General features: G+C 56.2%; 2 protein-coding genes across 2 annotated transcripts; both read left to right on the forward strand.

The window, feature by feature from the left end:
* Nucleotides 1–33,667: 33,667 nt before the first annotated feature.
* LOC104568808 (plexin-A2-like) lies at nucleotides 33,668–121,577 on the forward strand. The gene is made up of 31 exons (XM_088534696.1): nucleotides 33,668–34,918; nucleotides 36,171–36,353; nucleotides 62,023–62,157; nucleotides 75,883–75,983; nucleotides 78,422–78,545; nucleotides 79,212–79,365; nucleotides 80,344–80,440; nucleotides 83,391–83,505; nucleotides 88,925–89,125; nucleotides 89,773–89,869; nucleotides 90,002–90,195; nucleotides 93,380–93,531; nucleotides 94,977–95,094; nucleotides 96,640–96,776; nucleotides 99,456–99,623; nucleotides 100,456–100,549; nucleotides 102,851–103,090; nucleotides 103,495–103,638; nucleotides 104,659–104,893; nucleotides 105,720–105,862; nucleotides 107,103–107,371; nucleotides 108,641–108,707; nucleotides 109,464–109,610; nucleotides 110,055–110,214; nucleotides 110,716–110,819; nucleotides 115,809–115,908; nucleotides 117,383–117,573; nucleotides 118,055–118,224; nucleotides 119,200–119,412; nucleotides 119,608–119,758; nucleotides 120,824–121,577. Exons 1-31 carry the CDS (start codon nucleotides 33,731–33,733, stop codon nucleotides 120,917–120,919), a joined length of 5,688 nt encoding a protein of 1,895 aa, XP_088390822.1. The 5' UTR covers nucleotides 33,668–33,730; the 3' UTR covers nucleotides 120,920–121,577.
* Nucleotides 121,578–128,155: 6,578 nt separating this feature from the next.
* LOC148592456 (hematopoietic progenitor cell antigen CD34-like) lies at nucleotides 128,156–135,956 on the forward strand. The gene is made up of 8 exons (XM_088534697.1): nucleotides 128,156–128,207; nucleotides 130,877–131,008; nucleotides 131,118–131,257; nucleotides 131,544–131,621; nucleotides 133,746–133,893; nucleotides 134,120–134,160; nucleotides 134,438–134,602; nucleotides 135,765–135,956. The coding sequence occupies exons 1-8, from the start codon at nucleotides 128,156–128,158 to the stop codon at nucleotides 135,954–135,956; spliced, it is 948 nt and encodes a 315-aa protein (XP_088390823.1).
* The last annotated feature ends 2,611 nt before the right edge of the window (nucleotides 135,957–138,567 follow it).

Below are 138,567 nucleotides of genomic sequence, written 5' to 3' on the forward strand. Positions count from 1 at the left end.
AATATTTGCATAAAAGCCTCGTGGATTCCTTGATCAGCCTACGCTGGGCAGGAGCAGGCGACAGGAGGACGGGGGAAGCTGAGCAAGGCGACTCTTATTTAATTTAGTTCAATCTGTACCTAATGGTAGGCATTAAAACCACCAGAGAAACAGCATTATTTGCACGTACCCTGTTCCTGAAGACAGTCCTGGCCTGTAAAAATACAAGCAGCCATTGATGGGCTGAGCACCCCAAACGGGGCAGCCCTGGCTTGCCAGGACGGCGGTAACGAGGCGCAGGTGGCTGGAGCGCCCCACGTGGGTGTCCCCACGCAGGGAGCTCGACCCCGTTCACCTGGGGAGGTCGGAGGGGCTGCCGGCCCCTGGTGCAGCCCCACGGGCAGCCTGCGGCTCCCTGGAGCTTGGGCGCCGGGAAGAACCTTCCGGAAGGGAGCGATGGCCGTTCCCCATGGGCTCGCTTGGGAGCAGGCGGCCGCAGCGCGTCTTGGTCACCCCAAAAAGGTATGGAAAAGGCTGCTGTGAAGGAATCTTGTAGCGCGGATCTCTGGGTGGGTTCTGGTTCGCTTGCAGGTGCGAGTGGCAAGGAATAACTGTGCTGTGTGGCCTGCAAGGGTCTAAAGCAGATATTTGGCGTTTTATTTGAGCAAGCTGGAGAGTTGTAAGGTCCGCGTGCCCTGGCAGAGTGATTTCAGTAACAGCAATGAAAAGCACTTACGTGTCCTTATTCCTGGGATTTTCACTGTGCTGCTGGGCTCACGGAAGGCCCTTTCCTGCCTTCTCCAAGGCCCTGGCAGGCAGCAGCGAAGGGCGGTCGTGGCAAACGTGGCCGTGGGCGCCGGACCCGCGGGCTGTGCGGAGCCGCAGGCCACCGAGTTATTTAATTTTCTGGGAATAGAAATAATTCTCTGGCCTGCCAGTCTGCGTGTCAGAGTTTCAGCTGTATTTGAAATGCCAGAAAGATAAATTCCAGGGGAAAAATAACGTGCGTAGTGTAACAGACGGGCTGCCAGGCTCCGAGGGAGCGCGGCTCTCCGCCCTCGTGTGCGCTGGCAAAAATTACAGGCTGGTAAAAAGCTGCGTTTCGTGTGACCGGGGACTGTTTGCATTAATGTCCATCAGGAGGCTAAAAGGAGAAAAGGCCTGGTGGGTTTTGTCAGCCCTTCTAAGCTTGTGCTGAAAGGGTTTCAGTCTGGAATTACTGAGCAGTGTGAAAAAATAATAGTTCTGATGCCTGTGTGACAACTGAAATAAGTAAACGTCTGTGGTAAAAGAGCTTGGGACTCTAGCGTTGCAGCGGGGCCACTTTGAAAATTACAGGCATGACTTAATGTTTTCCCTGAGTCCACAACATTAAAAAATATATATGTATTTTTGGGTCCAATTTTCCTTGTTAGAGGACCTTTGAAAACCAGCTGTCTTGGTTCACTTGTTCTTCACTCTCCTCTGTGTCTTGTCATAATTTATGACCTAGGAATAAAACGTCCTATATAAGTCATGGCTGAATATCTAAAGAAGCTGGCCAAAAATTATGGAGCTCATCAAACACTTCTTTATGACAGGACGTCTGTTCCTGATAGGATGCTGGGCATTTTTTATTAAAGCTCTAATTTCGGCAGCTTTGGGTGAGTGCGTTTTGAAGGTCTCTGGGGTTGGCGATCGCCGACACCAGGATCCGCGATGGCTCCTTCGGCCACGGCCGCGCTCGGAGGCCGCCGTTGGCTCCGTGCAGGGTAACCCAGGCCGCAGGCGTCGTGAGGGCTGGATGCAGCCTCTGTGGTTTGGTTTGGGAGCTGCTGTGGGCTGTGGACGGGTTTGTTTTTTAGACAAGATATGCAGAGTCCATAGTCCAGTCTCTATTGATGCAAGCGTAAATCAGGAAGCCAACCTGCCCTGCGCCATAAAAACTCAATATTCTTCTCTGCAACTGCCCATTAAGCTTCACAAATGGCTAAATAAGGAATTGAAATATGTCATTTATTCATGGCACTTGGAAGACGGGGAGGAGCACGATAAATCCATGGGCTCCGTGGGCTTTTGGGGTGTCACCAGGGCCACGCGGAGCCCGCGGATCCTCTGCCGCTTCCTCACGGCGCCCGCCTCGATCCCGCTGCTCCTGCTCCCTAATCTCGCTCTCCCAGAGCCTGTGCCCCTTAGCTTCTCCCTATCTTCCTGCTTTGAACTCCCTAGGCATATTCCTTTGCTATGCCAGTGGGGACTGTGGGAACGAACAGCACAGTAAATAGGTCATATAATAGTAATTCTGCAAGTAACAGGAAATAAATGAGAAGGAGCAGTTATTTAATCTTTTCCGCATGTATGTGCGGTGTGTGTGGAAGGGAGGGGGCTGCTGCAAATGCGCTAGGAATAATAATAATTAAACTCCTAGCTCCTCATTATTGTAATGGAGCTAGGGGAGCGATCTCTTGGCCTTCGGGATTATCTGCCCATCCTCATCACGAGGAGGGGTTGGCAAGAACAAAATCTGCAATAGCACCAATGCCCATCTCGGTCTCTGGGCAAGGACACCTGGGTGACGGTGGCACAGAAGCACCTTGCTGGCTCTGCGGCAGTGCCCAGCAGCGAGGGGACAAATGCAAAGGTGGTTTTCACAAAGAAAATGATGCCAATGGGAAAAGAATCCCTCTGGTTAGTGAAGCTGTTGCAGCAAGTGGCTATATAAATGTCTTTATATTGTTATTTCTGATATTAGTTTGTTGTTCCTCCATGAAAGCTGATTTATTTGAAATGTTATTACTCGAAACACCCTAATCTTTTTGTAATAATTCATATACTGGAGATTACGGTTTTGGAAGGCAGCCCAGCTCTGGCTGGAATCCTATTTATGGATTAAAGGATTTGAACAGCATTGCAAGCTAGATCGCCGAATAGCAGGATAATGTAAACCTGGTTCCATATAAAATGCTTTACCTCTGCAATAGTAACCCCATTAAAGGCAGATTGTTGGAGGACGTTGGACAAGAGGACTTTCGTTACAGAAGAGCGGGATATCTCGCACCCCCGAAGAGCGCGGATTTTCGGAGCAGAGTCGTCCCCTCGTGCGGATGCCCCGAGCTGCCTTTAGTGTCTCTGCCTTCTTCTGGAAGCCACCGCAGCAGCTAATTCCAGGGTCTTGGTGGCAGACTGGAGCAGGCTTCTTGTGCCACTCTCTCATGAAAACAAGAATGTTTCTGGTGGGAACTTAGCCACCACAAAGGACAAATGTCCCCAGCAAAGTGCTGCTCTCCTGCCTCGTCTGGAAGGAGGCATTTGGAGCTGTGGTAATTTCTGTGTAAAAAGTGCCCCTAGGGCATTCCTTGGAATTCATAAGGTTGGAGGGATGGCCCAACCCCGGGGAACTGTCAGCTCTTGGGAATGCTGTTAATTTACTGCCTGCTGTGGCAGCACGTGGAAGCCCATTGCCAACTCGAGTGCAGTTGTTTAATAAGAGCTGCGCGAAGTCAACCTAGAGGTTGGCCAAGGACATAATTTAAAGGGTACTTGTAATGTCTGAGAGGATAAGAACTAGTCTAGAAAATAACAGTATCGTTCCACATGCAAAATTAATGGTTTCAGGACATAGGCAGTCTATTTCCTGGCCTTTTCCCACATTGCAAGAAGCGAGTCCTGATGCAAGGACTAGAGATGCACAGAGAGGGTGATGCACGCAAAGGCAGCCCTTCCTCCCCCATGATGAGGATGATGAGCGTGCTGCCATAGTTGGGGCATGGGATGCTGCGAGCTGGAGCTTAGCTTGCTGATAGCCCATATTGCCTGCAGGAATCGAGAGGAGCGCTCGGGAGGAATGCCCAGGAGAGGGGAGGAGTTTTGTTGCCTGTGTGACGTGGGTTGGTTTGTTTTTAAATTTGTAGGTGCTGTGCTAATGCTGAGAGGAGGAAGGAGCGAGCCTTTGGGTTAGGATTGTAGGGGGGATTACAGAGGAAAAAATGATAGGTATCCCTTTCTCCTAGGATGCAAATGCTAATCTGTAAGCACAGTGAATGTCAGGTTGTAATGAACAGTTAAAAATGGGGCACAAACTCTGTATATTCATAGGTATCTCTCTATTTCCATCCATCCGAGTGATTTAAAGGCAGCAGCATGGTCTGTGGAAGTGGAAATAATTACAGACTCCCTCCAACTACAGCATTGCCCTGGGCAAAAATCATTTTGTTGCTCTGGATCTTGGCTTCCTCCTCCATGGAATGGGATAATATCATGTGCATCCCAGAGGATTTGAGCATTACTTATTATTTCTATAGGGATTTGAAGGTTAATAGCTTTACACAAGCCTAATTAATTGCTATTATTTAGTTTAATATTCTAGCCGAGTGGTTTGTCCATACAAAGCTAACTCTGCCATCCTCCCTGAAAAGGGCTTGGAGGCAGCCCGGTTCCTGTGTGCATGCACCAGGGCAGGCTCAGCAGCAGCGTGCACGTGCGTGCCGGCGCTCAGAGCGCGTCCCGTTGCTCGCTTCGGATGCAGGCGGCGGCGGGGTGGGATAACACAGCAAACAAGAACAATTAACTAACACCCCCTCCTGCCATGTCGATCATCTTGACTCCGCGACCTCGCTGCCTTGCGGTGGATTTCTACAAGCTGAAGATAGCATTGAGAAATTGATATCTCTAGAGTTGACTTTTATTTTTGCAAGGGTAAAATTTCGTGTCTCCTGCTTTGTTTTCAGCGAGCCCAAACATTTTTGCCAGAAAACCATTCCGTTAATGCTTTGAAATAATTCATGAGGGCTTTTGATGTGGTCGTGCTCTGGCTGACAGCCCTAGCGCTTAATGGAGTCTGGGCTGAGCTCTGCTGGACACTCGTGCCGCGGTGGACGTTGCTGCGTGTAAACAGAACCAGCGTGACGCGCCGCAAGCTCCTCGAGGCCGGGAGGAGCTTTGGAGGCTGCTGTGCGGGGTGCTGCTTGCGGCCCCGCGGGAATCGGGGCTGTGCTCGGGGGTGTTTGTACCAGCAGAGCACAGGGACGGCGGAGCTCGGCCGCAGTGGGATGGTTTGTGCGATCCCTCCCTTCGGAACGGCGGGAACGGGGCGGCATGAGGGGCTTCTGCAGCCCTCGGCGTGTCCTACAGCCACCCCGCATGGGGACACCTGAGAGGAGGGCTGGCGCTCGGGGGGGAAAGCAGCCCCTGCCCGGGATTTCAGCGGATTTGGCTCTTCCCTGCGTCGCTCCTGCTGAACCGGGGGGAACGTGCTGTTCCTGCAGAGCCCAGCGTTGTGGCGGGAGCCGCATGCTGCAAAGGGGCTCGCTTGCCAAGGAGGAAATCCATTCTTTGCAGTATCTGAACAGGAACCCTGGGCTGGTCTTGATAAATAAAACGTGACATTCCTAACAAACACAAAAAATGAGAGCTCTAATGTTACTGCTTAAAACCCTGTGATAACAGATAACGAATGCTATAACGTAATGTCATTTGAGCGGGGACACATAGCATGTCTGAGAGGAGATGGATCACATGCATTGTATGTCTGACAGTAAAACTAATAGCTATTGGATGGGGTGTTAAGTATATCATAAAATCAGTGTTAGGCACATTCAAGAAGACTCATTCAAGCTGAGTTTCGACATCCTGTATTGAGTGTCCTGACAGCAGTAAATGGAGCCTGGTCGGCTGCATCCATCAGGAGCCCCTAGCAAGGGCACTGCTGGCCTGGTCCCAGCCTGCTGACCTGGAGTGGCTTGGGCTGCTTCCGGAGGTCCGCAGCGCTGCGGGAAGGAAGGGCTGATTCCTGCGGTGCTCCGGGGACGGGTGCCAGGGGAGCGCGGCCAGCGGATGCCGTAGGCTCCTAGCAGAGTGTGTTTTCCCCAAAGGCACCTGTATTTTTAGTGACAGGGAAGATGTGAAAGCCCTTCAGATTGTTCCAAAATTCATGACCGCTACTGTTTTCTAGTTGACAGTTTTAATTTAATCATTTTCAACTGCTTTCATTTCTCCTATGGGTCTGTGTTCAGCAGACCTGCAGATGAACTGGGAATTACTGAGGTTTACGTGGGCTGATGTGCAAAAAGCAACCTTGCATATGGCCAGATGTGCCCTACTAATCCCAAGGGATATTCCCACCGCTAGCAGCGCTGGATCCTCTTGGAGACTCTCTCCCTGTACAAAGAGTTTGCTATGAAATAGCACTTTAGAAGAGAGGTTTTGTGACAGCAAGTGTTCGATGTCTCCAGTGCCTTCAGCTGGAGGGACATCACGTTCCTAAAATGTCTCTTGAAATCCAGAGAACACGAGGCAGGAGCCCGACCCTCCCGCAGCCTCCGATGGCTGCCGAGGAGCGACCTTGCTCTCGCTCCGGGAGGAGGTGATTGCAGGAATGGATAACGGAGGGTTTCCTGCCGCTGGGGAGAGGGAGCAGCTCCGCGCGGTGGCTGCAGCGGCCGCCAGCCCTTCTCGCAGGCCGGGCTTTCCTTGTGCCGCCCGCGCTTGCGGAGGTCCCTGCGCGGCTCCCCGCAGCCCTGGTGTGTAGGAGAGGGCCAGGTCTCCGTATCTGCACCCCAGGATGCAGCGTGGGGGCGGCCCCACGGGCAGCTCTGCCCATGGCCGCCCCCGCTGTCCCCCGCCAGGGCCGTCTGCGCCCGCGGAGCGCGATCCCTGCGGAGACGCGATCCCGCGACGGGTAGGGAATGGATCCCCCACACAGCGTGCGGGAACGGGGAGCTGCTCCTGGCCTGCACCGCCACCTCCTTCGCGTTACCCGGGCACGGAGCTGCAGCGCGAGGGCAGGACCTACTGCAGAGTCACTGAAACAGAGCCCTGCTTAGCACAGGCAGCAGCGCGAGCGCCTCGCTCCTTAAACATTAATTTGGGAATGCATCCCAGATCTGCATCTGTCCCTCGAGCTCACATTTCATGCGAGGCTGGGAGAAGGTTTTGCAAGGGGGAGGGATGTACTAATGCCTCGAACGTGCTCTTGGGGAGAGACGAAGATGCAGGGGAGGGGGATGCGTCTGTGCCTTCAGCTGCCGCTCGGAGCGGTGCTAACCCGGCCCCCGTGCGCAGCCGCCCGCGCGGCCACGCGCTGCAGCGCCAGCTGGCCCCGCGTTCCCGCATTCCCGCAGCGATGACGGACACGGGCCGTCCCGCGGGCACCTCCTGCCGTGCCCGGGCGCTCCTGGACCGCCCAGTTCGATGGTCCCGGCTTTGCTGCAGCTCATTGCTGCGGGGATGAGGGGTTGGTGTCCCGGGCTGCGCGCAGGGCACGGCCAGGGGTGGCCCTGTGCCTGGGTCACAGCAACACGGGGCCTCCCGCTTCCAGCTGGAGTGTCCAGCAGGGTGGGGAAATGCGAATCCCGCTTAGTCCAGTGCATCCCTCAACTCGGAGCTGCTCCCGGAAGGCTGGGAACGGATCTGCAGCCCCTTCTGGCCTGTAGCAGAATCTGTTTGCATTGATGCAACCTCCGTAGCGCCTGTGTAGTTCCCTGCCATGTTGGCACAGGGAAAGAATGAGTACCTGAAACCTAAAGATATAATTTAATAAGTGTACCTGTCTGTGTAAATTTTTTATGGCAAATTAATTAAAAGCCCAGTTATGGAAGCTTTGGAAAGAAGACAGATAAATATTTAATAATTTTTGAAATATTTATATGCTACATGTTTTTTAATCTTGAATAAATATTTTGGATAATCAGTTGCATTTTCGTTATGCTGCAAGTTTGCATTGTATAATCGCCCATAAGGGATTAAAAAGAAAATGTTGGAGTTCCATTAATTATGTAATAGTGTGTGTGTGGCTCAGGGCATGGCGGAAATACCTGTGTGCTCCATAACCAGAGGAGTCATCCAGGTGCCTTCCTGCGCTTGGTGCTCTCCAGGGTCCCGCAGCAGCCCCGAGCCCAGCTCCGAGCCCAGCTCCGAGCCCAGCTCCGAGCCCGTTCTCCCGCTGAGCTGAGGTACCACGCGGCCGCGCTTGCTGGCCCTGCCTTGGTGGCCTCATCGGGGCGGCTTCATCCACCCTCGCCCTGAAGCTTAAGGATCCCTCGAGTCTCTTTTCTTTTTTATTGCAAGACAAAAGGCTTATTGGTTATTGGAAATTAGAGTGAAAGCTGGCGCTGCTAAAGACAGCCAGAAACAAAGCAAAAATTGAAAGGATTGTTTGGGATTTTTCATTATTATTCTCAGTAGAAGGATTATTGTTGTTGTTTTATGAAAAGTTCATCCTGCAGGCATAGGCAGTTGCATTAGTTTAGCAAGATTGAGCTGTTTAAAATTTCATCGTTGTCCGCCAAAAAAATAATACTAGGAAGTTGTAGAGGAATGTGCTGACAGCAGCGCTGTTTGGGTAATAACTCACGTGGCGGAGGGGACGCTCCGGGAGGCGGCCCCGCTGCCCGGCGCCGCGCGGGGCCTGCGCGAGCGGTCGCCGTTCCTGCTCCGTCCCGAAACCGCTTTGCGGATGCGGCCCGGGAGCGCTGCCTGCTCCAGGCACAGGTTGTTGTATCCCTGCGGTCTCGGGATAACGCAGCATCACAGAGAGAGGCAGAAAATCCCCATTTCTGCCATTGCAGCCGCCTGCTCCGGGCTTCTGCACAGCCCCAAACCCGAGATTGGCTGCTCTGGGGCGATTCCGTGTGTAATAAACTCCATCCAGGGGACTGAACAGCAGAGCCACCATCGGCAAGCTGTCACTCTTGCTGCCGCTACCGTGGTGTTTGTAATTACTGTTTCGCATGGAATCTTAGCTTGGGAAAAGGTGGAATTGCCAAGCAGATAACCGCGCCGTTACTCTGGTCGGTGAAGGCGGCTCCAGGCCCAGGCAGCCCCGCTGCAGCGCCGGCGACTCGAGCGCGCGGCCGTTGCGGGCAGCGCGTTAGGGCCTCGCCGTGCCCTGGCCGTCGTGTCGCGGCGCCCGGAAGCGGCTCCGGGTTCACCCGCCCGAGCCTGCGCTTTGGGATGGATGAGGGTGATTAGCAAAGCGCCCCGACGAGCGCCGTGATTGCTCCAGCCCCGCCAGCCGCGCGGTGACCTGCGGAGAAACGAATGCAAAGCAATTTCTCCTTGCTCTGCGTCCTACCCAGTCCCAATATAAGCAAAGGACATTAGTGTCTTTAATTGCTTCTCTGGGTGGATTGAGGGCCCGCGCAGAGCAAAGAGGGAGCTGCTTCCTCGTCATTAATATCTACATTTTTATGAGCTTGGATGCAATATCATTCCCACCTAGTGGGACAGCCCCGGAGCTGTTTTAGTCAGTATTTATCTGGGTTTGAGTCAGACCAAGCTCCCGGGTTTGCAGGTGATACAAGTGGCTGCAGACCCGGTGGCTTTCCCGGAGCCCTTGGTGCCGGTTATCGGCCGAGGCCGCGGTACCCGCTGGGTCTCACCTTGGCGTGCGGTTAAGAGCTGGAAGGATGATCCAGCAGGCGCTTCCCGCATGTGATGACTTAAAGCTCATGAGACTTACAAAGCGCTCTCTCGCTTATCCACAAAACTCCTGCAGATCAAGACCCATGAATTATTTGTGCCACGAGATGAGGCGTTCGCTTAGGCTGCACGGTCTGAGGTTGCTTTGGATTCGGACCGTGAGGGAGGGTCAAGCGCGAGGGCAGCGCGGCAGGAGCGCCGGCTCCGCGCGGGAGCTCGTCCCGGCAGCGTCACCGCGTCCCTCCCGGCCGCAGGCATCGCCGAGGCCTTCCCGGGAGTCCTCTGGAGACGGGAGCGCGGGGCCGCCTTGCAGGTGGGTTCCAGCGAGCGCGGCTGCTTTCGCCCGCTCGGCGGGCCCAGGAAGATCCATGTGCGAATCCGCTTTTCCTGCCCTCTTTCAAGCTAATCACCTTGAAGGTGAGCGCAGCCCCCAGGCCACAATTAAATATACATGCGGCTGCGCGGGGAGGGGGACAAGGGGAGGAAGCGCTTTCAGATGAATTATAGATCAGGACGCCGACAACAAGCCTGGCGCGCCGCGGCGGCCCTGCGCCTTGGAGGTGACGAGGCCGCTCGCGCTCCGTCCGCTGCCAGCGCCCCCGGGACGCGGAAAAGAGGATCCCCACGGGCCCAGGTGCGGGCAGATGGAGTCCCTAGGAAGCCTGTAGCTTAATTTTGCACGGACGGAGAAAGTTGAGCGATGTACAGCTGCTGCGACACGAGGAGATTTGCTTACACGCTCAAACTATGCTCAGAAAAGATCGATAACGTTTCAGTGTTGGATCCAGCCAACCTGCCGTCCGCTGTCGACAGCAGAGGGGATTTTCCAGGCTGCTCTCTGCTGTCCATATCAGCATACGGGAGGAGAGTGAGATCATTCTTAAATGAGTTTGTTTAGCTTTCAGTAACCTTTTTGAACAGCCTTAAACATCTCAGCATTGCTCTTGGCCCAAAGTGATGCAGCTCAGGCCGTGCCGTCCTGCTGCGGACACTTGCGACTAAGAAATATGGATAATCAATGGCTTGGTTTTAGTGCTGTAGGACTCCCCTGCCCAGGCAATTAATAGGGCCAAATTTCACCTTACTCGATATCCAGGGTCCTAGAAGGCCGGAGAGTCCAGCACCTCCACCTGCTTTTGCCAGCATTATTGCTTAAAGGTGGCTTAGTTACTAAGCCACTGCTGTAGGAACTCCTTAACTTCTGCATAAGCCAGTTAGAATGATTTTGGTACCACAAATAGAAACCTGACACCTTTTCCTCAAGCAAGGAGATTTTGTAAAATAAACTATGCATATTTCATTAAGGAAATGGATCCCTCTGCCCTGGGAATACCGTTTATGAATATTTCCTTGTAATGGAAAAGTGAGCATGTTGACAGGATGAATTATTAGACATATTTACAAACAGCTGTTAAAAAAGCTCATGTATAAGTCCCGGCTGTATTTTTTTTCTGCTTTTATGCGGGGTTTATAGTGGTTAGAGTTTGAAAAGCTGTCTTGATTGGCTTTCTAGCAAAGGGAGGCAAGCTTGATTAATTTATTCATGCTCCATGCGCCTGCAATCACGACTGGTGGAGCAGTCTGTCTGTCTGCAGCGCCTGCACACTGGAATGAACCCGCGGGACGAGGCCCGTGTGCTGCTTAATTGCCTCTATTGTGTAACCCTGATCCTCAAATCAGTGACTTGGAGTCTTCCCCCAATCACACGGACTTCTTGGGAACTGCTCCCGCTTGCCGCAGCCTGCAGGGGAAGCAGGATGAGCCCATTGGGGGATTTTGACGGTGTAGGCACTGGCAGAGAAGGTCGTGCCGGGATTGCAATCACGCACTAATTGAGCTAGCAAGGTTTGCTCCAGGCTCCGTGTGATTCCCTCCACGGTGCTGCAGGTTGGCACGGGTGGGTAGGGAAGGAGGCTGAAGACCAAGACGTTGTCACCTGGGGTAGTTAGTGTTAATGATGCCTCTAAAATTGTCAACTAGGATTTGTAGAAAATGTGAACACTGGCATTGGGCAGATTATGAAATACATAATGAGATTGTTGGCAAGACTTTCACATTTTCCTCTGCTTTACATCCTGCTGCCCCTTCACCCACCTGAACCTTTTGCTTCTTGGTCAGTGAAACAGATGCGTCTGCTCCAGCCCCATGAGGTGCAGCCAAGATCTAGTGCTGCCCCGAAGTGCCCCATGCCCACGGCTTGCGTGGCGCTGCAGGAGCAAAACGCCACGTGAAAATCGCTGCTGTTCCCCCGCTCGGCCTCCCCGCGGCTCTCTGGCCACCCCGGACAGACCCTCCTTTTGCTCTTCGACTAGACGCCATGTGGAGAGGTCCCCGTGTTGTTTCCGTCTGACTGCAGCAGCATCTGCTGCCGCCGAGGAACCCGCTCGGAGGAGCGGGGAAGGAGCCGCTCCGGCGCGTGCTGCGCGCGGCCCCGCGGCCCGGCCTCCTGGGCGCTCCCTCCTCGCAGGGCTCAGCGCGTGCTCGACTCCTTCCCGTGCAGCGAAGCCGTGTGGGTCTGCTCGAGGTGTGGGTCTGCTCGAGGTGTGGGTCTGCTCGAGGTGTGGGTCTGCTCGAGACGCGTCCTGTGCTGAGCTGGCAGCGCGCGCTTGCTGTGTTTTCTCCTTCGGGACCCACCGCAGCATCGCGTTCTCCCCTTACGGGCGTATGAGGGACTTTAACCTCTCCATCCGTGTTCTCTGCTGCAGGACCATCCCAGGCACGAAGGGAGCTGACGGGGGAGCAGCACCTGGAGAGCCCTGCGAAGGCCTCAGAGCTGCTGAGAGCTTTTAGTAAACTTCTTTAAAGACGAAAGCCCAGGCTAAAGCAGCTCTGTTTGCACCTGTCATGAGTCTGTGACTATTTCAAGTCCTTCTAGGCTAAATCCATAAAGCCAATAGGGTATTTTCAAAAAGGTTTTAGAGCTAATTAAAGAAATGGTAGCACATACTTCCCAAGAAGCTAGATGTTGTATGGTGTCCATATATAATACACCTACTCTCAAAGCCTAATGGAAGGGCACAGTCTCTCTAGGCTGCTCGGGTTGATCAGAAACCTATTTGCAAGGAAAATTGACTTTGGAGATGGTTGAGAGCAAGCTGCTACTTTTCTTTTTTTAGTCTCTGCCTAGTGATGTATTTAGTCTATAGGTTCATCAGATCATTGCTTCCAATAATATAATTTTGCTTATCTGTTTTATATACGACCAATATGATAAATATTATGGAAACAGGGAAGTGCCAACCAGATTATTTGTGACTGTGGCAGGATGGCGAGGGGCAAGCTCCAGCTTGTGCTGCGCGCCTTGTGAAGCAGAACAGCAATTCGGCGAGACTAAAGGCTACAGATGAGGCTGTATGTTCTCTGCAATAAATGCAAATGATTTGAATTCATTTCACTGGTAAGAGAAAGAAAAAAATTAAAGCTAAAGATGCTGCAGATCAAGGAATTCAACTTTAAACAGACACAAAATCAACATAAAAGCAAACATGGCAATGAAGAGTCAGGGGAAATAGATTTCAGGAAAATAATCTGTGTTAATGAACAGACCCCGATCCATTTCTGAAGTACCTCTCTGTGGTAGTGCTGGTTTCTTTTTTTTTGCCTTTTTTTTTTTTTTTAGCATGTACAATAGCATTATGGCCTAGCTGCAATCAGTCTGCTGCGAACAGCTTGTATGTATTTGGTTGTTCACTGGCCCATGAGAGCAAATCGTCCTCCCTCACTGTCAAAGACTTTCTTTTCTAGTTCTTTCATTAGATAACAAATGGCTCTTGTTTTGTTCTTCAGTTTTAAGCACATTTGGTTTTTCCCAATCTGTTTTACCAGCTTTGTTTATATTTGATAATTAGTTATGTTCCTTTAACGTTTGTGAGGGGACCTGTTGTGGTCACCCGTTTTTCACTCAGAAGCACTATAAAAACTGTAAAACTATAAAAATCTTGCAATGAAATAGAGCCCGAAGCCCTCGGTGCAGAAGACAGAGCGAGCAGCAATTCTTCCACAGAGCAGGCGCTGCCGCGTGCCGTGGTCGTGTTGCTCAAACTTCCTCAGCAGAAGGTAAATTCTTGCTCCGTACCTTGCTCGTGGCGGGTGCTGTAAACGTCAGCCCGGTGCTCCGGATCTCCTGCGCTTGCTGCACCCTTTTTGTCCGAGGCCGCACAGCAGTAAATGACAAAATTGCCTTAATGTCAGATATTCGGATTTCTTGCTAGTCTGTTTCAGTGTTATTTAATTTGGAGTAAAATTTGGGAATCCTGGGCAAAGGAGCTGCGTGAAGGGGTTGTCCTCTGCATCCCACAAGGGACATGGGATTCTGGCAGTGGCAGCAGGTGCCACTGCAGGGACCACGAGGGCTCCCGTGCGGATGGTGGGAACAGCCCAGGCTCTGCTGCCGTTGTGAGGAAACTGCATCTGGGTCTTGTTTTTGGAGTCGTTGCAAATAACCCAAAATGCTTCAAGGGCTGAAAGCCCTGGGGGAAGTGGAAGCCCGAGGACGTTGCTGGGTGCTGGTCAGTGAGGACCTCAGGAAGCTGATGAGACCCTGGCAAACCTGTGTGTATTGGCTTCCCCTAGCCCCTCTTTGCATCTCTCCAAGTCAAATCTTGAGAAATCCTGCAATAGAAAATTTCAGCATTTCTAGGAGCGCTCCTTGCTCCTCATCTGGGCTGGGTAGGTTGAACCGGTCAGCATCCACTGCCGATAAATATTTGCCAAAGAAAACTCTCATTTAAACCTTCTGTTTATCCAAATAAAGAGAGAGGAGCCAGAAATAGGTCTTGGCACAGCCGGAGCAGCAGTTCAGTTGGGAAAAATAATACTCTTTGTCTCCTTTTTTTGATCTAGTCCATTCCGATCACTTTGAAATAGTGACTTGCATTGCTTAAATCTACGGCCAGCAGGTGCACAGCTTGCAAAACACATGGGATTGTTTCTGGTGTCAATCACAGACCAAGAGCAACACCGTTTACACAAGGATGTTTTATTATTTCTTTTGTTTTCCCGGCGCCTCATCCCAAATGCCCCCGGGCACGGAGCTGCTCCGCCAGGGCAGCCTGGTGGCCGTGCCCGGAGAGCAACCACGTCGCCTTCCCGCTGGAAGAGGGGCCGGCTGCCCGAGGTGACAGCAGCACTGTCCCCATCCGAGACCCGCGGGGCCGGAGGAGCTGCTCCTCGTCGTGCCGTGGTCTCCCGTTCTCCCGGGGAACGCCAGGCTGCATCCATGGGATAACCCAGAGCGCAGCCCACGTGCCGGGTGCGCAGGCCGTGGCGCTGCGCGGGTTTCCGCAGCGGCTCCGGGGCGGCAGCGCGGGGCTCCGCAGCACACGTTGGCTCCTCGCGGGAGTGGGAGCGCTCCGAGCGCGCGAGAGCGGAGAGCGGAGCGCGATCCCATCGGGAGGAGGCCCTCGGAAGGCCTCGTCCATGGGCGGCCGTCGCCGGAGCTGCCAGCCCGCTTTAATGAACGCGGCGCAGCCGGCTGCAAGGGAGAAGGTGCCGGGGAATGTAAAAGAAGCTCATGAAAGGGAGCAGGGAAGGGAGAATTATTCACATAGCCCCAAAGTTTACTTTCAAGAGGGTTTTTTTTTCTTTTTTTTTTTTTTTCAATTTCATATATTTCCCTTGATCATTTGAGAGAAGAAGATCTGTCTATGGGCAGATCTCCAAAGAGATGATTATTTTTTTCAGCATTGCTATTGCTTTAATCTGGGGTCTCCTCAGACAGGGAATGTTTAATTGGTGCAATGGTGAAATAAAATGTTTAAATAGATTGAATGGCAGCCTTTTTCCCTCTGTTGTGACATTAATCCCGCAAAATTCCCAAGCCCCTTGCTGGGTATTGAGGCAAAGAAAGGAACCAGAGGGGTCCCTCTCTATACGTGCGCCTGTGATGTGAAACTCCCTGGATACACTTATCATACATAATCCAATACATCAATTAAACCCGAGACCTTTCTGCAATAATCACTAACGCGCACAAAATAAACGGCGCGCTCTGATGTGGGGTTTTTGACTCGGGGCAGACTTTGCTGCGGTTGTGACGTGATGTGACGGGGAAGGAGGAAGAGGAGCCGCTTGGGCCGGCTGCTCCGCAGCAGGACGCGCGCGGGGCCGTTCAACCCGGCTCCCCGCCGGACCCCAGGGAAACGCACAGCACCGGGAGGGACCCCCAAACTGCAATGGCAGCTACAAGGCTGCTGCTCCTGTGCTCTTTGCTACTCCCTTCTTTTTTCCCCTGCTTCAGGTGTCTGGATTCTTCAATGGTCATAGCAAGATCAATATTAAAGACGTTTAAAACTGAGGTGGGCACATCCCGCCTCTCTGGCTCGGGTTGAGCTATCTGAAGGGGTAGGAGGTTCTTTAAACTTCTGAGGTTGCCTTTGGCTGTGCTGAAAACGCGGTGACGGCGGGTGGAGCGAGGCAGACCTGGGGCTCTGCCTTCGTCCAGCGCGCGCAGACAGTGCAGGAGCGGCGGCAGGAGCCACCGGGCAGCCACAAAGCACCGGCTCGGCCCCGCCACCCCTCGCACAGGGACAAATCTCGGTCTCCTCAGACAAGAGGGAAAAAAGACGAAATTCAGGTTTCAAATAATGTAGGTTTTCCACTGTTAGCAATGCAGGCTGCCTCCAGAAAAGCTGAAGTGGTAATACTGCAGAGCAAGCGGCAGAGCTTCAGCGTGTTTTGACAAGATGCTTCATATTTTATGTTCATTAGGACAGCGAGCCCAAAACCCTCATTCCTTTACGATGAAGGAGCTGAAGGTTTCTGAGCACGCGGCGCTGCACGTGCTGCAGGGTGTTCTGCTAGAGCAGCTGGGTGGCCACAGCGACCGCTCCACGCCTGGAGGAGCTTCTCCCCACGGACACGCGGGATGCACTGCGGACACAAGAACGCTGCAAACTTCAGCAGGCTCCGAGGAAATTCAGATGCGGATGTTTAAACCAGAGGGTTTGGAAATACATCCCATTGCCCCTGGGCAAGACCCTGCATTGGGAGGAGAGCGTCGCCGTTCAGGTGATGTCCCTGCAAGGGCAGAGCTCGGTGCCACGCAGCCGCTCTCTGTCACTGGAGCAAACGCAGGCCAGGGTCTGTCTCTGAGGCAGCCTCGAGCATGATGTGATGGTTTGTAATTGATTGCGAGTAGATTATTGAAGATGTAGATGAGCTACCATGGGAAAACCGTCTGTTTTGGTGTGTCGGCCTCGGCCCATGAGCACAAGTTGGAGCCTGGGCGGCCTGTTCCTGGTTTCAGGTGACTGGCCAAGGCAGAAGGGCCGTTGGTGCCGCTGCCGCACCAGCGTGCGCTAGCGCGGAGCCCGTGGGAGCGGATCCGCGCGCAGGAGAGCGTTCCCGCCGGGCTCCAGAACCTGCCTTTGATTGATAGCAAAGCGCGCGCGCTCGTGTCAGAACAGGATTTGGCCCTTAGGAAATCATTAAGCTGTAAATCCTTGACATGACAGGCCCGAGGAACGCCGGGCTCCTGTTTCATGTCAGGGGCTGCGCGGAGGCTCCTTAGCGCGAGCGTCGATAATTGGCTCAATGGTCTGGAAGCGCTCGCAGCCGCCGGCCGGGCTTGTCCAAGGGCCCCCGAGCACCCACCGCCCCCGGAGGAGCTTCCCCTGCCCTCAGGGCCATCTCAGCAGCTCGGGGGGCTGCTCCGGGGCCGGGAGACACCGGGGCACCTGCAGGGGAGGTTGGCTCCTGGGGACAGCGTGGTCACCCGTGCGCGGTGGCTCCTCGCTAGGGCTGGCTCTGGGGGGCCTGGACAGGACCGGGACAGCAGCCAGTTTCTGGGAAATAGGTCCAGGTGCCACGATCCCTGAAATCCCTGGGCTTGTTTGAAAAGCCTGATGAAATTTTGAGCCGTAACGTGAAGCTGTCCCATAAAGAGCGTTCGTGGAGAACGCGAGGGGTCCTGCGTACCGGACAGCAGCAAGGCGGGCTGCAACGCGGCATTTGGAGACTTTGTTCTCCTCTCCCTGGGCTTAAGGAACACATAGTTTGTGTTTAAAAGCAAAAACCTTCCTGAGTTATGCCAGCTGCGATCTGCACATACCAAAGCAAGGGCCAAAGCTCATGTTTGGGGGACAGCGCCAGGAGGGGAGAGCAAAAAAACGCTTTCCATTTCCCACAAAGATATTATGAGCAGAAAAACAAATTACTTGACAAGGTGCTTCCAAAGAGGAAGAATAGCATAAAATGCTGGTTAAATTCCTATTGATCTTTCACTCAGCTTCCCATATACATGTGGGCTCGACTATTTGATATTTCCTTTCACTGTCACAGGTAATAACTGAGTGGAAACAATCACTTCTAAATAACTGCCTATGATTCCTCTATTGTAGTGATTAGTGCTGAATAATTATTAGCTCTGCTGCACGGCGGCGGCGATGCCGGCAGGGAGGAGCGGCGAGGCGGGGGACACGGCCAGGGCCTCGCGGCAGCGGGCGCCGCTCTCCGCTCCCTTCAGCGGCTCTTCTGAATCAGCCCCAGCTGCGGAGCAGAGCCCTGCGTGGTGTTTCCTCAGCTCGGTGGCTCGTCCCCAAAGGAGACAGGGCTAAAATAAGAGTTTTTCTGGTGTTAGAAACTAGCGAAGAGCCCAATTCCTGTTGTTGTCTATGGAGTGGGAATTACAGAGACCACGCTGATGCTGCACCCTGTCCGCGGTGTTGGGCAGGGCGCGGGTGGCACCGGTGGCATCGTCGCACGTCGCTGCGGAGAGCGTGTGCGGCCTCCACCGCGGCCCCTCTCACTGCGTGGGACGGGACAGGACGCGCGAGGCGGCCCCGCTGTCCCGCCGCGGCCCGGGACAGACCGGGGCAGCGCAGGGGGTGCCGAGACGCGGCCGGGACAGGCGGCTCCGCGCGGCGCGGGGCTCCCGGGGCGGCGGCGGCCCCGCTTCACAGCCCGCCCCGAGGCCGCGCTCGTGCGGGCGCCGCGGCCGCCAGGCGGCGCTGCGGGAGCCGCCGCGCGGGGAGCGGGGCCGCGCGGAGCGCCCGGCCCGGGGCGCCCGGGAGCCGAACCGAACCGAGCCGAACCGAACCGAGCCAGGCCGGGCCGGGGCGAGCAGCGCGCGACAGGCGCGTAGCCTCCCGCGCGGCCCCAGGTGATGCCCGCGGCTCCCTCCGCAATTACCGCTCTAAGTCGCGTGGTAAAAAAAGGAGTCTCGAGGGTGAGGAGCGCCCGGCGCCGCGCGCAGCCCTCGGACAGCGGCGGCCGCGGCTCGGGGCCGGGCCCGCGGTGCGGGTGCTGCATTGCGGCGCGCGGCCGTGCGCGCTCCCCGCGCCACCGCTGCGTGCAGGGCACCGCGGGGCCCCGGGGGCTCCGGGCCGCGCGGAAACAGCGCCCCGGCTCCGCGCGGGGGGAAACTGAGGCCCGCGGGGCCGGCGGCGGCTCCGTGCGCGGCTCCGTGCGCGGCCCCGGCGGGCGGGCGGGGCGGGCGGCGGGGGCGGCGCGCGGGGCGGGGCGGGGCAGCCCGCGGTGCCGGCGCGCGCGCGAGCGGCGGCCGCGCTGAGGCGCTGAGGCGGCCGCGTTCCCGTGCGGCGCCGCCGCGGAGCCGGCGGCCCCGGAGCGGCGCGGAGCGGAGCGGTGAGTGCGCGCGGCGGCCCCGCCGCGGGGAGGGGGGGCCCGCGGCCCGGCCGCGCTGCCCGCGGCGGTGCCGGTGCCGGTGTCGGCGCGGGGGAAGCGGCGGTGCCGGCGCGCGGCGGCCCCGGGCGCTGCCCGGCGCCCCGGGGGACCCCCCCAGCCCCGTTCGCGTCCCCTAGAGCCCCCCGGTGCGCCCCCAGCCCCGCGGTTCGCTCCGCCGCGCGTCTCTGTGCGTCTGTCCGTGCGGGCTCCTGCCTCCTCCAGCGCGCGGCTTCATTTGTCACCGTTCGGGCACGGTCTGGGGCAGGCAGCGCACGGAATAAAACAGTTCCCTTCCATAAAAAGTTGCCGTTGACCAGGAGAGAGGCTTTGGGAAGCGCCGCTGAATCGTCACAGAAATCCCCCCCGCAGCTCCGCAGAGCCTTCCCGGTGGATGAGGCGGGGAGGGAAGGGGGACAACCGCTCCGTGCTGCCCGCGGGGATCTGCCCGTGTGTCCGTGCGGTCTCGGCTGCGTGGCCGGGGTGTGCGGGGCGCTCGTGGCCAAGGCTGCTCCGTGTGCCCCACTGCGCTGTCCTTCGTGACCGCGGTGTAGCCTGGCGTGCTCCAGCGTTGTCCACGTCCAATCTGGAGCCAGCTGAACGATGTTCAATTAATCTGTGTTCTAGGGGGTATCGGCGAGTCGATAGGTTAGTGCTAAGTGAGGTGAATAGTAAGTGGTGGAAGAACAACGTGCGCTTGGGTGACCCACGGCTCGGGTACCCGCTCGGGTGCGAGGGGACGTGACGTTGGAGAGCCGGGGCTCGCAAACCTGCTGCTCGTGGGCTTCCCCTTGCTTTGCTGAGCACTTGGTGCTTCCCTGGTGGTTTGGATCGCTCGGATAGATCTCGGCTGGCTTTGGGAGATGGTGTCGGCTGCCCCTCGCTGCGTGGCTTCATTGATGCGGTGTCTCTGCAAGTTAAATAGAATGACCTACTTGCTCCGGCTGAAACTGGTGCCTCAGAAGCTGGTGCTGTCTCCAGAACAGATGTTTATCTCCTTTTCCCTTAGACATGGAGGTGCTAGATCCTTTAGGGAGTGATTTGTTCCTCTTTATTGCTCTCCTTTTGCCATTTGTTGCCAGCTTGGGGAGCCTCAGTGTGAACTGCAGCATCCTGGCTTGGTGTGGGGGCCCGGGGAGCCTGGGCTTTGGAAACTTGGTGCAAGTGGCCAGTGAGCGAACGCACCAGCGCTGTCATGAAATGGCTTGTCGAGCAGAACAGCCACCTCGCTCAGTTTGTCGAACCATCCCTGCGCTTGTTGCAAGAAGATAAAGTAACTCAATTTCGCCCTCATTGTCTTTATAGTGTTATTTGATGTAATTAATTGTGGAGTTTTCCCCCCGGCTTATAACAAGTTTGTGCAGTGGAAACAGGTAGCAGATGCTGCTGAAGATCTGTGCACGATGCAGCAATGTGATAGAAACAGCTCTCCTGCGCTCCTACCACGCACCGTCTTGCTCCCCGCGTTAACCCTGAGCTTTCCCTGCCTGTTAGCAGACGGTAGCTTCCCACATTTCAATTAGATGCAAAAAGGAAACAAAGATCCAGGCTGGATACGGGAGCCTGGGAGAGAGGTGGCTGCAACTGCCCTGTGCTCTTTAACTCTCTTCAGCAAATTGCATTAGTATGTGACAAATTGGCTTGCAAAGCAGCTAAATGGAGATGACATTTGGTGCCGTTTGCCGTGCAGACCCCATGGTGTCTCAGGGAAACCTGTGTCCTTATCTCCCTGAAATCTCCAGCTGCTGCTGCCAGCCTTCCCGGAATGTGCTTTGGGAAGGGTGCCGGATGAGCCCGGGGCGGCTCGCAGGAGCTGCCCGGCACAGCCCTGCCGCAGGAGGAGCCATGGGGAGAGCCAGGAGCCCGGCCTGGAGGGGACGGCCACGGGGCACCGCAGCGATAACCATAACGTGGTAGCGGGGCTGCGGGCCCCTCCGCGCGGCGCTCCCGCTCCGGCCCCGCGGGATGCGGGATGCGCCGCCCCTCCGGACGGGGCATCCTCAGGAAGGAGAGGAGGGCACCCCGCGCGCCGCCCGCGCCAGCCCCTCGCCTTCCTCAACGCTCCTCATTATTCAGCTGATGTTTTTTTCATGGGCACCTTACAAGAAACACAAACAGGGGAGAAAGCGGAAGGCGGCGACACGTTTAAAATACACGAGAAAAGCGCTGGCAGGAGTATAATCGCTCTTATTCCAGATATGAAATATTTATGGGCCTAAGTTGTGGCAAGAGCCTCTTCCCCCCTCCCTCCACCGAGGCTCCCCGCGGTGGCAGCCGCAGCCGGGCGGCCGGTCGCGCTCTGTTCACCAGGAATAACTGGAATAACCCGGAGGTGCCGCAGCTCCCGGCCGGCCGCCCCCAGGGCTGCTGCTCCTTCCTCCCCCCCTTTCTCTTTTTTTTCCTTTCCCAGGCAATTCAAACAGCGGTGAATGGACAAAAATCCCTCAAGGGAAACATTTTTTCACTTAGTTACAAAGATTTCATGGCTAATTAGGGTAAATGTGGTTTTTAGAGTGTTAATCTCTTAACCAGCTTGGCGAGGAGGGCCGCCCCGCCGCCACAACAGGGAGGCGGGAGGGAAGGGTGCTCCCAAGTTTGCCGTGGGGCTTAGCCACGGAGCAGCGGGGTCCTGACGAGCCCCGCGAGCATCCGGGACGTGACCTATTTACACCCGCTAATCCCGGCAGCTCCTCCTGTCCTGGCGTCCGGGGCCGCTTCCCGCGGAGCCGGCAGGACCTGGAGGCAGCGGCGGCCGAGGAGCCCGCGAGCGCTTTGTGGGGAGAAGTGGTTCAGCCAGAGCCTCCGCGTGAAAAGAAGTGGGAACAAAAGGAGAATCCAGGGCAGGGTTTTGTCCTTGGGAGGTAGAGGCTGCTGCCTGCCTGGGGGCTTTATGTGCACATTCCTTCTGCGCAGCTAATATTTACGTCTGTGTAACATAGCAGCTAATATATATATTTATGTTGCGGATACGTTATGTGCATGTGTTTGTCATTGCCCCCAGCTGGCCCTGGCCAGGCAGCAGGGTCGGATCCCGGGCCGGCCGAGCACGGTGCCGCGGGGCGGTGCAGGAGGGCCTGGGGAGCAGGTGGCGGGAGCGAGCGTGAAATTCCCGCGCGTCCCGCTAGAGGGGCCGCGCCGGAGCCCGCGGCAGCCTCCGCGCCGGAGCCCGCGGCAGCCTCCACACCGGAGCCTACGGCAGCCTCCACACCAGAGCGCCCGGCAGCCTCCGCGCCGGAGCCCGCGGCAGCCTCCACGCCGGAGCCTACGGCAGCCTCCACACCAGAGCGCCCGGCAGCCTCCGCGCCGGAGCCCGCGGCAGCCTCCACGCCGGAGCCTACGGCAGCCTCCGCGCCGGAGCCCGCGGCAGCCTCCATGTTGCTGCCTGCGGCAGCCTCCACACCAGAGCGCCCGGCAGCCTCCGCGCCGGAGCCCGCGGCAGCCTCCGCGTTGCTGCCTGCGGCAGCCTCCACACCGGAGCGCGCGGCAGTTGTGCACAGGCCACACGTCCGCCTCGCGCTGTGCGACGCCGCCGGCCCGCCGAGGCCTGGGTGGTTTCTTGGCGCTTTTGGGACGCTGCTGCCGAGGGCCGATGCGCGGTCGGCTCCTGCAGCCCGGGTTGCCGCGGTGGAGGTCTCTGCTCTGCTCCTTGGGACCGCCGGCTGCCGCCGTCGCTGCCGTTGCTGCTTCTCCAGGCTGAGCCGTGAAGCGGGAGGCAGAGCGAGGAGCGAGATGGACGTGTCGCAGAGTCAACGTTCAGTCCTGCTTCGCCAAGGCTAAAACCGCGTCCAGAGCAGCAGATAAAAGGCACCAGAGCTGCGTTTTTTTAACAACAGCCACAACAAAGTCAAGGTCATCTCCGAAGGCCGCTGGGAGGTCCTGCTGGAAGCAGCTGAGCCCGATGCTCCGGCAGCCCCTTCCCGGCAGGACAGGGAGTCGCTCCGTGCCGCGCGGGCCTTCGTCACGGTGAGGTCGCGCTCTGCCTCTCCCGGGGCAGTCTAAGGGAAGCCGTTTGCTTTGCTGTCGTTACCAGCGCTTGGAAAAGAGCAGCTCGAGTTGGCTCGGCAGCAGCGACAGGTCGGAGTCGTGGGGAGCCCTGCCTGCCCTTTACCTTGTCTCAGGAAGCGCGGGAACGGGAGGGAAAACAGGAAGGCCAGGGCAGAGCCCGGCCGCGCAGCGGGGCTAGGAGGAAGCTCATCCACCTCGCGGGGCTCTGGCTCAGCTTGGAATGACTTACCCAAGTTCTTTCCAGGCTCCGTGAGTTTGAGAACAAACCCCTCCTGGAGACACCTGCGTGAGGCTTGTGCTTCACCGTGGATTTCCATCCTGGGGGATCCCTCGCGCGCCGGGCAGCGAACAGCAGAACCTGGAATGTGTCTGGAAGTATCTGGAGGTCCCCACCACGCCAGCTCCTTGGTTGGCCTTGAAACCATGGGTGCAAATGTGTGAGGAACCAGAAGCAAACTTGAGGCTACAGGGACCTGCTGCTGAACGTAGGTCACCCATTTTGATGTCCAAGCAGAACTGTCAATTTTAAGCGTTCAAAAATGAGCTTGAGCTCCAGGATCTTGAGATGGCCTTTTAACGCTTACAGCAGAGAGGCTGTGTGCTCTCCATTCGCTTCCTGGGCCTCCAGTTTGTCTTGTCAAGATTTCCTTCATGACCCAGGGTGGCTGTTTCAGGCAGGAGAGGAAAGCTGCGATCCTGCTGGTTATAGGAACCAGCCTTGGGAAGAGCCGGCGCTGCGCTGAGCCCGTGCTCGCTGCACTGCTGGAACTTCCCAAGCCACGTGCCTGGAGCGGGCGATTTGCCTCCTTGTTGGGGATATTACGGAAGCAGCAGCAGGTACCATGGACCGCAGCGGCTTGGTGGCTGGTCCAGGGAGCCGGCGAGGAGGACTCGTGCGCAGCCAGCTCGTGTTTTGACCCTTGTTCCCTGGGGCTGGGCAGATTTATTGATGCCAGAGCGGAGAAATGGTGAGTTGGCTGCGGGGGGATGTTGCAGCTCAGCTCCGTAAAGCACACGGGCTGCCTCCTCTGCACGCGCTTTCGCCAAGGAGCCCAACGTCGCGGTGACGGGAGCGGAGGATGGAGCCCTGCCCTCCCCGTCACGTTTCCTCCAGTGCTGGGTTATGCCACAGCCGGTTGTGTTATTAAAAAACCACTTGTGGGTTCCCTCCGCGTCTCAGCGAAGTGCGAACAGGTGGGGCAGGGAGTCAACAGCTTCTGTAACCAGCAGGTGAGGGCTGTCCTGGAGCCTCGCGCTCCTGCGGGCGGTGACCTGGGGATTCCGCCGGGAAGGGGCTCGTGCCGCTCGCCTGGGCGCTGCGAGGAGCCTCCGCGCTCGTGGCCTGCGGCTCCGCCACGGTGCGACCCCGGGGCCCGGAGAAGGCCAGCACCAAGGCCCCGAGCCAGGCCTCGCTCCCGTTACCGAACGGTTTGTGCTGGGAGCCCCCGATGCCCTCGGGGGGACGTCGCGGCACGGCCGCGGGGGCTGCGGGTGCCCTTGCTCTGCCCAGAAGTGGCTGCGGGTGCCGGTTCACCCGGTGCAGGGGAAGTCCCATGGACACAGGGAAGCGTTGGGTGGTTGGTGTCCCCGGATGCAAACTCGCCCTGTGCTATTGCAGGCAACCGGCACTTCTTGTGCTTTTATTTTGTTAAACGTTGATGCTGAGGGTAGGGTATCTGCTTGCAAACCTGTATGGGAAATACCCGCTTCAAATCTGGACTGCGCAGATTGGAAGGCAGGTCTTCTCAAAACCACAAAAGCACAAAAAAGAAGAATGCTTTCATGTTTACCCTTGAACCTGTTAAAAACCCAGGCCTTTGTTGTGGCCCCATCTGTTGCTGTCCACTTTATCAGTTTAACGTGACGGAGGTATCGGCTGTTGCTTTACAGAAGTTGGAAGGGCCGGATGAAACACCCTTGCAGTAAATGAGCTGTTTGGCTGCGAGAGCAACAAACGCTTCCTTGCGTTCCCTCGGGCCGTTTCCTTGCAGCAAGTTGCAGTGAGGTTTTCGAGGCGGTTGGCGAGGGGTTCGGGCTGCTCTTTGCCCCCCGGCCCGCGCCGCGCTGGCGCGTGCAGAGCCTAACGGCGCAGGAGCCGCGTTAAGGTCCCGTTTGGTGCCAGCAGGTTCAGACGGTCTTTAAGATCTCATAGCAACCAGGAGCAGGAACAGGCGCTCCAGAGCTCATCAGGAGAAAGCCCTTTGCTGCTGCAGGGGTGTGGAACAAGGTGCTGCTCTAAGCACTTGTGTAACTTGGCTTTTCAAGGCATAAATTGGGCGGCAGGGGCAGATCTGTTACATCAGTTCCACCGAATAAATTTTCTGACTTGGAGTCGGTCACAACTTGTCTTGACTGAGTTGAGAAGTGCTAGAACTAATTCCCAGAGCCTCTGCTTTTGTTTCTCTCTCTTTAAGCATCTTCCAAGCATCTTGTATAACTTCCTTTAAAGAAGGGAAGCAGCGTGGGGGGTCACGGGAGCCTCCGGAGCAGAAGGCCGGGGGGATTGCACTGGTTTTGCAGGTCTTCACTTCTGAGAGTGAAGTCAGCACTACACTTGATCTTACTGCCCATTTCCTTATGAAATGACTTGTAAATAGGACTTTGGTCTTGGTAAATGAAACCTATTTTACTTTAAGGAGTAGTGATTTTTGGTAGTCAATAAAGAGCTGGCTGCTTTCTGTGCTGAGCAGCCCAAAAATGCACCATGTGGAGTGAATACCGATACTGATTTAGAAAACACTCGTATTTTTAAAGTTGCAAAACTACACTTTTTTTGAGAGAGAAGCTTGAGCTCCGATGTCTGTAGAGATTTATTTCTCGCCATAAAAATGATGGCTGAGATATACAGGCATTTTCTGATGTTCATGTTAGAAATGCTCTATCCAACACCCACCCTGGGACCGCTACGTTTTTCCCAAGGCTGCGGGACACCTCAAAGCCGCCGTAATGCGGACACGGGGACGGGGCGGCCGCAGGCCCCGTTCCGGGGGCTTTGGGACCCCGCCGGCGCCTCCTCCCGCGTTGTGCCACGTGAGCTGCGGATAGCAATGGGGAAACAAACCGTTTTGACTTGATTCCCTTCTCCTTTCAAGAGTAACAAAAAAAGCCCCTAGAAACAGTGCGAATTTTAACATGAGGAAAACCGAAATATTCACTCATTTCGTCATCCCAGACAAATTCCATTACATTCTCAGCAAACTGCCATTATAAACAACGAGCTTTGCCAGGTTATCTGCACCAGGCATCTTGTTGCTGAAGAGGATATAACGTTAGTTTCCTCGTGGTTTAGCTTTTCGCACGTATTTGAGTCTGGCTGATGGTGTTCAGGTCGCGTGGGACTCATGTCCGGAGGTGCCCGAGGCAGCGCGGGTGCCGTCCAAGCGGTCACAGAAGCTCTTGGACATTTGGAACCTCGTCTTCTGGAATGGAGGGTCGCTTTGGGTTTCTTCTTTCCTCTTGACCCTGTAGTTTCAGTGGACGTTTGCCAGCTCTCAAGCCGTGTATAGCTGAAATCATTGAGTTTTGCCTAGATTTTGTCCCTCCTGATCCTCACGGTTTTATGGAAATGCCTCATGGCAAACCAGTGTGATGACATGTGCTCGTTCAGAGGGATGTGAGCGGGCGCGGGACCCCGCGCGCAGCCCCCCGGGATCGCACGGAGCCCTCGGAGCGGCTCCGCTGCCGGCACGTCCTGCGCTCCGGGATCCCCGCGTGTCCCGGGAGGGCGCGAGGAAGGGCCAGGTTGGTCCAGGGCTGGAATCAGCCCCTTGGGCCGCCCTCCGCGGTGCTGGAGGGGCCTTGGGCTCCTGCTGCATCCCGAAAAATCAGGCTGGCCGGATAGGGAGCAGGATAGGGAGCACTTGTGCTCTGCAATAGGAGCAGGGCCAGAGCGAGTGGCTTCTGCAAGGAGTGCTGGATTACCGGGTGTGCTAGGAATTGTCACAGCAGGCAGACCTCGCAGCATTCCCGTGAAATATGGCCTTACAAGTCCTTGAAGGATTTATTGTTTTCCGGGCGCTGCTGGATCTGGTCCGATAGGCTGGATATAGGAAGGAAATGACTCAGTTGCTCTGCAGACAAGTGCAGCTTTGAAACTCAAAGAGGCAGGAGACAGCTGAGAGGCTCCAGCTCATTCCCGTTGGGAGCCGGTCGTTCCCGGTGCCTCCCGCTTGGGCTGCAGGATGCAAACATGGCTCCAAAGGCCCGATCCTGCCCGTGGCATCAGCGCTTGCAGCCGGACAGGGATTTGCCACAGAAAGTGCAGGGAACAGTGGACTGGGCAGGACAAGCGGAGGCTCTTGGAGCTTCGCGCCAGCGCGCGGCTGCCCGGCGCCTCTCAGCTCAGTTTCCTGCCTCGTGCTGTGATTTCTGGTTCCTGTCAGACGTGGACCCAAGCAAATGCCTTCTCCATCCCAGTATCAGCTTGGCTGCAGAGAGAGGACGTCTTAAATGACAGCGAGATCCTTACCAAAGAAACGAGAGTCAATGTTAAAAATAAAGAAAACAAGACAGCTTGTTTCATCTAAACAGAAGGGTTATTAAACAGGCTTGAATTAATCAGCGATCTGCCAGAGCTCTGAAATTGAAAAGCAGGGCAGAGGCTGCGGGAAGGAGCCGCTTTCCCAGGTAGACGGGGCCGTCCTGGCGCCGGAGGGGAGGGACAGAGCTCGGCTGCTGCTGGGACCCGCGGGCGGGTGTCGGGCTGCGACGCCGCGGGCATCAGTCCGCTCCAGGGTGAACAGCGCAGGGCACCCGCAGCGCGGGCTCGCCGAGGCTGCTGCCCGCAGCCGGGGAAGGAAGTGTAAATGCTTTACGATTCCTGGGATTTGGGCATCTCAAAGCACTTTGGCAAATGCATCAAGCACCTCAGTGATGCACTTTAAAGGCAAGGCCTGCAGAGGCAAAGCAATCGGCCAAGCTGAGGCTGATGACACTTAACAGCACGAGCTGCACTAGAGGCAGCCGGGCGCAAGGCGGCTCACGGTCCCTGGAGGATCCCTGGTGCTGTGTGGCCTTCTCCCCATCAGCCTCATTCAGGTTGGTCGTTAATTTAAGGTCATTTTGTTACCACATTCTTCCTTCCCAAATTCTTGTGATCTGATGGTGGGATCTGAAAAATAATTCCCTCTGCAGCGCGAACCGCTGCAATCCCGAGCTTGGGGCCCAGGAGGGAGCGCCCTGCACCCGCCGGCGCCGCACGGGCCCTTCCATCCGCACATCCCTCTGCTTCCCTCCTGCTTCTCCTCCCGGGCACCTCCATGTGCGGGGTGATGAGGGCCGTGACGGGCACCAGGGGCCCTTCACTTGTGCAGGTGTCACTTGGTGCTTTTGGTCCCAAATCAACATGATAAATAAACCCATTCCAGGATGGGATCGTCGGGTAGCTGGTGAACAGCTTCCAGACAGGGTGGATGTGTCTGAGTGTGCACATAAGCCGTTGCATGTTGTTAATAATTTCAACATGCTGTTGGCTGAGTGAAATCCATAGCTGCCCAGCTGGGGATTCAGCATTTTGGAAGGTAATTTTAACAAATGCACAATTTCCTGGTTTACTTAGGTAAGAGCACTGTGGCCACTGTGTAAATACATCTGGCTGCCGTGGGGAGCGCTGGGGATAGGAGCCGCGCTCGCCGTGCGCGCCTGGCACAGCCAAAGGATTTCTCTTTCAGGATCTTTGTTTAATGGAGTGGCTGGGGACCCATTTAATTTGAAGCTGGGGTTCTTCGCTTGCCTGTGGTGCACTTGGAGCGAGGCCAGGAGAAGCTGCTGCTTATTTTCCTCCTCCGGTTCGGTGGCCGCTCTGTGATCCTCCCTCGTGCTGAACGGTAATTCGCTCTTGTAATAAACTGCAGCTGGAAGTCACCTGGGGAGCGCAGGGCTGACGCTCAGGAGATAAAACTCCGGGCTTTGCCACGGGGACCTCTCGACTAGCCTTGGGCGAAGCGTTTAATCTGCTTGTATCTAAGGTCACTAGCCATTAAATTCTTTTTTTGCTGGGGATAAAGTCCATTAATAAATATGAGATGCTCAGATACACAAGTGATGTGGGGCCGTGTAAACCTCAGTCCATCAAGGCTCAAGTGAGACGCTATTGAAAGCTTTTTCTAAGGGAAATAGTGGCGTAGACTGCTTGGAGAGGTAGTGGACTCTCTCTTTGGAGGTCTTTAAGGATGAGTTAGACTGACATTCCTTGGGAATTATAGCTACACAACGGTTTCCAGCCTTGAATTTTATGATTTACAGTTATCCAAAGCCATTGACATGTTTATACAGGTTTGGAAGAAACTGCGATTTCTCAAAACTCGAATAAGCCATTTATGATACTTAAAAAGTGATGATTTTTCCCTTCCCTTTGTATCATGCTTCAAAGCAAGCAGGAAAATACGGGGTCTGTTCTATTCTGTGCACCAAGATGGTGCCGCCCTCCTGAATTCTGCTCTCCATGACTGTGCGTGAATGAAGTCCTCTTCCCTGCACCTTTTCCATTGAAGCAAGCTAATTTATAAGCTATTTTGCAGCAGTGTGCTTGGAGCTCAATAGCTGCCAGCTGTAGTTTCTAAGATAGCAGGTGTAAAGTATCAGCACAGCCAAAGAAGAAGGTGTCTGATTCCCACCACGTAGGTACTGGGGGTTGAGGAGGAATTTCGCTGGGGTGGGTGGCTAATTGCCCCCAGCTGCGACGAGCCCCATGGGACGTTTGGGGTGTTTGGGGAGCCGGGGGCTCCCGTGGGGCGGCTGCGGCTCCGTCCGTGCTCGGAGGCGGCTCCTCGGGTCTGTTCCGCAGGTCGGGGTCGCAGATGAGGCTGCCCGCGCGGCCGGCGGCGCCGCTGCCCCGTGTGGTTGCACCGGCTCTGCCCCGCTGCCTTTGGGCTTCTCCTTGCCCCGGACCCGCTGGTGTGTGGGAGCGATGCAGGGGAAGAGGCAGCTTATCCGGTACATGTTGTATAAACAACATCCCCAGTCTGGACAGCGTGAGCAAATTCTGCGCATAATTCATGCCGTCGTGTTTGTTATCAGGGAAATGCCTTTCAGGTCTGCGTTTCGCTCTTCCCCTCCTCTTCCTCCTCCCCGGCCCGGAGGAAGCAATAGCCACAATGCTGTATTTTGCCCTCTTGGCTCTTTCTCAGAAAGCTGACGACAAGGCCGTGAAATACCGCGGCGGTGACGGAGCGGCGACGGGGCCGCGAGCGCCCGCGGAGCCCGGCCGCAGGCGAACGGGCCGCCAAGCAAAGGCGTGAGGCAAAGAGGTGGTTTGTGCCCCAAACCCAAGGGGCTCAGCGTTGTGGATGGCAACCAGGTAAAACCAAGCCAAAACCCTAAAGCAGAGCACAGAGCACAGAGGGATGCAGAGGGACGGGCTCGGGCTGGTGGGGTGGTTCCGAGCGGCAGGTTCTTGTATTTTAGTTTGTTTTAGTTTGCGCAGCGCGGCCTGGCCTTCGGTGACCTTCTCTGTGACTGTGGCAGTGTCCGGCTGCCGCAGACACCCGTCCCCCCGCTCCTGGCCTCGCCGCAGTGAATCCTGCGTGACCACAGAAAGCAGAAAGGGCAGAATCCACTTCCAGCTTGTGGCACCTGCTTGTGGCATCAGGGTAAAGAGCGGCAGCCCGGGAGGACCAAGCCCTGGGCAGGTCTAAAAGCAGCTTTAGGAGCCTGGAGTGGCAGGGAAGAGTCGGGAATGCTTTTCCGCCCCTCGTACCGCCGAGACGGGCGGCCTGCTCGGAGGTGCAGCCCAGCTCGGAGGGGACCGGTTCTTCCAGGGGCTGCATGGTGGGTTTAGCATCGCCGCGGTCAGCGTGACACCGGTGACAGGATCAGGCAGAGCCGGGAAATCCGATGGAAGCGGAAGCGAAGGGGCCTGTGAAGGCAGGGGGCTGCAGGCGAACGGGGAGGCACAAATCCTCCTTACGGCCCCAGCTCCATCCGCAGCAGAGCTGTGAGCTCCGCTGAGTGAAACGCAGCTGCCGTGCTGATGACATCAAAATTGGTCCTTTGATCCGTCATTTTCCGCGGGAGATTCTCTCTCTTTTTTTTTTTTTTTTTTTGCTTTAATTTTCCTTTTTTTTTTTTCCTAATGTGCATAAAATAACACTAATGACAAACTGTGGTGCCTGTAAGTGAGTGACAGCTGAAATGAGAGAAATGACTAATCATGCCTCCTGAAGCCCTGTCGCATGGAGATTAAATGAGCCCTTTTTTCTTTCCCCCTAAATGAGAATCATGGGCATTTGAATAATAATATTATAGTCTCCATTAGGATGACAGTGGGGGAAAAAAATCAGCTCAGACCTGTGATTATTCCTTCAATCTAATAATTATTTAAATACCAGATAACTCCTTTCAGCGTAATTGAGGCCTTTCAGCTGCTTGGGTTTATATTGTGTCTCTGAATTTACTCTCTCTTTCACCTTGTGTTACTAATAGCTTCAGATTGCTTTTAAGGGCACATTTTAAACTCTCTTCCAAATTTTTGTTTTTAATGGTCATACAGTATTAAGGGGTAGAGTTAAAGTCGCCCCTGCTCCCGTTTCTGCTGGTGTTTAAGTGCGGCAGCTGCGCTGCCCGTCCCGGCCTCGCGCGGCCGCGTCCCAGGTGCAGGTTCCTCCCGTATCCACACGGGTCGGTTCCAGGCCCTGCTCCGTGGATCCGGCTTTCGGTTTCGCACCTGGATGAAAATGCTGCAGGGAAAGGCTATAAAATTGCCGAAGCCCAAGTGAAAGCTCCTCGTGCCCCCTGCGCATGCAGCACGTTTAAGTTCCCGCTTTGCTCACTTTGCCACGGCACCACCTCAGCGTTTTGCAAGCTGCTGCGCAGGAAACCCACTTTGTGCTGAGCCTTAGAGCAGCGGCCCCGTAGGAAGGACAACTCCCTGGGTAATGTCTTTTACTTTCTAGACTTCCCTTCGGTGCGAGAGCCCTCTGCCCCAGGAACGCCCCTTCCTTGATGGGAATAGAGCAGCTGAGGTAAGCGCTATTTTTGGTGGTCTGTTAGTGAAGGGAGATTTTGGCCTTTGAGGAATTCCCGAGCTGCTTTGCTGAGCGCTTTGGCTGCAGCGCTTGCTCCGGGGCCGGGACCTGCTGCAGCCCGCCGTGCTCGGAGCGGTCGCTGCCGCGTTACCGCTCACTGGCACCGTCGTCGCCGCGCGCGGCGGGGTTGCTGTGGTGGGTTTGGGCTTCTCCTGGTTTTGTTTGCTAGATGTTGTTGTTCCTCCCCTGCGGGCGCTTCCCTGCACGTCTCCAGGGCGCAGGATGCTCCAGCCGGCAGCGGCGCCGCGCGCCCGGGCTCCGCGCGGCCGCGTTTTGGGATGGAGCGTCGCTCTGTCCCGGGAGGAAGCAGCGCCCCGGCTGCCGCGGGGCCCGGCCCGAGGCCGGTGGTGACGGCGCCGAGCGGCTCCGTGGAGCAGAGCAGCTCCGTGGTGGCCGGAAGGGCGGCCGAGACGCGCGGCGAGGCCCCGCCGGCAGCGCCTTCCCGCGGCGAGCTCCCGCTTCCGAAGGAAATTCCAGCCTCGCGATTCCTGTGCGGCGCGAGGGCGATGGGGCCTGGCCCGGCCCTCCCCGCCAGCGCTGCTGCCGCGGGGCTCGTCGGGGTGCGGGAGGTCCGAGGCTTTGCGGACTGGGCTTCTGTGAGGGCACGTGGGGCTGCTGAGGAGGAGGAGGCCCTGCCTCGTCCCTGAAGGGCTGCACACAGGTGCCTCGTCCCTCGTGGCCGGGGTGGCCGAGGGGGACGTGCTGCTGTCAGGGAGGTGGAGCCCGCGGGTGTTGATGCCCTCCTGGCCCTCCCCGCGGCAGCAGGTTCCTCGGATCCGTCCTCACGGCGCTCCCCGCTCCCCGTGTTTGCTGATTTCGTTGTTTTTCTGCTCGTTGTGCAGGATTTCCCGTGCTCTTCTGCAGGCCCTGCCTCTTACCACGTGCAGAATGAGCGTCTGTCTCCTCTGCTTTCCCCATCCATCTCTCGACTTCCCTCCTCACTCCACGCACAATCTCCCTCTTCTTGTCCAAGAGGTTTTTTTGTACCGAGCTGCTGTCTGCAAGGGCTCCAGGGCCTTTGTGGTGGGAGGGGAGCCTGGCGTCTCCCTGGCTTTCCAGCAGAAAGACCGGGCAAGGGCTGTGGAATATTTTGGGTTGAGAAGTGCCCGTATGGATATTTCTGAGCTCTGCTTAGTGGGAGAAAGCAGTTGCTGCCAGCTTTGCTGCGTGTGTGCTCAGTGCACTTGCCTGCACGAGACTTCTACCCCAGGTTTTCAAATTAAATCATAGAGGATTTAAAGGTAGAAACCACCTCTTATTTCCTCTGTTGCTTCCAACAACATGCCCTGCAGGAGACATCCTTTTAGCCAAGATTGCAGACTGACGTTGGGTGTGTGAACTGCAGGCTTTGTCTTGGGCTCGAGCTGATTATCCCCTCCCATGGCTGAGCCGAGTACATTGCAAACAGCTAAACCACATAACAAATTAACACGCAGAGCCTGAACCAAGTGGCAAAGCATCAAGACTGAACTGCTTACCAATAAGTAAGGAGACCTGCTTAATTCTTGTTGGGCTCAGAGACGTCCTCACTCTATCTCAAGGACTGTATAATTAGATGGTCGCTTCTGAATTCTCTCTGCAGGGCACCCTGGGTCTAATCCTCTGCTCTGAATGCTGTTTTCTTTTTCCTTTTCCCCCTAGAACCATGTGAGGAACATTGCCGGGGCAAAGGACGAACGCAGGGCACACGGAAGTTTGCCTTTCCCAGGATGGATCAGAGGAAGAACTGGCCTCGGCTACTGGACTCCGACGGCTGCTCAGTGGCGTTAGTCTGCCTCTTCTTGGCATCGCTTTCCCGGAATGTGTCCAGCAATGCCTTGTTCAGCACCTTCCACTCCGAGAACCGGGACTGGACCTTCAACCACCTGACTGTCCACCAAGGCACCGGAGCCGTCTACGTTGGAGCCATCAACCGGGTGTACAAGCTCTCAGGGAACCTGACCATCCTGGTGGCTCACAAAACCGGGCCCGAGGAGGACAACAAGTCTTGCTACCCACCCCTCATCGTGCAGCCGTGCAGCGAGATCCTCACCCTCACCAACAATGTCAACAAGCTGCTGATCATCGACTACTCGGAGAACCGGCTGCTGGCGTGTGGGAGCCTCTACCAGGGGGTCTGCAAGCTGCTGCGCCTGGACGACCTCTTCATCCTGGTAGAGCCGTCTCACAAGAAGGAGCACTACCTCTCCAGCGTCAACAAGACGGGCACCATGTACGGCGTGATCGTGCGCTCCGAAGGGGAGGACGGGAAGCTCTTCATCGGCACGGCTGTCGACGGGAAGCAGGATTATTTTCCCACCCTCTCCAGCCGCAAACTTCCCCGGGACCCGGAGTCATCAGCCATGCTGGATTATGAGCTGCACAGTGACTTTGTGTCTTCCCTTATCAAAATCCCCTCAGATACATTGGCCCTTGTTTCGCACTTCGACATCTTCTATATCTACGGTTTTGCCAGTGGCAATTTTGTCTATTTTTTGACCGTGCAGCCGGAGACCCCGGAAGGAGTGTCCATCAACTCGGCCAGCGACCTCTTCTACACATCTCGCATCGTCCGTCTCTGCAAAAATGACCCCAAGTTCCATTCCTATGTGTCCCTGCCCTTTGGCTGTGTCCGAGGGGACACCGAGTACCGCCTCCTGCAAGCTGCCTACCTGTCCAAGCCGGGCGAGGTGCTGGCCAAGTCCCTCAATATCACGTCCCAGGAGGATGTCCTCTTTGCCATCTTCTCCAAGGGGCAGAAGCAGTACCACCACCCCCCGGACGACTCCGCGCTCTGCGTCTTCCCCATCCGCGCCATCAACGCGCAGATCAAGGAGCGCCTGCAGTCCTGCTACCAGGGGGAGGGCAACCTGGAGCTCAACTGGCTGCTGGGGAAGGACGTGCAGTGCACGAAGGCGGTAAGGGAGCCGGGACAGCCCGTGGCCTCGACCACGCGCGGGCTGGCAGAATCCACCTGTGTTTTGGTGCCTCAGTTTCCCTGCACACAGGGGGCAGCTGCAGCAGCCCTCTTCATCTTTAGTCCTTGTCGTTATCAGGCAGTTGTGACAATGAGAGGAAGAGGCAGTTTTGAAGTAGATGAATAGCCTGCTGCTGCTGGAAGTGCTCTGCCGTTCCCAACCTCAGGCGCTAAAAATCCAAGGAAGCCAGAGGAAGGCTGTCCTGCCCTTCCCGCAGCAGGAGGGTACTACAAACAAACTAACAAGATAAATACAAATGACAGTTGCATCTTTTGTGTTTTTATTCAGCTGATTTCTTTAATCTTGATTCACATGCAGATTGTTCCTGGGCTGACTTGAGAATCCCTGGGGCCTTCTTTTGCCAAGCATATTAAGTTTGGCTGCTAGGAGATGATAAACGTGGGTTAAATGAAGTAAAGGAAGGGAAGTGGAGAGGAGCTAGAAGGCTGTCTAGCACAGGGGAGAGTCACGGGCCGATTTCCCCATCTCAATTGCAGCTAGATAGGCCGAATGTTTGGTAGTTACTTCACATCCCCCATGGAAAATGAGGGAGCGGAGTTACCGCCGTCGCGGTGAGCTGCCAGTCCTGCCACAGCCCTGCCGCCTACTCCGTGCAGGGATTTACTGGGTCTCAGCTGATAGGGCTTAATACCACCTCACCGGGTTCTCCCTTACTGGTGACAAGTGCTCCAGGGAGAAGCCAGTGTCCATATCCTCTGTATGGCAGAGGGAGACTGAGGCACAGCAAGGACATCTCTGCAGCTAGGTAGTAGCAGAACAAGAATTTATCTTGGACTTTGGGGACTGGTCACACCTGTGTGAGGGAAAGTGCATTACTGCTCAGCTCTTGGGTCGGGGCGCTGCTGGTGCTCCGCTTGCGGCTGCTGGGATAAAGGAGACAGGGACGGAAATGGGGGTGCAGGAGAGGCAGTGCAGGCTTCATGGATGGGCTCGTGTGCTCCTGTGTGGGCCCTGCATGCGCAAGACCCGCTCCCTGGGAAGGCTGGTGGATCCTGGAAACCAAAGGAGACATCCCCGGGTGAACCTAGGGCTGCAGCTCAGCCCTGTCCCGCACGCGTGCGCGGCGGGGACGCGGCGCGGGGTCCGCAGAGCCCGCCCGGGTGGCGGCGGGGACGCGGCGCCAGGGACGGCAGCTCGCGGCGCTCACGTCGCCCCGCTCTTGTCTCCGCAGCCGGTTCCCATCGATGACAATTTCTGCGGGCTGGACATCAACCAGCCCCTGGGCGGCTCCACGCCGGTGGACGGGGTGCCGCTCTTCGCCTCCAGCCGGGACCGCATGGCCTCCGTCGCCTCCTACGTGTACAACGGCTCCAGCGTGGTGTTCGTGGGCACCAAGAGCGGCAAGCTCAAGAAGGTGAGCGCGTCCCCGCGGTGCGGGAGCTGCGGCCTTGCCGAGGGACACGGCCTGAGCCAGGGACACATCCAACGCTGTCCCTGGTGCGTTCGGCTGCGGCGGTGCCTCACGAGTGCCGAATCCTCCTGCTGTGTCTCTTATCCCATCTCACATCCGTAGCGGCTGTCTCTGGAGGGAAGGCTGAGCGCGAGGACACTTTGGGCAGGGGCATTGCTGGTTTGGGCAGGGCTCCGTTTGGTGGCTGGAGAGCTGTGAATGGGTTAACCTGGCTGCTCTTGGGAACCCAGCCCCAGGGCAAGGAGCCGCTGCCTCCTGCCCCTGCTCTTCCCCCAGACAAGGGTGATTGATCAGCCCTGCAAGATAAAATTCCTCATCCTTTACTGGGGCTGGTTGCCCAGGGCAAAGGAACACCCCATGCTGCTCTGCTCTCCCAGCAACAAGAGAGGATGGGGGTGATGGTGGGTGAAGGCACTCGGGGTGTTTTCCTCCCTGTTTCCTTGAAACTGCTGTTTTCAGCAGGAGAGGTGCAAAGTCTGGGCAGGTCCAATCACACTTCTGGTGAGAGTGGCCTACGCTAGTCGTATCTCAGAAGTCCCACATTTAAAATGAGTCTAAAAATGGACTCGTGGAGGTGTAGGCAGGTACTTTCGTGTGGCCCTGGCTTTCAGCTATGCCAGCTCATCAGTCTTTGCAAAAATTGGATCTTTCTTGGGCAAAACTAGCTTTATAGCTGCTGCTTTGCAAAACAGAGGTCCTTCCATTAACCTAAAATGTCAACGAGAGCCATTAGGCGAGTCCTCTAAATGCAGACTGCTTCCCAGCACCAGGGAAAGAGTTAACAAATGTAATCAACAGCAGGTTGTTAATTTTTTTGTGTCCTTAAGCAGCAGGGAATTTCTTTCTCATCTCTCCAGGAAGATACAAGGACAGGCAGATATTACAGTCGAATCTCTGCATCATTTTAATTACATCAGTTCATTAATATTCCTTCAGCACTTTACAAGTGCTGAGTGGTAGTAAATTAGGTGCCTCCCTGGTGCCTGCCGCGCTGCAGCGGGGCAGTTTGGAGCAGTGTGGAGCCGAGGCAGCCTCCCGCGCGCTCCTCCTTGCTTTAATTCTGGGTTTGTGATCGAATGACCCCGCCAAACTTCTCCCTTTTTCCAGGCAAAGCAAAGCTGTGTGTGTCAATCCATCCTGCTCTGTGCGGAGCACGAGTGTGGCAGATGGAGAAAAGAGAAATAAGGGCAATAGCTCAAGTTTTGCCTGCTTGAGCCAGTGGTAAACAGGTGCTGAGGAAATGGGTTCGTGTCTCCGGTGAGTTGACTCTCAGCATCTGCTAGAACCAGCCTTCCGTGGCATCTGCCGGGCATCCTTCTCCCACGTTTATCGCTGCGGGTCAGACCCGGGTGCCCCCGTCACCCTTCACGGGGCTGGTCCTGTCCGGTCCGCTGCTGCACGGGGCTGGGGCTGCTGTTCTTCTCTATCCTGTGGTCCCGTCCACATATTTATGAAGTCTGTTCCATTTGACACGTGGGATTATGTTTTTATACGGCCTGAGAGAGGAAGCAGCTTCGCCTGGAGCCGTGGGCCACGCTCGACTGCGGAGGCGGCACCGCAGAGCTGTTGGGAAGGCAGCACATGGGCTGGGGGGCACATTGGAGAACGGAGCCCTCTTGGAGCCGGCGGGCGGCTGCGGTGCTCAGCGCCACGGACACGTCCACGTGTCCTTCCCCTGGTGCACGGCGCGGACAGCACGAACGCGCACAGCTCCGCAAGGAGCCGCCGAGAGCCGCGGGCTCCATCCCGCGCCGCTGCCCACGCGCCGGGCTCCGAGAGCTCTCGCACCTATTCCCGCTGCCAGCGCCGCTGCTTTACTATGGAAACCAGCTAGTGGGCTCCGTGCCGGCTTCCCAAGATAGGTTTGGGCTTTTTCTGCAGCTTCAGGAGAGAAGCCAGGGAGCAGCTCTGACGTTTTGTCAATCTCCCTCTGCATCCCTGCAAGAACTTGCTGCTGGAGAGGCCGGGTGATCCCGCTGCCCTCCGTCCTCCCCAGTTACTTCCCAGGAGAGTAACTCCATGCAGCTTCCTAGTCCCGTTCTCCTTTCAAAAGATCCCTGTTTCCTGACTGGGCTAGAGCACCATATTACAGCCCTAACCACTCAGAATTATGAATTCTTGGGGAAAAAAAAAGTAATTTTCATCCAGGAAAATCAGAGGAGACATTAATGCAACAGTTAACAGCAACTAAGTGCTGGGGGGAGATGTCAGCTTGCTTGTTCTGTTTATGGCCTTTATGCAATTCCATCAATATTGATGTGTGATGCCTTTGATTTTGACACTAATCATTGCTATGAATTAAATTTGCAGCCATATAATTAGGACTGCTATTAATAGGGCCTCAAGCTAAGTACTGCTGTGCTAGTTGTCTTCTTCCTGATGGAAAACGGCATCCGCAGAACCTGGCTGATGCGGTTTGCCTGGTAGGTGCTGGGGCTGCTGTGGAAACTGCCCTCCCTGCGTTCAGAGGGGTCTTCCGAAAGGCCGGGCTGGCCCGGGGGATTCCCGGGCGGACCCTGGTGTCGCCCCTGAACTTCGCAGGAATTTGCTGCTTCTCTTTAGGCTGTATAGATTTGGCATGAGAGAAGGAAAGCAGGAAGAAAAGAGGAAGCCCCAGTTCTCGGGTCTGAAGGGAGGCCTTTGCAAGTCGTATTTCCATTTTAGCTGCCCTTCCTCATGCAAATCTTTCCATATATATCTGTGCCCTCTGCAATTTCAGCGCTTTCTCTCCCTGTTTGCATTCCCAGTTTTGTCTCCGCAGGCGGAGCGCGCTGGCTAGGAGAGCAGTGTGGCTCAGCACTAGAAATCAATCTTGTATTTCATCTCAAGAGGTGTGTATCTTATTAGATCTAATAAATCAGTGAAGTGCCCTTCATTCAGCTTGTCAATGGAGGACATTGTTTGTGATCAGGAGTAAGTAAATGTCTCTCCTGTGTGTGGTGGTGCACGGGCTGGGTGTTATTTCACCATCAGGCTGTTTATGCCTCCTCTAAGAGCAGTGAAGTCGGCAGCAGCGCGTGTGGCCGCGTCCCGCGCGCGGGAGCTCCGGTGCTGCGCGGAGGGCGTCCCCAAGGGACGAGCAAGGGCAGTGACTTTGGGGCTGGTGGTTTTGACTTGGCACTGAGTTATTCCAGCAATGGCTGGAAGGGACACGGAGAGTTGGGGTGTCTTTCTCAGTGCTGGTTGCGTTAGAGCCACCCAGGGTCTGCCTGAAAGCTGCTCCGGTGCTTCCAGATCTGTCCACAAGAAGCCGAAGGGGCCCTTGCCCGTCCTTGGGGCCCTTGTCCCTCCTCGGTGCCCACGCTGGTGCCGCAGGCAGGAATTCAGGGCTGGAGCTCGTGGTTATTTCTGCCATTGGAGCTGCAGGGTGATGTTTGCCTCTGATTCATCCCATTCCTCGTGGATAAAGGAGCGTCATCCGTTGTTCTAAGGCAGGTAATGCGCTGTCCCAGTTGCAGCTGCGTTTGTGCATGGCTGCAATCAATTCTGGCGTGCAAGGTGACCCGTAAAGAGCTGTTTGGGATGTCTCTGGGGGAAGACTGCTACAGGAGGGGAAAAAAGGAGCCTTGCTGTAAGCAGAGTCTGCATGATCACAAATGTGCCTTTCTTTACCTGTTGAATGGCTGCGTGCTCAGGCCATGGTGCTGGCTGCCCGTGCTTCCAAAGGGAGCCAACGCTCCGCTCCGGCAAGGGGCAGCGATAACTGATCGGATTACTCAGCCAGGGCAAAGCAAACTTTAAATGTGTTGTTACTTCGTGGTATGTGATAGTTTTATTCAGCTTGGCTGATTTAACTTGTTCCATTAGTAGGAATAAAATAGGTCTTCACAATGAAATATACATCAGGAGCTGTCCTTATCTGCCTCCGCGCGGTGGATGGTTATCTCATCCTTTTAATTCCCCCGTAATTATCACCCAGGCTGGTCTGCAGCACCAGGGAAGAAGTCAGTTGCATCAGCATGTGGAGGAGCCGAGAGGACATCAGACAGTTATTGAACAGATGAAAATCATTTGCTTGCAGAGCCCTTCCAAAGGACTTTCCAAGTTTGGAAAATAGGTTGTAACATTGGATGCGGTGCTGACTCGGCCCTTCCCGGTCAATCCATCGCCCTCGGGAAAGGAGACCATGTCCCAGCAGAGCTGTCAGGCTGCTCGATTGAGGCAGCTGTTGCCTTGAAAGCCCTGAGAAACAGGACTCTGTTCTTGCCCCAAGATGGGAAATAAAAGGGAATTTATATGGTGTGATAATGTTCATGATTCCCTCTGCTGTGATAAGGAAGCTGGAATTTTTCCAGCCTCATAAGGTAGTTCCTCCTTTGCTTCCATGGTGTAAAATGGATGCTCCCAAATCATGACCCTGGCAAAAGAGGCCCCTGAACAGGCCCCCAGACTCCCTGCTCATCCCTTACGGTGCTGAATGGTAATAGGTGGAGTGGGAGCAGCGCTTTTCAGCTGGAATGTGTGCAGGGAATCAGGAAAGGGCTCCAGGCTGAGGGAGAAAGACCCGTTCCTGGGGAAGTCATAGCTGGCTGGTCAGTGTTTAAGAGAAGCTAATTTCGCCCATCAATACTGATGCAGATGAAATGGGAGCGAGGATGACAGAGGAAATGGAGTGCTTTCGGGAGCAGAAACATTATTAATTTTCCCCTCCTTCAGCTCCTTGGAGACACATCTGCTTAAATGGCCTGATGAGCATCTCAAGTAGTCATTGGGAAGCAGGGGAAGGCGAGGGGAGCGCGGGGCCTGGCGGGAGGCCGGGGCTGGAGCCCGGCTGCTCTTTGCCGTTGGCCGGGGCAGCGGCGCTGGTGGCTGGGCTGGAAATCCCGCGCGTTGGAGAGGGCCGGTTCCTCGCTCCGGTGTGTCCACGGCGCTCCGGGACACTGGGAACGGGGGAGCCCGGCGCGGGGCGGGAAGCTCCCGGCCGCGGGGCGCAACGCGGCTGCGGAGGGGGACGCGGGGACGGGGTCACAGGAGCCAGCGGAGCGGGGAGCTGAGGCAGAACGTGGAGGAGGAGGGCACGAAACGCCCTGGCGAGCGCGGCTGCTGTGGCCGGGGCAGCTCCTGGCTCCCCTCCCGCTGCCCCGGCAGCTCCGCGTTTCCTCGCGCGGCCGAGGGCTCGTCTATTCTCTCCGGGTGTTTGTGATGTTCCTTGCCCTTTTATCCATCTTAATCCCCTGGCTCTGGGGCACGGTGTGACAGCTCCCCACTCATTAGGTGTCTCCAGAAGTCGCAGCTGATGCTAATCAGCCAGGAAGGGCGCCGCATCTCGTGGAAAGAAGGAAAACGTGAGGGTACCGTGCGGGTGAGGATGCCTGGATTGTTCTTCTCATTTTACCCGCTAGTTCTATTGATGTGACATGGAATATATCATTGAAACTCATAGTTTTCGGCTCTGCAATTTGCATATGGTGATTTACAGCCCCTACAGTGACTCTTTGCCATACGCCGCAGCCCCGAGGATGCCGTGTCCCCTTTGCCGGGTGTGGAGACCCGGGGCCGGGAGTGACTGACACTGGGATTCACCAGGATTCATCCCGTGATCCTCCTGTCTACGTCTTCGCAGGGTCCCCCCGCCACGTTTTCCCTGTTATTCTTTTCCTTTCTTTTGTTTGGTTTCACGTCTTTGTATCAAACAGATACATGCAGATGCAAGTGATGTGCATTTAAAATGAACATACACATCATAGAGCCTCGCTATTATACCATGTGGGTTTTTTTTGTGGTAAGCTGCTAAATTATTTATTGTGTGCTGGGCTTTAATCTCATAAACCTGCCTGCAGGCCTTACGCGAGGCAGCCGGCGCGTCCTGGGAAGCGGAGGAGCAGGCGGCACAAAGCGCCGCGGCGCTCCGAGGTGCTGATTTCACCTCCTGCCTCGGCCTCTTCTCCCCCTCCTCGCTCATTAAAAGCAGCAGGGCCTGTTAAGTTGGTTGTTGCCACTAACTTGAGCGTTGATTTGCATTTGCTGCGTGGAGAGGATGCCAGCCCGGAGAGCCACCCTAGTCGGGGAGAGCGAGAGTCAGTCCCCAGAGCTGCTTAAAGCGAAGAAAACAGGGTGAGGAAGAGACACGGGGTAAAACAGGGTCTTTGCAGGGAGCGCGGCCGTGCCTGCGGCCGGGAGCACGCCGCTCCGAGCGGAGCAGCTCGCGCGCCGAGCTAACGTTTGGCTGACTAATGCGCTGTTTGGTTTGCTAGTCCTCCTGCAGCCCGTGGCCTATTAGTGGGAAAGCAGAGCGTGCTTCTCGTTTGCTCTCACTTTCTGTGTCTGATGCTTTTGCTTGGTGCTCTTGAAGCTTCCTCCTCGGAGAGGCTCCGTGCCGGGGTGTGCGGAGGCGGAGGGGCCCGCGGGGCCTTCGGTGCTTACCTGGGTCCCGCGCGGGAGCAGCGGCACCGTCCTGGCGTCTCCCAACGCCGCCTCTCTGCGGGGCCACTGGAGACGTCCTTGCAGCATTCCTGCTTCCCGATGGAGATGTGGGGATTTGTCGCTGCGGTTGGTGCTTATTAATTAAAAAGCGAAGTGGAAATTGCCTCGGCTGCCCCCTGCAACAGCTCGCCCCTTCCCAGCATGTTTGCCACTGAGCGAGCAGGGCCTTTAATCAACAAATGGCTTTTCCTGTTTCTTGGCTCTTTATTGGATTTGGCAATGGGATGTTGCTGTGTGGGGAAGCTCTTGAGGACTCCTGGTCTCCCTCTCTCCCTCTGGAGGGTCATTTAGAACTCAGTCAGGAATTAGTAGGTACAAATGCTGAAGACTTCGCTCGAGGCTTATTTTTAGCACCGTCCGGATTTTGTCATCCCTGGAATCGGGAGGCTCTGACCTTTAGAGAAGCTCTGCTTAGCCGGTTACGGCAGCATCGGAGAGAAAGGCACCCGCGGAACGGGGAAGGGCAAAGTGCCGGGTATTGATAGCTGGTAGCGATCAGCCTGTCTGTGCGCAAACGTATCGGCAAAGTCTGGGAACGCTCCTGGAAGCGGCTGCCGAGTGCGGGGAAGGGAAGCGGAGGCCGCCTGTCCCCGTGGCGCCCTCCCTGCTGGGGACAGGGACTCGATATCTGCTGCAGAAAACCAACAAGGTTAATTTTTCTCCAGGCGCTGCCGCTGGACGGGGCTCGGCGTGGAGCAGTGACGGGGCCGCGGCGTGCGGGGAGATCAATGTGCTATTCCTCTAGGAGCCCTAAGGAGCAGCTGATGCCTCCTGCAAAACGGCGATAAAGCTCTCCTTTTAGAGTCCTTTCTGCTTCTCCAGCACAAATGCAGCGTTTCTTGTTTGTGCGTGGTGCTTTCTTCGCTCTCTCTTTACTATCCGAGATATTTCCATGCAGAGGGCGGTTTTTACTCTCGCAGCACATTCCCGTATTGCAGCTGCACTGCTCAGCGCCGGGGTCTCCCCGGACTGCCCTGTGCTCGGTGGCTCCGCCGGGCGCCTTTCAGTGGCAGAGGGGTGGGCGAGCTGGGTTAGAGCCCAGGGCCTGGTTTTAACGCAGATTTCCGTCTCCAATCGATGCAGATCAGAAGTTCCTTCCTCCCCTGGGAAGGGCTCAGTAAATGAAATATTCATCGTAAGGAAAAGTGTATTTTAAGAGCCTGGAAAACGCAGGGCCCTCCACCGAGCCATTGTTCTGCCTCCCGAGCCTTGGACTAAGTTAAGACTTTCTTAGAAACGCGCAGGTTAAAAGTTTAAAAGCTGAAGGTTTCATTCATAATTCAGGTATCGGCGCGGCTCGGCGGCCCCCGGGACGCAGCGCGTGCTGCTCGCGGTGCCTGCGCGGAGCGGGGCGCCCCGGCAGCGCTTCCCGCGGCAAGGAGACACGGGACGGCCCCGGGGCTGCCGAGGGACACGCGGAACCCTCCGGTCCAGGTCATTGCACTGAACGTGCCCCAGGTCAGTAGGTGCCAAAAGTCGTTAACGTCCAAGGGCTGCTCAGGGCCCTGTGGCAAAGGAGACGCCGGGCGCTGCGCCGTTCCCAGCGTGAGGAATAGCAGAGCTGGGACCGGTCTCCCGCGGCCTTGGGGTGACGAGTCAAGGGTGATCCAGGCCCTGTGGGAAGCACCAGGGCTTCCCCGAGCTCCAGGCCGGTTCCCAGCGGTGCGTGCGGGGTTGGCAAAGCCGTGGGGTCCCCTTGTCACAGGGGCCAGGCAGTGGCAGGCCCCTTGTCACCTCGCGCCGCCCCTCGCCCAGGTGGTCCCTGCAGCCCCTTGTCAGGCGTCCAAAACACTTCCCAAGGTCCCTCCCGAGCTCTTCCCGCAGCTCTGGCCTCGTGGCCCTTCCTCTGCTCTTTGTGGCCGAGACCTCTGTGGCCTCGGGAGGCTCCTGCTCTCCTGCCTTTTGGGCAAGGACCCCCCACTGCCCCCATGCACCCACCCACAGCCACAAACCTGACAGCTCTGGGAGAGATTAAAAGGGAAGAGAAGGAGCCCGGCACATTGGCTTAGAGCTTGTCCCTTTTGAGAATCTTTTGCCCTTATTATCCAGCAGATAAAGCTGCTCATGGCTGCTTTGCTGGGTCAGAAATGGGGATGGCAGGAGCAGCCTCCAGGTCACACTGGATGCCGGGGCTCCCGTTCAGCTCCCCGCTTGTTTTGCTGCAAGATAAAACTCGTCTGGGAATCCCGAGCAGAGGGATTTGGCTTTCCCTCCTCCTCCTCCTCCTGCTCCCGCCGGGGCTCTCCCGAACCCCGCGGAGCTGCCGGCCGAGGCGCCCCAGGACCAGTGCACCCGTGTGCAGCGGGACCGGCCTTCCCGGGCGCTTCCCTGCGCTTCCCTGGGCCGCGCGGCCGCCCCGGAGCCCCCGGCCCGGTTGGAGCGGAGCAGGTTGGAGCGGGACCGGCTGGGCCGGCAGCTGCCGCGTTAGCTGATCCGCCGGGCACCTCCGACCATTCCTTCGGAGTCTTCCAGGGGTCGGATTGATAATGAAGGGATTAATTTAATTCCCCCCGCCTTTACCCCAGGCTTCTCATGCAGCTGGTCTCTGCCTGTTCATCTGTTAGTGTTTTTATTGGCATCGTTCGGTCTCTGGCTAGTGTTGGGGCTCATACGATCCCTGTTCCCGGCTGTGCCGGGCGTCTCCGTGCGGGGCCGGTGTCGGGGCTCCCGGGGCGCCTCGGAGCGGGGCTGCTGCCCGGCCTGCAGCCTTGCTGCTCTGGGATGGGGAGGAAAACCAGAGATCCTGGAAAACACAAACAGCAGTTGGGAATGTGCGCAGGGCGGGAAGAGCCTGGGGCTCCGCTCCGTGCCCGCCGGAGCGTGGCCCTGCGCTGGCCACGCGTGGGCTTGTGGCGAGACTCGAACGCGGGTCCTGCGGGTTCCCCCTCGCGCCCCGGCGGGGCTGGAAGCTCCCGAATCTCGGCAGGGCGGTGGAGCAGCCGGGCCCGCTCCGTCCTGCCTGCAGCGCCCGGGCCCTCGGGAAGCGCTCCGGGATGGAGCGCTGCCGCGCAGCAGCGCTGCGAGCTGCAGCTCCCCTCCCTCCAAGGAGCTCTTGGCGGTGGGTGGCTGCGTTTGCCTTTTAATCGCTCCCAAACCTGCTTCACATTAAAGCAAACGCTGCTGCCTATCAGTTTGTCAGTCACTCTAAACCTAATCTCTAAAAATAATCTCTTACCAAGCCCCTCTCCCCCCGCCGCCCCCGGCCGGGCAGTAATTGTTTCAAGACATGTCAGCCTCTGCTTAAAGTTTCTGTCAGGCTTTCTTGAGATTTGTGGAGAAAATCCAGGCTGGGCTGTTCCTCCAAGGGCAAGAAAAGAGGTCCTGGAAAAACATCCCCCGGAGGGAGCTGGAGCCAGGGCGAGGAGAGGAGGGGAAGGCGCCGGGGTCCTCCCTTCCCGCCGGGATGAGGCGAGCGGAGCACCGGCTGCACCGGGATCCCTGCCCAGAGCGAGTCCAGGCACGGCGAGAGGGCCCCCTGGTTCCTCCTTTACAAGCAGGAAGGTGCCTCGCGCCAGTCCTGGAAAATTAGCCCTTCCCGTGGTTTTGACACGCACTGCTTCAATAGGAGTCTCCTCTTGGCTCCCTTCTCTTTATTTCTTAGGGTAATTCTGGGGATGCGACAGCCAGGACGCCCTTGCTGGGCCCTGCGTGGCTCGGGGCCGCCCGTCCTTGGGAACAGCAGTGAGTTCCAGCTCCTCCTAAAGCCTCTGGGCTCTCCTGGCTTTGCCAACCGCCTGGAGTCGCCACCCCAGGGGAGGATCACCCGAAATTGCAGGGGAAATGGCTCCAACTCGCCCCAAGCCCCGAGCACAGCGCAGGGAGGAGGCACCAGGAGCGGGGCACGTGCGAGGCCTGGGCTCCATCGTGGAGCAGGACGGGGAAAGGAGGGCTGGCTCCATCCCCCGTGGGGGAAGGAATGCTGGAAGGTGGAACGTGGGGAGATGGGGTTTGGCTGTCCACATCTTTAAGGACAATTATCCTGGAAGCACGTAGGGTTCTGCTGCGAGCCTGCACCTCGCGTCCTAATTAACAGGAGCAAACAGAGAGGCTGCGCGGGCGCACGTGCTGGTATTTAATTATATAACAAAAGGCAGGTCTGTTCCGGGGGCTCCTGGGAGCGCTGGCGATGCGGTGCGCGCCGCAGCTCGTTTCAAAGCACTTTGATGAATTTATTCAGGAGGTGCCGGCTCCTTGCGAGCCGCCTCGGAGGCCGGTGCCGGCGCGGAGCCCTCGGCGTCGCCGTCACCTGCCTCCGGCTCCAGCCTAAAACAGCCCCTGGGCTCCTGCTTCGCAGCAGCATCAGCAGAGCGCGGAGGGCAGGATGCTGCAAGAGCCTGGCTGGGCGCGTGGAATGACCTGGCCAAATGGTAACGCGGCGGCGACGCGGGAGCTGCGCTGCCCTCCGCCTCCCTCGCGCTCCCCGTTCGGCTCCCGTTCGTTGTTGCTGCTGCTTGGAAAGGAGCAGGTTCCTTCCAACCGCTCTCGTACTCCTTGAGGCAGAGGTCAAGGCCTCACCCTGCTGCTCTCCTTTTGAAACGCGCTCAGTGCGCGGGGCTGCAGCTTCTGCTGGAGCGTTAAGAGCAGCTGTGCAAGCTTTGCTCTTGCTCCTTCTTCTGCCTTCTCCTCTGCAACCTGTTGGCCCAGCAGACAGCAGGGACCTGTACATTATTTATCTATACTGCAGTAACTCAGCGCTTCCGCTCTTTGTACGCAGCCCCGAAGAACAGAGTAGGATGGAAAATAAGGATTCGCTTTATGTCCAGTTTACAGCTGGAAAAGAAGGACACAGGGACTTCCCAAGGACACCCAGGGATGGCTGCTAGGGCTGGTTCTAAGGCCCTGCCCTCAGCTTCTGGCCTTGTGCTGCTGGTGAGCTCCCATGGCCACGTTCTCCTTCCCGGCCCAGCGGGGCGGGAATGTCCCTGATCCGCTGCGGAGAGCTCGGGAAGGGCTTTGAACGGGCCCGGGAGCCGCTGGGGCTGCCACGGCGCCCTCGGAGCAGCAGCGTCTCCGCGCGCGGGGCGGCAGCGCGGCCCGGCCCCGGCTCCGGCTCCGGCTCCTCCCGCCGCAATGAGGATTCTGCGGATTCCCACGGAACGGCACCTGCTCCAGGCACGTTCCCGGCTGCCTCCGCCGCAGGGAGCCGCATGGGCAGTTCTCCTGCCGTGCACAGCCTGGCTGGGCTGGAGGTGAGGGCCTCGCTGTGCGGAGGAGCTGGCACAGCCTCTGCTGCCCGAGGAGGACGGAGCCCTGCGGAGACGTTCCGGCGGCTCGTGGATGCGGCGGGGAGCTTCGCCCTGAAGCCAAAGGGGCTGCTGCAGGCCGAGCCGTGAGTCTTAAAGCTTTCGGTCTTACAGTTGCACAAAACCCAGGGCACATCTGTGGCAAAGCAGCCTTCAGCTTAAAAGCTCTTTTGAGAGCAGCTGGAGTGACCGGAGGAAAGCAGCAATCACAAGTGTCCCAGCGATTCCACCCGGTGCGGCTCCCCCGGGAATGCTGGGGAAGGAGCCGCAAGGCGGGACGTGGGACACTGGGACACGGCGCCCTGGTGTTTGTGTCACCAAACAGGCCACCGCTTCTCTGCTAACGGAGCGCGCTGTGCGCTGGGCTGGTGACACCTTCCACCTCCCCCTTCGCCCTTCTCCTTCCCCCTGTCATTAATATCCCTCTGCAGAGCAGGGCACCTTTCTTGCTGCTGAAGAAGTAATTGAAAAAGTCCTGGAGACGTAAATAATTAAGGCTTGTTGTGGCGTGCGGGGAGCATCCTCCCAAGCGTCTTGTCAGAGCGGGTTAGCGCCACCTGATTGATGGGCAGTTACCTTGATGGATGTCCCAACTCGGGGACGTTCGCATTAAGGTGACAAAGCGGCTGTGCCTGCCGAGGACGGCCCAGCGAAGGGATGCGCAGGGTCCAGCAGAGCAAACCCCTCGCGTGCGTGTCGGGGTGAGCGCCGGCAGCCTGTGCTGCTCTAGGGATTTCGCTTCATTTTTGGGTCCTCTCCCGTGGCCTTCTTGGAGCTCCCAGGACCCGCGGCCACGCGGCCCTGTCCAGAGCGAAGCCCCAGGGCTGGAGCTGGAGCTGGAGCCTGTTCCGCTGCCAGCGACGTCCAGGGCGCTTTGCGGGGAGGAGGAGGCGACGGCCTCGCAGCTCTTGGTGTCCCTGTCCCACCGCGGTGGGACGCATCGTGCCACCCTCTGCCTCCGCCCCGTCGCTGGGAGCTCTTGGGGAGAACGACAGTTATTTCTGGCAGTAGAAGCAAACTGCGGGCGCGGGGGGTGCCGGGGCGTTTCTGGGTGAAGGAGCGAGCGTGCGGGGCACGAGCAGGAAGGCCTTGCCCCTTCCGTCTGTAAAACATCCAGAACGAATGGAGAGTGACAGGAAAGGGGTCGCTGGTCCGGGCCGCCGCTGAGGTGTTGGAGGGGATAATCGGACCCTTCTCCTTCCAGTTCAGTGGCTGCGTTTGCAGTCCCCTGGGACCAGGGACACGCGTTCTTCTTGCTAAGCAAAGCTCAATAGCTGTAGACGGGAGGGAGAGTAACGCCCTTTCGTGCACTTCCCCGGCTCTCGCTGCACCGTTGTGCTGTGCAGCTGGGGCAGCCCAAGCAGCTCCTGCCGAGGCACCAGGAACGTCGGCTCCGCTTCCCGGCGCCGGCCCTGGTGAATCGGGCTGTGGTTTGCCCAAAGACAGGGGCGTTTGGAGTCTGCGCCTTCCTCCTCGCAAAGCGACTTTGCTTCGTGTGCTCGGGAGCCGTAAGCGAACCCCAAAGATGGGGACGTGGTGCTCGGGTACACGGCCGGGGAGGTGGGACAAGCAAAACCGGGACAATGTTGGCCCGGGTGTCCCACCTGAGGGCTGCTGGGGGATGAGCAACAGATCCGTGCCAGGGATACTCAAACGCGCCTCGCAAATAGCGGATTTATTTTTGCCTAGGCCCAAGGGTTGTTCTCCTTTCCTTGAAATCCCTTTCCAGAGCTTTCCGGGAAGCCCCGCGCTTGTCCTCCGCGGCTCCGTCGCGGCTGTCGTCGCTGCGGCGGGGAGGAGCGGACGTGAATAGTGGGAGCGAAGGCAGAAATCCGATTTAGGAGCTTTGTGATCTGTGGTGTTCAGAGGCTCCGAGGCGATTTGGCAGCGAAAATCAGTGGGACTTGAATGGTTTTGAAAATCTGTCTTTACTCACTGAGCACATGTGCAAATGATCAACAACTTGCGATGGGAGATTCATTCCTTGCTACCTCTTTCTGTCAGCTTTTATTTGCCTTCTGTTGCCCTTCTGCGCAATCTATAAGCCCTCCTCTTTTGCATGATTGTCTCAATTTGCATTTCCAGCAGATCTGCTGACATTTGGCTGGACTCTGGGTGAAACGCTCCTTGAAATTAGCCTGCATGTTGAGTTTGTTCTGGAAAGATAAGAAAGCAAGTGGCAGGGGGGCCTGGGGGGAATTATGCATGGGAAACTGCACTGTGAAATTAGCACCAACAGTCAGACTCTAGGCCAGCAATATTTCTCTGGGATTTGTTTTGGAAGTAGAATTTTTTACCGTGGGCAATAGACTCGTCTCCCTCACCCCACTGGCTTCCAATCCCAGCACAAGCCCGTCTGAGGAAGCCAAAGGATAAATTGTCTGCTAGCTTAGTCTGGAGTTGCTCCGTGGTGCTGGCAATGTGATACTGAAGAGGAATTTTAATTTCATGCTGTGTAAGAAGAGCGCATGCAACAGTAGCAGCCGTATGGATTTTCATATGAATAGGCGCACAGTATTCATAACAGGGTCGCGCTGTTGTCCCGCAGGTTTTCATTCTTCTTGTTCCTGTGCCGTTTGCACATTTCCCTTTGCTGTCCACCGTCGTCACACTTGCTGAAATGGGAGGTAAGTCCGTGCCAGATGGCCGGAGCGAGTGCCCAGCGGCCCCCAGCCATCCCGCAGTTGCTGCAGAGACCCTTTGTTGCCTTCGTTTCTCCGCAGCCGGAGCGCGGGGCGGCTTTCCTGGGAAGGGGGAGCCTCTTCCCACTGAGCTGCCTCCTCGAGGCGTCCCCCCGAAGGCAGGACTCCATTTGGCTCTGTGATTCCAACCCTGTCCCGTTCCGAGTGCTGGTTCCCTTTTACCCAAGGGATGACTTCATCAGTGGCAAGGAATTTCGTAGGTAAAATCAGCTGTATTGAGAACTGTTCTGTAAGCATGTTTGGGTTTTTTTTTTGGCTTTTTTTTTTATTTATTTGTCAGGAAAGGAACCTGGAATGATTTTTCTTGAGGTTGCTGATCTAATAAATTCCCCAGAGCCATAAGATTTGCTTTAAATAAGCTTCCCCTAATAACATCTGCGAGGTGCCCCGCTTTGGCAGTTTCCATGCTAAACTGTTCATTAACGCGGCTGCACATCCCGCGTGTCCGTCAAAACCAATCGCTTCTGCCGGGTAGGACAGGTGAATAAATCTGCTGCTGCAGACGCTGCTCCTTCCAGCGCTGCTGCCTGCGAGGGAAGGGCACGTGTTGGAAAGCCCTTGTCCTGATTGCTCCAGACCCGCGTGCCTGCAGCGGGGGCGATGCGGGGAGCCGCGGGACGCGGAGCTGAGCCAATGAGCCCGGAAGGGGAGTTTGCAGCAATGCAAATGATTCTCCCTGCCGTTCGCATCTTATCTCTTTGACAGCTGCTGGCAACACGCTAAGTTGGAGCCCGGTGGCTCCGCGCGCACCGTGAAGGATGGAGACACCCGGCAGCGTCTCCAGATGGACCCGGCCTCGCAGTGATCCCCAGCGCGGGCGGCTTGGCAGGGCCATCCCTGCCTCCATCCCGCGACGTGGGAACGGGAGCCCCGGCCTCCGCGCGAGGCCGCCGACGGAGGCGGGAGGGTCTGCGTCCCGCGGCATCCTTCATGGCCACGGATTGATCCAGCCAGGGAGCGCGTTAGAGAGCTCGCAGCAGAGTCATAATTAATAAAATACAGATTTCCATTGGAAATCATTGCCCGGAATAGCTGGCTGATGGAGGGAGGGCTGCCGGCTCGGTCAGAGCGAGTGCAGGGGTGTGTGAACAAGAACAGAACCGGCTCCCTTCACCGGGCAAGAGCAGCCGGGGTGCCTGGCTGCAGGAAGCAGCTTCCAGGGCAGCGGCGGAGGCGGCTCCGGCACCGGAGCAAATATCCCACCACCCCCAGCTGTGGGACACGGAGGCCACCAAGCGCTGGGAGCGAGGCCGGGCGCATCCTCCTGCCTCCTTCCCCGTGGCGTAAACCAAGGCAAGTGTATTTATCCCGCAGAGCCTACAGCTCCAGCGGCGGAGCTGGCTCTTCAGGAGCAAAGAGGGGACAGTCTGGGAAAAAGGCCTCCTGGGCTGGCGCCTTCCCAAGGGCTCAGGAGCGCGCGGAGCTGCTCATGTTGCTCTGTTGCTAATTGGAGTTGGCTGTAACTGATTTAGAAACGATGGCCTTAGGGAGCCAAGATTGTTGTTTGTGTTTGTATTTGTCTGGAATTAAATACAGATGGAATTAAGAAAGCTTGACTCAAGGAGGAAGCTTGGATGGAAATAAATTCAGGCAGGAGGAAGAAGGGAGAGCGCTTGGATGGCGCCGTCACCTGGACTCGGCCCTTCCGCGGTCAGGTGGAAGTGTGCAGGGAAGCAGGGACAGGGTAGGGATGGGAAGCAAAGAATAAGTGGGCTCTAATAAAAGAAGTCGAATGAACCTGGGCTCTAATAATGAACCTGGGCTTTGCTCAAGCTGCTGTGGAGTGAATGCTGAATGCGTCGACTTCGTTCTGTCCCTGACATCCCCAGCAGAATTCCCCAGCAGTGTGTGGGACTCGGTGTAGGAGCTGGAGGAAATGGGAAGGGTCGGGGTATCAGAGGGTTGGAGAGGATGGAAAAACGGCTCCGGGCGCTGCAGGCAGCGCTGCCGCGGACACGGGGGCACAGGGATGCGCACGGAGCGGGCTCAGAAGCTCCCAAGTCTGGGTCAGCCCTGAAAAAACCCCCCGTTAGGTGCCCACGAGCTGATGTCTCCCTGCTTAGTAACATCCCATATGTTTTCATTTTTGGGTTTTTTTCTTCTTCTTCTTGTGGGATCGCTGCCAGCTTCCAGCTGGGTTGGAAATGTTGGGAGAACAGCTGTTTCTGCCTGGTTTTGGCACTTTGCAGGCAGAACCAGAAATACCGAGGTAGTGTGGAAATAGCGGGGTGGGGGTTGCATCCGTGCCAGGAAAGCCGCTCCGTCCCCTCCACCCTCCCGGGGCAGAGCCCAGCGCTGCTGTCCCCGGCTCCTCGGACGGAGCCGGCCCGCGGGACGCGTCGGCTGCTCCTCAGCCCCAGGGTTTCCTACACTCCCCACCGAGAGCGAGGTGGGAACAAGGGATGCTGCAATTTCTAATTTCACTTCAATCCGTATTGATGAGTTGCGTCCAACCAGGGCTCTCTGTTTGCAGTCAATAGTTCATACCCAGTCTGTCCGTGAAGAAAAAAAGCAAGTTTGAAGGGAGGAAGAGGAATTAGCTTTACCAGTGCAATGCAAGCAAGCATCTGGGCTCGCTCTCCTCAGGGGCTTCTCTTTAAAAGGAGCTTTTGAGCTGATAAATCATTTTTGTTCCTTTCTGTGTAAAGAAATCTCACTGGCTTTGATGCAAAGGAGCAGCTTGGCGGCTTCTGCTGGGTTGTTTACAGACCCTGTGCGCAAGGAGGGAGCGGAGACGGCGCTGGGGAGCAGAGCCTGGAGCCCAAACACGGGCAAAGCGCGGCGGAACCTCGCTCACTGCATCAGCCTTTGGCCGCTGTCAGCGCTGAGAGTTATAGCTGCAAAAACATATACGTTTGGCTCTTGCATCCCGCAGCATGTAAACATCTAGTCCTCGGGAATCAGTTCTGCAAAGAAAACAAAGCAAAGCTGGAGCTGGGGAGGAGGGTTTCAGCTTTCTCCCTGCAGAAAGCGGGTAGCGATTTTACAGCCTCCCACACGCAGGAATTTGGCCTGTACAGCAACGTTAACCAACACTAACAAAGTGGAGACTAATACCCTCCTTCCAAAAACAACCAGCCAAACCCCAAAACCCTTCTAATATGGCACAGAGGGAAGATTAGAAGTCTGCTTAGAGAGACCCATCAAATACCTCCCAGAAGTGCCCCTCTTGCAAATGCTGCAGGAGACTGTCAGAGAATGAAAGATATAATTAGCCCAGAAGTGGAATAGTCTGTAATTTATGCCCTAAAATGTTTTTTAAAATATACAAAAACCAGATCATCAGTGGCTGTAGTAGTTCAGCTGCTGTGCTTTTGGCTGGGAATGGTTTCAATGATGGAGGTATCTTCTAGCTTGGTGTCTTTGCTTCGAGGAGGTATCTCGTGGCTCTGCTTTCTGGGTTTCCCCGCTTCCCTTTGTCCCTGTTCTCCGTTCCCATCCCATCTGCCTTCGCTCCCGGGTTTCCGCAGGGCACACGGCACGGGGGCCCCTCCAGCCTCCGCAGCTGGTTCTGGTTCTGGAGACCCATGGGGCTCCATGAGGACCTCGAGGGCCGTAGCTGGAGCGGGCGCGAGCGCAGTTTGGGGACGCCAGGCCCATTGCGGTGACACCGCTGAGTGCTGCTTGTGAAACAGGCGTACGGGCACGGCGGAGCGGGGCTTGTTTCAGTGTTGAATTACTGAACCACACACGCTGTATTTGCCTAACCAGCTAGCCCTGAATTGCTGTTCAAACAGTGCTTTTCTGCCTGACGTTGGCAATCAGGGAGCTAATTACACTGGATTAGGGTTTTTCTCTTAATTACATGAAAAATTTAGCGCGGCTGATGTTCACGAGGCTGCAGGGGATTAAGGCGGGAGCCGTGTGTTTATCTGCAGGTCAATTATGGAAGCAGAGACAGGAACGTGCCGGGCTTGTGGCGCTGCCGCCCGCGCACCCCGGCCTGGCGGGGCTGCAGGATGCGGGATGCGCCGTGCGGGATCCTCCCGGAGCAGCGTGTCACAATGCGGGATGTGGGATGCGCCGTGCGGGGTCCTCCCGGAGCGGCGTGTCACAATGCGGGATGCGCCGTGCGGGATCCTCCTGGAGCGGCGTGTCGCAATGCGGGATGCGGGATGCGCCGTGCGGGATCCTCCCAGAGCAGTGTGTTGCAATGTGGGATGCGGGATGCGCCGTGCGGGATCCTCCCGGAGCAGCGTGTCACAATGCGGGATGTGGGATGCGCCGTGTGGGATCCTCCCCGAGCAGCGTGTCACAATGCGGGATGTGGGATGCGCCGTGCAGGGTCCTCCCGGAGCGGCGTGTCACAATGCAGGATGTGGGATGCGCCGTGCGGGATCCTCCCGGAGCAGCGTGTCACAATGCGGGATGCGCCGTGTGGGATCCTCCCGGAGCGGCGTGTCGCAGCCCGAGCTGCCCCCCTTGCTGCCGTTCAGCTGCTCGTTGGAAACTCGGAGGTTCTGGGAAAGAGCAAGTGCCTCAAGCTCAGCGAGCAGAGCACAGTCGGGGGAGAGGGTTGTTCTTTATCCTTGATCTGCCCCACAAGAGAGGTGGCTCAGTGGGCCCAGAGCCGCCCCACGGGCACGTCCGCGCGTGCCGGCAACGCGAGCCTCCCTCTGCGGGCAGCCGGGGGACAGAAGTGCGAACAAGCACATAGAAAAGCATGAGGAGACATTCACTCCCCTGGATTGTTAGGCGTCTGGATCCTCTGGGAAGCTCCAACGCTCCAGGTGCGGCGCAGGGCGGGCGCTCCGGGCTGGCCCGGGAAGCAGCCGGGTGCAGAGCCGGCGTGTGCAGGGTGAAGGGCTGAGCCCGCGCTGGGGGCCGCTGGGCCCTGTCCCCAGGCCACCCCGCTGTGCAGGGCGCACTGGGGACGGCCAGAGGCCGCTGCGTGGTGCAAGCGAGCGCCATAGCGGACAGTCCGGTCCAACTGGCTTGTGATTCCTTTTTGCACGGACACAGGGGGCACATTATTTACCCCCGTGCACATGGGCACGGGTGGGCTGGTGTCACCCACATCCAGGGTTGTTTTGGGGCCTTTGGGATGCAAGAGCTGCAAGCAGGGGGTGACCAGTGATTCCGAGCTGCCCTGCACGAGCCCAGCCCTGTGCAGACCTCGGCGAGGCCCGGGTGCATCTGGAGGCACCAAGGACATGAGGGCCTGGCCCGTGAGCTCCCGGGGTGCTGCTGCTCCCTGCCAGCTGGGAGCAGAGGGAGAAGGGCCCGTGCGGGAGCCGGCGCTCGCGGCAGCAGCCCGGGCTCCCTGTGCACCCTGCGCGCGCTGCCGGCAGCCCCCGGAGCTGTCGCCGCCTGCGACAGGACGCTGCAAACCCCTCCTGCCCCGGAGCTGCCCTCCCCTCTGCTCTCCGGCACTTTCATTTACTTCCCAGCTGCAAGGGAAGGAAGCGGATGAAAGCGGCGCGGAGCGAGGGCGGGTCGGGGCAGGACGGCAGGGCCGGAGGGGAGCGGAGCAGAAAGGCCGGCGCGCGGCGCCTCACGCTGCGGAAACTCCCACCTCGTTCCTGCACTCGCAGGCCGCTCCTCGGCCTCTTTGATGATTTCCTTGCTCACTGCCAGCGTGTGAAGCCTGCAAGCAGCAGAGTGCTGTTAACGTAATGATTCCTATTTCCCGGAGAAGCACTGAGCCATCTCTTTTAAAAATAATACAGGATGGAAAGGGAGAAGGGTGCTCGTCGCTGCACAACAGAAAGAGAAGGGCACTGCACACTGGGGCTGTTTTCGGGGCCAAATGAGAAGCGAATGGGCTTTGTACGAGTGCAGCCGTGCCCCGGGCTCCGCTCCTTCCCGGGACGCTCTGCTGCATCCCCGGTGTGCGCCGAGCGTCCCGGGAAGGCAGCGCGGGATCCCGGGAAAGGGCTCCGGGAAGAGGCAGAGCTGCCCCGTCCAAAGCAGTGTGACCGAGTCAGCCAGTCTTCCCAAATGTGATTCTAATGAATCCATCCCCGGAAGAATACTGCTTAATTAATTAGCAGTTCATTTGCATGAGGTGGCACATTATTAAAGTTCTGCTGCTGCAAGGAGGGCTGTGACAAGGTGTGAGCTGACAGCTTTTCAAATAAAAAGTCTTTTAAAGAAATGATCTTCCGAACTGGCAGCTTTGTTCTAAAGGAGCCTCTCCTGCAGTCATAAATTGAAGACATGGGGGCTGCTGATTAGGCTCTGCATGGGGCCTCTGCACCAGCCGCCCTTTCCTATCTTAGAACATGGGCTTTCCAGGGGGTGGAGGGAGCAGAGGGGATGGAAGAGGGAAATCCTGGGAGAGAGAAGACCCAGCAGCCTCAGTGCAACCTTCTGCCAGGGTTTAGCTCCTGATGTGGTGTCTGGGCTGCAGCTGGAACCTCCGGAAGGCAGCAGAAATGTCAGGGTTCCTCAGGCCAGAGCGAGGAGGATCTGGGCTGTCCTTGGTAGACCCTGGACCAGAACAGCGGCTCTGGCTGTTCCGGGGCATGTTCTGCCTTCCACATGCAACATAGCGTGACTTGGATGCTCAGAAGCAGCTTTCATGGACTTCAGGTGTGCAGATCCTTGGATTTCCTTCCCTGGAAGGGCCACCACCTTCTCAGCCTGCAGACCCTGCAGAGAGGTGGGCACCATCAGTTGAATCCCATCAGGGAATCCCACCATCCAAGCAAATGCCGAGGCGGACATCTATCTCCTGGCACCTGGAGCATCTCTTAGCTACAGGGAGGGGGTGGAGGAAGAAAATATCTCCAAAAAAGGAGAATCGGAGAGGGAGGCAGTCTCGGTTCCGTGCTTTGTACCGCACCAGCAGCGGGAGGAGAAGCGGGCTGCTAGGCTGGGTTGGCATGGTCAGAGCCTTAATGCGTATTTGATGTTGAAAACTACAGCAAGAATGAAGCAAAAGGGCCCTAGAGAGCCCTCGAGACCTTCGGTGTGCCTTTCCTGGCGCTTTATGAGAGGGGAGGAGAGGAGCTTTGGGAAGGATTCAGGCGGGTTGTGTCAAGGTGCCCCTGATGAACCCACCGGTTGGGTCGACTTGAAGTCGAGTCTATAAGAATTCACTGAGAAACCCTGAGCTGTTGTTCGCTGTCCCACGCACCATGAATCTGGTGCTGGATGGTGCCACGGGGCTGTCTGGTGCTATCCCAACCTGTTTGCTCCCTACTTGGGTCAAGGGGCTTCCTATTGCAGTTAAAAAAAAATGAGCTGATTTAGGCGTCTCTCTGGCATTTGATATGAGAGTGCTCAATGTCTGTGCATACGTGTGCATACATGTGCTTACATACAGATCACCCTCCTGAGGCCTCCCAGGGCTGTCCTGGAGGGTGGAAGTGAAGGGGATGCCCACCACGACAAACATATTCTATCCTAATTTAGGAAAAATGCACAGAGGAAACGTGACAGGAGGGAAGGAGCCTGGGCTGTGAGGGGGCCTCCAGGTAATGAAGTTAATTGGATATGCTGATTTGAATTGAATGTGCATGTAAGGGTTGTCATTAATTTCCTTACGGACATATCTGTGATTTAAAGAAAAGATACTTAATGGGATTAGCGTTCCACTTGGGTTTGGAGGGGGGACTTCCCACGCGGAGCGGCTGTGCGACCGGGCGGCCCCGCGTCGCGCACAGGACAGCGCAGGGCGCCGGGGCCGGGTCTGCTCCCCGCGGGACCGCGTCGTGTCCGGGGCTCGCGCTGGCGGATGCAGATCCCGCATCCACTGCAGGCTCCGCGCAGCCACGCAGCTTCCCTGCGCTTTAGTTAGGAGCCGTGAGCGGCTCTGACCCGGCTCCCAGGAGCACCCGAAGATTAGCTGATGTTAGCAGTTCTCCAGGGAATTTGAAGTGCGAAGGGTACTTTACTCGCAGAAGAACCTCACATAGGGCCTGGAGGGCTCTGGAGAACTCCTCGTGTGGAGATTTGCGTTTCCCATCCCGGATTCTCCTCTCCCTGAGGATGCTGCACTTGCATCGCAGAGGCCAGCACAGACCCCAGCACGGTGACGTGAGATGAGCTGGTGAAAAACGTGCGTTCATGAGAGGGATGGAGAAAGTGCCTGATCATCACATGCGTCTTCGCCTCCTTTTTAGCTTGATCGGAGAATAGGCTGCCTTAATTAAATTGGATTAGCAAATGTAAATGCCTTCTGCAAAGATTGTTTGATAGAGGCACGCGCAGGAAGTCCAGGCTGGTTTGTTTATCTTGTCTTGTCTTTGGGAAGCTTTTGCTTTGCTGAATCTCTTGTTTGTGGAAACTACCGTTAGTAGGGGCTGCTATTAGGAAATTACCTTCAGTCTAGGGAGAAGAAGCCGTGCAAAATCCCTGATGGAAAGGGTAGGGGAAGACTGTCAAACCGATACTGTGCTGCAGCCTGATTCAAAAACCTGCTAAATTTCCAGCCCTGAAATAAGAAATCCTGCAGTTTTGCAGAAAGCTTTTTTTTTGTGGGGGGGAAATGCTCAAGAGCTGATACTTGCAGCTTTTGATGGCAAAAAAAAATGTGGTAATTCTACAAAGATGTGCCTTGGTAGTTAAGGACGCTTCGTACATTGCCCTCATTTTCTACAGGCGATGCTCTGATGTGAATCCAAGACCTGAGAGAATCCTATGGAAACGTCCGTTTTACACAAATGCAGTGTTATTTTGTATTATTCCCCCTCAAGGGCTAGAAATCGTGGCATGGAAGGAGCAATCCCGAGGCTCTGGGCTTGTCTGAGCCTTTCGCTGCGTCACCGTTAGGTGCAAAGAGCCCAAGAGCCGGAGCCTCCCTGGCCTGCGCTCGGGGACAGCCCCAAACCGGGAGCTACCGGCACAGGCGCTTTGGGAATCCCTTCCCATGGGGTGCTGGAGTCGGGGGAGACGCTGCGGAGCTGGAGGGTCCCCCGGGGTGGCCTTGTCCTGCTCGCGGGATGTGCAGCCCCTTCGTGCGTGGGCTCAGCGAGCTCTGAGCCTGGCACCAGGCGTTCCACGTGAGAGCGGGTCTCACCGAAACACTAATAATGAGAACAGACAGGTCGTTTAATCATGGAGAGTTCCTACAAAGACATTCAATGTCATCTAATGGGAGCCTGCTGGGAGAAGCTGGAAAGGAATCCAGAGGTACGTTGGATCTAACGCAGGCTGGGCAGAACGCGCCCTTCCCGCAGGAGGCCTCTCGGAGCCTCTCGTCGCGTGAGGTCCGTGCCCGGCTCGCGCTCGTCCCCGGCCGCGGCGCTGCGGCGTGCGCGTGGCACAACGTGGTGTTTTGGTGATCTCTTCAGCGCGCTGCCGGGCGGCCATGGGGCACACGAAGCTCCGCGCGCCGGTGCAGAGCTGCGGAGCCCCCGCTCCGGCGCGTGCGGGTGTCCGTGCGCCTCGGCGGGTGACGGGGTCGGGGGACAGAGGAGCCTGGGGCCGCGGGCAGCCTCGTCCTGCGCCTCCGTCTCCTGCCGTCCCGGAGCCGGGGGGTCGCCACCGCGGTGCTGCCGGGCCCAGCGGTCCGGAGCGAGCCCTCCCCTCGGCTCCTGGGGCGCCCGGCAGCCTCCGCCCTCTGGAAACGAGGAACTCGGGTGTCCATCTCGTGGCGCATCCTGGCAGCGTTCCCGCAGGCGGGCATGTGGCAGCAGCGTCCCCATCGCTCGAGGATGCGGAGCAGGTGGCACGTGATGGGGTGTCCTCCCTGGTAGCGCCGGTCCCTGCGGACAGGGACCCCCCGGCAAGGCCCACCCGGGCCGGGAGCAGTAATTAAATCCCAACAAGACTTTAATGGAAGGACTTCCGGCGGCGTTGCCATGGCGACGGCTTTAAACAGCGGCGCCGAGGAGGCCGCGGAGGCCGCGGGGCCGGCGACAGCGTTGGGCTGTGGCGCGGGGCGTCCCCCGAGGGCCCTCGTGCTGGACCGGCTCCATACGGACCGCGAGCCGCTGCAGGGAGCGCGGGGGCCCGGGGCGCCGCTGCCCGCGGCTCCGTCCGCGGGTTTCTGTTACCACGTCGCGCGTGGAGCAGCAGCGCAGAGCCGAGGCCGGGGCAGCGGGACCCGCGCTCCGGGACCCGGCAGGAGCAGACGTCCCCTCGCAGCTCCGCGCTGCCCCTTCCGGAGGTTTAGGGTTGTCCAAAGCCGCTTGTCGAGGCCGCCGCCTCCGCGCTGCAGCCAGGCGCGGAGCAGCAGGAGCAGGACAGCTCGGCACGCGGCGCGGCAGATGGCATCTCCGCGCTCCGAGGTTTTTCCAGGAAGGGGCAGTCCCCGTGCTAGCCGCGTGCCTGGCCAGCGGGCAGCAGGATCTCTGTCGCCGGGAGCCGCGGGGCCCGGGGGCCTCCATGGAGCCGCTGGCTCGCGTGACTGCTCTAATCTCCCGGCCCTGGCGTGCGCCAGGGTTTTCCGCTCCATGTTATGTAGACAGCATGTTGCAATCAAATGGCTATTCAAATATGCAAATCCTGGTAGGAAAGACAATGTAAATTGTTTGTTTATCCTCCTGCCTGCCCCTCGCGCTGCTCCCAAGGCTATGAATTATTAACTTTTGGAAGCGATGATACGTTCTCAGCAGCAGCAGCTCGTGGTGGCGATGGGATTTGTCGCAGGTTTTCCTGCGGGGCAGGGAGCTGTCTTTTGGCATGGAAGATTCCTGCGGGGGGTCCGTCAAACCGGAGGAGCCATCTGGCCACGGCGCTGGTCATCGCTTGCTCAGCAGCGCGCGCTGGGCTCGCGTTACCTTGCCGAGCCTGGCCTAGCTCAGCGCGGTGGGATGACAATGTCATCTCAGGATTTGAAAGCAGAGCTGCTATTTTGGGGCAGCAGGAGGAGATGGTGATTGTTACGGGCCAGTTGGTTCTTCAGATGGTGCTACGTGAGAGCAGGGCTGAGCGTCCTTCCAAAGCAGCCTGTAGTAATGGTGCACAGGGGTGATTCTCATCAGCACCCGAGTACTTTACGTCGTGCCAGTCTGTTTGGCTTCACTTTGCTTTTACTGTTGGATGCCTGTGAGTGGTCACAGCACAGTGGCTGGCTTTAAGCTCGCCTCCCAGCAGAAAACTTGCCCTGCTTCACAGGCACTGGGGAAATAACGTTAGCCTCAGTGCAGAAAGCAGCTCTGCTTTAGCTCTTGCATGTTCATGGCGCTTGCCAACTGTCTTGGCTTCGTATCTCCAAGTTGCAAACTGTTATTTTAAATTTGATTCTTCTTCTTACCTTGTCCTCCCCCTCTTCCTTCTCCCCATACCCCTCCAAAAAAAAAAAAAAAAAAGGAATTTGGCTGCTATGAAGTCACCTGTTTGTGCTTTTTCCAGATCCGAGCAGATGGTCCTCCCCACGGTGGAATTCAGTATGAAATGGTCACAGTTTTCAAGGACGGGAGCCCTATCCTTCGGGACATGGCCTTCTCCATTGACCAGAAGTATCTGTATGTCATGTCGGAGCGGCAGGTAAGACGTTCTTTGTATCTCCATGCAGAGATTGAGCAGGTACTAAACACGTCCAATTGCACTGCAGAGTAGATAGTGCCTTCCAAAACTAGCAAAACTGTTTCCTAACTACCCTATAGCAAACCTTTGAAATATGATGGTTTCATTAAAATATTAATCTCATGGTGATTTTCACAGGCAGCCTTAGTATCCCTCACGTGCTTCTACCAGCGACAAAACAACCTGAGTAAATGTGAAACAGTGAAACAGTTTTTTAGCAAAATCCAGTGGGGATGCCTCCGACTCATCCTTTATGAGGCGAGAGAGTCTTAATATTCATCAAAGTGCTAATTTGCTTAATTGTGAAACAAAATGATGTGAAGAGAATTAGCAAATAATGCAATATTCCTGGAATGTTAATGCCATTTCTGCGGGGAACCCAGGTCCAGGTACCAAGCAGGGGGCGGGGGGGACGTTCTTGGCTGGGCTGTGTTTATGCACAGCACAGGCTATAGACTGTGTTGATGTATAACTGCTTCCCAACAAAAACCCGATGGATCATTCCTGTAGCAAACCCATCTTCTTGCTCAGTTAGCAGCTGCTAGGATCAGCTTTATGCTGAAATGAGTTGAGAAAAGTAATTGCTTCATCCTAAATCTGGAGCTCTGCTTAGGCGTCGCGTCCTTCCACACTCGCCCTGGCGCCCGTCCCAGCCCTGTCTGCATTCGCTCCAATTTATGTGCAGTTCCTTTGAGCTCTCCATGAGCCTTTCATGTTTCATTGCCAGCTTCTTCCAAAGCAGAATATTTGACATTTGCTTTCACTCCCACAAAGCACAGAAGCAACAGTTGCACAGCCCGGTTCAGGGGCGAGGGGGAAGAGAAACTTTGCTTCCAGCTACTTATCCCGAGCTCTTTAAGCACATGATTTAGGAGTGCTTATTAGGGGCTTTCACAGGCGCTCTTCCCACTGCACCTGCTTTCAAATAGCTGCTATGGCAAAAGGGAAATGATTCTGGCTCTGACTGCTGAAAGCGGAGCCTCGTTTCGCAGCACGGTTCTAGCAAACAACCCGCACTGCTGCCCACGAGGCGAGCGGGGCGCGAGGAGCGCGGGATGCCCCCGAGCCGGAGCCGCACGACGCGCGCAGCCGGGGCAGGAAGAGCAGCCGCCAACGGCGCCGGGAGCTGTCGGCAGCGTTATGCAATGCCCGGGCACCGAAATAGCAGTAGGTGCCGCAGGTTGGCGTCGAGAAGCAGTTTCTATTTGAAGAAAATACATACATTAATCAGAACCCTGAGTGTTGCTGCCGGGATGCTGTCAGGAGCAGAGAGGCCCGAGGCTGCACCCTGGGATTAGGCAGCAGCAAGGGGTTAATGTCTGCGCAGGAGGAGAACGTCGAGGGGGCCACCAGGAGCCCCCGGGTTAAGGACATTCTCATTATATGGGCCAGTGTGTGGTGCAACCTGCATCAGCAGCCTCTGCAGGTGCAGAAAAGCTTCCTAGATTTCTTGCTTTTAGCAAGAAAGCCCCACTGAGGCTTACAGGAAGAAAACGCTTTTATATGTATATGGTTTTCTATGTATATATATGTATAAAAATATAGTGGCTTTATAATAATTCAGTCCTGAAGCATTAATTGTGCGTCAGGAAGACTGGGACTCTTTTAATGTATGAAGGCTCTGTGTGTTTCAATCAGGCAGGTCCTGCAGGACAAGAGCAGTTTCCCAGCTCCCCTTTGCGGGCAGTTCTGCGGCCTCGTGGAGCCCCCACTTGCCCCCGCAGCCCCCGAGTGCTCATCCCGCGCTGGGGCATCGTGCGAGCACCGAGGAATCGGGGCAAAGATTTTCGCGGCTCCTGATAGAAGAACAAATTGCTGCTATTTTTAATCCTGGAGCGAGCAGAGGTCCCGCGCGAAGACGCGGGAGGCACCGGGGCGGAACCGCCGTCTCTTGAAGACTTCACCGCTTAATCAAGGGCTATAAATAAGAGATTTAAAGCAGCGGGATCAAAGTACTACAGGCTTTGCTGGGAAGAAATCTTCCTGCGCGAGGCAAGAGAAACGTGGTTGAACAGGTCTCTTTCCTTCCTGAATTTCACCAGCGCCGCAATATGGGGGCCACAATGACACTTGGAGCGGCTGCAGGTTCTGGAGCGCTCGTGGGAGCACCCGAGCAGTTCCCTGCCTCCCCACATCCATCTCTGTGGCTCTAGGTGCGATATTTGTGTAATATTTGCTTAGCAAACGCCCCTGCGAGCAGCCGGGGATGTGCGGGTGTCCCCAGGGACAACGTGTGGCACCCCGAGGTGCCCACGTCCCGCGCGAGCTGCGCTGCGTCGTGCCGGGTTTGGGGACCGCACGGAGACGCGGCCGGGCAGGGGCCACCACGTGAGTTAGAGCTGGCACGAGGCCTGAGAAAAGCCAAGTACTGAGCTCCGAGGCGGTAAACACTGGCGTGCCCTGAAAAGAACCGAGACAACAGAATAAAAAATGCACAAGAGGTGGTTAAAAGGGTCTGGAGCCATTCGGATGGCAGGGGGAAAATGACCTGATTAAATTTTTAACTATATTATCTGCGAGTTGAGCAGCCAGCTGGGGGACTGGTGCAATCCTGGGGAAGTTTGAAGCAGGAGCTGGGAGAGCAGCCGCAGGGCTGGGCTCCACGTGCCCGTGCCCAGCACCAAGCGCTGCCCGCAGCTCAGGATGGGCTTCTCCATTCTCCTCCCTGTAGTCAATTAGGAGTAATTAAGGAATTCAGCTGCAAAGTAGTCTGAGGTCATTACCAACATCCACCTGACAAGAAGGATGTGTTAATTAGCAGTAATTGACCAGCTCAGCCTGGTGGGGCATGTGCTGCCTCATTTCCCTGCCCTGCTGGCACCGTGGTTGTCCCGCTGCCCCGGTGCAGGCCCTGGGGGCTGTATCCACCCGTGTCCGGGGTGCCCGTGGGGCACTGGGATGAGGAGCTGGCACCCCTTGCAGCAGCCGTGGAGGAAGCGGTGAAAAATGCACCAATGCAAAGGTGAAGCGTTGCGGGGCAGCGGGTCGGTTTATCCGACAAGATGTGTTTTGGGCCTTGCTCGTGTGGTTCCTTCCTCCACGTGTGCACGAGGCCTGCTCACAGCCTTTGTTTGCTTTGCTCTGTTTTCCTTCGGGTTAATCTATTTTTTCCCCTGCTGGTCGCAGCCATGGGGTTCCCCTTTATTTACTGTGGCATTTTCTTCCCTTTCCAAAGCCTCCTGTTCCGCAGTCCTGGTGCTTAATTCCCAGGCAGGCAGCCTCGGGAGTGCCAACGGGCAAAGCACGAGGCCGCCTTGGAAGCGTTTTGGTGTCTCCCTGCACCGACAGACCCGGGTCTCTCCTCTGTGCTTTGCTCTATAATCAGAGCAAGGCGAGAGCTCTATTCCCCAGACAGATAATTCCTCCGCAGAGAAATGTGAAATTTCACACCGCCTATTGCAGCGAGTGCTCGGCTATGAAATTTGAAAGAAAACCTCCGATTCCTCTTTCTCTCTCCAGCAGAGCTTTTTTCTGCTCTTCCTGCCTCCTTTCCGTGCTGCCGTAGCAGTTAGTCTTCTCAGCAAATGAGTTTGGCGGCTATTGAGCCGGTGAGGAGGGGAATTATTCGCACCGGGCACGAACAGAAAAGAAACATAACTCACAATATGGTGAGGGGAGCTCTGAAATTGCACAAATTATTCTATTTTATACTTTAATTAGTTTGAATTAGCAAGGGGAATAGATGCATAAAATGATCCAGTGAAGGGTGAAATGGAAAAAGGGATATGCTATAGAGTATCACTTTATTATTATGAAGTTTGCAGGAAGTAAGTGGAGCTGATGTGCAGGCCCTTGCCCGAGTCTGCTCCCACAGAGCTCAGCCGTGGGGCCGGGGCCGCCGTGGGGCCGGGGCCCTGCTCGGCCCGGCACATCGTGGGGCTCCTCCTTGATCATCCCAGCCTGGCTCCTTCCCCATCCTCCGCGCTGGGGCTAGCAGGGGCAGAAAGACACGGAAAGGCTTTAGTTAAAAGGCTTTAGGTCCACCCTGAATCTTCACCTGAATGCCCTAAGTCATCGTCATTCTGCCCCCCGGGTACTGGGAAGTTCTGCAGCCGCAGATTGGCTGGGTTTGCACTTTCAGTATCTCTGTTTTATTGGTTTCAGTCCAGATCAGATGGGGGAAATGCAGCTCTAAACAGAGATTCCTGCAGTAATTTTGAGATGAACAGTACTTAAAGAAAAACAGCCTGAATTCCAGGCCAAAGCTCCAAATTACCAACCCCGCGGGTTCTCTGCATCCTGCTGCAGAGGGCAGCCCTGGAAGGAGATGCAGTCTGGGCCGAGATGATTCCCGACCCGGATCGGTGTTCCTGCTTTGCTGACCGCTGCGGGTCGAGCACAGAGCGCAGGAGCAGCAGCGTCTCCAGCCGCGCGAGGAAGGGGCCGAGGGTTCCTCGGGAAGGTCTCCCGGGAGCAGGTGGCCGCGGGGCCTCCGGAGCGGCCGCGCTGTTGGCATTCCCTGCCCGGGTGGGAGGGCACGCGGCTCTGCCCGGGACCCGTGTTTATTTTAGCAGCGCGCAGGAATGCGCCGGGCAGACTAAACAGCGCCGCGGGGCTCCCGTCCCCCAGCGCGGCGGCCGTCGCAGGAGCCAGCGGTGCAGCCCGGGGCGTCTGCACGGGCCAACCCTGCTCGTGCGGCGCTGGAGCCCCGAAGGAGCCCGCTCCCGCTTCCCTGCACGGCTCCAGCGCGTCCACGCGTGTCGCTCAGCGCTGCCGGGTTAGTGCACGGAGCTCCGAGCTGCCGGAGCAACGTGGCTCTCCGGAGGAGAAGCTGATGCACGAGGAATGGGCTCGTTCCGGCGACCGCGTTGGAGCTGCACAGCTGCCCGGCCCCGGCAGCGCTCGGGGCGCTTGTTCCCTTCCCTGCGAAACATCTGGAAGTGGCCGTAGCCGGCGGCTCCGTGTCAGGCTTGACTGAGCCGTAGCCTGATCCATCACGGCAGCCCGCGCGTTTCGGCTGAGATTCCGTATGCATCGGTGGTGCCAAGCCACAGCTGTGAATATTCATGTGTTCCGGCCTTTCTTTGTGCCCCGGCTGGGACCTTTTTTCCCTCCAAACCTCCTTGAACGTTGGCAGGGCGGGTAACCAAACCGAGCTGGTTTCCTTGTTTCCTCCTACCAAGCCCCACTCGCAGGCTCTTCCCCGTCCCTTTACGAGGTGACCCGCAGGCAGGCAGCTCTCAGCATCCTGGGTGCTGTTAATATCTCGGGAAGAACGCGCTGATAAGGTTGGTTTTGGGGAGAGATGGGAGGGGAGGATGGATGGCCGGGCCTTGGTGCAAGCAAGCAGACCTTCCTACTGCAGCAAGAACGTGCTCAGATCCTTCCTTCGGTGCCTGTCTGGCACTGGATACAAACCTGCAGCCCGGTCCGGTTTCCTGCTCCGGTCCCATCCTGTGACCCGGGAGCGGATTTGGACCTCGGCCCTGCAAGGGCAGCGCAGGACCCCCGAGCCCGGCCCCGCACCGCTGCAGGGAGAGGTGAAAATGTCATTGCAATCCCAGCTGGCAATTTCGGATCCTTTCTTAATGGGCTGAATGTGGTCCCCATAACTATAAATATTCCTGGCTTGGGTCACTTGAAATTGGAGACTTAATGCTATAGAAGGGCAGGGCTTTATTTTATTTTTTTCACTCTGTGTAATCATATTGATGGCAGCAGTGTAGCAGTCTTGAGTTATGGGTGACCAGAGAGAAAGAGGGCATCTCCTTAGCTCCCCGTTGTTATTGTCTCTGGGTGCAGAGCAAAATGTGTAGGCTCTGGGCTAGATTGTGTAAATCTCGTTAGAAAGCCATTCCCAGCTAATGAAACCCTGGGAGAGAGGGATTTGGCTTCCCAGCCTTCAGCCTTATAGCAAAGGCTGGAATAAATCCATCTTCAGTTGTGTGGAGCTGTTCTCCCTCTCCCCCGTTGCACTCCTGTGTTTGTCAGCTGAGTCGGATGCTGTCGTTGCTCTGCAAGATCAGCTGCGGGTCAGTAATTTGTTGCCTCTGCACCTGAGTGACTTCAAGTGCAATTACCTTCTCTTTTTTTTTTTTTTTTTTTAAAAAAAAAAAGGAAGTAAAAACTAGTGTGCAAGGAAATCTCACCTGGTCTTAAATCCTTACGTGGATGCAGCAAACAGACATGCAAATAATTAGAGCTCCCCGCCGCGCGCCGGCTCCGCAGCTCACTCGGCAGCGCGTGGTGAAGCAGGATTGCTGAGGGGAGCTGCAGAACTGAGTGCCCGGAGGAAGGTGCATCCCTCCCTGGCTGCTGGAGGCGCCGGGAACGGCGCGCGGAGCCGCGGGCCCGCTCGGATCGAGCTGGTCTGGCTGCGCCCGCGGGGCGCTCGGCGCCGCTTTGCCGGCTCCTCCTGCTCCCGGGCCTTGGCTTGACGGCCCTTCTGCTGCAGCTCTGGGTGCGTCTGTGTGTCCCTGGCCTTGCTGGTGCAATAGGTGTCATGGGGGACACGGTCTTTGGCTTCTGGATCCTGCACGCAGACCCGTTGCAGCTCCGCAACTCCCGGCGTTCATATCCAGGGACACACTGCCGTCCCCGTTCGGCACAGAGGGCTCTAACGCCTCCTGTTACAGCTCATCCTTGTAACGTGCCTTTCCCCCTCGCCGCCGCGTTCACAGTCGCAGCAATCGCAGTTTCTACGGCTCCATTTTTCCCTCCTCTTTCCCTAGCAAACGCAAGGTAGGAAAGCTGCACGCACACCAAGGCGCTGGCGGGAGAAAAATGGGCTCTGCTCCCAGCTCGAGGGAGTGGGGAAACCTGCACCCTCTGCGCGTTGCAGGGAGAGACCACCCGAGAGCTGAGAACGACCCGTGCAAAACCCCGGGCTGCCCTGGGTGTCCGCACGGCTCTGCCCTCTCCTGCCTGTCCCAGCGACTCGGGCCGTCCTGCCTTGCGCACGGAGAACTCTCTGAAGGCTTGAATACTTTCTTTATGCTCTAACTAATCTTCTTAATGCTTTACAGCCTTACAGTTCTGTAATTGAATGCATTTTATTTAGAAAATAACATTTAGTGCCACTTTGGATTTCCAATTATTCTTCAATCGGACTTTGAGGGCCTGATGTCTTTGTCATTTTGATATGCGCATAAGATGGCAACATCAGAGCAGCCAAACAGCGAATTATTTCCACTACTGATTACTAGGCTTGTGTGTAAAATGTGCAGGGCCAAATTTAGTCTTGGCATAAATCAACTGAAATGAATTAAAGTATTACACCAGCAGCAAATCTGTCCCCCAGCTCCAAGGATGCCGGAAGAAATTACAGCAGCCGTAGCTGTCCGCAGGGAGCAGTGTGAGCGTGTCCTTGCTCTGGCTCCTGTCCTGCACGGGCAGGTTTCTCCAGCGGGCAGGAAGCCTCTTGGATGAAGGGGAGAGGGAGGCTCCTTTGCTCATGGAAGAGCCCCAGATGATGGAGCTGTGACAGGGCTGCCCCTTTTGCCTTGCGGGTTTGTGACGGCTCCTTGGTCCTGTGGCGCTGCAGGAGCTGGTGCCGAGCAGTCGTTGGGGAGGATGACGATGGAAACTTTCCTGTAAGTCACTGCTAGGACGTTGCTGCCCGTCGCCGTGTGTCCTTGCTGCTCCGAGGGGACGCGCAGGTTTGATGTGTGTCTCGGCGAGCTCTTTGTTTCTAGCTTTGATTCCGGCCTGCAGTGAAATCGCTAATTGAGGGCACGCGCTGCCGGAGCGCCGCGGTGCAGCGGGGAAGGAGGAGGCTCCGGGACGGAGCATCCCTGGAGCCGCTCGGGGACGGGCCTTGCCGGAGGGCCGCGGCCTCCTGGAGCCTGGGCCCGTCTGCAGGGCTCCCGCGCGGCCCGTGTTGTGCCTCGATGTCCATCCCTGGTGCGAGGGGGCCATCGAGCCGCGCTCGGAGCGTGAGGACGGGGCCTGCGTGCCGCGGGACAGCGATCCCCTCCGCCGGGGAAAGGCCTTAGAGCTCATTTTCTTCCCCAATTAGAGGCTGGGTGTACTCAGGAGGGTTCATTTCTCATGCTGGTGGTCAGGTTGACAGCTGTAGGGAGCGATATCCAAACGAGGACCCGAGGGGCAGAGCAGCAGCAAATTGGCAGCGTGGGCTGGGTGGCGAGTGCTGCGTCCACGAGGGAGCAGGGAGCAGGACCACGAACACGGGGATGTGCCGTGGTGACCGCGAGAGCTGCGTGGGGTACCGAAGTGCCTTGGGTCTGAAAGGATCTGTGCAGTTCCGCTCGTGCCTGTGCATTTCCTCATAATTTCCTGTAGTAACTGAAACATCTTGGGGAGCCCTGAAGTGGTTCAAAACTTGGGAATGGGGGCTGTTCACGTGCCTGCCCTGCAGCACCCAGCAGGGCATCCCAATGGAGCAGCAGGATGTGGAGCCTGGTCCAGGCACGGGGGCTCCTTGGGGCGCAGCCTGTGGGGCAGTGGAGCAGGTCACAGGGGGTGTCAGGGATGGCTGCAGGCAGCATCCGAGGGGGATGCTGATGTTTTTCCGTGCAGGAATGAAGCAGGGACGGAGCTCGGCCCTTGGAGCCGGGAGGGAGCGGCGGGCAGAGCGCGGCGCTCCCGGCCCAGCTGCCGCCCGCGCGCACGCGGCTCATTTTTCATACTGAGCCCAGCTGCTGCCAGCGCCTCCCGCTACCCCTGTTCCTGCCAGTTTTATGAGGAGACGAATAAGGAGGGGAAACAGATAACTGCAGAGGTTCATTTGCCAGTTGTCAGGCTGCTGGCGCATCAGAAATAGAGTCATCGCTCGGCTCCCTCCTCGCCAGCGGTGCCGGCGCCTCCTCGTTGGCAGCGTTACTTATTCATGGGCCCTTGGGCACTCGCCGTGTGTGAGCGGGGCCGGGGGCCTTCCCGGCGGGAAGGAGCAGTGCCCGGGGCCGGCAGGCTGGATCCGGGAGCAGCCGGGGCTCCGATCGGAGAGCTCCACGCGCCGCCCGGCTTCTCCTGCTCCCAATAAGCAGCCCTGGAGAGAGGGAAGGGAGGCCACGCGTGGAGCGGGGCCGTCAGCCCCGGTGGCCGTCCCGCCATGCGGAGCCTCGCGGCAGAGCCGGGCACCCGCGCGGGGGGATCGGCCACCCGGTGCCTCGAGCGCCGGGAGCCCGACCCTGGCCAGCGCCTTCTGCCCAGGGACGGCAGCAGAGGCTGCGGGGCCAGCGCGAGGTCCCCGAGGCCGGAGCGGAGCCTCCTCAGGCAGCCCCGGTCAGCAGTGGCCCCAGTGAACTGATTTTCCAGCAGCCAGTGTGGTGGGACAACAAATACATATATTATATATATATATACACACACACACACATATATGTATGCATCTCCCAGTACTGCTGATGCTTGTTGCCTTTAGTGGCAACGAGTTCCACGTTTTAATCAAGAGCGTTACGAGGATCCTCCCTGCAGTTCCGGGGCTCCCTGGAAGCGGATTGCTCCCGACTCCGTGCAGCTCATTTATTGCGAGGTCTCGGTCGGAGCGCGCGCCCCGGGGTCTCTCCTCGAGCTGTTGTGCGGGCAGCCTCGGCAGCAGCCTGCGTGATCTCTGCTTGAGTCCGCAGGCTCTATTGCTGTGCTGATGCCAATTATATTTACAGATATGTATGCAGATGCTTCTGAGGCTTGGGTAGAGCAGAGAGGAGCTTCCTTGCCCAGAAAGCCCCTGTTCCGAGTGCCGTATCCGGCCGGAGCTGCTGATGTCAAGACCCTGTTTACAGCAGGGCCGGATTTGGCTTCCAGGGACAAGTGACTTACTGCTGCAGCACTGTGAACGTTAATGCAGCAATTCTGGAGTTTACATATGAGCTCTGCGCTTCTAACTGCAGCCCATTGCCTCCGCCTCGCATCAAAGCGGCGCCCGAGCTTCAGAGCCGCTCTTTGATTTGCTTCTCCCGAGCAGCAAAACAGCAGCCTGAGGAAAAGCAAGTGAGGACGGCAGGGAAGTTCTGTGCTCAACCTTCCCCGGCTATAGGAGCCGCTGCAGCTTTTACTGCTGCTTCGGGGAGGTCCTGGCTCAGCCGCGCCAGCCTCCCCGGGGCTCGTCTAGCCGTGGTGTTTGCAGGGGGAATGTCGTGGGGAAGGATGGGAATGTCGTGGGGAAGGTTTAACGGGCGCAAAGCACCGTGTTGTGCCGTGTGACCGCCCGAAGCCCCTACCTGTGTGTTTAATGCAACCCCCCGGCGAGGGCTGGTGCTGTCCCTCCGTGCTGGCCCCTCGCCACGGCGGCCAGGGCTGCTCCGGAGTCACCCCAGCACTTGGGAAAGGAATGTTAAAGGGCTGTTATGTAAAGAGGCCGCTGTCCGAGCACACTGTGTTTTCAGTGTAAATCTGCTGCAGGGAATGATTAAACCTTCATTTAGTCTTTTTTTATTATTTCATTAGATAAGATTTATACAGGTACGGCCCTGGAAAGGTCACCCGTCCCCGGCGCACGGGAAGAGCTCGGCGCGTTCTTCCCTCTTCCCGCCGGGCGCTCGGGGTGGGAAAGCGCCGGCCTTGGCGCCGGGGCCCTTCTGGGGAGCTGCTTCACGTCGGCCCTGTGCAATAAGCGCTTGCAAAGCCATTTAAGGTCCCTTAATGGCAAAACATGGGCAACTGGTGACACCCACGCGTGCCCCCCGCCACCCTGGGTCGGCTGCAGGCGCTCGGCGCTGCTGGCTGGGGTCTCCTTTGGCAAGGGGCAATGGGACAGCCCCGATACGTTGTTTTTTCAGCCTCTCCATGATCTCCTCTCCCTTTTGGGAAAGAAGAGCCCGAGCAAGCGAGGGGAGAGGGAGGATGTGCTTTAACAGTAAATATAGCCTTGTTATTTATCGATGCCAAGTAATTGAAGTAATTTCACGTCGTTTTTAAATGCAGTGCCTTGGGATCTAATCTATCTGTCTGATATTAATGGGTAATATTTGGTTGCCTCGTTCATTCATTACAGTTTTCATTAAGACTCTAATCCCATTTAGGAGCCTGTTTGTCATTTTAAACTCCTCGGTTTTATCTTTGCGTGCCGTAATCCTTTCTGGCAACTGAAACTCGGGAGCCGCAGGGCTGCGGTTTGGGGCAGGGGCCTCCGCACGTGGTTTGGTGGTGACACGTGTGGCCTCGGTGCCTCCGCTTGGGCTCGTGGCCTCCCCTTGGGGACACCGGCCCGGCCGCATCCCCCCGCCTGGGCCGAGCGGGGGTCCCTGGCGCCCAAGGAGTCCAGGGCTAATTAGCGTTCCCAGGAACCGACCCATTGTGCCGTTAATGAGTCTCTGGCACCGCTCCGACTAAAACAGTAATTTTAATAGCGCAGCCCACTTGTACGTGTTGGCTGAGCACCTAATTACCCTGCTCCCAGCTCCAGCCTTGTTCAGACCTCTATTTTTGCCACTTACCAAAGAGCGCGGCAGAGGAGTGCGCTCCTCATAATTACGCACCCTAATTAATTTTCTGTGCGCCTGTTGAGCTGGGGCAGGGCTGCAGGCAGGGTGGTGCGAGCCGCGCGGTGACGCGGGGCTGGGGACCGGCGCACGAGGCGCCTCCGATCCGCCCCGTCATGGGATGGTCCGTGCCGAGATTTGCTGCCTCTGCCCTGGGAAGCCTCTGCGGTCCCTCGTGCTCCAGCCCATGCTGGGGAGTAGCCGAGGAGGCTCCTGGGGCGCTGGAGCCGGGTGCAACGGAAAGGTTGCTCGGATCAGAGTTTAAGGGACTTTCTCCATGCGCTTCTGCACCGCTGTAATTAAATAATCCCTTTGTAGTCATGGAAACGTCGTCTCCGGGTCCTCTCCCGCTCACCGTTTCACTGCCAAAAGTCGCGGGCGCCGAATTGATTCCGCCAGGCCCTGGTAGCTCCGCAGCCCTCCCTGCGCGGCCGCGGCCTCCCCGCTCCTCCCCGTGCGCATCCCAGCACCAGGGAGCCGGATCCCGCGGGACGTTCTCGGCGCGAAGGGAAGCAGTAATGACACTGCGTAATTAGTTACTGAGAAGGGGTTTGTCCCGAGGCTCCGGGACGGAGCAGAGCCCTGGCTCCGTTGATGAGTTCATCACTGGAGACACCAGGGCTTTGCTGGGGCTTAGCCCGACCCTGCAGAGAACCCCCGAGCACGGAGAGACCTGCCAGGCGCTTGCTCCGAGGGCCAGGAGCACTTGGGTGACTTATCTCCTTCAGTGTAAATAGAGGGAACTATTTGCATTTCAAAACTAAACACAGAAAAGCAAAGCCCTCTCCAAACAAGCCCCTGTGCTCCCCATGGAGCTGCCCCGGGGCGGGAGGGAGGAGAAGGGAGCAGAGCTGCCCGCTGCTCCTGCCGCCTCTGTTCAGCTCCTCCAGCCTTTGCTTGGCCACTGTGGAGAAAGGATCATTTCTCTGTCTGATCCCAGTGACTCTTGGCTGGATTTTTCCCAAATCAGCAGTGATCCGTGGTGCTTTTCCTGGTTATCCGCACACCTGCTCCATGGTGTGCTGTGTCTCCTGCGCTGGGACAGACACAAATGCTTTGGTCTCACCATGATAATCAGGCTGGCAGAGAAGAGTTTAAAGACACGTAGAGCCAAGGGTTCTTCTATCCCAGCTCCAGGAGGAGGAAGGGAATGGGCTCTCCCTCTCCATGGTCCCTGAAGGAAGCAGCTCTCAGCCATGGGGGTTCGCAATAGCTTTGCGCTAACGCATGGAAATAGCCGACTGTCAGTGGGATTTCTCCTGATTTTCCGTTAAAATGAAACATATTCTTTAGAATGCTGGATGCTGTTAGGTATTTGGCTTGCAACGATGGCCAGTAACATATTGGTCTTGTGAGCACAGGGCTGTGGACCTGCGGACACCGCTCCGGAGCCGTTGGCAGCCTCGGATCGGCTCTCCGCTGCTCCCTGTCCTACGTCCCCGAGCCTGAGCCATCCCTGCGTGTCGCATCTGCAGGCTCCGGCCCTCGCTGCAGCCTCCGCGTCCCTGGGATGTGGAGGTTTCCTGGGGCTTCCCCAGGGTTTCCCCTGGCCCAGCCGTGCGCGTCCTGGGGCCGCGGGCTCCGCTGCGCCGCTCCCGCAGATGCGCACGGGTTTTGTTGTAGGGAAAGCTGTCGAGTGGGCTCAGGAAACAAGAAGAATAGCAGCCCTATTGGTGTCATGTTTAGAGAGGAACTGGGTTCTCACTATATCAACAGCACTTGGCGTCAAAGTGGCCTTTGTCCGCCGAGACACTGCTGCCTTTCAGCCCCGCGCGCCCCAGCTGCTGCGGCCGCCCGCGCTGCACCGGGCACAGCACCGGGCACAGCACCGGGCACAGCACCGGGCACAACACCGGCACGGCACCGGGCACGGCACCGGGCACAGCACCGGGCATGACACCGGGCACAACACCGGCACGGCACCGGGCAGAGGTGAAGGAGCTCTGGAAGCGGCCGTCCAGGACGGGCACCGGAGCGGTGCCGTTCGGGCATCCCTGGACACACAGCGTTTGGTGTCATTTCCTGAAAATATGAAGTTGCTTTTCCTGCTCACGCTCATCTCCAAGGGCTCCCTTTTGCTTAAGTATTTCTCTGTCCATTTCTCCTCCTTTTTTGCAGGCAGCAGCAAATGGAGCTTTGCCCAGGTGACCAAATGGCTCCATGACTCAGTGTCTAATATTTCCTATTCTTGTCTGGCTCCACAGGTGCTCGAGCGAATTCCCTGCCGTTCGGGAGCTGCTTTGGTGTCCCCGGGCCCTGGCTCGGGGGGCCGCGGGCGCTCACGGCGGCTCTGCTTCCCTCGCAGGTGTCGCGGGTGCCGGTGGAGTCGTGCGAGCAGTACACGACGTGCGGCGAGTGCCTGAGCTCGGGGGACCCGCACTGCGGCTGGTGCGCCCTGCACCACGTGTAAGTCCAGCCGCCCTGCGAGGACGGGCGCAGGGGCCTCAAATCCGGGCGCCCCTTCCTGGGACACTTCCCGCTCTGCAGTGCAAATGCCCCTGGAAATCCCTACACTCCTGGGGAAAAGTGAAGGCAGGCAAATCCCTGCCTTTGGAGAGGTGGGATACACCTGACGTGGGGAGAGGGTGTCCTGGGGTGCAAGGGAACACGGAACATAGACCCATGGCAGCAGGGCCTCTGTGCTGAGCTCTCCTGCTCGGGACACAGGCCAGCTTGGGACCCATTAAACGTAGCTGGAAGAGGTGGGAATGCTGCATGGGAAGGAGGGAGCGTATCCGCTCGGGTGGCACAAGGGACCGCACACAGCGGCGCGAAGGGCTCCGGGTGTTTTCCCGGGCACTGCAGGAAGCAGCTCGGGATAATGCAGGAGGGGTCTGTGCTCCTGCCGCCTCCCTGCAGCCCCAGCCCGGGCTTCCGAAAGCAGAGGAGGGATGAGGAGAACCCGGCGCGGGGGCCGCGGAGCCGAGGAATAGAAATCCCGGCGGCCTCGTGCCAGCGCACGGGAAGCCGAGCGGGGTCAGGCCCTTGGCCCCGCGCCCGAGCGGCAGGTGCTGGGAGGGTGGGAAAGGAGAAGGAAGGCGGCTCGAATGCAAAACGTGGCCTGGATCCGGCCGTGCTCCGCTCCGGGTGGAAGGGGGCTCGCGGCGCCCGGCTCGCTTTCCCGGGCTAATGACCCGCATCCTGCAAGCCGCGCGGGAAGCAGGTGGAGGTTGTTATCTTCATTTTGCAGAGAGAAAACCCTCAACACGCAGAGCAGAGAAAGGCATCGTTCGCTCTGCCCTTTTGGCCCTGATGTTTTGCATTAACCTCTTTCCAGCAAGAGCTTCTTGATGGTGCTTCTCAATCCTCCTTCGAGTTCTTCCGCTTTGCTGGCCCCCTCAGAGCAGTGATTACTTTTTAGCCCTTGTCTTAAGCTCTAGATAATTGGGTTCACTCACTGCTACTGAAGCCTCTGTCGTGTTGGAGCAGAGGCTCCGAGCGCTGCAGAGTTTGTGTTCAATTTGGCTTCTCGCTCCTCTGATTCCTTCGCTTCCCCAGGAAGCCAGGGAAGTTTTCAGAAGTTTTCTCCTACATGAGAAGGAGGGAATTCTGGCTCCTCCTCTGGTAACACTCGTGTTCCCGGGAGCAAGCAGAGGCCTCGGGGAGGGTGAAGAGCCTCTCCAGCCCCTGGGATTAGAAACCTGCAGGGCTCTTCCCGTGCTGCTCTCTGCAAGTGCCTTATTGTCTACAGCCCGATTTATCTCTGTTAGGGCTGTTGCCATAAATAGTATGATAAAAAAGAACCATTCCAGTGAGTCAATGAGATAAAGGCTCCAGTCAAGAGCTCACTTTAAAGCTATCTTACAGATTCACTTAAACCTCAATAATTCTTCCTTTGGCAGCGTTCATATTTAGCTCCATTATATCCCCAAAAAAAGAAGAGCAGGAGGGTGCGGGAGCAGCAGGAGTGTTTGCAGGGCATCGCAGGGGCCGCGTGGGAGCCGAGAGCGCAGACTCCGCTGCTCCTTTTCAGAAGGAAACAGCGTCCCAGCCAGGATGACCGCTCACTTCTTGGTGCTCAGAGAGATTTGCAAGGTGCTGGTAGGTCTTAGGTAGATGTGGCCTGGCCAAAGCCCAGTTCTACGCACACAGCTGGGCACACGTTTGGGTGAGGGTGCCCGAGCGAGCACCAGCGCCCACGTAAACAGCCCAGAAGAACCTCCTGGTGACGGTATCCCGGTCCTCTAACCTTTGCACTGCAACCTGAAATAAGGTCAGGATCGATAGCAAGTGAGAAGTGGTTAGGTTTGCTGATAGTTCATTAATACCTTTAAAATGCCAATATATGTCGTGTGCTACAGGGAGCGGAGCTCCAGGAGCAGGATTTTCCCCAAATGACACAAGATAGAAAATCACTGAGGGGTCCCACTGCCGTGCAGCGTTGTCGTGTGTGGTTTGAAGCGTTTCCCTAGTTCTTGGTGTCCTAGCGGGCACTGCTCTGTGCCCACACTTGTGTTTCCTGTTCCTGGAAGTGGGAATGGGAGCACTGGAGCCTTGGAGAGGGCGGCAGGGAAGCCAGCAAAACGCTGAGGCTGCGGCCAGAGGAGCCATCCCGGTTCCCAGCACTACCCCAGGCTCTTCAACAGGAGAGGATGAACGAGCTGCATGGTTTTGTTTAAATTAAAATGGAGGCAGCTTCTTTTGCTGCTTTTTGTGGCTGCCAGCTGCAGTTTGGGGGCAGATTATGAATTTACTGCTCTCGGGAAGGAGCATGGAAGGGAAGGTGCCATCCCGCTCATCCCCACGGCCCGGCCGTCGTGGCTGGCGCGCAGAGGCCGTTCCCGGGATCGCGGGGTGTTTCTGTGACCGGGTCCGGGCGCGCTGACGCTGTGCTCGTGTGCCAGGTGCTCGCCGAGGGACAGCTGCGAGCGGGCGGACGAGCCCAACCGCTTTGCCGCCAGCATCGGCCAGTGCATGAGCGTCACCGTGCAGCCCAGCAGCATCTCCGTGTCTGAGCACAGCCTCCCGGTAGGTGCTGGCGATCCGGGCTGGGGCCCTTTCCATGCATCAGGAGCATTTCCAGCCCATTGCGGGTCCGCTTTCCAGCCTTTCTCCCTTCCCAGAAGCACAAATGTTTCTGCCTGAGGCCAGGCTTGCAGAGGGGCCGCTATAGAGAGGACCGGAGCAGGCAGGGAGCAAATTCCCTCTCCTCCTGGGGCCCTGCTTGCATTTTCCATGCTCAGGTTTCACTAGCGTTGAAGGAGAAGCTTTGTTCCCGGGCTCCTTGGCTCCCTGTGCCCAGCCCTGCTGCTCCAGGGCGTCCCAGCTGTGCACAGAGCAGCTCGGCTCTCCGCGCGGCTGCCCCGGCACAAGTGCTGCTGCAGCTGGTGCCCGTCCCGGCAGCTGCCCTCGTGTCCTCCTGCCCGGCCTCCTCGGGACGTGTCCTGGCCTTGCCACCCGCAGCCGTTTGCCATGGGGGCACCGATGGCCTCCCCATGCAGAGCATCGCAGCCTGTGTCAAAACGTGGCATGATGCCACCGGTCCCCAAACGCTGCCTTCCCCCCGTGGCTGTTTTAAGGGGTCACTGTTCCATGGGAATAACTGAAACCGCAGCAGAGACTCGAGCGGCTCCGGCTGCAGCCGGGTCCCTCCATCCCTCATGCCCTCCCTGCCTCTGCCTTGCCCCCGTGCAGCTCAGCCTGCTGGTGAGCGACGCGCCGGACCTGTCGGCCGGGATCACCTGCCTCTTCGGAAACCTCACGGAGGTGGAGGGCGGCGTGTCGGGCAGCCAGGTCGTGTGCGTGTCACCGGCGGCGAAGGATGTCCCTGCCATCCCCATGGAGCAAGGTGGGCCACCAGCTTCTGCACAGCAACAGCAAACTGCAGCCCGGAAGCGTCATGGGTGCCCCAAAAAAACTCATGAGTGCCCCAAAAACATTGAGCGCAGGGAGGTCAACACTGCCCTTCCTTAAAAAATCCACACCTAGAGCCAAGGAGAGGAGGGCCGGGAGCTGCAGCCTCCCCAGCCCCGGCTGCCGTGGAGGCTCCCGGGGCTCTGCAGCGGCTCCCGGCTTGGCCATGGTGGGTGGATCGGGAAGGGGCAGCCACGCCAGGCCTGACCTGGCACCCACGAGGAGGTGGCGCCTCTTTATTCATGTCACTGCTGTCATCATTCCTCTACCCATAACCAAAATGCTCCTTGCTTGGAACTGTTTTCTGCTTGGCATCCTTCCAGGTGCCAGCCATGCTTCCTGGCCCATCATTCCGTGTTCCTAAAACGTTATATGGAGTGGGGGACATGGGGCTGTAGCCAGGCCAGTGCCAGTCTAGCCCAGAGCAGCCCTGGCCGAGCACCCTGCGCTCAGTTCCTCCAGTGCTGACTCTCCTCTAACGCGTCCTTAATGCCCTTGTTTCCCAGATCGTCTCCTGTTCCGGCTTGGGCTGTTCGGAGCAGACCCCATTCATGTGGTTTTGTGCTGAGGAGAGGTTTTTTTTTTAAGGAATGAGATGGGATCCCAAACTCATTTCAAAGGTGTCCTGAGGCAGTGCTCAGGCCCTGCATCTCCTGCGTGTTTTGCTGTCAAGTCTGATTTGCCTGGGCGGGATTGCTGGAGGGAGCCGGCTCGGCGGGGGCTGCGCCGGCTGCTCCGCTCGGAGCGCCCGGAGCTGCCGCGGACCCGCAGCGCAGGGGCCGCACGGCACCTGTGAGAGCAAAACCCCGCTGCTCCCCAGCTCCTGCCCGGCACAGACGGCTCGGGAAGCCGAGAGCCGGGCCCGGGGAGGGCATCGCGGCTCCCGCGCCGCTGAGCGCTCCTCTCCCCGCAGACTGGTTCGGCGTCGTGCTGCAGCTCAAGTCCAGGGAGACCGGCAAGACGTTCGTCAGCACCGAGTTCAAGTTCTACAACTGCAGCGCCCACCAGCTGTGAGTACCTGCGCCCTTCCCCTTGCCGCCCGGGTGAGGGGGAGATTTCCTGTCCCTTCCCAGGTGGAACAGGCAGCTGCTTTTCCTAGGAGTGACTTTCCCCAGGCAGCAAATCCCAGCCACTGCAAGCGGCTCCATGCAAAGCACATGGATTCCCTTGCCTCTTTTTTGTGCCTGAGATGCACGAGGGATGCGTGGAGGGGAACCCGGAGTGGCCAATGGAAAGGGCTGTGACCTGGGCACTGGCCTCTGGCCCGACGGGGGGGTGTTTGTCACACGCTTAGGGACCAGCCCGGGGCTGACCGCATGGGGAGCCTGCAGGTCCCTGCTCGCCCATCCCCTGCACGTCTGCGTTTCTCTGCCTGGAGACACAGCGTGAGCCTGGAACAACCTCAACCTGCTGGTGCCCCCCAGCTGCACCATCCTGCAACTGTGAGTGCAGCGCCGAGGGGCAGCAGCGCGGCCGGGACGCGGCCCGTCCCCGCGGCACCGCTGCGGCCGCACGAGCCGCCCTGGCCACGCGGACGGCGCGAGGCCCCGCGCGAGCAGCCTGGTGCAAACATCTCCCCCGCGGGCACCTCTCCCGCTCCCAGCCCAGCCGCTGGCCTCCAAATGGTGTTTACACATCCGAAGTGTTTATAGATTCCTGTCTGGAAGCAGAGCAAGCCCCGAACTCCAAAGTGAAACGCGGGCAGGACCTGCCAGATGTCGGATAACGAAGGGCAGGCCTGGCCTGCGAGGCTGGGGCACCTGGTGCTGCGGGGCCAGCTGTCAGCTCCGCTCTGGGCGCAGGATTTGCTGCCCTGGCTGGTGCTTGGGGTCATTCCCAACCCTGCTGAGCTAGATTTAAAGCCTCCAACTATGGGGCCTTCCCTCGTGCACTTGGAGGACTGGTGTGTGTTCTGATGAGCTTGGCTCACAGGGGATTTTTCTAGGCATGCAGTCAAAACATTGCGGGGGGAGAAGCTAGCGGGGGCACGGGGATGAAAGGAGCCCGGGGAACCCTGCAGTCCCACGCGTTATCTCTCAGCGGGGAGCGTATCCGTGTCAACACGTGCGCTCCTCCTGCCGTTCTGCTGCGTTCTCCTGGCCTTGGATTTGCTTGAGGTATTCCAGGGAACCCTCATGTTTTTAGGAGTGGAGGTTGAATCGGGAGAGGCGATAACGTCTCTTCTGCCCTTCGTTCGGCTCCCTCTGGCCGAGCCTGTCTCCAGTGCCACTGCCAGGGTATTTGAAGGCAGGACAGGGGAGCAGCTGAGCAATCTCTGCCCGCGTGGCAGCAAAGGAAATGGTTTTGTGCTTTGCATGCGGCGTGTGCCCTTTGGGAGCTTGCCCTAGGCTAAGAGGGGCGCGTGTTTGTGGCTGGCGCAGAGGAGAAGAGGCTGTTTTTACCGGCCGAGCCTGTTAAACCTCGTGGGCTCATCCCGACGGGAGCGCGAGCCGAGGCGGGAATCCCTGTGGACCAGCGGGGACTTAGTTTTGAGTCCATTTTAACAAACTAAGGAATAGATGAGGTGAAAAGATGCTTCTTTACTGAGAAGGGATGAGGCAGCAGTCCCTAAGGAAGGTCAGGGTGAAGGAGCCAAGGTGGTGACCCTGGGAGGGTCCCCAAGAGTTGGGGATACCGAGCGGAGCTGGGAGCAGCAGCCAGAAAACCCATGGCACAACGAGAGGTGCCAGGCAGAGCTGCTGCCCCGGACAAGCAGGGAGACCCTCCTGCCTCCTTCCTGCAGGGCTGGGATGAGCGGAGAACCCCGTCAGCTCCCGACGGGGAGGCGAAAGGCCGGGTCCCAGCCAGGTGCGGGAGGGTGACAGAAGTGCTGCAACCAGAAATGGAGACAGAAATGGGTCAAATAAATGAGTAATTAAATAAGCTTGCAGCTCTTGATATTCCTCCCCAGATTTGCATTTGCATGATTAGAATAAGCTTCCTTGGCTATTAAGGTCACTATGAATGCATCAGAAGGAAAAAACAATTGAGTTATTAAATATGCATTCGAGTGGCAGCAGCTTGAAAGGGGAAGCACCAGGCGGTGGCACCTCTGCCCAGCTGGCACGGAGGGCAGGGCGGCAGGACAGGGACTCGCTGCTCCCCTCCTGCCCAGCCCGGGCTCCGGCTGCTCCCGGGATGAGGTGCAAGTCCAAGAGGGACCCACAGCTCTCCATCCCCTTCCGCTGCGATTCACGGCAAGGGGCGTTTGCACCCCCCGATACCAACTGAATTGCTTGAGCCCTGGTGAGGTTGGTTTTAGGCAGATGGCTGCTTTTTTGTTGAAAATACTGTTTTTATTCAATTGACCCTACCACCAATACTTTTAAAGAGAGAGAGAAAAAATGGTCCATATAAAGGAGCAGATTTGTTTGTAATTCGTATGTTTTTCAAATCCTTGCCTTTGGGATCTAGAACAGCTCAAATGAAATGCCAAGCCCATCCAGCAGTGATGCTCCTGTGGGAAGGACGCGCGGCGCTGGCAGCCGACGCCTGCGCCCCGCGCGCTCCGGCCGGCGCCGCGCTCGCTCCGTGTCCCCGCTCCAGCTGCCGCGTTCCCGCCCGTTCCCGCCGGGGTCCCGAGGTGTCAGTGCGCTGGGGTGGCCGCAGGCTCCTCGCCTGCCTCTCCGGAGCCCTGGCTGATTCGAATCCCACGGGGCGGCGCAGCTTGTGCTGACAGCAGTCACCAAACCCTGCCACATAACATCGAGGCCCGGCCTCAGGCAGAACAGGCGGCTCCAGTGGATATTGACCTTTCATCTAATTGGCAGCTTATTAGAAAGTGTGGGATAAAAAATATCCAGCCAATACCCAGATTCTCCTCTAGCTAAAAAGGGAGTCCTGATACCGTACAATGCTCTGTTTTGTCGGGCCCGGTGCAATGCTGTGTTGTAAATCCAAGCTTGTGTTTTGGTAGTGGGTGAGTTTGCAGGCTGCTGAAGGGTTGTCTCCTCCCCGCAGGTGCCTGTCCTGCGTGAACAGCGCTTTCCGCTGCCACTGGTGCAAGTACCGGAACCTCTGCACCCACGATCCCACCACGTGCTCCTTCCAGGAGGGCCGCATCAACGTCTCGGAGGTACTGCCGCCGCTTTAAGCACTTCTTGCGTCGCTCGTCCCGTGGCACAAGTAGCATATCCAGGGTTGCTCTGGGGGGTTTTGCATTTCCAGAGGGCAGATGTGCACTCCTGGCTGGCCTCTAAAAGTGCAGAAGCAGCTTTGAAGAGCTGAACAAGGAAGCGTCAGTCTAGCAAAAGCAACGTGTCTCACCCTGAGCACCAAACCTCTGCTAAGTGGGGGTGCTTAAACTCAGTAATAGCTGCAATTTCCGTAGTGCTTTCCTTGAGGGATCTCAAGGACTTCTCAAAGACCAGCACATTTCTGTAACTCAGCTTTCTGTACAAGGCATGCAGGGATTTGCCCAGCAAATGACCAGGCGGATGCAGAGCTCTTGATGAGGCTCCTGGTTTTGCATCCAGTGAGTTGTGTTGGTAGGTCTGAAATTTGTGACTGTAGCCAGGCTGTAAACTAATTACGAAGGGAATTACAAATGTGAACAACCCCAATCTTTGAAAAAGAGAATAGACTTGGGTTCCGAAGCTGTGGCCCAGGAGCTGTCTCTGTTAAGAGTTAATAAAAGGCATAGGGCTCTATTCCAAAAGCACTTCTGAAAGTTGGAAGGAGGCACAGCCCACAAGCCACTTCACCAGACAGCAGTGAGGACACACACAAATACTGAACGAGCAAAGGAGGAGGATTAGCAAGGCCAAAGATGAACCTTCCTAAGTAGACACAGAGTGAATGGATGAGAAAGGGAGGAAGGTCAGTCATGGGGGTAAAACACTGAGCCATTAAATGGAGGCGACTCGAGCTCCCAGGCTGCCAGCTAAACCAACATTAAACCTCAAATTTAAACAGCACATGTGCCTTTCTGTTTAAAACGGTGTCAAGAGGCACCCGGGCACAAGGCAAGAAATGTTAATGAACTGCACGTTACTTCAGTGAGGATCTGCAGCAGTGAAGGGATGGAGAGTAGCCAGGAGCAGGCAGCAGCCCCCATGAACTGCATCATGCTGCAAAGGCAGGTGCCCACAGAGATGCACCTGCCCTGGGGACAAGCTAAAGCTTTTTGACCACTTCAAAACCAAGAAACTTCCTTTTAAGACAGCAAGAGAAAGGAACAACCTTTGCTTTTCCTTCTGTCAAGAGATGTGGGCTTCTTTTTCTTTCACGCTCAAAGCATTATCTGTCTTCCCAGGCTTTACAATTATAGTCCTCATTTTTATAGGTCTTCAACCCTATGATATCAAAAATGTTTTTTAAAGCTTGACAACTCTCTGGTGAAGTAGGACAATGCCATTATCTCCATTTTCCCTTGGGAAAGCACCGGAGATGATTACCTGAGATCACACAGAGCGAGTGGAAGGGCTGGTGTCTGTCTGCCCGTTCCTGCTGTGATCTGCAGAGCCACAGGACTCTGCTGTCTCCAAACTGCTGCTTCATCTCGCAGGGCTTCGGGCAGTTTGCGTCTTACTTTGCTGCTTTGCTTCAGTTTGCCAGTGGATGCAATGTGCTGACTAATGCCTTTTTGGTGATTGCTTTTGATAAGGGCTAATGGTAACAGTACGGATGGTTTACTCTTCATCATGATGCCTCTGCACTTCTGAACACACATGCGAACCCAGCCCTAATTTGTTTGCTTATTTAAAGTAAATGAATTGCCACTTGTGTACACAGTGCAGTTCTAATGTCTTTATTATGGGTATCTCACTCCTGCTAACACATCAAATAAATGCCTCATAAAAGTTTCCTCACTTAAAACAATCCGGATCACAATGTTCTCATTGTGTCACGGCCTGATATATTGGCAAAATGTTTGTGCTTATCAACATCATTCCCCTCGTAGCGGCAAGTCTATTGTGTTTGGAAACACAACATTAATAACAGCGCTTCAGCCAGAACTGCCTCCGTGAGGGAGGATTCCGAGCGCGCCGCGCGCAGCTACGTGCTGGCCTACTTTCAGTCCCATGTGCATGTTCCCGTGTAAGGTTTGCACACATGTTTACATGGGGCTGGAAGTTCTCCTGTGACTTTATATTTACTAGAAAATATCCCGAGTGTTCCCTTTTACCCTTGGCCCCTCATAACTCGTGTCCCAGGTGGATCCAAGTGTGCACATTACTCCCTTTGGTGCCACTAGTCAACAGCCCTAGGAGGGGAAGGGCCGGTGCCAAAATCCCCCATTTGTGCAGCCTTTTCCTAGCCCTTCTTTACATGCAGAAGTGCCTGCTCAGACCCTGCTGCCTAAGGAGCAGGGAGAGGAGCAGGCCAGAGACCCGCACAGCAAGGTCTCTGCAGAGGAGACCTCGGGCTTTGCAGCGCTCATGGTCTCGCTTTGCACAGCTTCAATCCCAAGGTGCAGCACAAGGAGCTTCGAGACCTTTGCTGCTTCCAAGCAGGCCTGTAATACCATTTAAATGTGCATGAGGGGGTTGGATCTGTGTGCGTGTAAGGCTTATGGCTATAAAATGTGTCTCTGTAAATGTATAAAACATGCAGGTGAAGAGGAGTGTAGCAACATGGATCTATTCTTACACGCATCCCCGTGGAGAGCTCGAAGCAAATGAATCCTATTAACTTCCCAGGCTGGGATCCGTGCCCTCTTTGATGGCCGCTGTGTGCAGATAATGTTGTTGCCACATGTGAGATGCTGAACGGGGGAGCGGAGCGTTTCACATTCCTGCAGCTTAGTGCAGAGCCAGATTTCAGCTCTGTTCTGGCTCCTTGGAGTTGAGGTTTAAATTATGACTTTGAGAGCAGTTTCTGTGCACCACGTTGTACCTGTTGATGCTCACTGCTGCTTGATGCTGCTGGAGAGAAATAAAACAACGTAGAGCTCTCCTGTATCTGTCCCTCAGTCCCCATCTCTGAATACCTGAAGGGAAACTGATGTGGAGGGACAAATAGGGGTGTCATCTAAGCCCGCTGCAGTCAGCAAATGACTCTCTGTTGGGTGACGTGTAACTCCTAGAGATGTGTGTGTGTGAACGAGTACCCATAGCAACAAAAAGCCCGGGTGTGCAGCAAGAATAACTCGTCTCTATTTGGAAAGCTTCATTTGAGCTTGTTGGCAACCCCTTTTTGTCAGTAGATTTGTGGTATATGGGAGCTGCAGTGTTTGCGCTTCGAGGGAAAGGAGCGACGCGGGAGAAGGCGCCGCGCGGGGCCGGGGCGCTGCCAGGCAGCTGGGAAAGCAGAGCCCACCTGTATTTACACGGCTGTAAATACGGCGCTTTGTAAAGCCCAGGCCAAGCATGGGCTACAGCACGGCGTGCAGGACCAAAGGTCATGAATTGAGCAGTGAGAAAAGTCCAGCTTCAACTGACTCTCCTTTTTATGTGTGGTTGCTAAGGGGCAAGACCTGCTCTCCTTTCCAGTAGCATAAATGAAGAGTAATGTGTCTGCATGAGTAATGGAGACTGTAATTTATATCACTGGGAACAAACTAGGAGCCAAGGGTTTATGTTCATGTGCCAAGTTCATTTATGTTTCTATCTTTAAAGTGTGTGTAGTTAAGTGATGTTTGTAGAGATGTTTTTTAAGATGACAAGTACAAAAATCTTGTATTTTCTTCCATTTGAGTGAAACTCCATCATCAAAAGGAGGGTCCTCCATTTCTAGCGGATTTTTTGCAAATAGAACAAAAAAAGAGCAAGAAGATTTGACCTGTTAAAACTGTTCTGTTAAGCACAAATAATAACCCTGGGTGCTCTGATCTGCTCCAGAGGAAGATGCAAATCTCTGGTGTTGGAGATGTTTATAGACCTTGCAATCTTTGAGGCTAAAAGGTGCTGGAGAAGCGTAAGATATCTTTATAAATTATGTGTGATGATGTTTCATACAGAGGCTATTGCTTACAAGTCTGTACCACTCGTGCCTTGGAGCCTTGTCTTTCCCCAGCAGATCTCCTGGTTTGTGTTTATTGTGGTTTACAGAAGTCAGGGAGATAATGAGAGGATTGAGCGCGTGTTTGTTTAGCGAGAGGAGGTAATAACGGCCTTTCTGGTGCAGGCAGGATTTACTCCTCATGAATTAAAAAACAAAGTAAACTGATTAGGGAACAAATTGCGTATTCCGCTGCCTGCAATCCTCTGTTTTCTCCGTATTTCCTGGGCTCCCGGATCCTGCAGTGGGAAGCGAGCGGAGCGGGCAGAGCTGGTGCCGCCGGCCCTGGCAAACCTGCGCCCTCCCCAAGCCCTGCAGGTTTCAGGAGCCTCATTCGCTCGTCAGATAAATTCAGCAGCAGCTGCAATTTCCTCCAATGTGACATCTTTTCTGCCAGTGAAACCCCGGCTCGAAGAAAAGGAAAAGAATCTGTTACATCCTGCTCGGCTCTAATGACGGTTAGAACAATTTTTGCTACCTGCATTTGCAGTACTAGGGAGCAGGCCTGGAAACGCAAGCCCCCTTCTAGGAAAATGCATTTCTTAGCAGTCGTGTCACGACTGGCAGTGGCCAGAAAGGATAATGGTCCAGAACGTGCTCGTTTTTCTCAGGTCTGTGCACTGTGATTCTACCATTGGTGATATGGTTAGAGATTTTTTTTTTTTTATCACAAGGAAATAAAAGATTTTACAATTCCTTTCCTCCCAGAGATGGCTCCTCAAAGCCAGGGAAGCTCTGTGGACCCCTTCCTCCCCTGCACCGCACTGAGGCTGAATGCAGAAGGTTCAGATGCAGTGAGATCTTGAGCGCAAGACGGCAGATGTGTGGGAACATGCAACAAGAAGGAAGCAGTGTTTGTGCAAGGACAGCGTGGGCTTGGGGAGGGAATATGCCCTGAATCCTCATGGTTTGCTGGGCTTTACTTCCCTTCCAGCAGAGCTGGCTTCCTCGCTGTTGGAGCTTAAAATCACTCCTGGCTGTTAATCCGTGAAAGTCCCTGTTAGAAATAAAATAAAAAATATATAAGGAAAAGTGCCACTAAAAAGGTTTATGAGGCAGCAGTTTAAGCTACTGGCTCCTCCGAGCGCGGGAGCATCTGGTTCTGGTTTACGACGTGCCCGAGCTGCCGGCGTCGCGGCGCGTTTGGGCAGGAGCCGTGGCCGTGTCCCCGCGCGCGGGGCAGAGAGGGGACGCAGCCCCGTTCCCTCTGCAGAATTCTGCTTTAGCTACAGGCACTAAAGGGCAAAGTCCCTTTGCTGCAGGAGCCTCCAAGTCACCGCAACCCCTCCGCACTTCCTGCAGGAACGGCCGGCTTGGCAGACGAGGCAGATTTGCCCAGGAGCGTTGGGATTCGGGTGCTTAATCCCGTGTAGCCTTCCGCTTGGGGGATCTTTTCTGCACCCGGGTCCTGCCCTCGGGCGTCCTCCTGCCCTCGGGCGTCCCGCGCGTCACCGCGGCGTGTGGCTGCCCAGGGAGGGCGGACGGGAGGTTTTGCCCAGCCGGGGCTGTCGGCTGAGCCTCCCCGTGCCCTCTGCTCTCGCGTGTCTCCCCAGGACTGCCCGCAGCTCCTGCCCGCCGAGGAGATCCTCATCCCCGTGGGAGAGGTGAAGCCCATCACGCTGAAAGCGCGCAACCTGCCGCAGCCGCAGTCGGGGCAGCGCGGCTACGAGTGCGTCCTCAGCATCCAGGGCGTCATCCACCGCGTGCCCGCGCTGCGCTTCAACAGCTCCAGCGTGCAGTGCCAGAACAGCTCGGTGAGGCTGCGCGCGGGATGCGGCGGCACCGGGACGCGGTTAGGGCAGGATCCCAGCCCTGGTCCAAGAGCCGCGCTGGGAGTCCTGTTGGGAAGCCCTTGCTCATCGTCCCGTCACTGCCCATCCGCAGAGACCCGCGGGCAAACAGGGCACGTTGGGTTTGTTTTAGGCAGTGGAATGAAGGACTTCAGGGCCTGCTTTAATATGCAGTGAAGATGGTCTTAAATTGTTAATGAAGTTTTGAATTTTTAAAAATTTCACCAGATATTTATACCTCACTGGCTGTCTTTGGGCCCCGTGGTCTGGTGGCTAATAAATGCGTCACTCCCCTTAGTACTTCTCCTGTCCAAAGTGGTTTATAAACGTGAGGAAAGCCCCTTTATCACTGTTGAGCAAATAGAAAATAGCAGGTAGAGAGTTTAAGGACAATTCTCCTCCCACAGGTGTGTCAATTGTGCGGAAGATCTGGTCCCTCTCTGACTTAATTACGTTTTCCTGGGGAGCAGGGATGGGGTCAGAGCTGAAGTGCAAACCTGTTGGTCACTCGGGCATCTGCACAGGGTTTTTAAGCAGAGAATTGGCATCATCCTGTGCACGTGGCTCTGCTGCCTCCTCCCCAGCGTTTCATTCTCCACCTTCTTCTCTAGTACCTCTACGATGGGATGGACATAAGCAACCTAGCCGTGGACTTTGCCGTGGTTTGGAACGGGAACTTCGTCATCGACAACCCCGAGGATTTGAAAGGTAGCGGGTGCCTTCCCGGGAGCGGGCAGAGCTGCGTTGCTGCAGCCGGGGCCGCCGCAGCGCTGCAGGCCGCGGGGAGCGCGCCGGCCCCGGCGCCCGGCCCCGCGCTCACGGCGCTCCCGCTCCCCGCAGTTCACCTGTACAAGTGCGCGGCGCAGCGCGAGAGCTGCGGGCTCTGCCTCAAGGCGCAGCAGAAGTTCGCGTGCGGCTGGTGCAGCGGCGAGGCGCGCTGCAGCCTGCGGCAGCACTGCGGGGCCACGGCTGCACAGCCCTGGCTCGACTGGTCCAGCCGGAACGTGAAGTGCTCCAACCCGCGCATCACCGAGGTAAGCGAGGGCCCTGCCCGCCCCCGGCCCGCTCCCCTCCTCTTCGGCAAAATTGACCTGTATCCCTTTCCATCTAGTCTGAAAACGCATCCTCCTCTGGCCTGCACCGAGGAAGGGGGAATAAAACGCCCCACTACTTTCTGTGAAATTAATTTGCAGATTCCTCAGCACACGAGCAGGGTTTGCAACCCCGCTCGGCAGCTGTCACTCGCCCGGCATCGCTATCAGCATTGGGGTGACCGCTATGGACTGTTGCATGAATGCTAATTAAACTAGGGAGCTAATTAGTCTATAGTTGATGTTTCTGATGTTTCTGCTCAGACCACTGAGGGATGCAAAATGTCTCCCAGGAGCATTTTTACCAGTAAAACTGCTCTTGCTCTGTTAATGTTGCTATTAGGAGTGACGCTCATATCAGGTGGGGATGAAAGCAGGTTTCGGTTTTTCGCTTAATTAACTGCCCCCAGCAGCCTCCCTTGTCCTGAGCATGTGTCCGTGCTGCAGGAGGAGGAGGCCCTGCTGTAAAACAGCCTCGTAGCAAAGCGGCCCCGGCGCTGGTGGCTAAGCAAGGGCACGGGGAAGGAGGCAGGGCTGAGCACTGGCGCACTTGGGACACCCTGACAAAGACCCTGGCACAACGTGGAAGTCCCCTCTTACCATAGTTTCTAAACTAGCCCCCTTTCCAAAGTTTCTAAACCCAACCCGCCCTGAGCCCAGCGGTGACGGGTTGGCCCATGGAGCCCTGTGCCCACCCTGCCTGGCAGCAGAGGCACCTCGGAAATAGTGGCTCAGAGGGTTTCCTTCCTCCAAATCTTTTTAAGGAAGTAAATGAGCTCTCTGTCCCTTGCAGCAGTGCTCTGGGGGCACGACGTTATGTTGTCAGATGCCAGAAGCAAAACAGCGTCTGCCTGACATTTTCTTCATCATAAACTGTTCAGACAGTTGAAACATTTAGAAGCCTTAGATTTATTTACCCCTCCTTGAGCTAAGCAAAGAAGGGGAAAAAATACTCTGTTCCAGCCACTAAATAATTTGCATCAGAGCATTTTGAGGCTGGCTCTCACTGCTGGCTGCAGGCATGGCACTGCCACAGAGTATTTTATCACTGTCCAGCTTGAAAGCAATATTTTTGGTCGCTGTCCAAGGAGAAAAGAGCCGCGCTTTGCTGTTGCACTTTTCTTTCTTCATACCCGGGGCTGGTGTCCGCCTCGGAAGCGGAGCAGTGACCTGGCCAGGGATGCTCCGAGGCTCTGGAGGTGACACCGGGATTAGGAAACAGCTTTGCTGGCAGCTCAGCCTGTTCCACGGTGAGGGTTGGCAAGAGAAAAGATGCATTTGGGGGGATGTTTATCCCCTCAGCTGGCTGGGGCAGTGCCGTGAGCTGCCGTGTCGCCCGCGGGGTGGAAAAGCAGGACGCGGTGACGGGGATCTCGCTCTGCCGCGCGCTGGCGTCGCCCTCCCGGACTAGAGTCGTGTTGGGTCTCGTGCAAGCGCTGCCCTTCCAGACACCCGGGCTCATTCGCACTAAGAGCAGGGGCTTTTCCACTCCTTTCGCTCTCCACGGCCAGTTTCCCTCTCCCAGTCTCCAGCCGTAGGTCGAAGGCCTGGCCCCAGCTCCCGGGGGATGCAGAGCTAGCAAGAAGAGATCATTTTTATCAGCCGTCAGCATAAATCAGCAGTTGTACGTACACCATGCTCTTGTTTGCACAGCCTGGCGGTGGGGTCACACCGTCGCTGCCAGTGTCCCTTTAACAGCATAAAACTTGCACCCACCCTAGGGTCTCGGCAATAAATAAATAAAAATCCGTTTCCTCGCAAGCAAGCAGCGCTCTGATCTGCTCTTGGTTTATTTGCAGGCCTCATTAATATAACATCAGTGCAACAAACAGCTGGGGGGGGCGGTGTCAGGCTCAATCAGGGGGCTGCTCTGCTGACATAGCGGCTCCGTCCCCACGGATGGAACCGTCGGATGCGGCATGGAGGGATCCCGCCGGGATGACGGTGCGTGTGTGCCGGGGCCCGCCGCGCTTCCAGGGAGATGGAAGAGCTGAGGAGACAGGGCTGGAGTCGAGGGGAGCGGATGGTGCCGCCGGCCTGGGCGTCCCCGAGGAGGCTGCACCCACGGTGCATCCGTGTCCTGTGGGTGACACAGGGGCAGAGTGCCAGGGTGAGCAGGCCTGTCCCGTGTCACCGTGTCCGTGTCACCCGTGTCTGCATCCTCTGTTTTGATAGTGCTTTCCTCTGAGGCTGAAAACCCCTGTACCAAGCACATCAGTGCCGGTTGCATCACCTGAGTAACTTGAGTAACACAACAAGCACTTTTTAGAGCCGATAGGAAACAAGTCCAATTTGGGGGAGAAAATGTTTCTTCCTACTCCTTTTTGTCCCAGTGCTGCGGTCTGCACAGATCCTGCTCAGTGTGGCCAGGTTATGGACCAGGACAGCAGCAGCAGCCGCGGGCTGGGTCTGCCGGGAACGCCGTAAATCCAGGGCCTTGTGCATCCCTGCGGAAAGCCCGGCGAGGTCCAGCGGCCGGCGGTGCCGAGCGGAGCGGCCGGGCGCCCTGGGCTCGCCGCGCTCGCCGCCGCTGGACCTTGAAGACTTTCCTTCTTTCTGGGATTTGGGCTGAATCTCCCCAGCTGTAATTAATTGCATGCATCTGCTCTAACCCTGGGGCTGCTTTATGGCACAGTTACTTCAAAACTGTTCAATTAGCGGCCATGAAAATCTAGGTCGAGCGGAGCTCCGTGTTGGGGATTTTCCAGGTCAGGACATTCGGAAAATACCGAGTCAGCTCGGCTGGGCCGGGCCGCGCGCGCCACGGTCACGACGTGGCAGACGTGCGGGGGCACAGAAGCGCTCAGCGATGAACCTGCAAGTGCCACAGCAAAGGCACTTGAACGGGCTCCAGAGCCACCAAGGACGGTGGTGGCCATGTGGCTCGTGCTCTGCTGAGGTCGGGTGGCTTCCGATGGTAAAGGAAGGCGATGCTGTCCTCAGCGCAGGAGGGACCGTGCAGCTTCAGGGCACCCGCTCGCCCTCCGGCATCACCCCGTGCACAGCAAGGAGGATTTGTCCCTTGGGTCCCCACGGGCTCCGGGGTAGGGAGAAGCGCGAGCCCCGCGCTTGTGCAGAGGCCAAACCTTCCTCCGCGGCCTGACCCGTGTCCCCTTCCCCTCCGCAGATCCTGACGGTGTCGGGCCCCCCGGAAGGCGGCACCCGGGTGACCATCCGCGGCGTGAACCTGGGCCTGGACTTCTCCGAGATCGCCCACAACGTGCAGGTGGCCGGGGTGCCGTGCGCGCCGCTGCCCGAGCGCTACGTCGTCGCCGAACAGTGAGTGCTCCCGGCACGGCCCGCGCGGAGCCCCGTGGCTCCCGGCCCTTGGCGCGCCGCCCGCGCCGCCTCCGGCCCCGCCATTTGTTAGGCGCGAGGCGCTGACAGCGCTTTAATCCAAACAGGCCTCCACCAGAGCCACTTCATTTATTTCACTAACAAAAATGTCAACTGAAAATTAGAAAACAGGCGTGCAGCAGAGGAAAACGAACGAGCCTCGCAGAGCAGCACGCGTTGCTGCTGCTGCTGCTGCTGCTGCTTTGGGGGTTTCCCCCAGTTCAGCCGATGTCCCAGCGTGTGCAGGGAGCGTTGGGCTCCTCCATGCAGCCAGGGGCACTGGAAGCGGCTCAGACTCCACTTTGGGCCTCTCCTGCCCCATTCCCCGCAAGCAGAAGCTGGGAAGCACTTAGCGGTTGCAGGGCAAAGTGCAGAGCACTGTTGTTGTTATCACAGTAGTGGCCCCACGCAGCGCGCTAGGAGCACTGTGAGCGATAGTGGCTTGGGCTATTCGGCGGAGCAGTGTTTTGTTTTATTTTATTTTATTTTTCAAATGAAGGATGGAAGATTATAAAATTATCCCCCTTTGATGGTGCAAAGGCCTGATTTTTATAATCACGACTCTAATTACTGTTCTTGAGCTTTCAAAGTTTGTTAACATCATTAAAACATTTACCCTGGGCAGATAACAGCAAGCTTAGCATGAGAGCTGCCTTTTAAAGAAGGAGGCAGATGAAAGGCCCCTCTCAAGGGCTGTGTGGGCAGGCGGCGTTCCTGGGCTGGCAGCACTCGCCATATGCTGCAGCCTCCAGTCTATCAGCCAGCAATTAGGTTAATGTTGGTGAAAGGGCCACTTAGCCCTGCAATCAGCACCCCGCGGCTCTGCGCCTTGTAACGAGGTACCTGCTGGCGGGTTGGCTCCTGTGAGGAGTGGGGACCAGGTGTGACATGGTCCCTTGTGCCACGGCCCCTGTCACAGCCCGTGCTGCAGAGATGGGGAGCGACTGTCCCGGTGCTGCTGCCACCTTCCCAGCGCAGAGGGACCGGAGCAGCCGGGAGGGAGCGGAGCAGGGCCGGGGCTGGCGGAGGGTCCGGGATGTCCCCGGGCCGGGTGTCCCTAGCGAGGGACCCTGCGCGCCCGGCCCGCTCCGTCTCCCCTCTCCGGTCTAACTGGTGAGCTGTTCGTTAATGAACTCATCAGTTACTCTGAGGACTCCGCACTCCCTTTGCTACTGGCTAATATATTGCCATTAATGCTCTGCTTTGCTCTGGAGTTTACAGCGTGTAATAATTATGTCTAATTTTGATTTTTTTTTCCCTGAAATCACTACACGGGGTAAAAATAGACTCAGTAATTAACTTCTTCCAAAGGGGAGAGGGGCAGGTATGAAAGCGGAAGCAGCAGGCGCCCCTCGGCGCGGGGGCTCACGCGGGGTCTCCCGTTGCAGGATCGTGTGCGAGATGGGGCAGGCGCTGCCCGGGGTCAGCTCCGGCCCCGCGCTCCTCTGCATCGGCGAGTGCAAGCCCGAGTTCACGGCCAGGTCCGCGCAGCACTACGTGTTCGTGGTGAGTTCCCTCGCCCCAGCAAGGGACCCTGACATTTTTATTTTAATTTTTTCCCTGCCCGAGGATGCCAATTCACTGTAGGTTTTATCTGTCTGCTTAATGAAGGGTTGGTGGATTTCCATCGCTCGAGTGATTGTCACTTCCTTCTGTTATTTAATTAGCAGCCTTTTGATTCATAAACTTAAAAGCCACAGCTGGAGTTTTTCGTATCTCCGGTTTTGCCTAAACAGGGCACTTCATCCAGGCACATTGATTTTGTGCTTAGTGGAATCTGTGTATGCAGGGGAATGCCAGCACTTACCAATTGTTCGCAATTTGTAAACTAATTGAGAGATAAATCAGGCTGGCCCCGCTGTCCCCACCGCGCGCTAAGCACCACCGTCCCCTGGGATTTCAGCTTTGCAGCTGCATCGCAGCGGTGCAGAATAACAGGGTGCCGGAGGCTGGGGCAGCGTCCGAGCTCCAGAGCACCGCTGGGCACAGTGGCAGTGGGGACAGTCCTCTGCTGTCCCTCACAGCTCCTGTTCGAGGAACCTCTGCTCTGGTTAGAGCTCCCAGGTGCAAGTTTTAACCCTTGGCTCTTGGGCTGTGGAGATTTCATTCTCCGTTCCAGAGTATTCTGTTATACCCGAAGAAATTAATATTCCAGTCCCCTTCTCACAGGTGAGTGAAATGGGTGTCCTGGCTGAGACCTGGCAAGGCACCTGGTTCCCACCGTCATGCAGGCCACGTTCTGGCCAACTGCTCGGCTAGTCTGAGCGTCTCCTTCACCAGGTTTGCCACTACTTGCAGATTCTCCTGCTGCACAAAAGAGGAAGCTCCATGGTTTGTGTTAAATAACAGGCAGGACCCACTGGAAGGTGGTTGTGGAGATGCATCTTGGAGTAGCACCGTGCAGCAACCTGCCAAACGTGTGCTGAGCATTACCATTTTCTGCAATGTTGCTCCTTGTTTTCAACACTTATCCTTATTGTCATTCCTTTTTCTCAGGCATCTGAAACTTCTAGTAGATCACTTCCCTTTTTTATTTGGCCTCTATTTTTCTCTTTGGCACCACCACAAATTCCATTAGAGCTGGTTTATGCCATTAAAGTAGGTAGTGAAATTGATTGGTACCTTAAAGCGGAGCTGGGCTGTGACCCTGGGAGGGTTCATGCCTTGGTGAGCTCATCTGCTGCCTGACACCGCGCAGGATCTATGCTGTCACCTTAATTACACCCGCTTTATCCAGAGAGGTGGAACCTTGGAGCTACTTCAGCTCTGTAAATCTGTCATAATTATCACCAAATGATGAGCTGAAGATGGCAAAGTCTTTTTTAGCAGTCGTGTCCTCACCCTGCATGGGCCACGTCCCAGCCAGGGGGGTTTTGCAGGTCCCAGCAAGGACCCCCAGCTCTCCTCCCTTTCATTGTTTACAAGCAAGGCTGATTGGGCTTTCAGCCCCAGTTTCTGGTTTTGGCCATGCCGTGGCTTTCCCAGAGCTGTAGTGCTTGGACGCGGTGTGTAGCTGCTCCCTGCGCTGAGTTTCTTCTCTTCTCTCCCAAGAATCCAGCCGTCAGCTTTCTGCATCCCAGCCGCGGCCCCGAGTCGGGAGGCACCATGGTGACCATCACGGGCCACTACCTGGGCGCAGGCAGCCACGTGTCCGTGTCCCTGGGGAACCAGACCTGCGAGTTCCACGGGTAAGAGGGGCCGCGTGCCCGGGGCCTGGGGCTGATCCCTGCACTTGGAATGGGAGTCCGGCTGTTCTGGAGTGCAAGCACCACGTGAACACGCATCTCCATTGCTGCGATAAAGCTGCAGCCACCCAGTCTTTGCTATGGCTGAACATTCAGCCCCAGCAAAAGCTCATTTAGGAATCCCTGAAAGCTCCCATTTTGACATTTTTTTGCTTTAAGTCATCTCCTCTCTTGCGGTGATTGAACCTTGCCTGACAAGGAGTTGATTGCATCTATATTAATGCTGTCCTTTATTTCATTTTAATGCACTATAATTTTGACTGTTCCAAAAATCTCAGACAAGTATTGCTGCAATTGTAAAATCTTTATGCTAGTCATGGAGCCTGCCCTCGAGACCAGATGTGATCTGAGGAAAATGAAACATTTACGGGAAGAGCCCGCTGACTCCTGGCTGCGAGGAGCTGCTCTCCTCGTGGTCAGCAGCTGCTGTTGCCTTTGGTGCAGGGGTGCAGGTGTCTCGTGAGGCAGCGTGAGCTCAGGGTGGGCTTGGAGCGTCGGACAGAGCACGGCTCCCCACGGCGGCTGCCGAGGAGCTTAAACCGCCGTGCGTCTCCCCTGGGACTTCCACAGCAAATTTGCTTTTGGTGCAGCAGGGTAAACACAGAGCTGGTATTTGCAGGGTTTAACCATTCGAGGACCTAGAGGAAGCTCTGTGCGGTGTGCGTGGTGCGCGTCGCTCGCGCATGCTGCGTGTGCTGCCGTAGCAGCGCGTGGCACCCCGATGCGCTGGGGTCTCGGGCTCCACGCTGCAGCGCGTGCCCCAGTGTGCAGCACGGTTTGGCACCAAGCGAGCTGTGCCGGCCCATCCCGAGCACCGCGGGGCTGGCCCGGGACTTGACCTTCGTAGCCCTTGCCGTGGGACCAGATAAACCCAGAGCGTGATAGAGAGGCTGGTGAAGATACTGAATATCAGCAATTACTTCTCCCATCAGCCTCAGAATAGCTAAAACGGCTAAAACTTGATTCCCTTTTTATGGTGTAGCTGGGAAGGGGTGGATTATGAAAAGCCTGTTAATAAAGAGAAAGGATTTAATGGACTTCCTCGGCTCTCCGGCTGTATCTCTAGTGTCTGGCTGTAGAGCTGACAGAACAGGAGGTGAAGAAGATTTGATATGGTGATTACTCCTGTTGCTTCCTTTATATGTCCTTGTCTGTGGCTGATGTCCTCTCCAGAGCCCTCTGCACTCAGGAGCCCTCGAAAGGCCCCGGGAGCTGCAGATGGCCAAGGCAGCTGGTGGCCCCATTTGGGGGCCAAGGTAGCTTTGCTCCCCTGTAGACCTGGGCTTCCCACACTGGATCCCGTGGATGGGAGGGATCTGCTGCTGGCAGCTTGGGCAGACACGGAGCATCGCGCTGCTCCCGGGTCCCAGCCTGGCTCTCCAGACACCGGGCACTGTACTCGCCTCTCCCGTATCCCGTTTCCCCGTCTCGGGACGAGGAGGATGATTCGGACTTGCCCGCAGTGCTGCAGGGGTGCCGAGTGTTATAACTGATTTGTTGATGTTTCCACTGCATCCGAAGCACAGATGCCTGGTTGCATGCTCAGATGTGCGCAGGTAACTGCTACCATCAGTGGAAACTGCTTACAAGCCTGCCCGGGGGCAGAATTATTCCTCTAATGTAATTCTTAAATATATTATTATATTTGAGCAACCTGGAGATGGTGACCTGCAAAGCTGAGAATGCTTTCGAGTCCTCTCAGTGTCCTAATTACGGCAGGCAAGCAGCAACTTAAACAAAACCAGTGGCAGTGCGGGGACGGCAGCGTCGCTCGGGGGGTCCCGCTGCGCTCGTCGCAGTGCCCGGGCTGTCCGAGGCAACGAGCCCCGCGTGTTCTGCAGGCCGTGGGGGGGCCTGGTTACATGAAGCGGCTCCTGATGAGATTCACTCTAATTACAGCTTCCCCTGCGCTCTGTCGCTGTTCGGAGGAGTGGGCACATTCACCATGACGACACAGTAATAGCGCAGAAAGCTAATTAACTGCTGGCAGGGAGCTCTGCCGGCAGCCCGGCGGCGCGGGGCCTCTCGCGTGCTGCAGCGCGGGGCCGGCGAGGCCCGGGGAGGCCGGCAATACCCCTGGAGGCCAGTGATGCTCTGGGATCTGCCACGGGCAGACAGGGAGCTCCGGCAGCCTCTGAGGAGGGCAGGGAGGAAGGGAAGACTGGACACACGTGGGTGCCAGCGCTGGGTGAGGGCACCGGCACGGCAGGGCGATGTTGGAGACCTGCCTGTTGTCTCCCCAGCGTTGGCAGAAGAGAAGCCAGGAACCCACTAAACCGTGGAAGCCATGGGGCTTTTCCCCCCGGAGTGAGGGCAGGGATGCAGGTTTGGGCAAGAGTTTGGCTTTGGAGGGAGCTTCTGCCTCCAGCATTGGAAGCAACCAGCGCTCATGCCCACCGGGCAGGAGGCAGCAGGTTCAGAGGGATGCAGGAGGCTGCAGTTTGGCCCAGGGAGCCATTTCGGGGAGCCTGGGTTCCTTTGGGTAGGCAGGAGGAGCCTGCGCTCCCCTCTCGTGTGGACCAAGCTCCCGTCTCCGGAGTCTGAGACGTGGGTGACGGAGCACACGGCCCGGCTCGCCCCGGGCTGCTGCTGCTGACGCTGTCCTGCCTCTCTGTTGCACAGGAGATCCGCGAGCGAGATCGTGTGCGTGGCGGCCCCGTCCGCGCACGGCCTGGGCTCCGTTCACGTCTCCGTGAGTGTCGACCGGGCTCAGCTCGAGAGGACCCTGCTCTTTGAGTACATCGACGATCCCAAAGTGCAGCACATCGAGCCCGAGTGGAGCATCGCCAGGTAAGGCCGGGCTCGAACTAGAGCTCCTCTTGCAACACCACGTCTGCTGCAGTCCTGTCCCTCGGGATGGCCTCAGTGAGGACAAGAGAGGGTCTGTCCCGAAATGCGTAACTCGCCCAGGGTCCACGATTTGTCACTGCTGGACTGCATGCACATTTACAGGGATGGAAAATCAGGTCCAGAATTATTAAAGTGGTTGTAATTACGAAGGCAGTTAGAGCAGTAGCAGTCTGCACTGAGGTTTTGGGAGTGCCAATAAAGCCCCACGATGGCTTCCATCTGCTGAAGAAGTGCGCAATTGCTCATTAAAGGCTCCTTCTTATAGTTCTGGAATAAAACAAAAACAGAAACCACCAGGAAAGGAACAAGCTGATGCTAATCAAAATGTGCTGCTTATCCAAGATTCACTGCTAAGGACAGGGTGGCAGGCACTGTCACAGCGCTGTGACACAGGCAGCGCTAAAAACTCTGGGCCGGATTCATCATCCCTGCTGTTACTTCAAGGGCTGTGCTTGTAAGGGATGCAATGCAGCTATTCACTTCACTTCCAATTATTTTTTAAAATCGACCATGAAAGAAGTGTGTGACTCTCTGCAGGCTCAAAGACATTTCTGCTTTGAGCCCAAATTCAAACTCACTTTATGTTTTGGGCAGGATGGGTTTGATGGGCTGTCAGAGCTGCTAGCAGCAGCGATGTGGAAGCAGCAGCTGGGCTGTGTCGCGGAGGGGCCGGGGGTCTCGCTGGGTTTGGGGGAGGCATCTTCCTGCCACCAGCATCATCCATCGCCTCGCTCCTGCCACGCGCTAACCGGGCTCTCCCGCCTCCCCGCAGCGGCCACACGCCCCTGACCGTCACCGGCTCCAACCTGGACGTCATCCAGGAGCCCCGGATTCGCGTCAAGTACAACGGAAAGGAGTCTGTTAACGTAAGTGGCTGGTGTCACCGCCGGTGACAGCGGGTGTCTGCACCTGGGCAGAGCGGCCGCCTTGGCTGGCGCCTCCCACCCCCGTGTGTCACAACAGCCTCTAGAGGTGCTGAGCCCTGCGGTGACAAGCAGTGCTCCAAACACGGCACACCGAGGCTTGGCCAGTGCCAGCACTGCAGCCTCCCGCAGGCTGGGGACAAACCTGAGTGTCCCCTGCTCTCCTGTGCCCAGGAGCCTCTCCCCAGGTGCAGGTTACCTTAAACGCAGCTTTTGGGGTTTTCTTGGGAATCTCTCCCAGCTGCTCCTTGCTCTGCTTGGGGAAACACTGTGCTGATGCAGTGCCAGATGATGAGAACTACTTGCTAATTGCTTGCTAAATCTAATTTTCATTAAACTTGCTACTTTTTGAATTGTCAGAGTATTTAAACAAGAGCATCTCAGGCTCATAAAGGTCCTCTGGGTATTTAGGCTGCTGTCATTTATAATTGTCCCTGCAGTTTTGTTCTTTTGGTTTGTTTAACCAGATTGCTGTGAAGGGCTCTGGTTACAAAGCGGGGTGGGATATGCCCGCACATCCTAGCATCAAATTCACTTGCGCAGGGCAGACGGATGCAGCAGCATGTGCCAGCAAGTCTGGCTCCCGGCTTGCCCTAGTGCAGAGGGTGCACAGGGAAAGTTATTTCCCTTCTCCTGCACAGGAGCAGGTGGTTTCATCTGACCTGGACCTCAAGTCAAACAAATTTGTCCTGTTCTTTCGATTACCCCCGTGCCAGAACCCTGAGGAGCTGCTGAGTGCTCGTGGCTCCCAGCACAACCCCGTGCCCGGCTCCGTGCTCCGCTCGGCCGGCTGCAGCGGGGTGGAAGGAGCGAACGTGTCCGCCTCCATCACGGCTGCCCTGCCCTTCCCCTTGGAGTGCTGCTGGTCTTAAAAGCCTGGAGTTGGGCACTGGAGACCCAGCGGGTCAGGAGGCCGCTGTGTTTTACTAGTCCCTCTTTAGCTGCCTGTCTATAAATAACCCTCTCGCGGCAGCGCTGGGACCGACTGGGCAGGGAAGGAGGAGACGAACCAGGGTCAGTAACAAGTTTTAGGGTTGATCTGAGTCTTGTTGCAATGCCAGCTCCTTCCTTTCTCTGTGAAAACATTGTGTTTGTTCAGTCCAGGAGCAGGAAACTGAAATGCATTAAATGCCATTCTCACCTAAGCAGGTACTAACTGATGTTCTTGCATGTTACAAACCAGAATTCTACCTCTGCTTTACTTGGAATTTATTTTGACCAGGTAAACTGAAAAATGCTGTTTCTATGCCATGAATTTACTGACTAAGTCCATATTATCTTGGAAAGTGCAAATCACTTAGAGCCTTTTTCCTACTCCTTTTTTCTCCCGTCTCTGAAACTTGTTTTCATCCAAGCTTTTTTGTAAAAAGACATCCAGTTTTGATGTAGCAGTTGCAGTTACAGTGTTACAAAAATAATTCCTGAGACACAAAATTGAGTGAAATTACATCTTCCACTTATGGAGGGAAGCCAAACGGTTGGTCTCTTGCTGCATTATAAGGCAAGAGTCTAATAAATCAGCAAGCTCTCTGCTTCCAGGGGCTATAGGAGCTGTGGATATCCTCAGCCCAGCAGGAGATGACCTTCGTGTTACCTCCCGTCCTTGATTGTTAGATGATCATTCCTCTTTCTCAGTGGTATTAGAGAATTGCCTCTAATCACCAATTTGTAGCAGAGGCCAGATATTCATTATAGGTCTGTTTCAAAGCTGGCGTTGCCCAAGAGAATGCAACTGGAAAGGAAAATAAGAAAAAAAGACTAAGTGACCTAGTCTGTAATCCTTTAGCTCCTTTAAAACACTTTTCATTTTGGAGCTCTCCCTCCATCTCTTCTGTGGTGCTTTTGTGCTGGAGAGGAAGCAGATGTTCCCCAACTCTGACAGTAATGGTTCAAGCTTAGATTAATTATTTCCAGATAAACAGCAATCCCCTGGACTTTTCAGGGAGCATTAAGGAATTGGAACATCATTGTCCAAGCCAGAATTTAACAGCGCATTGGAATAAGGTTTTCTCTGCCTTCTCTCTATAATTTTTAAAATCTGTCCTCAAGATGTGGAGCAGCGGGCAGGGTTGGGACGTCAGTTCTCTGCTCCTGCTCTGCCCGTAGCTCAGCCCGTGCAGGACATAACCCAGGGCAGAGCTGGGGAGATGCTGTGTGTGCCTGGGTGCTGGGGCATCGCTCGGGTCGGCGTCCCCGCTGGCCAGGGCACTGCGCGGCCGCGCTCACGCCACGGCCTCCCCGCAGGTCTGCAAGGTGCTCAACGCCACCACGCTCACGTGCCTGGCGCCCGCCCTCACCGCCGAGTACCGGCCCGGCCTGGATGCCGTCGAGCGCCCGGACGAGTTCGGTTTCATCTTCAACAACGTGCAGGCTCTGCTGGTTTACAACGACACCAAGTTCATATACTACCCAAACCCGACGTTTGAGCTCCTGAGCCCCACTGGCATCCTGGAGCAGAAACCCGGCTCGCCCATCATCCTCAAGGTGAGGCTGCCTCGCACGTAGCACCCGAGCTGTAGCGTTGAGCTGGCTTGAGCTCAGCAGAACAACCAGGGCTTTGCTGGCTCACGTCTGTACAGCTGCATATCTCCTACAGCTCTAGCAGCTGTGTAAGATAAAAATCATGTCCTGTTCTCTGTAGTTATCTACTAGATCTACAGTTATGTCAGCAAAGCTTTTACAGCCCCTCTTGCAATGGCCAGGCAAAATTCATAGCTCCGGGAGGGACCAGATCTGCTTTGGGAGATGCAGAAAGCGACGTGTGATGGAGAAGCTCCGTACAGCTCCGCGAAGGGCGGCAGGGCCCTTCTTGTGTCCACACTGTTGGTGAGAGGGAAGAGTGGGGAAATTGGCTGCATCTCTTCAGTCTTCTCTATCTCTGTTATTAGGGCAAAAACCTGTGCCCGCCGGCTCCAGGGGGAGCGAAGCTGAACTACACCGTGCTCATCGGCGAGACGCCCTGTGCTGTCACCGTGTCGGAGACGCAGCTGCTGTGCGAGCCTCCCAACCTCAGCGGGCAGCACAAAGTGATGGTGAGACACCCGCTCCTGCCTCTGCTCTCGGGCCCTTCATCCTCCTCTCTCTCTCCAAATCCGTGGGATATTTGAGCGCCATTTCTTATCCGGGTATCAGTAGGATTTCAGGTTCTTGTGATTCTCCAACTGGAAGCTTAAAACGTTGATTAGCATGAGGAAAAATCATATTACCTCCTTGGAGATGTGCCACCTACTAGCAGACCCTTCCAGAAGGGGTAAATATTTATGACAGTGACTTCACCAGACTCCATCTCTCCTTTGGCATTGCTCTTTCCTTCTCTGCGGATGGGTGAGACACTTCGCAGTACGCTGTGTTCTCCCTCCTGCACAGGGGAAGGGATTTTGGCAATCCTTGTAGCCAGGCACAATTTGCCAAGTAGCTAGAAAGAAGATTTTGCCTTTTTCTGAAGCAAAAAAAGCCAGGAACACCTGCCCCCTGGTTTGGCTGGACCAGCAGCCTCATTGAGGATCATGGCCCCTGTGCCCTTGCTTCCATGTGAGACTATGACTGAGCTTTATTTTCCTTTGAGTTCAGCCTCCAAATATACTCAAGTTATCACAACGGGATTCCTGTAAGGGCAGCGTGGCCGAGAGCTGCTGCCAGGGCCCTTGGTAGCCTCCGGCGGGTTTGTTCTTCAGCTTCCCCTTCCCTCCGCCTCTCCGCGCTGTGAAGAGGCTGTTTCCTGTCACTGGAGTTGGCACCGGGTTGCTAATGTCCGCAGTTTACAAAAGGGAGTTGAAGGCTTATAAAATGAAAGTCAAATGGAGCCATCAGATAATAAGAACAAAGCCGCGATAGTGAAGGGCTGACACATTTATCACGGCTGGAAGCCGCTCTGCGCTCGCGTACGCGGCGCCCGGCGGCTCTTGCAGACGGGCAGCACCGCAGCCGTCGCAGCTGATGTTTGCGGGTCCTCCCGAGGTGGCCGCCTGGCCGGGCCGTGCTCTCCTCGGGTCCCTGCAGGGGACGGGGACAGGGACGGGCCGGAGCTGCCGCTCACCTGCCCTCGCTCGCAGGTGCGCGTCGGCGGCGTCCTCTTCTCGCCCGGCTCGGTGAGCATCGTCTCGGACAGCCTGCTGACCCTGCCGGCCATCGTGAGCATCGCCGCCGGCGGCAGCCTGCTCCTCATCATCGTCATCATCGTGCTCATCGCCTACAAGCGCAAGTCCCGCGAGAACGACCTCACCCTCAAGAGGCTGCAGATGCAGATGGACAACCTGGAGTCGCGGGTGGCCCTGGAGTGCAAGGAGGGTGAGTGGGCGCTGCTGCTGCGCGCCGGGGCCTCCCTTCCAGGCCCCGAGCTGGAAGGTTTCGGGCATCCCGGGGAACGTGTTTTATCCAGTTGGAAGGGAGCCTGGCAAAGCAAAGCAAAGTAAATAGGAACTGCAAATTTCACAGTGTGACCTTGGTGCGCGCAGGTAGCTGTACTCAATTTGTTCAGCTGATTTTGAAAGGATAGCCTCAAAGTGTAGGGCAAGAAGTGAGACCTGTTCAGGAGAGACCCCGGCTTCTGTACGAACACAACCTGCCTGGGGACACAGCGACCTTGCCAAAGCCAGCAATGTTTTAGGATTCGGATAAGGAACACAAGCACACACCACTAGAGCTGTAATATCCCTGTTGATGGTATGTTATAAAAGGAAGAATAAACTCCTTCCTGACCCTGGCAGCAGGCGATTTCTGCACAAAGCATCAGATTTGATTATTTTGGCTGCTGTAGATAGAGAAGAAAAAGAAAGGAAAATATGGGAGACACCAAGGTAGGAAAATAGATCCTCATTTCTCTCTGCTGCCTTTAAAGGTGCTTTAGGTGTGTATACCCAGGTGTGAACTGCATACAAATTAATAAGCATCTTTTGTTCTCTGCATCTGTTGTTTGCAGCGCCTGCTCGCAGCTGCTGCATCGGGGTCTCCAAGCGTGAGGGCCCATCTAAGCGAGGTCACAGCTTGCTGAGCTGCTCCCTTGATGCTCTCGCTGATGTGCCCCCGAGGAGAGCAGGCGGCCTGCTTCCCCGAGCTCCCCGAGCTCCTCCTTGATTACATTTGATTGCTTTCTCGTTCTTTTCTTCCCAAATAGCTTTTGCAGAGCTGCAGACGGACATCAATGAATTAACCAGCGACCTGGATCGCTCGGGAATCCCGTATCTTGACTATCGGACGTATGCAATGAGGGTGCTTTTCCCAGGCATCGAGGACCATCCTGTGCTGCGGGAGCTGGAGGTAAAGAGCAGGGATGGTCCCTTGGGAAACCCACGCGAAACCCACTGAGCAGGGAAGCCCCTTGTCCCTGAATTTTATTAGAGGCCCTGGGAACTAGTAGAAAAATGAACCCAGAGCTCATGTGAGCCGGGCGTTTTATCGTCTAAGCACACTGCTTGCTTCCTCTTGGTTTCTTCCACACAGCTGCTGGTTTAGTTTTATTTTATTGGTTTTTATATTGCTATAGACCAGCAGTGAGGCACACCACATAAGTTATCCGTGTGCCTTTAAAGTCCTCCTTAATCACCTTAGGATGGAGGGAAAAGCTGCGTGCCTGGAGCATCCTCCTGCTGCTGTTTCACGGCGTGTCCACAGGAGGGCAAGCGCTTTGCCTCGGCAGGGCCCGCTGCTGGGCTCGCTGTGAGCAAGCGTTTTAATTGCCCTCTCTGGTTTTTCTTCAGTATGTGCATAAAAATCCCTGTGCTTCAGCCAGCTGCAGCTTCGTTTAGGTGGTGAATTAAGAGACTCCCTATAAATTGATTCCATCAAGGTTCTTCTGAACATAGAAGGCTTTACTGAAGGGTCAGAAGTGCCCAGTGGTTAATGCAGGTGCTCCGTAGCATTAATGCATTGAAGTAGATTCCTTTCCAAGAGGCCACCAACACAGAACCGCAACTGCTGGTGAAACTCATGCAGCTTCCCCTGAACCAGCCTCTCTCCTGGCCCCGTGTTCTCCAGCCCCACGTTGCATTCACAATTGCCAAATAAGCTGATCCTCTAACAAACAAATACAAATGCTTTTTTTTATTTGTTTTACTCATGAAAAACAGAATTGCAGAAGTGATAAATGTGTTGCCAATTACACAGTTGCTTAATTATGTAACGTTAGTAAAGCCAATACGTAAGTCTCCAAGATGTTTGTTAAAGAGTTGCTTAATGTAGTTCATCATTTTCACTCATAATGAATTACTTGAATCCAGAACTGGCTGAAAGCCTCAATTAATTTTTTACACTTGTCTCATAATAAAGCAATAGTCTAAATTAGTATTTAATTTACTTATAGGAGTGTCACTTTTTATGCAGAACAAGCAAAATTGTATGTCATTTATGAGGCCGTTAGCCTCAAAGCAGCAGCTTTATGGCATGCAGAGGGTGCAGTTTGGAGCAGTGATTAAGGCACCAAGTGCTGAAAATGCTTCGAATACAAAAAGCTGGTGTTTGCTGGGGCCCGAAACACGGCGTCTGCTCTCGCCCGCTGCAGGTCCAAGGCAACGGGCAGCAGCACGTGGAGAAGGCCTTGAAGCTCTTTGCGCAGCTGATCAACAACAAAGTGTTCCTGCTGACGTTCATCCGCACGCTGGAGCTGCAGCGCAGCTTCTCCATGCGCGACCGCGGCAACGTGGCCTCCCTCATCATGACGGGCCTCCAGGGCAGGCTCGAGTACGCCACCGACGTGCTCAAGCAGCTGCTGTCCGACCTCATCGAGAAGAACCTGGAGAACAAGAACCACCCCAAGCTGCTGCTGCGCAGGTAGGGCACGGCTGTGCGGGCAAGGGGTGGGCGAGCGGTGTCACCGCCCGGGCGCCGGGGACCTTCTCCCTGCAGCAGCGACCGTCAGTTATTCACGGTTATTTCCATCGTGCAAGAGCAGGCGGCTGGTGGCCCTAGTGCTGCTAATGGGAGCTGGACACAGTATTAGTTCATTAGCAATGTTAATTAGGAGGTTTGCTGCTCTTAATTTAATACTCCAGTCACAAAGTAGAATTGAGTAGTTAAATTAATGCTCACCCTGAAGCCTGGGGGTGCATCGTTTTCGCAGGGCGAGCCTTTCTCCTGCTCTTGTATCTGCACGGCCAGCTCGCTGTGGCTGGCTCTGGTGCTCCTGCTGCTTCCCCTTTACTGGGGAACTGAAATCCTGTAAACAGGGGACCAGAAAGTGTGTCATTCTGCAGGGTGAATTTTCAGGCAGTTAATCAATCCAGGCTTAAATTCCTTGAGGATCTGCAGGCATTCTCACAAATTCCCAGCAGAGGCTGCATCCTTGCAGCCGCCGGGCAGTGTGACCCCGGCTGTCCTTGCGGGTGGGATCAGCTCTGGTTTGCTGAAATCTGCAGCTCCTGTTCCCAGCTGATGGCATCAGCGTGAGGATGAAGCCCTGTGGCTTCCATAGGATGTGTTTATCCTTAAATGCTCTGCAAAGAGGCTGTCCCTAATTCGGGGCAGATGCGGGTGAGCGGCTCCGGAGCGGGATGGGGACCTGCTCTGGGATGGGGCCAGGGCACAAATGGTCTCCCTGCAACAGCAGGTTTTTTCCCCCACCAGCTGCCACCCAGTTCTGGCCCTGCAGCATTCGCCAAGTGCGGGACAGCCCGTCCCACCTCCCTGTCCTGCAGTGCCAGTGTTGAAAGCTATCATTAGAAACCATTGTATTTAAATTGGAGATAATCCGGGGAGCGGGCACAGGGTGGAGCTGGCCAGAAAGCTGCAATTTCCCTGGCATTGTCCCTGCACGTCCCCGGCTGCCGCAAATCCCCACGATTTAGCAGCCAGGCTGTAATTTGTGCCACGTGCAAGGAGCTGGTGTCACCAGGCTGCCTGTCACCGCTGTGACGGGCTGTCAGCCGGGCTGGCTGCTGCCATCGGCTCCGCAACCGGGCCGGCCCCTCCGGCTGCATTCCCACCCGGAGCCGCGGGTCATGTCACCGGCTTCCGTGAGGACACCTTGAACATGAAAGGTGACATTGAGGTTGATTTTGTGTGTATTGCGTGTGTGACACCACGTCCTCCCGGCTTCCCTAGGACCGAGTCAGTGGCCGAGAAGATGCTCACCAACTGGTTTGCCTTTCTCCTCCACAAGTTCCTCAAGGTAAGCAAGGGATGGAGCTGAGACCTTCATGTGCCCCTTTGCCATCGTCTTTCCCTCTTGCTCTTTCCAGAGCACTCATCCAGCTGTCCGCTGGGTGAATCCATGCTTGAATTTGCCCAGTGGGACCCAAAGCAGACTGTAGTACAGTACCCTTTTTGCCCGTCTTGTTCAATGTAGCCTGAAATTTTTCATGTGAGAGAGTTTCCAGTGCTTCCCCTGAGCCCTGTTTACAGGTTAATGGATCTCCCTGCTTGGGAGAGTGCTTTCTGCTGTTCGGTTTAACTTTCCCAGGCTTTGGTTTCACCTCATTTCATCTGGCTTCATCCCCCAGAGCACTCCAAACAGATCACCCTCCTGAGCGCTTACACCTCGTTAGTGCTTACAGGCAATTATCACTTAGACTTCCATGCCTGCACTTCGGTATTTCTTAACTTTGTTTTTGGAAGTGCTGCAGAACTTGCTTCACGGGAGTGAGCAGTGAGATCCGGATCTCAAATTCCTCTTTTTCAGCAATATAGACTCCATAAAGACTTAGCAAGCCAAGGACAACATCCTCAAGAAGCGGTGGAGCTCGTGGTTTGGGGTATCCTCTCTAGGCCCTGCTGGGAACTGCAAGCCTGGATTGCACATGGGCTCAAGATGGATCCCTGGGATTGTGCATCCCTGGCTTGAGCAAGATGTGTCCGCAGGCAAGCGGTCCTGGGGGAAAGACACCGTCACCCCCGTGTTAGTGTTACTGTCTGTCTCATTGTACAGGAGTGTGCCGGAGAGCCCCTCTTCATGCTCTACTGTGCCATCAAGCAGCAGATGGAGAAAGGCCCAATTGATGCCATCACGGGGGAAGCGCGTTACTCCCTGAGTGAGGATAAATTGATCCGGCAGCAAATCGAGTACAAAACTCTGGTGAGTGGTTGCTGTAGAAGCTGGGTTTGAGCTGTTCTGACATCTAGGCCAGTGGTTTGGGCACTGCCATGGAGCTTCCATGGGGTCTCCAGGATAAACCACAGCACTGAAGCCAGTGCAGTAATCTGTAACATCCACAGAGCTACAAATCCGAGGTAGGTTGCTGGAGCCACCCACGAGTTAGGTATGAACCTCATTTGTACCTCACTGAGCAAAGGGTTTGAAAGGCAGAGCTTGAGGGGAGATCTTATCCTGTCTCTGACAAAGGACAAAGGACCTGGATTTTTCTCTTTTTAAAGAAATGCTAAATGCAACAGCCATGATGCAAATAAGGATGCAGTGTGGGTGTTTTGTGAGAATTAGCTGTATGACAGCTGCTGTTATTGTTCTGCTGAATACCTGTCTGAAGCTCTCTAGAGTGGTCTGGTTTTCCTTCCTTTGCAGATCCTCAACTGTGTGAACCCAGATAATGAGAACAGTCCAGAGATCCCCGTGAAGGTGCTGAACTGTGATACCATCACTCAAGTCAAAGAGAAGATCCTAGATGCAGTATACAAAAATGTCCCGTATTCTCAAAGACCGAGAGCTGTTGACATGGACTTGGGTAGGAGCCTCCCTACAGCGTTACAGAGACTGTTGTTATCAGTGGTCATTAGTGGGATTTGCAGAGCTTGAAGGCTAGAGCTGAGACTGGAGTTACCTGCACAACTACACACAGATTTCTGCCCCAAGCAAGCGTGGATGCTGCTCCCACCAGATAGGTTTTGATCTCTGTAGATTCAGCTAATTGCTCATTCCCCAGTGAGCAAGCAATTCCTTAAGTCTCATACACTCCACTGAGCAAAGGCTTTCCACAAGGGTCAGTGTCTTCCCAGGGCAGAGGGTCTGAAAGGCTGTGCACTTAGTTGCAAGAAAGCTACAGTATGGCCTTCATTATAGTTATGAGAGCTTGAGAAAGAAATTAGTTTTCTTTGAATACCCTTATGGGGGGCCCAATGAGAGAGGCTGCTCTACCAAAGCTCTAGCTGGGCCAGCAGTGGCTGGAGGCCGTTAGCTCTCCTGCCCCGCTGACCCTCGTGTCACCTCGCTTTTGTCTCCCTTGCAGAGTGGCGCCAGGGCCGGATCGCTCGCGTGGTGCTGCAGGATGAAGACATCACCACCAAGATCGAAGGAGACTGGAAGCGCTTGAACACCTTGGTGCATTATCAGGTAAGAAACCGGCCTCGGCAGAGAGGTCCCGGAGAGCTACCCAGGGGAAGGAAAAGAAAAGCAGGAATTTAGCTCCCAAGTGTCTCATCTACCAAGGCAGGCAGAGAGGTCACGTTCGTATGATAAACCAGAATGGCTCTGTGTGCTCGTGCATTAAACAGGAAAGCAACCTTGACATGGATCTTAAAGCAACTAGCAGAGTTGAAAATTGGCTAAATTAAAAATGCCAGCAGCATGCGAGCCAGACAGAGCATTGCAGAGGGCTGAGCTGCCACTGCTGGAGACACAGGGCCGGGCAGGATTGCTCTGTGGGGAAGGACCAGGAGTTTCTGCCTTCCTCGGAAGCATGATGAACCTCATGAGCAGACAGGTAGGCTACAGAGGTGACTGCTCTGTCACACTCACGAGTTTGTTGACTCCTGATCATCATGCAAAAAGCAAAGGAAGGAAAGGGTGTTTATTTCAGTACTGTCAAGTGGGAGACTCGGGGGACATTGCTGTGGGTCACAGGGCAAAGCTAAGTCAAATAAGGGTGAAAATCAGGAGCTGCTTCTTGACAAGGTAACATCAAGTCTCCTAGATTTGAGATCTACTCTTCTGTGGCAAATAACGGGAGTTTTGTCACTAAAATCACAAATAATTTGGCAGGATGGTGAAGATACTTTATTTTGCATTGGCCAGGGCAGACTGGATGACCTAAGAAATGTTTCCTGCAGTGTGCATGCCCCAGTGCAACCCAGGCTGCTCTGGATAGGTGCCTGGTGGTTGGAAAGGACTTCTAACGGTGTGCAAAAAATGTAAAAAGAGGTAAAGAAAGAGCAGGAGAAAGTTTGGTTATGAGGAATCAAAGGCCTGTCTGCAGCAGAAGATAACTGCATTAATTGAGACCTGTAACCTACTACTGTCCATCACTACCTACACTGAAGTGTTTAGTATTTAATCTGGCATCTTTCACTGTTTATACAGCGTCTCGAGTCCATCAGCGTGACTCCTGCTGTGTAAGTTGAATGCGAGCCAGTATTGACAGCAGCCATATAATCAGGGAGCGAGGCAGCGAGAATGGCATAAATATGCAAAGTGCGTGTGAAAAAGCAGCTCTAGAGGCAACTTTTCCAAGCAGCCTGAAGGATTTAAACACAGATTACCTTAAAAATCTCACGGGAGCTGGGCATATAAATTCCATTGTTGGCTTTTAAAATCTGTTTTACCTGACAGTTGCAAGGGATTAACCAACAAGCAGGGAAGCAGTAAGACTTTATTATGCCTTGATCTTTAAAAGTCATCTAAGGAAGCCAGAAGTGAAATTCAGGTCTGTCTGATGTGTGTTGGGTGCTAGGGGAGGGAGTGCTTTCATTTTAGTGCCTGTGGGAAACCTGAGCCATTACTTTACCCTTAAAATAAGCAAAATCCTTACAGCACTTGAGGCATGGCAGCTATTCTTACCATTTGAATGTCAGTTTTGCTCTGGAGCAAAGTGAGAGTTTGCTGCCAAATATCCAAGTAGGTAGCGGTTGCACATGTCTCTCCTCGCGCTGGCCAGAACTCTGAGCAGCCAGAACAGAGCTGTCGAAGCCATAAAAAGAAGCCAAGTTCTCAGCACCGCAACAGAAATCTCATCAAGGCAGGGCTTCTGCCAAAACCAAACAGCATTTTTTTTGTATTTCTACAGGGCTTTTCTTCTGTTTGAGTAATACATGTTTTTATTAGGTATCAGAAATACAGATGCTCCAGAGCTACACAGTAAAACAAATAGGCGGGCAAAGGCACAGCCTCCAAGAGGGTATGAAAGCAGCTGGGTTTCGAGCACTGCTCTGCCACCGCTTTCACCAGGAGCATCCAAGCAAAGGGACCAGGCCTGGCGAGGGGGTAGCCAGGGACTCTTGTCACCAGCAGGGACGTGGGAAGGGAAAACTAGCTGCTATGGAGCAAGCGTGGTGCAAGCCAGGAAAATGAAAGGCAGATTTCCCCGGCTTCTGGAGGACTGCTGGAGTAGGTAGTCACTCTTTTCCAGCAGTAATAAATACTAGCTCTGCAAAGCTAGCCCTATCTCTTATTCAGAAGTGTCTCTTCCTTTGGTCAGATGTCTTTCCCCTTGCTTTATGCTTTCACGTGCTGCTCTGAAAGCAAAGAGTGCTCTGTGGCTTGTGCACAGTAACTGGAGGGGCCCTCGGGGCTTCTCTGGCAATATTGTGGGCGTTTTGTGCTTTTTATGCTTTGGAGCTTTAGAGGCACCGTTTCATAGGAGTCATCATTGGAGCGGGCAGCAGAAAGCCCTTGAGCTCCGCAGGTTTGTGCCGGGCGGTTCCTGGGCTTGGTTCCCTGCTGCTCCTCCGGGATCAAGGCCCAGCTCACACCATGGACCGCGCCGGCCCAGCGTCAGCGGGATGAGGATTTTCATAGGACAATTATTTAATTGCAAGACTTTCCCCCCTGCGTATTCCTCTGCTAGAAATTTACACCATGTCTTTATGTTCTGAGTAGGTAGAATAAGAATCCCCCATATATCTGCATCAGCTGATAAATATATTTTTCATGGGAAATCCTAACATGTAAAAGCCAGATTGAATTTTAAAAGAAGTATTAAACTTTTTCTGATATTTCTGAGCTGCCTTATAGAACTATGTAGAGAACTGCATGCTTGCTGCTATTTCCTCATTTATAAAAATAGATTTATAGGTTAAATAGGTATAATTCTTTGTTAAAGTCTCTGGAGCTTTTACACTAAGTTATGAAGAATCATATTTCATTTGGATGGTATCCTCGTGGTTTCATGCCTATTAAACTCGATGGGAGAGTCTCACCCCCATGTGGCTTTACTAAAGTGAAATGAATCACTGAATTTAATATCGAATGATTTACTGTGGCTCACGCAGGGTTAACTCGGAGGCAGCAAAGCATGAATACCTGTCAGCCACTGGGAGTCCGGAAGGGCTGGGAGATTAGAAAACTACTTTAAATGAAAAATTAGGAGCAGAGTGGGAAGATTCGTGTAGAAAATGAGATGCAGGAGCCAGCAGCGGCTTGGCCGGGAGCCTCCACCTGGAGCCGGTTAGTGCTGCTCGGTGCAGGCCGGCTCTCAGCTGTGCTCCCGCTCGCTCCCTCTACCCTGGTTTTTCCTTTCTTTAAGTGTTTCAAGCAGCACGTTTCCAGATAGGGGTAAAATAGGAATATTTATAAAGTTGTAAAACAGCCAGCCAGCTTCCCGAGCGTCTCTGGGGTTTTATGGGAGCATGGCAACAGCGGAGAGCGATGGGGAAGGAATGTGTGTTACATCTGATGCTAATTTAATACGCTGGTGTTTTTCAGCTGACAAGAGTCATTCGACCCAAAATTTAGAGAGTGAGAGGAGCGCTGCGGGTGCGCGAGGAATTTGCAGTGCCTCTCTCCTGGTTAACCACAGTGCCGAGGGAATCGTATCCCCGTGCAGCAGCCGGGGAATCGCTGCCTCCGCGCGCGGCTCCGGGGCTGCGCGCTCGAGTTTCTCCGGGCTGAGGCTGAGCTGAAGTGGCAGCTAATAACAGCCAAAGAAAATAATATCACCACTGATTGTTTCTTCCATCAGCTTAATAAATTGGATGAAGCGAGGCAGGAATAGAAGAGGAAATAACAGAGGTGTTTGAAGTGTTTTGCTTAGAAATATCTCACTTTTGCACCGTGAGGCGCAAGTGACTATTATTTCCACCAGCACTGGCAATAATAATAACTCACGTTTGCAGGAAACCTTTCATTTTGCAGACCCCAAGCCTTGCAGGGAGCTTTCTGCATTCAGGATCATTCTCTTGCAGGTGGAGCAGGTGGCTGGTGCTGCAAAAGTTGCACGAGCGCCGCTTCATCCGGGGCACGAGGAGATTCCCGGGAAGCAAAGTATAGCTCCCACTTGGGAGATTGCCCAAAATCCCCATGAGAGCTCCCCTAGATCCAGAATATATTAACTTACATAGAGCAGGTTGGTGGTACCGAGCTTTGATGTGCAGTTTCTGTGGCCTGGGATTTGCCTCTCCCTGCCCCACTGTGTCTTGGGGCTCCAAGGGCAGAGCTGGAAGCTGCTCAGGTCTCGTCCCTGCAAACCTGCACCTTCCTAATTAACCAAAGCAAGTTAAAAAAACTTCCAATGACTGTTAAGATTTTTAGGGAGGGTAAAATTAAGCACGGCTACTAAAATCTCCTATAACAGACTCTTGTTAGCACTAATGTTCATTTACAGTTTGACTTCCCAGCATTTAATTCTTTCTCTGCTGCAACAGAGAGACTGACAATTTAATGCCTTAAAGATGGCTTTATGACTTGCTCGCCTGCAAATCAAACTTTTAAAGTTCATAAAAATTGTTAAAATAAAAAATGGTTTAATGGGGATGCTTTACGGTCCATAACATTATTATAGCTGCTTTATTCCCTCTGCATTGTTACTTTAATTGGATCACAACAGGCCTTGAGATTTGCCATTTTTATTGGATAAAATATAATCTTAAATCAGAACGACCCAAAAGCTCTTCAATATGTCTCTTGATTTAGAACTTCTTTCCTTCTTTCCATCCCTTGTTGTTAAACTAGTCCTGGCCCACAAGAGCGTTCGACCAGACAGGGAGCACATGTCTCCTGTGCAAAGCAAGAGGGACCTGACAGGACATTTGCTCCTGTGAGTTCTTTGCTGGGCTTGGGGTTTCTGCACGAGCTGCAGCGTCCTCAGTGTGAGCTGCAGCGTCCTCAATGCGAGCTGCAGCATCCTCAATATGAGCTGCAGCATCCTCGGTGCAACCTGCAGCGTCCTCAGTGCGAGCTGCAGCATCCTTGGTGTGAGCTGCAGCATCCTCAATATGAGCTGCAGCATCCTCGGTGCAACCTGCAGCGTCCTCAGTGCGAGCTGCAGCATCCTCGACACAAGCTGCAGCATCCTGGGTGCAAGCTGCAGTATCTTCAGTTTGAGCTGCAGTATCCTGGGTGCGCACAGCACCTCGTGCTGATCTCCCCTTCTCCCGCTCTGCCTCCCAGGTGTCGGACCGCTCGGTGGTGGCCCTGGTCCCCAAGCAGACGTCCTCCTACAACATTCCTGCCTCCGCCAGCATATCCCGGACGTCCATCAGCAGATACGGTAAGGAGCGGAGCGGAGCGGAGGGGACTCGCACTTCCCAGCCGGCATCCTGCCGCTCCCGCCTCCGCGCTGCCCACGTGCCGTGTTCCCCGCTCCGACTGGGAACAGCCGCTGTCGAGGCTGCCCTTGCTCGTAGGTGAATGAGCAGCAGCTTCCTCCAAGGAGCCACTCGCTTCCCATTGCCTGGAACGAAGGGTTGGCTCTGCTGGAGCTGCTGGAAAAATGCCGCTGGCTCCCGGCGCTCTAAGAGGAAGAGCCTGAATTCCTAGCTAATGGGTCAGAAATGGGAAACAACATCGTAACTCAGCGTGCGGGGATTCGCACACCTGGGAACGCAGCATTTGCATAATAGCGTGGTTAGGCATTTACACGTGGTCCCTGAAGAGCTTCCACGCTGAATAAATGAGCCTGTGAGGTGCCAGGTGTGCATTTAAAGCACTAAATCCACAATAATAGTAATAATATGCTTCCATAAAAGGCAGCGGTGGAAAATTCTCCAGCACACTGATCTCTCATTATCTTTCTTTTTACACAATATTTTGCAAATGAGAGCTCTCCTGACAAACTTGTCTCTGTGTCTTGTTTATAGCTCCCAGAATTTTTTTTTTTTTCTCGAGCAAGGGGGCTGGAAAGGCATCCGAATGGCAAGAGGGTCTTTAGGCAAAAGCTATGTCAGGCTCTGCATATTGGGGAAAAGGCCATTTCTCACTGTGAAATGCAACCCCCACACGAGTGCCCAGGGCTTCCCACTCCTCAGGTGATGGAAACATCCAAGCTGGGTCACACAACATGGGCCTTAAGTTCTCATTGATCTCTGTCATATGGAAAAGCCTCTGCGAGCTACAAATATGAATTATCATCGCTCATGATAAGATTAATACTTCTAATTGTGCAGACGGAATTTAAATGAGATAGTTATTTACTTTCCCCATTATATATCAGTACAGAGCTGTGTTTAAAAATAGACTTACTAGATGCTTCTCGCTGTCCCCCTATGTTTTTCCTTCGTTAGATCAGCTGGAATACTCATTTATCTAAGCCTTAATCAAAGATGGGAATCTAGCTGGTTTTGTAATGACTCCTGTGTTTCCTTCTGCTGATTTATGATCAGTCCTCTCACCCGTGCTGGGAAGGGGAGGCTGGACTGGGGGAACGCAGAGGTTCTTGGGGAGCCAGGATGTGCAGCGAGGGATGAAACGGATGGTGCCATGTTATATAGTGGCCTGTTCTGTCCCATTTTTATAAATGAGGCATGTTCTTTGGGAAGTTAAGTTTATTGCACATCCCTGCAAGTGAAGTGTGGTTGGCCGAGCTCGCTCCATGCTGGTGCTCCAACACGCTGTGTGATTCCAGCACCTGTGAGTAAAGGACACGGCTGACCTGGGGCAGGGAGGGAAGGGAGAGGCCAGGGCCAAGGGACTCCAGTCTGGGCGTCGCGGAGCCCCACGTGTGACCGACCGCTCCTGTGTCGCAGACTCCACGTTCCGGTACACGGGCAGCCCGGACAGCCTGCGCTCCCGTGCCCCCATGATCACCCCGGACCTGGAGAGCGGCGTCAAAGTCTGGCACTTGGTCAAAAACCATGACCACGGGGACCAGAAGGAAGGGGACCGGGGCAGTAAGATGGTGTCCGAGATCTACCTGACGAGATTACTAGCTACGAAGGTAACTGCCATACGCTAACGTTTGCTCGGGAAATGTGTAGCGATGCCCTTGATGCCTTGCTTGCCCTTGGTTGCGCTTATTAGCCTTACATGTTCGTTAGTGAAGCTCTCCCTGTGGCCGCCCAGCACAGAGGCAGGAGCTGCCCTGCTCTCCCCATGCTGCAGCCTCGCAGCCGCAGTTAAGCATTGCCATGATAGCTGCAATACTTCACTCCTCTGCAAGGCATTAAAGCCCTCAGAGTCAGAAAGGCACCAGAGTGCCTGTAAATTGGCACTTTCCCCTGCCGGAGAAGGTCTTGCTGCTTTTTAGCGTCGGCCATTGCTGCAGACAGCGCAGCTTGGCCTCAAAAAGCACAAAAAATTGTATTTTGCCTTAGAAATAAAGTGTAAATGCAGGCGTGAGCAGCGCCCCAGAGCCCTGCGCAGTGCCGCGAGCGGGGCCGGAGCGCCCGGCCGCCCTTCACCCCGCGCTCCGTCCCCAGGGCACCCTGCAGAAGTTCGTGGACGACCTGTTTGAGACGCTGTTCAGCACGGTGCACCGGGGCAGCGCGCTGCCGCTCGCCATCAAGTACATGTTCGACTTCCTGGACGAGCAGGCCGATAAGCACGGCATCCACGACACGGACGTGCGGCACACCTGGAAGAGCAACTGGTGAGCGCGGGGCCCGTCCGGGCGCGGGGGCAAAGGGCTGGGGACAGGAGGGCTTTTAGCATCCAAAAACTGATGCTACACCATGAACCACCCCAGCTGCAGCGCTCCGCAAGCAGCGGGAGCTCCGCGCCTCTGCTGCTGTGCTTATTTTGGGATTAAAAGCACCATGGGTTGAAATGCACCTCTGTGAGGCAGGGGAAAGAAAACCAACAAATGGCTGCTCCCGGAGGACTCTGTACCCCCTCCAGTCCCTCGTGGTTTAAAAAGCCTCTAATCATCACGTCTGCAAAAGCTGGCTTCCCCGCTAAGACTGTGGGAAGCCAAAAACATTTTATGGAAAGCCTTAGCAGAAGGAGTTACTAGGATAAAACCGCTCAGATCACAAATACAGGTGACACTTCCTAAAGCTGTAAAAAACAGAGGGTGCCCGATGGCAGGGCTGGTCCTGCTGGAGCCCTCGTGGCACCTGGAGCCCGGCCGGGCCCGTCTCCATGGGGCGCGAGGGCGAACGCGGGAGAGGGCGACGCGCCGGGCGCTGCAAGGGTTAAGGCTGCAGCCGCCAGTGCTTCTCGCTGGGTAGCGAGTCGAGACTTGAAAGGTAATAGAAAGCAGCAGCTGCTTTTTTGATCCTGCTATACAGCTGAAGAAAAAAGGAATAATAATTCCCCTTTGATTGCAAAGGCCTCGGGATTTGGGGACGAAGGCTCTGATGGCTGCTGCCCGCCTTCGCCGCCGCGGCCGGTGATTAGTGTGGACGGGCAGCGGCTCTGCCCCCGGCTCAGCCTGCGCCAACACCCGGGTTAATGAACTCTGTCGTGGAGCCTCTCGCCGGCACACGCTGCTGCTCCCGGCCTTGCAAGGGGAGCCAGCCGCCCTGCCTGGGCTCCTGCACTGCCCGCCGGGCACGGGGAGGACCCAGAGCCGCTGTTCTGCTTCCTTCACTTACCATTAACTTTGTTTTTCATTTCCCTGCAGCCTCCCTCTGCGCTTCTGGGTGAACGTCATCAAGAACCCGCAGTTCGTGTTCGACATCCACAAAGGCAGCATCACGGACGCCTGCCTCTCGGTGGTGGCTCAGACCTTCATGGACTCGTGCTCCACCTCGGAGCACCGCCTGGGCAAGGACTCCCCCTCCAACAAGCTGCTCTATGCCAAGGACATCCCCAGCTACAAGAGCTGGGTGGAGAGGTGAGCGTCGGCGCGGGGCGGGAGCCGCGCGCGTGCTCTGGTCCTGGGCTTAGCAGCTTGACTCGTGACGGTAGGTGGTATCGCCCAGCATTGCTGCTCTTGGTTTCATCAGCGAGGGGTTAAATCGCGAGGAGAAGAGGGGCATTCTGAGCCTCGTGTTCCTCGTGGGCTCCCCTTCACCCCTTCTGCTCACAGGTATTACGCAGACATCGCCAAGCTCCCTGCCATCAGCGACCAGGACATGAACGCCTACCTCGCGGAGCAGTCGCGCCTGCACTCCGCCGAGTTCAACATGCTGAGCGCACTCAACGAGATCTACTCCTACGTGAGCAAGTACAGCGAAGAGGTGGGTGTCACTGCAGGGCCCTGCCATCTCCGTGTCACGCACAGCGTGAGGGAGGACTCGCATTGCATCCCCGCTGCCCGTATCCATCTGCTCATGCACAGAGAGGTTTGGGTCCTGGCCGTGCCAGTAAGACGCTTCCCAGGAGACTGGAGAGCTAAAATGTGTGAGCAACTGAATTTCTCAGTCTTGGCATTTCCCCAGTGCAACTCACTCCTAAGTGCAGTGGAAGATCATCATGACCCATTGAACCTCCCCAAAAGCATCCTCATCTTTTGGGAACAGAGTGGCACAAATCCCATGTTGCAGTGATGCAAACTTCTGTTTGCAAAAAATTCCTGGCAGCGTGAGCTCCTTTAATGAATGCATCACTTGAAACCAAGTTCTCGCCATCTGTTCCACCCCTTCATTTCAGTGTAAGAAGAACCTATTTTGCAATTACATCCATTAAAAGGAAGGTTTTTGTCACTTAATTGCATGTATGCATTTGTGATACAATGCCACAACCATTTTCCGATTAGGATCTGAAATCTCATAACTTTCATGCTAAATGAGACAGGAAATGTAGAGTCCAAGGTACAAGAGTGGGAATGACTGTGTTGTGCTGGTAATGTGCACTGAACAGTCCAACAAATAAATCAGCATGACTGTGGAATGGCACAGCACTTGCCACTTTGCTTTGCCATTTATTATTTAAGTTTCTTTGTTGGAGCAAAGCTAAGGGAAGGGATTTATTGTAGCTGCAAAACTTCAGCAGCTGAATGTTGTGTGCATTCTGGCTGGAAGGAGATCTCCATCCAGAGGAAACCTGGTCAGCGTCGCGCTGTCCCAAAGTCACGCGCACACTCGGCACTGCAGGTGCCAGTGCTGGGCACTGCACCCATCCCAGAAATCTTCCCATGGCACCATGGAGATTTGCCTGGTACATTTTACTGACTCCCGATGTGTCCCACTCGTGCCCATTTTGAGAATCTCATGTCTTTCTGACCGCGCGCTGGCTGTGTCCGCCCCCTCGCTCTGTCACTGACTTCTTTCTTCTTTCTCTCCTCCCCATTTTTTTTGGACCAGCTCATCGGGGCTTTGGAGCAGGATGAACAGGCACGTAGGCAGCGTCTGGCATACAAAGTAGAACAACTTATTGGTGCCATGTCTATTGAGAGCTGAAGAAGGGTGGTGATGCTCACGGAGAAGAGCAACGCATTGCAAGGACTCGGGAATAAGGAGCGCGAGCGAGGAAGGCACGGGATACACACAGATACCGAGGTGTTTTCTGGAGGGAGCAGACACTGGCCCAAGGACTTGCTGTGTTCAAACGCACGTGGAATGCAGGTTGAAATGAGAAGGAAAACATAGACAAAGCATCTCAATCAAAATCCAATCAAGGTGGATCAATTATTCAAGTATACATGGAAGGAAGGAACCTAGAAAGTCTGGATGTTTCCATGACTGCTGCTTTGCATGAAAATTGTTTGATGTATATTAGGAAGTAAAACTTTATTTATTTTTTTTTTTAAAAAAAAAAGAAAAGGAAAAAAAATAGAACAAAAAACACAGACCACAGAGATAATCCTGGCAACACAACTCAGTTCTCATTTCTGTCTTCACGAGATTCCCAGGGTGAGGCATGCAGCTCAGATGTTCTCTGAAGGGGCTCTTAAGCCCATAGGAAAGTTGAGGAAATGGAATTTCTCTTCCTCATGGAATCTTGTTGAAATATGAGCACAAGTTTGCACCAAACCTTTTTACACAAGTAAGGTAACAGTTCAACCAGGAAAAGCTTCAGTGGCAGAGTAAGTTATAGGCACTAGAAGGAACTTTACCTGAACTGAAAAAAACATCAGATCATCCAACCTGTCTTGAAATCCAGCTTTATCTATGTATTTATACAGTGTCTATATATATATATATTTTTTAAATCCCATTTACTGTCGAATGAGGAAGGATCTGATTTTAAGCGCGTTTTGTCCCCCCGTGTCCCCCTCGGCCGGGGGGCTCTCCTGCAGGTACGGTTCGCGTGGCGGTGCCCGGGCTCGGCGCTCTGCCCTGCGTGGTGGTTTGTGGCAGCCACATCCAGCTCCTTGCAGTAAAAACACAAACGAAAACCCGATGTTTACAGTGAGTGATACTTGAAAAGGTTACTGTGGTGAGATGACGTATTTATCGTTTTTCTGCTCGCCCATGAGGTCAGAGCAGGCTCCGTTCGCCGCTTCCCATCAGCGTTTGCAGCGTCACCCGTCCCCACTAGCGAGGGAAGGAGCCCTCTGCCCTCGCAGGCAGGAAAGCCCGACCGGTGCCTGCGCCGTCCGTGTGTCTGTCTGCACATCCCGTGCTTGCATTCAGTCCCCGCTGGCTGTGACAGCCCGTGGAAGACCGATATTTGTGAGTGTTTTTCCTCCAAAAGACACCAAAGCGCCCGTGTCCCTTGGGGAGAATGCCAGGAGAGGAAGGAGCGCCGCGATGCTTCTCCTGCAGCGCCGGTTCGTGCGGAGCTGCCGGAGCCGCGCGGCCCGCGAGCACCGACAGCCTCTCCAGAAACAGGCGGAGGGGCGGCAGGACCCCCAGCGTCACCCGCAACGCGCGGATCTGAGAGCCGCCCGCTCCCGGGGAGCAGCGTCTGGAGAACTACTCAGGAACATTGTCCTTCTAATGACCGTCCTCGAAAAGCCATGCCGAGCCGCTCGCTCTGGGTGACGCGCTCGTGTGAGCGTCTCTGGGCCCTATTAGGAGTCTGGAGGAGACACTAATGACTGCCCTTGTGCAACGAGCTCCTGACATGTGCGGCAGCCGCGCGCTGGGCCCGCGGGGCTCTGATCTAGAGACGTGCAGAGCTGGCACAGGAGGAGGCAGTCGGAGAGGGGCTGAGCACAGGCAGCCCGCGCCGGGGAGCCGCTCCTGCGCCGAACCCGACCTCCAAGGCGGCACGCGGAGCCCTGCCGAGGTCGTCCTGCCGAGGGCTGGTGCCCGGGCACCTCCCCGGGATTCTTCCCCAGACTCCCACGGTGCTGCAGCCCCTCAGGCCACTCCTGGATGTCAGCTTGGACAGTGTATTCCGTAGGATTCGCAGAACGTGGATGCTGCCAATAGCACAGACTGTGTCGGGGAGGCGCACGCCACGGCGCCCGCGTGTCCCGGTGGTGCCGGCGTGCAGGGCCGAGCCTGGAGCGTGTGCGGAGAGAGGACGTGGGCGACGGGGTGCTGGGTTTGTGCGTTGTGGGGGGAACGGAGCAGAGGACGAGACAAAACCAGCGGGAGCTCTTGGCAAAGCAGGGAAGTATTAAACTTGTGACGGGCCTCCCACGGGATGCAGCTGAAACGTCTATTCTTCCATTTTTTAAAAGGGCACTGGGCTTAGCAGGATGGCGAGGGGAGCTGCCGGGAAGGGATGGCCTATAAATTATCTACCGAGTGTCTCCTTGTGGTGGTGGGCATGAATTATAGATCTTTACAGGCAATTATATGAAGTGAAGCAACACATCCCCCTTGGGGCACAGCCCTTGTATCTGCTGCCCTGCTTGCGTCTGACTCTTCAGCTGCTCCTTTGGGAATGGGAAGCTCCAGATCTCCCTGTGGAATTTCCCTGGCGCTTGCGGCAGGCTGGACTTGGCCTTAGATGAGATGGTTTCACCCCATCTCGTTGCCCGCACCGTGCGCAGCCGGCTGGCAGGAGCGCAGCTCCCGTTTGTGATTCCCCGGTTCGCTCCGTTTCAGGTGTTTCGACTTCAAAGTGGGAGACGTCATTTTCTGGGATCTCTGTGTCTGGCGTTGCTGCTTGAATAATTCCATTTAATCTTCTGCTCGTGCGCTTTCAAAGCACCCGCTCCGAGGGGGAGCCGGGTGCTAATCAAACGCTTCTCCACCTTGAAAGCCTTTATTGGAAGCCCGTAGACAAGAGCGGAATGTGGAGGCGAGGCCGGCCGGGCCCGCCGGAGCACGCGGGATGATCCGCACGGGATGATCCGCACGGGATGAGCCGTGCTGGAAGGCAGGCAGGAGAGGTCGGCATGGCCAAACCGCTGGAGCCCTGCTGGGATCCAGCTTGTGACGGGCTGCAGCGGGAGCCACCGCAGAACCCGGCACGGAGGCACGGAGCGATGGCCGGAGCGTTGGTGCTGCAGAGTGTGTCATGGAGCGGGGATTATCCAAGTGACGACCCTGGCGTTGAATGTGTGGGATGGCGACGCTTCCTGCAGGCTCTCGGTGCTGTGGCAGGACGGGGACACCAAGGGCAGCCGAGCCCTTCATCACAGCAGTGCCTTCCACACACTGTCTTAACTCCCTGTGCCCCCGCTGGAATTTCCGAGCCCGCTTTACCCGGATTTCACCACAGACACCGTCCCCGTGCGGGTGGGCGCCTCGGGGACGAGCGCAGGAGGCCTCAGGGCACCCTTGGGTGCTGCCAGCTCCAAGGGACTGTGCGGGGAAGCCGGAGGCTTGGCTGGGTGCTCTGCAAAGCGCCGAGGCGCCGGTGGAGACGAGGAGCTCCCTCCCCGAGCGCGGTCCCGCTCCGCGTCCCGCTGCCCCCGCGGTGCCGTGTCCTGTCCCTGCTGCGGCGCCGTCGGAGCTTGCCCGTCCCGAGGACTCGGCTTGCGGATTGGAACAGGCTGGGAAAACTCCCCGGTGCCAGGATGCGGGTGAGGAGGCAAAGGCAGCGGTCAGAGAAGGACGAGTAGCCGACACGGCTCCACTGCCCCTTCAAACACGACGGGACGGGCTCTGTCCGTGCTGGGAACGCTGAAGTGTCTGTGTTGATCCCTCCAGACCCTGTGTCCCTATGTGTGACCCATTCCTTCCTATCTGGCCTCGTAGAAGTGGAGTGTAATGAGGAGGGCCCTTCCTCGGAGACCCTTCCCACCTCTCCTGCAGGGGAGCTCGCAGGTTTGCGTGAGAGCTTCTCCATCCGCCGTGTCCGTGTGGGGCCGGGAAGCTCCCAGGGGAGCTCGGGAAGAGCCACCAGGCCGAGCTGGGCCAAATTCCGCTGGCACAGCAGTGAAATGTCCCCATTCCCGTCCCCGTGATGAGCTCCCCTGTGTGAGGGCGCCTTGGGGCTGCGACCAGGAGGGCGGGGAGCAGCCAGGGGAAGGGAAGATAAAGGTACTAAAATCTCTGGCCTCCCCAAGCAGGAGAGGCCGAGGTTGGCGAGCGGCGAGTTCCTGCTCACGGAACAGGCTCCTACCGGGTCTCACCCGCTCCGTAAGAATAATAAATGCCGGTTTTAAGGGATATGTGTGTTGGCGGGGGGAAATGAGTTGATTTGTGTCCTTAACCCCCCCTCCCGCCTGTTCCCCCGTTCCCTCCGTGATACTTGACACACTGGAGTTCTGTACTATATATTTTTTTTGAAGATGATTGTCTGTTTGTTTTTTTGGTTTGTTTCTTTTTGTTTTGTCGTTGTTTTTACAAGTGTTGTGGAAAAAAAAAATGTAAGAAAGTTTAAGTATTTAAAAATGTTCCAAGAAAAAAAAAGGGGGGTTTGTTATTATTCTAATATATTATTGTGTACCTATTGTAAATATGAAACACTCCTATTTTGCAAGCCAAGGACTCACTTTGTACTGTTGTTATATATAAATAAAGTTTACTGGTTAAAAAAAGCGAGATTCTCCTGCGTGTGTCCGTATTTCCCAAGGGATAACGACGTGTGGCACTTGCTGCCGGAGCCCGGGAAATCCTCCCTGGCAGAACCAGCCCGTGCGGGATGGCAGCAGCGGGAGGTGGGATGAGTCCCCATCTCCGACGGCACCTCCGGCCTTTGCAGCAGGGACGGGTTTGCAAGCGCAGGGGAGACGGGCCGAGTTCCTGGTGCTTCCCCTTCCTCGGAAGCAGCAGCGGTTGCTTCCTTTCCATAAATTCAAGTTAACGTTTCCGCAAACGCCGGGAGGTCTCTGCAGAGTAGCAGGAGCCGGCAAGTGACTCTGGCAACAGCTGCCTGTCAACTTTAATGACCAATATGGTTGCAATTACAGCAATGAACTTTCTCTAACAGCCCCAAATTACTCCGGATGATGGTAAGTGACAGAACAAATGGAGACCCTTAAGGAAGCATTAAAAATAGGGAGCACGGGCATCTGGAGCAAGAGGTCTTCCCGCCTTTTCTAGAGGATTTTAATCTTTATTAATAGATTGATTGATTTAGTAAGTGTTAAAGGAGCTCAGTGCAATATAGAAGCGCTGTGTGCTGCGGTCACAGCAGAGCCCGGTGCTGCCCCGGGAGGGGGTTTCGCGCAGACCCTCGGCCTGTGCCCCGCGTTGCCACCGCGGCCCTGTCCCTGTCCCTGTCCCCATCGCTGTCCCCATCCCTGTGAGGCTGAGCCGCGCTCTGCGGAGCTGCTCCCGGCCGGCTGGAGATGCTCCTTGAATCCCGTGGAGATTTTTGCTTGCAACAAGCTGGAAACCAGCCAAGGAGCACCAATTGCCCTTGGGAGCAGCCCCCGGACACCTCCGCGGATCCCGCTCCAAAGCTGCCGGCCGCACGAGCCACATGGAAGAGCACTTGGTGCTTTGGACCGTCGAGGGCGGCACCGGTCGGACCGAGCGCAGCCGGACGCTGGCTCCTTCTCCAAGGGATCTTCTGGAGTGGAAGAGGGGCCCTCGGCCCCATCCGCGTGCAGCCGCCGCGCTGCGAGCCGCAGCGGAGCCACGGAGGGGCAGTGCTGCTCCGCTCGCTCAGCACAGCCCACGCAGTGCCTGTAAACCTGCAATAACGCAGGCAAATCACTACGGGGCTATATTTGCAAATACAACAGCTTCAAAATATTAAAAAAAAAAAACAGCCAATTGCATGGTATCTAAGATAGAGAGAGTTGCAAATAGCGTTTATTGGAAATTAAACGCTGCATGCACCTCTAGTAAGATTTGTTTGAAGCATCAACGAGCCCAACTTGATGCAGTGTCAGTGATGGATGCTACATTGGAGCAATGAATCCAGCTCGCACGTCCGTGCAATATCCATAAATGGGAGAAATAAATTGTAATCGGCAGCCTGCAGGTCCAGGCGGAGAAGCTAATCTCTGTGCTAAATTATGAGACTTTTGCTTTAATGATTTTTATTGGTGTTTTGCAGCAGTGCTGTTGGTTAATGCTAAGTGCTTTGTGCTTGCAAGGAAACGGGATTGCGGGGCTGTTTCCTGCGTCGTGTGCCCCAAACAGCAGGTCCTGGGAGGGGATAAGTGGCTGCCAGGGCCCCTTGTGCCACCCCTTCCCCAGCCCGCACACGAGTGCCTGGCACTGCTGTCCCGTGAGCTCTGGGACTGCCCCTCGGCTGCCCCGGCCACGTCCCCGGCTCAGGGACGGTGCAGAGGGACGTGGCCGGGTGACGGGCTCTCCTTGCTGCTGCTTCGAGCGTGGGTCGTGTTTTACCCTTTGCATGGTGCCCAACCGCGTCGCTCCTTGTCCACACCCGGGTTTGGGAGGATTCTGCTTAAATCTCCTCCAGCCTGGAGGAAGTCTTTCCTTCTTTAATACTGCATTAAAAATCCCCAGCTTTTGTGTTTCAGGGTTTTACTTTTAGTTGTCTTTGGAAAAGCAGGAAAAGGAAGCCTCAAAATCTTTTTAATACAGAAAATTAATAATTTGGGGCACATCTCTATTTCCAAGAGCCTAGTTGCACTGCCTGTTCTGGGAGCCAACACCAAGTGCTTCCCCTCGGTGAAGTTCAGCCTGGTAATAAAGCTGAAGTTGGTATTTCGGTGCTGTTATTAATGTTTCTGTAATGTGCTGTTAATGGAAATGAGCTGCAGGAAGCGATTTATTAGCCTCAATCCTCCTCGTGTGCAGAAGCCTTTGCCTACAAATGTTCCTCGTTCCCAAAGCGGCTCCTCCGCGTGTCCCTCTGCCCGCAGGCGGCTTCAGTGCTGATTGGAGTCGAGCTGGGTGATGCTAACGGGGTGACTCGTCCCCAGCTCGGTGAGGCCGCCCCAGCCCTGAGCTCCTTCCTTCACCTGCTGGGAAAACGGCAGCATCGAAATGGGGTTTGGGGCGGCTGCTCCGCCCGCGGCGCTGGGGCAGCCGGTCCTGCCGGCGCTGCTCCCGTCGAGGGAAGTTTAAGAAATTCTCATCCCCGGTGCAACCGTTGGCTCCTCGTAGCCGGAGCGGGTGCTGCGAAGGGCAGTGGTTTAATGCAGTGATTTAGCGCGGGGGCCGGGGGCAGCCGGGGCTGCAGCGGCGGGTCCCGGCGCGGGGCAGGACGGCGCGGCCAGACTCCACCTCGGCATCCGCAGCGCCGGGAACCCCCCGCCCCGCCGCGCCGGCCAGAGGAGCAGAGCGGCAGCGCCGCGCGCCGTCCCGGGCCGTCCCGAACCGTCCCGGGTCCTCCCCGCACCGTCCCCGCCGCCCCGGGTCCTCCCCGCACCGTCCCCGCCGTCTCGGACCGTCCCGGGCCGTCCCCGCAGCCCCGGCACCGCCATGGAGGGGAGGCAGCTGCTCTGGCTCGCGTGCTGCGCCGCGACCCTGTGGGGTGAGTACGGGCCGAGCCGGAGCGGGACAGCGCGACGGGAGCGCCCGGGCGGCCTCCTCCGAACTCGGTGCGGGGGAGCCACGAAACGACCGTCCCGGGGAGCCGCCTGCAGCTGCAAACGGAGCCCGGCTGGGGACAGAGCCGGGAAGGGACCTCTGCGTGCAGAGGCACCGCGGGCAGAAACCCCCAGGGCGCAGGGAGGCGGCGGGGGGACCGTTAGCGCCGACCCTGCGGGTGCCGATGCTGCCGGCGCAGCCCCACGGTGCAGCCCGAGCCGGCCCTCCGCTGCGGCGGGGCCAGGTAACCCCCTTTTGGCTGGCGGCAGCAAGTAAAGGGTTTCTGAAAATCAGCTGAACCTCCACAAATATTAAAATCCCCCAGTTCTTCAAAAACGCATAGTATCTTTTAAAATAACTGAATGGCAATGTAGAGATTTTCTCTAGGTTGCATTTTTGAAAGGGTTATATTTGAGGGAAACATTATCATTTCTGTCCCAAATCCAACCATGAGGTAATAAAGACGCGAAGCAGCTCTCGGTGCTACACCCTGTGCCGGGCCGGGAGCCAAGGGCCGCCGGTTTCTGGTCCAGCGCAGCTCTCCTTGCCGGCCTCGCGCGCGTGCGAGCGCCTGGAGCTGCCCAAGGGACCTGGTGCTTTTTGTACTGCTCTTTCTTGCATGTTCCCTTTGCCGCCCAAGGAAAGGGCAGGGATGATGGCTGGGGATGTGCAGAGCAGCACCCAACAATTGCCCACGGCACCAAGTTCAAATTGCTGCTAGGGAAGGCGAGGAATGGTCTGCTCAGAATGTCTAAGTTGGCACCAAATACAAGTAGTTTTAGCCTGTTTCTTTTTGTTACTGATTGCTGTGCTAAGTTTTTTTTTTTTTTTTAATATTTTCTTGACATTTAAGACACACCTTTGGCTTTGTGAGATATTGGGACAGTTCTGAGAGCTGTTGAGTCAAAAGGGGCTGCGCGTTGCAGCCCCACGCACGGACCGTAACGTGTCGCGGTTCGGGGCGATGCTCCCGGCGGGCACGGGGTGATGCAGGACGGATGTCCTGGCCGGGTTCCGCTCCCGGCTCCTTCCCGCCGCCTTCGCCCTCTGCCCCCCTGGCAGCCCCACACCCACATCCTGCCCTGGGGCTGCAGAGCAGGAGAAGAAAGAGGATGAGAAGGAGGAGGAGGAGGTGGAGGAAGAAGGGGAGGGCAGGGTCTTTATCGGCCCTTTCCAGAGGGAAGGAGCCTCCGCCCGTCTGAACAGCTGTGAGGCCAGAACGATGGAACAGGGACACGAAGCAACAGGGACTCGGAGCAATGTGGCTCTGCCCCGTCTCGCAGCTCCCCTGGCTGAGGGGACCGTCATCAGCACCAGGCTCTGCTGCGGGTTGAGCTGGGGACACAGGCGAGGGGCAGAAACCCCCTACAGATCATGTATATCTTAAGAAACTTGAATGTCAGAGCATTTACTTTCTAAAAGCCACCTAAAATAGCTCCCGTAATGCAGCCGGGACGAGCAGCCGTGTGCGCTGTCCCACGCGGTCGCTCCTGCGTGTGCCCCTGCTGCCGGGGCGAACACAGGACTTGGCTTAAACCCCTCAGCCTTCAATACTAATAAATTGTTGAGGTTCACCAGAGCCGGGAGGGATGTGAAGTGCAATAAACACCACCCTTCCCTGAAGCCCCCACGGGGCCCAAGGCTGCAGTGAGCTGCAGGTGGAGCCAGCGCAGGGGGAACTCGCTGCACGTCGCACCCAGGTGCTGGGGGTGATTAAAACCCCCCTGTTGTTTCTGCAAACACCTGGGCCAGCTCAAAGGCGGCCGCGGCGCTGGGGGAGCCGGGGTCAAGGCCCCGCATTGTTCCCGGCGCTTCCGCCCCGTCCCGCGGGCGCGCGAGGGACAAGAGCGATCCCGGAGGGAAGAGCCTTTTCCTTTAGGAAAAGCTGCAACAAAGCCAAAACCCAGACACCTGTGCCTGGCACTCGGCAGCCCTGGGATTGCCCGTGGGGCCCAGCAGAGCCCGCGGCGCTCGGCCTTCCCAGCCCAAACCCAGCTACGGATGTTGAAGATTTTCACTTTTTGTAAAATTTGGACTTAGCCAGCACAGTGTTAACATCCCCATTTGGAAAATGCCTTTGGGGACAATGCTGGAACGCCCGGCGGGCTGCGGGTGCACGCGCAGCCTCGCTGCCGCCCCAACGCCGGGGTGATGGGCAGCTGCTGCAGTTCCTGGCTTGCCAGGGATCGCTCGGAGTGATTCAACAACTTTGTGGGGGCTCAGAAACACATCTGAGAAGAGACATTGCTGAGTATTTTCTCTTTAGTCCCCAGATAAGGATCTGAAGCAGCAACAGCCCTGGAGAGGGCACAGGAGCTGTCCAGAAAAAGCAGGAATAGATCTTTAAGGATATAAAGGATTAGGAAAAAGGGAGAGAAGTGTTATCACTGACTTGCAAAGGCCGTTTCATCTCTGTGACGCCCGGAGAAGGAACACGCTCTGAGCGCAGCCCGGGTGCTCGGACCTGCTTTGCCTCCTAAGACGCTTTTGCTCCCGAGCCAGCGCGAGGGGCTTTCCGGGTCCCCTGCAGCTGGAATCAGCCCGTTTGTGCTCCCTGGGCCAGGGCGCTCCTGGCGCTGCTCCCGCCGGGCTCTCTCACCCTCCTCTCCGCAGGCCGGGCCGCCGGGAGCCCCTCGGAGGCGCCCGCTCCGTCCGCCGCGGCGGCCCCGGCCGGGCCGAGCAGCCGCCCCATGGCCAGCGACGCGGGGAGCCGCGTGGAGCCTTCGCAGGACGGCGCCGGTGACGGTAACGCGGCCCCAGGGGGCCCGGCCAGCCCCGTGCTGGGGCTGGGGGGTTTGGGGGCCCACGGGGCTCCCCAGGGTCTGGGTTTCTCACCTGTGTCCTCAACCCGCAGGCGCCCCCAGCTCCCCGGCCACGGCCACCAGCCCCCCGGGGCGCCCCACGGCCGGGACGAGCGCCCGGCCCGGCCCGGTCTCCCCCCGCGCCCCGCACGGCTCCGCAGAGGGGGCGACCGGCGGCACCACGACCCCAGCGGTGACGCAGAGCCCAGACGGCACCACCACGGGGACAACTGCAGGGACAACTGCGGGGGCAAGCGCAGGGTCCACCGCAGGGACCACTGAGGGGACCACTGAGGGGACCACTGAGGGGACCACCGAGGGGACCAAGGCGCCTCCGGGCAGCTCTGCCGCCCCGTCCCGGCCCGGGGCCACCCCGAGCAGAGCAGACAACGGCTCCCAGGTGAGGGCGGCGCTCGCGGGGCCGCGTGCCGAGCGCGCGCGCCGCTCTCCCCGCGCTGACGCCGCCGCTCGCCCTGCAGGCCATCGCCTGCCACCAGGTCAAGGACGTGCGAGAGGCGGAAGGCACCTGCCTGCAGCTCCAGGAGGCCAACACGTGTGTGAGTCTGAGCATCCCGCAGCGCCGAGGGATTCGGGGAGGTCGCGAGGGCACCGCGGCGGGGCTAGGAGCATCCCGTGGAGGAGCATCCCGTGCAGGAGCATCCCGTGCAGGAGCATCCTGTGCAGGAGCAGCGGCTCCCAGGAGAAACACAAGCCACCCCCGGTGCAGGAAGCCCCCCCTTTGCGTAGTTCAGCCTGGGGGCGGTTTAGCTGCTGCTGCATCTTGCATCGTGTTTAGCAGGAAACCTCCTTGCCTGTTATTCTTCCTCTTCCCTGCCGGGAACGGCTCAGTCTTTCCTTGCCCGTCCACCTGCCGTAGGAAAGAAAATGGGCTGCAATAAGGAGCTGTTTTAAGGGGAAAGGGTGGGAGATCCGGGTCCTGAGGGGACTCCAGGGAATCCCAGGCTCTCTGTAGCTGCTCTTGGTCTTTTACACCCAAAATTAAATGTTTGTAAGAGCAGGAGATTCTGCCGCGGGCGGGCAGACACAGAGCTTTAGTGCTTGAGGCCAGATGCTCTGGGACCAGGGGACAGCAGCCTTGGTAATGCCCAATGACGATGATTAATTTAACTCAGCCAGGTTGAGACCACCTAGGATGGCTGAATTCTTACTTGACTTCTCTCCATAAATTGCCCATTAAATAGCACTTAGACTTCTTCCTGTTTATGGAGGCAGCAGTTTAGCAAGAATTTCATGGCCGAACTCCAGTGGGAATCAGCGACTCCGATCCCAGGTGCCATCTAGTGGCAACGTCCCCTCCTCCAGGGCACAGATTTTAGACACGCCACATCCTGCAAGTGCCCCGTGCACATCCGTATGAACGAATGCATATTTAATACACAGAATATATTACGGTGCTAAGCCTGATCACTTAACCTCCCGCCGTGCGAATCAAGGGAAACTGCAGCATTTCTGCCCCGTTTTTGCAGGAGCTCTTCCCGCCGCAGGCCTCTCCTGCCCCCACCTTAGCTAATCAGCACGGGGAAAAAGCGGCTCAGCCGGAGCAGGAGGCTGCGGATGGAGCGGGGAGCAGATAAGAGAGCGGAGCAGCCAGCAGATAGGAGGGACTTCGCGCGTCTCTCCTTCCTGCTGCCTTTTCCCAAAGCAAATGAGCAATGAGCTGGCACCCAGCTCTGCTAATTGCAAAGGGAAACTCTGACACGCAAATGAGTTCTTTCCACAGCAGAGAGAGGAAAACACACACTTGGGGCTCTTGTTCCATCTTGGCCTTCCTAAGCCCAAGCCAAGCGCTGCAGAAACAGCTGAAAATGATTTATTTGTTATTCGCCCGTGGACGAGTTTCTGCATTTTTGTAAGCTAAGAGTATGTGATGATTAGTGCGCGATATGGAGATAATTCCAGCTTGGAAAGGGCTCTGCAGGATGCTGCACCCTTGCAGGGGCTGTAGGACCCTGAGGGGACAGGGGGACCCGGTCACCCTGCCTGGAGGTGGCTCAGGCCTGAGCAGGCTCCGGGGAGCTCATCCCTGTTGGAGCCACCCGGGCCCTGTCCCCAAACCTGGATGTGTTGGAAAAGCCAAGCCAGGAGCAGGCCTGTCCTGTGGGAGGCAGAAGGGAGAGGCCGCGGCTCTTCTCTTCCTCTCCCATTCAAGAGGCAGCTTAGCTCTAAAATGTGAGAAATTTATATTCTTTTTCCCCCCAGCCTTTGATCAGCAACCTAGCAAAAACACCAAAGACATTTCCTAAACAGGAAAGCCAACTTTGCTTTGTTATTTCCCTCTTTTCCCAGCCCTGCCTGGGACGCTGGAACAATAGGGGCTTCTCAGGCTGCTCTTTCATTCCAAAAATTGCAGGGACTGGCCCGGGAAATTCAGGTGCTAAATTTAACTCTGTTTAAATGACATTTATGCTAATAATATCATCCTTTCATTTATTCTCCTCGAGTCAAGAAATAGACAGCAGCATCTCAGGTTGCTGGGTGAAGGAACCGGGCACAAAGCAGTGATGAGCTGGGATCTAGGAGGGGGTTCAGCTCCATCCAGGACTTATTTTGCTGCATGCAAACACGTGTGCGCACAGTGTCAGCAGCATCTCCACTACAATGGGGATGGGGAACGAGGGGGTTTGGCTGCTCTGATGGTTTTCTCCTTGAACGCTTTGCAGAAACACTTTCTAGACACGAAGGGCCCCGACCTATGGCGGGCGGTTTGCGAGGAGGGCGCGCGCCGCGTCCCTTCCCCCTGCCACATCAAGCTGGCCGTGTCCGAGGTGGAGCGGGACTGCCTGCTCCTCGTCCTGGTCGGAGAAACAGGTCAGCGGCTCCGTCCCGGGACGGCTGCGTGTGCCGGGGGGTGGGCAACGGGCACAGGGAGGGGATGCGGGACACGAAGCCTCCGCCACATCCCAAAGTCACTTCCCTTGGTATTCCCAGCTCCCACTCCGCGGCTCTTGCTAACGCCGCGGGGTCGGAGCGGTACTGACGCTGCCTGCAGCATCGCCCCCGCCGTAACGTGCCTTTCCTCTTACAAAAATTGCAGATCCCGCCACAGATGTGCTCCAGAAATCCCACTGGGAGAAGGTAAGTTCTTGGCGCTGATTGCTGGGGTGGCCTGGGCGGAGATGCAGCCACTAAAATGCCCGAAATGGCTACTGCAAAATGCTATTTTCCTAAAGCAAAAACACGAGGGCCCCAACAATAACCCTTCATAGGTGACTGGCACTCCGCACCCTCAAAGCACCCCACGGACATTGATGAATTCCTCCTCTCCACGCTGCGCGCTCCAGGCACGCTCGGCAGGCGCTCGGCTTTCCTGTTTGCGAGCCTCTTGGCTCCACGTTTTGTTTTTCTTTTCCAGTTAGGAATAAAATCCCTGAGACGGGGCAGCGTGAGGAGCCACCAGGACTTTTCTCGGAAGACGCTGATCGCCTTGGTGACGTCCGGGCTCTTGCTGGCGTTCCTGGGCTTGGCTGGATACTTCCTGATGCGGCGGCGGAGCTGGAGCCCCGCGGCGGAGAGGCTGGTTAGTGCCTACAGGTGGCAAAGCAGCGCGTAGGGCGCAGGAGGCCGCGGAGCCGTGTCCATGTCCATGTCCACGTGCCCGGTGAGACGCGGCAGGAGGGGATGGACGAGCGCGCTGGTTTGGCCGGGAAAGCCAAACAAACAGGGCCGACAGGAGCCCGGGTCAGCCCGGGCGGGAGGAAATCGCTCTTCCCTTCCCAAATTAGCTTTTTATTCATTGCTCCCTTGGGAAAAGTGCCCCTTCCTCTCTGTTATTGTAGCTTGAACACTTCTGCTCAGCAGTAAGAGCTCATCCAGCAAGAGCCCTGCAGGGACACTGAAACCTTGTGAATTGGGCACTGAAAGTGACTTCAAGGTCTCATTCAGAGCATTTAAGGATGGGCTGTGTGTCTGCCTTGTACCAATGCTGTAACAAAAGCTATTTCTCCCCTCAATTAATAATGATTAATAAAATATATCACGAAAGAAAGAAGGCATTTTCCTATTTCCGCTCTTGCTCTTTGCAGAGGGGCCGAGCCCGGAGGGCAACTTCTCGCTCATGGCTCGCAGGGATGTGAGTCCCGAGGAAGGGAAGCCGTGTCCTCCTCCGGGCACGGACCGCAGCGGGACGGGCACCGCTCTGCTCGGGGAAGCCCTGAGCTTCGTTGCCCGGCGGGTTCAGCCAATACCCATCAATGTGAATTTAGGTGCATGAGTAGAAGATGGGGACAGTTTCTAGGTGTCACACGTGTCCCTTTGCCAGCACCAAGGGCCAGGGAAGGGGCCGGGCAGCCGGTCGGCGCTGGAGCCCGAGGGGGCTGCTCTGCTCCTGCTCTCCAGCCTCCCTGTGGCTCCAACATGGACAGGTCTGGCCGCAGGTACCGCTCTGCAGCCCATGTCCCCCCTGCAGCTCCTCTGGGCAGGAGGAGCAGGAAGGAAACCTCATCGTCCCCATTCCCTGGGGATCCTTGCGTAGCTGGAGCGGGAAGCGGAGCTGGGTTGGCTTGCAGAACCTGACGGCTTCTCTTTTCAGATGGAAGAAAGGGAAGGATGGAGTTTTTGGCTGGGCTCCTTGCCCCGTAGCCTGGCTCCGGTCCCTCCGTCCCGCGGCGGAGCGGGATGCGGGGTCCCCATCCGGGTCCCGTGCCCTCGCTAACGCTGCTTTTGCTTCCCGCCCCGTCCAGGGGGAAGACCCGTATTACCTGGAGAGCGACAGCCAGGGCAACACGATGCTCACGACGGCCTCGCACGAGCCGGCGGAGCCTCCCGAGAAGGCCAACGCCAACGGCGGCGCTCAGGAGAACGGCACGGGCCAGGCGGCCTCCGCCAACGGCTGCTCGGCCAAGCAGCACGGCGTGGCCGACACCGAGATGTGAGCAGGGGCCGCACACGGCCGCGGACACCAGGGACTCGCTGAGCTGCTTTACTTGGGGCAGGGACCTTCCACCAGCCCAAAGCCCCAGAACCGGAGCCCAACGTCACTGTGTCCCCCCAGGGCAGCCATGTCACCACATCCCCCTGGTTTCCACACCGAAAGAGCACCACGAGCGACGGAGGCACCACGTGGCCATCGGAGGCCTTGACCCAAGAGACCAAGGGCTGGGAGTTGGGCTGGTTGCAGTAGTTAAGGTTTCAATGACAAAACCCTCTCAGGTTTCAGGGAATTTTGCATATAAAAGTTGGTTTTAATCTAGTCTCTACATTTAAGTGCAGTTTTGTTTTTCTTCCTTAAGGATGTCAAGCCCCTTTTTGTACTTTATGTCTTTTTTTTTAGTGTTTAGCTCCTGTAGACTCTCCTGCAGCTGTATGTAAAACTCTCCACGTGGAATTGAAGGTTGAAATGTGAATAGACCTTGAACTCATATTTTCTAATCCTCCCGGTATGCAGGTGGTTGTTTTACAGTAAAACATCTTCCCTGGTCTCTTCATCTCAGCCAGTGTTTGACAAGGCAGAGCGGGTGATCGATCACTCGCGTGTGATGGGAGAGCACCGACACCGCCGTGCACAGCTCTGCACGTGCCACCGGCCACCGCGTCCCTTCTCCTGCGGCACGAGAGCAGCTCTCACGTCAGAGTGAGATTTGGGGAGGAAAAGATGCCAGGGGACCCCCAGCTGAATGAGAAAAAGGGGTCTCACGTGCTAGAGAGAGCCCCTAGTTCTGCCGGGGATGCTTTTCCCTCCACATTCTGCTATGGGCACACGGAAACAGAGGGGCTTTTCCCTGCTTTTCAGTAGCCAAAGGCCAACATGGGAATCCTCGTGCAGGAGCAAGTCCAGCCTCTGCCCTGCGGCCGAGGACAGGGGTGCCCAAGCCTGGGAGGACCCCAGGTTGGACACGGAGGCTCCAGGGTTTGCACGGGGGTTTCGGGATGCTCCCGCATCCCCTTGGATTTGAAGGAGTGAAGGGCTCATCCCCCCACACTGCCTGGGTCACCTGCGGGCGGTTCCCAGGGTTTTAGGGTCTGCTTTGTGCGAATTGCTTCTCCAAACCTAACTGTAAATAAGCTCCATTGGAAAAGAAACAAACAGCGTTAAAACTCGCCTCCTCTGCTGTGTTCTTGGAACACCGGCCGGTTATCCCCCGGGATGAACGTCGTGCCAGCGCGACGGGAGGACAACGCCTCTCCGAGCCGATGTTTTGCAATAGACACGGGATGACTAAAAGCTGCGCCTTGTTCTTTGCGCCTTTTCCCTGTCTTCCAACAACAACAACAAAAAGCTTCGGCAGGGCTGGCCAGATGTGTTATTGAGCCTCGTTTGCTTATTTGTGGTTGTTCAGGACCTTTCTGCTGGGTAAACAGGGCTGCGTGTCGGCTTGGAGTGCGGATGCTCCCGTGGGAACTGGGGACATCCCACAGTCAGTAAAGACAGGGAAGCTTCTGCCCCAATTACGGGAAGCTCTGGGAAGGGAATGAACTGAGCACGGCGTGCGTTTTGCAGGCTTTGGGCTGTTTTCTTGTCGTTTGGGGTGTTTTTTTGGCAACCGCTCATCTCCCCGGTACCACCGGAGCCCGGAGCTCCAGTCCCGGACCAGGCGCGGGTCTCACGGCGTGGAGGGCCCCAGGACAGCCCAGGACAGTGGGGCTGCAGCCAGTGGCTCTGGCAAAACACGAGCTCTTCCTGCACCGTCCCCTGCACGGAAACGCCAAAGCAGCCGAGCAGGGACAGGGCGGGTGGAAAAGGGCCGGCTGGGCTGGTGGGAGCCTCGCGTTGGCACGCGACGGGCTGGCGACCACCAGGCCACCTCTGCTCTTCCGTTCTGCTTTATTATTATTATTATTATTATTATTATTATTATTATTATTATTATTATTATTATTATTATGGGGTCTTTGGGTACACATAAATAACACAAGTTCCAGCCTAAAGCTGACTGTGATCCAGTAGCAAATGAGCAACACGGATCAACGCTGGTGCCCTCAGCAGGGTTCAAAACTAGGGGCAAGACTTCATACCCATAAATACCCCATATCTACCCCATCCATGTGGGAGCTTGGGAGGCTCTTGGGAATGTGCAGCCTCCTTCTCCGGGAGGGTGAATCCTGCTCGAGCTCCTGCAGCGGCCCCGGGACGACACCACCGTCTGCCTGGTGCCTTCAAAGGTGTTTTCTCCCCAAAACTCATACAAAAAAGCTTACCCCTGTGAGTGCACTGCCCTTTGCAATTTAGTTTAGAGGATGCAGAAATGCAATTTCTCTGAATTATAACAGGTATGTGCCTAATCCCAGCACACGTCACGGCACCCTGCGGCCAACCGGGAAGGAGCTTTTAGGCTGCAATTCACCAAGGTTTCGCGTGGCTTTGCAACCACAGTGGAAACAGGCTGGGATATATATATATAAATAAATAAAAATATATATCTATATCCATAAAGCAATGCTGCTACCTGCTGGCTGTGCTCTGCTAAGGCATCGGGCACCTTCCTCGGAGCTGGTGCTCGTGCAGCGGCCGTGGCTCCGCATCAGAAGCCGAACCAAGTGGTCCCG

The sequence above is a fragment of the Tinamus guttatus genome, unplaced genomic scaffold (assembly GCF_059628265.1).
Source record: "Tinamus guttatus ecotype Peru unplaced genomic scaffold, ASM5962826v1 Tinamus_guttatus_pri_ptg000589l, whole genome shotgun sequence".
Classification (NCBI taxonomy): Eukaryota; Metazoa; Chordata; class Aves; order Tinamiformes; family Tinamidae; genus Tinamus; species Tinamus guttatus.

What these genes read in the sequence shown, in the direction of transcription:
- LOC104568808 (XM_088534696.1), top strand. Translation starts at nt 33,731, where the DNA reads ATGGATCAGAGGAAGAACTGGCCTCGGCTACTGGACTCCGACGGCTGC. An exon ending in CGCTACGTCGTCGCCGAACA is followed by an intron (nt 93,532 to 94,976) that starts GTGAGTGCTCCC and finishes CTCCCGTTGCAG; the next exon opens with GATCGTGTGCGAGATGGGGC. An exon ending in GGCCCTGGAGTGCAAGGAGG is followed by an intron (nt 104,894 to 105,719) that starts GTGAGTGGGCGC and finishes CTTCCCAAATAG; the next exon opens with CTTTTGCAGAGCTGCAGACG.
- LOC148592456 (XM_088534697.1), top strand. Translation starts at nt 128,156, where the DNA reads ATGGAGGGGAGGCAGCTGCTCTGGCTCGCGTGCTGCGCCGCGACCCTG. An exon ending in GCAGGACGGCGCCGGTGACG is followed by an intron (nt 131,009 to 131,117) that starts GTAACGCGGCCC and finishes CTCAACCCGCAG; the next exon opens with GCGCCCCCAGCTCCCCGGCC. An exon ending in TCCAGGAGGCCAACACGTGT is followed by an intron (nt 131,622 to 133,745) that starts GTGAGTCTGAGC and finishes AACGCTTTGCAG; the next exon opens with AAACACTTTCTAGACACGAA.